At 47.7% G+C, this 144,179-nt stretch overlaps 2 protein-coding genes and 1 pseudogene across 3 annotated transcripts; all 3 read left to right on the top strand.

Moving 5' to 3' along the window:
• The first annotated feature begins 30,134 nt into the window (after positions 1 to 30,134).
• LOC144100161 (uncharacterized) lies at positions 30,135 to 31,099 on the top strand (annotated as a pseudogene).
• A 14,018-nt stretch (positions 31,100 to 45,117) lies between these two features.
• Positions 45,118 to 117,375, top strand: LOC144101177 (polycystin-1-like). Its single transcript, XM_077634228.1, has 45 exons — positions 45,118 to 45,799; positions 54,081 to 54,269; positions 56,150 to 56,463; positions 58,543 to 58,738; positions 60,192 to 60,367; positions 61,130 to 61,349; positions 62,985 to 63,215; positions 63,961 to 64,170; positions 65,249 to 65,428; positions 66,801 to 67,024; positions 68,510 to 68,657; positions 70,221 to 70,315; positions 71,151 to 71,282; positions 72,664 to 73,016; positions 73,467 to 73,687; positions 74,653 to 74,837; positions 76,339 to 76,549; positions 77,648 to 77,816; positions 79,159 to 79,343; positions 80,676 to 80,945; positions 82,358 to 82,509; positions 83,881 to 84,049; positions 85,699 to 85,868; positions 86,324 to 86,446; positions 87,159 to 87,267; positions 88,015 to 88,088; positions 88,554 to 88,684; positions 89,738 to 89,864; positions 91,062 to 91,241; positions 95,096 to 95,315; positions 96,094 to 96,329; positions 97,605 to 97,829; positions 99,154 to 99,255; positions 99,688 to 99,803; positions 100,601 to 100,766; positions 102,423 to 102,701; positions 103,490 to 103,619; positions 104,799 to 105,166; positions 106,146 to 106,266; positions 107,024 to 107,262; positions 108,556 to 108,727; positions 110,198 to 110,559; positions 112,258 to 112,614; positions 113,671 to 113,862; positions 114,620 to 117,375. The coding sequence occupies exons 1-45, from the start codon at positions 45,703 to 45,705 to the stop codon at positions 115,220 to 115,222; spliced, it is 9,129 nt and encodes a 3,042-aa protein (XP_077490354.1). The 5' UTR covers positions 45,118 to 45,702; the 3' UTR covers positions 115,223 to 117,375.
• A 4,053-nt stretch (positions 117,376 to 121,428) lies between these two features.
• Positions 121,429 to 141,162, top strand: LOC144100160 (myophilin-like). 2 transcript variants are annotated; one of them, XM_077633185.1, is made up of 4 exons: positions 121,429 to 121,614; positions 138,408 to 138,517; positions 139,609 to 139,819; positions 140,929 to 141,162. In XM_077633185.1, exons 1-4 carry the CDS (start codon positions 121,549 to 121,551, stop codon positions 141,121 to 141,123), a joined length of 582 nt encoding a protein of 193 aa, XP_077489311.1. In that variant the 5' UTR covers positions 121,429 to 121,548; the 3' UTR covers positions 141,124 to 141,162. The 2 variants fall into 2 exon arrangements, with proteins under 2 accessions (XP_077489311.1, XP_077489312.1); XM_077633186.1 differs by having other exon boundaries at positions 121,469 to 121,614; positions 138,338 to 138,517.
• The last annotated feature ends 3,017 nt before the right edge of the window (positions 141,163 to 144,179 follow it).

Here is a 144,179-nt window from a genome sequence, read left to right as displayed (position 1 = left end):
CAGGTGTACTAAGAAAAGCAGCAGTACTTGTTTTTCCGCATGCACTGTTTACGCCTGAATTTCGCTCGTGTATTATGCGAGAGACGTGTATTATGCGTGGCGCTGTGACAGGACTGTTTCAAATATTTTGACCCCTAAAAGAATGTAACGGCGCTAAGCAGACCGGGCATGAGAGGCAGACACTTTCGCTGGTCTGTCTCAAGTGTCTGTCTCGTTCTCTGATGTCCCGTCTTCATAGCAAGCCGCCGCGTTGGCTCAGTGGTTATGGCGCTCGGCTGCTGATCCGAAAGACGCGGGTTCGATCCCGGCCGCGGCGGTCGCATTTCGATGGAGGCGAAATGCTAGAGGCCCGTGTGCTGTGCGATGTCAGTGCACGTTAAAGAACCCCAGGTGGTCGAAATTTCCGGAACCCTTCACTACGGCGTCTCTCATAGTCTGAGTCGCTTTGGGACGTTAAACCCCCATAAACCCATAAACCTCTTATAAAAATGGCCTATAGACAGTCTTTAGACTTCCTGAGACTCTATTGCCTTCCTATGGATATTTATTTTTGTCTTTTAGTAGTCTATAGACTGTCTATAGACAAAAGCCTACTAGAAGTGTATGGCCACAAATCTATAGTCTATAGACTGTCTATAAGATTTCTATTGCCTATAGATTTTCTCTAGGTTTCGTCTATAGAGAGTCTATAGACTTTACAGACAGAACTCTATTGACAGTCTATAGCCTGTCTAAATAAAGTTTTGTAAGGGAGGGTCACAGATTTATTAAAGGCGCGATTCCGGCCCCTGTTAATTCTTTCCAGGCATGCCTAAAACATCCTGGGTCACTGGTGAAGGCAAGGGTTCCTGGAAAAGTCCCCGAAGGCTGGTCTACTCCTTCGTGAATGGGGACAGAACTTGCGAACCTATGCGTGTATAGATGAAGAGGTCCAAAGCTTAGAGGCGCGGGTAACAGATTCTTGATTTCGAGAATATTTCAGTTTGCCAGACTGCCTGATGTTGAATAAAAGGAAGCATGCTGCGGACTTAGACAATAAACTAAGGGGAGGGAGGTTTCGCCTGTGCTCCCTGAAAATTGTGGGACATGACATGAGAAAGCAGCGACAGAATGAAAAGAATAAAGGGCACAGGACGAGAAGGAATTATTACCTTTTGACTTAATAATTCTGTTTCAGTCTCTCTCTTTATTTATTATTATAATTATTATTATTATTATTATTATTATTATTATTATTATTATTATTATTATTATTATTATTATTATTATTATTATTATTATTATTATTATTATTATTATTATTATTATTATTATGCTTGCTGTCGCGCCTAGTTTATGTCTTTTTTTTTCTATCGCCTTGACTGCTGCATTACCTCCCCTGAGTGTCTTCCTTTGTAGTGAAATAAATGTACATTTTGTGCGTGTGAATGGTGTACCAGCACCAAGACCTTTGGGTTGTTCCTGGGCACCGAAAAAATAAAGATTGATTGATTATTATTATTTGATTATTATTATTATTATTATTATTATTATTATTATTATTATTATTATTATTATTATTATTATTATTATTATTATTATTATTATTATTATTATTATTATTATTATTATTATTGATTATTATTATTTGAGATCGACGTTTCAATTGTAGCCCTCCTACGCAACTATCTTCTTGATCGGTCCTGCTTTGTCAGTGTAAATGGACAGACCTCATTTGTTTACACTCCAACCAGCGGAGTTCCTCAGGGCTCGGTATTAGGCCCGCTTCTGTTCTCTGTTTTTATCAATGACGTTTCCTGACGATATAAAAATGTTCAAGGCAATACATACTCTTCACGATTGCTTGTCATTGCAATCTGACATATCCGCCTTCTCTGATTGGTGCTTGAAGAATGGGCTCACTCTCAATTCATCTAAAACCAAGGTTGTCTCATTTACGCGTAAAACGCACAGTCTTCTCTACTCTTATTCTGTGAATGGTAGGCCGCTGCCCAGGGTTGATGAAATTAATGACCTCGGCGTACTTTTCGACCGTAGCCTCAGCTTCTCCTCTCATACAAAACGCATTGCTCTACGGGCTATGCGTACACTCGGCTTCATCTGCAGGCTTTCGAGAGAGTTTCGATCCCAACTCCCTTTCTTAAAGCTCTACCTCTCCACATGCTTGCCGCTTTTGGAATATGCGTCTGTTGTTTGGAGCGGCACTTGCCAGTCGAACTGTGAAAAAATCGACAGAGTTCAGCTAAAGTTTTTACGCATATTTCAACATCGGTTTTCATGCAAAACTTCTAGCTCTCGTCCCAGACGGAGTAACTCACTGCAGCTTCCTTCTCTTAGCTGCCGTCGCGTGAGGGCAGATATAATTTTCTTGTATAAACTTCTTCATGGTCACATTCTATGCCCTCAGCTCCTAGCGCGTATCCTTTTGCGTGTACCGCGAAAGAGCATAAGGGAATTCAGACCATTCCAAGTTTCTGCGCTCCTGCACTCCCTCTCCCCTCTGGACAGAATGCAAAAGTTGTTTAATTCTCTTTGTCCTCACCTAGATATATTCGAAAATTCTCTCCCTTCCTTTATATTGGATGTCCGTGACGTTCCACTTTGAGCACTCTTTTTCTCATACATAACTTCCCCTTTCATGCATTTTGTCTTTACTACACTTGTGCGTTTGCACCGGTATTATATTGTTTTTTCTCTCCTTAATTGTTCATCACGTGTACTTGTTTTCATTAATATTATTTCTTTAATACTGTATACTCACGCCTGATTGTCTGTAACGCGTTCACTAATTACGTTTCTTATTGTGTATGATTGTATTTCTAGCTTGTATTTCAGAGGTTTCATATTCGTTCATATTAGTATTGGCTTTATTCTTGTTTGTATTTTGCTATATGCTGTACTTGGCTGTTATCGGTCGTTCATTCTCTTTGTTTATTGTTTAATTAGTTATTTATATGTCTGTTGCCTGTTCTAGCTGTTTTCATTTACCGCTGTTCTCGCTGTTTTCTTGTTTTCACTTTTTTGCTTCATGCTTGCTGTCACGCCTAGTTTATATGTCTTTTTTTTTTTTCTATCGCCTTGACTGCTGCTTTACCTCCCCTGAGTGTCTTCCTTTGTAGTGAAATAAATTTACATTTTGTGCGTGTGAATGGTGTACCAGCACCAAGACCTTTGGGTTGTTCCTGGGCACCGAAAATAAAGATTGATTGATTGATTGATTATTATTATTATTATTATTATTATTATTATTATTATTATTATTATTATTATTATTATTATTATTATTATTATTATTATTATTATTATTATTATTATTATTATTAGATTTCATAGCTTTTAACACCTTGCAGCAACACAATTTAATTGAAAACTGTTGTGGTAATGTTCTTGACATTTGTTTATCTAATTTTGAAAATGTTCGTGTCTCGACATCTGACATCTCACTTACTCGCTGTGACAAATTTCATCCTCCAATTCTAATAACGGCTTCGGTTTCTGTCCCACCTTCTGCTAATTCAAATCGTGCGGGGAATTCCCCCCGTTTCGCTTATGCACTTGGCGACTATGTTGGTCTCTTCGGTTTTTTCTCTTCTGTCGACTGGTCCGTCTTAAACGAAATCAGCGATGTTGACGAACAAGTCAGTCGCTTCACTGAAATAGTTCTCAATGGCATGCGCCAGTACATACCTGTGCGCACTCCTACTCGTAGCAAGTTTCCGTTCTGGTTTTCCAAGGAACTTAGAACAGCGCTGAAACTTAAGGAGCGGGCCCACCATAAAGCGAAACGCCCTGGGCTGGATACATGGGCAGATGAATTTCGCCGCTTGCGTTCCCTTTGCAAACGCCTGTACAAGCGTGATCATGAGTCCTATCTTGAATATTTAGAGAATAGTGCCTCTAATCGTCCTACTGAATTCTGGAGATACGTTCGCAAACGCTCGAATAAATCTGATAGTCATATTCACTTAGTTGACTCTCATGGGAATGAAATTCGGAACGTCGCTGACGGCTTTGCTCAACACTTTTCCTCCGTGTACAAATCTCCACGTTGCGATTCCGTATGCCTTCCAGCTGGCGCACCTAATTCCGTTCTTCTTGACGAGAAGTTAGTAAGTGAGAGTCTTAAGTGTTTGAAACCATCTTTGTCCCCTGGACCTGATGGCATTCCAGCCGCCATAATAAAAGCCTTCAATATTACCTTCGTCCCTGTTTTAACCACGATATTTAATAACTGTTTGAAAAATTCTGCCTTTCCCCGCGTGTGGAAAACGGCGCGTGTTTTCCCTGTCTTCAAATCAGGAAACAAATCTGATGTTTCGAACTACCGCCCCATTTCTCTTCTTTGTGCAACCTCTAAGCTTTTTGAATTAGCTTTGCACAAAGTACTTTCCTTCCACCTCAAACATGTAATCATACATAATCAGCATGGTTTCATAAAAGGTCGTTCTACTACAACTAACCTTGTGACTTTTATGACGTATACATCAGCTGAAGTCCTTCAGAGGAGTCAGGTAGACGCTGTGTACTGTGATTTGAGCAAAGCTTTCGACGTTGTTACTCACTCATTACTTCTTCAAAAGCTTCTACTGCTTGAGATCGACGTTTCAATTGTAGCCCTCTTACGCAACTATCTTCTTGATCGGTCCTGCTTTGTCAGTGTAAATGGACAGACCTCATTTGTTTACACTCCAACCAGCGGAGTTCCTCAGGGCTCGGTATTAGGCCCGCTTCTGTTCTCTGTTTTTATCAATGACGTTTCCTCCGTGGTCAAAAACTCCTCGTTTCTCCTTTATGCGGACGATATAAAAATGTTCAAGGCAATACATACTCTTCATGATTGCTTGTCATTGCAATCGGACATATCCGCCTTCTCTGATTGGTGCTTGAAGAATGGGCTCACTCTCAATTCATCTAAAACCAAGGTTGTCTCATTTACGCGTAAAACGCACAGTCTTCTCTACTCTTATTCTGTGAATGGTAGGCCGCTGCCCAGGGTTGATGAAATTAATGACCTCGGCGTACTTTTCGACCGTAGCCTCAGCTTCTCCTCTCATACAAAACGCATTGCTCTACGGGCTATGCGTACACTCGGCTTCATCTGCAGGCTTTCGAGAGAGTTTCGATCCCAACTCCCTTTCTTAAAGCTCTACCTCTCCACATGCTTGCCGCTTTTGGAATATGCGTCTGTTGTTTGGAGCGGCACTTGCCAGTCGAACTGTGAAAAAATCGACAGAGTTCAGCTAAAGTTTTTACGCATATTTCAACATCGGTTTTCATGCAAAACTTCTAGCTCTCGTCCCAGACGGAGTAACTCACTGCAGCTTCCTTCTCTTAGCTGCCGTCGCGTGAGGGCAGATATAATTTTCTTGTATAAACTTCTTCATGGTCACATTCTATGCCCTCAGCTCCTAGCGCGTATCCTTTTGCGTGTACCGCGAAAGAGCATAAAAGAATTCAGACCATTTCAAGTTTCTGCGCTCCTGCACTCCCTCTCCCCTCTGGACAGAATGCAAAAGTTGTTTAATTCTCTTTGTCCTCACCTTGATATATTCGAAAATTCTCTCCCTTCCTTTATATTGAATGTCCGTGACGTTCCACTTTGAGCACTCTTTTTCTCATACATAACATCCCCTTTCATGCATTTTGTCTTTACTACACTTGTGCGTTTGCACCGGTATTATATTGTTTTTTTCTCTCCTTAATTGTACATCACGTGTACTTGTTTTCATTAATATTATTTCTTTAATACTGTGTACTCACGCCTGAGTGTCTGTAACGCGTTCACTAATTACATTTATTATTGTGTATGATTGTATTTCTAGCTTGTATTTCAGAGATCTCTTATTCGTTCATATTAGCATTGGCTTTATTCTTGTTTGTATTTTGATATATGCTGTACTTAGCTGTTATCGGTCGTTCTTGTGTTCATTCTCTTTGTTTATTGTTTTATTAGTTATTTATATGTCTGTTGCCTGTTCTAGCTGTTTTCATTTACCGCTGTTCGCGCTGTTTCCTTGTTCTCGCCTTTTTGTTTCATGCTTGCTGTCGCGCCTAGTTTATGTGTCTTTTTTTTCTATCGCCTTGACTGCTGCATTACCTCCCCTGAGTGTCTTCCTTTGTAGTGAAATAAATGTACATTTTGTGCGTGTGAATGGTGTACCAGCACCAAGACCTTTGGGTTGTTCCTGGGCACCGAAAAAATAAAGATTGATTGATTGATTGATTGATTATTATTATTATTAATATTATTATTATTATTATTATTATTATTATTATTATTATTATTATTATTATTATTATTATTATTATTATTATTATTATTATTATTATTATTATTATTAAATTTTAAAGTCAAAATTTTTTATCCCTTTTCTGTTTAGGAGGAATAATCCTCCGGTGTTGCTTTCCCGCGTGCTTTTCATTTTTATTACCTGAGTACAGGTGAATAGCCAACCGATTCTTGCCCGATCCCCCAGTGTGGGTATGTGCCATCTTTTGATAGGCTAACAACAACAACAACAACAACACTAGAGCTGACTATCAACAGGTATCAACTGAGATCAACAACGGATTTAACACAGCGGGAAAATGATTTTTCAAAGCACACAGCACAATAGCAGACAAACTGGGCCATCTAGAGACAGGATTTAAAAATTCGCTGATCTTACGATAAGCTGCTTAACGCACGGAATTCAGCGAGACCAAGCAATTCAAATTCTCTATTTTCTTTTTTTTTTCAATCTCTGGGTTTTTTCGCTACTTTGCTATTCCCGGCCTCCATGCTCCGCTCTGGGTGCCCGCTAACTGTAAAACTATTACCGAGATTTTCCTTCAAAATGTCCATTTTTACGATTTGTTTACGCATTTCTATTCCTCCCATAGCCCCCTGCAATGCTGCAGTATGTGAAAATAAATGAAATAGATGAAAACCTCGACACTGACGCGCACCGAGCGTCTAAGAGGCGTTTCGAGGCGTTTGGTAGCGTTTTTGCGATCGCGCGTCCCCTCTCAATGAAAAAGAAAATTGCGTGAGGCGCTCGCAGTGCCTTCGTGCACGGGTTGATCTCCCGGCCGAGTGGAAGAGCTACGCCGCCGCGGTGGCTCGGTGGTTATGGCGTTCGGCTGCTGACCCGAAAGACGCGGGTTCGATCCCGGCCGCGGCTGTCCAATTTCGATGGCTGGTAATGCTAGAGGCCCGTGTACTGTGCGATGTCAGTGCACGTTAAAGAACCACCCCAAGTGGTCGAAATTGTCCGGAGCCCTCTACTTCGGCGTCCCTCATAGCCTGAGTCGCTTTGGGACGTTAAAACTTCCATAAACCAAAAACCAAACCACCGTCTGAGACCCGCCGCGGTGGCTCAGTGGTTAGCGCGCTCGGCTACTGATCCGGAGTTCCCGAGTTCGAACCCGACCACGGCGGCCGCGTTTCGCTGGAGGCGAAACGCTAAGGCGCCCGTGTGCTGTGCAATGTCAGTGCACGTTAAAGATCCCCAGGTGGTCGAAATTATTCCGAAATTATTATTCCTCCGTTGCGGCACCTCTTTCTTATTTTCTTCTTTCACTCCCTCTTTATCCCTTCCCTTACGGCGCGGTTCAGGTGTTCGCCGATATTTGAGACTGAGACAGATACTGCGCCATTTCCTTTCCCACAAAATCAATTATTATTATTATTACCTGAAACGGTGTAGAGACGATATCTGGCAACAATTGCATCCGAGGGGAAGTGACCTGATTCTTTATGTACAGGAATATAAGAGGAAGTGCACTATAGAAGAGAGTTTACTCCCTATTTACTCCCCGTATAGGCGTATTCCCGTTTAGAGTGCAGGACGTGTGAACGATATCGAAGGTCTCGTCACACGCGTGCGATGCACTGCACAGACCATGCGTCTTTGCAAAGACCGAGTGGACTGAGCTGTTACGGCGTTGATGCAGTTTTCTGCAGCACCGCCGCCGTTAATTGGCGCTACTTTAATAAGCCGGTAGACGGTGCATACGAAAGATTCAGCCTGCGCGCGCCTCCGGTGGCTGGCAGTCAACACGCGGCCGACTGCCGGCCTCGGAGGCCGGCGGAGCTCGGAAGCGGCCGCCGCAGCCTTGGCGGCCCACCTTGGCATTGCCACCCCGCGACGCCGCCAGCGAAAAGAAAACACAGCAAGGACGGCGCGAACGCCATCGGCGGCCTCCACGCCGTCGGCGCCGCCGTGCACTGTGCCGCAGCATTACGGAGGCGGGAGAGTGCGGCAGCGCGGATATTACATATGGCGCGGCAGTCGGCCAAGGCCTGCCGCTGCAATCGCCGGCATTCCTTCTCCGGGTGGAGGGAGAGAGACGCCGCGGAGAGGAGGAGGAGGAGGCGCACTGCGAAGCGGAAGTCAGCCACTAGTTTCTTCTTATGTTCTTCCTTATTCTTTATACAAGCTTCACTCGTGTAAATTTATTGTGACACTGGACTCCTCGTTATCATATGTGCTGCACTTGCTCCTTACCTCTACGGAGCTGTGACTCAAAATGATTCACTTTTGATTTTTGACAGATAACCGCTGTTGGGGGACTTTCTCAGGAATAACTGCTGTTGTCGTCGTATGTCGTGACCGGGATTGGTCGCGTTTACCAGCTGGCCCAAGGGAAAACATCCTTTATGTATGCCTGTAGGTGGCGTTCTGAAAGATGTGTATAGTTTACGAAGAAGATGACGCATGTGCTGTGTGAGGTAAATCTGAAGAAACAATAGAACACCTCATCCTAAAATGCGATGGTATCCATCGCGATGTCGATGCAGGCACAATCACTCTTCCTGAGGCCTTAGGGTTTAGAGATAACAATAGTCATGTAAATAAACCTGCGGTGGAAATTAGCAAAAAGAGATAGGAGGATGGGTGGCACAAAAGCAGAGAGGTGACATAAGTTTTAAAGTGTAGGAAGACGTTTTTTTAAAGGAAATGGCGAATTGTATCAACAACTTACGCCCCGCCGCGGTGGCTCAGTGGTTAGGGCGCTCGACTACTGATCCGGAGTTCCCGCGTTCGAACCCGACCGCGGCGGCTGCGTTTTTATGGAGGAAAAACGCTAAAGCGCCCGTGTGCTGTGCGATGTCAGTGCACGTTAAAGATCCCCAGGTGGTCGAAATTATTTCCGGAGCCCTCCACTACGGCACCTCTCTCTTCCTTTCTTCTTTCACTCCCTTTTACCCTTCCTTTACGGCGCGGTTCAGGTGTCCAACGATATATGAGACAGATACTGCGCCATTTCCTTTCCCCCAAAAACCAATTATTATTATTATTATTAACAACTTACAGCAGAGTAAACAAGTATAAAGGAAAAAAAACTGAGCATAGTGGCAACAACCACTGCCCCGTTTCAAAGGCGACGCTCCTACCTTCCATCCATTCTAGTCGTTGTCAAAAATGCACAGCCCAAGAGGTTTGCTTCCAAGCCGTGTAGGCCGGTTCCTTAGCACATTGGACAGTTCTAAGCATGGGAGGGTTGGGGACTTGAGTTCCTCCCGCATTCGTGAGATTAGGGTCTCTGAATATGCAAGAGGAGTCGCGCTGCAGGGCTCAGAAGCAGACCGCTTGGACTGTATACTTTTGACAAAGACTGTACATCCTCCAGGGCACGAGGTGGCGCTCGCCGCTACCCCGATTCAAAGGTTTTGCCAATAAAATCCATCCGAATTCATCAAACTACCATCCAGATATCAAGTGGGACATCATCATCCTTCTTGAAGCTCCGGTTTTTAGGGATAGAATGTTTCAGAGTTTGTTCAAAAAATATATACAAAATTTACACGTAAGGAAAAAGTACAGAATGAGGTCCCAAATCGAGCACTGTTATAAAAAGCTTTGTCCAAAGCTCCTACGGCCATTGCTGTTCGCTGCGCCTGGTGAACCAGCTTTCGGTCGTTGTCTGGGCTTGGGCTTCACAGTACGGCCTCCTATCAATCAGGTTGCGTTGGGAATTTCGGGGCGGACTGCATGCTTTGTCAAGTCTACGTAGTGTGATGCAATCTGGAGTGTTCCCCCATAGCGGGCATGTGTTTGGGTATAATGTAGCGTGTATGGGGTGGAAGAGGCTGAGGTGTGGGTATGTGCTCATCTGTAGCTGCCCCCAAGCTACATCGTCTTCCCGCGTCCGCTTCTTATGTGGCGGGGGTAGATTCGCCGATGTAGCATATATGGTAGGTAAGGACCTCACTGTACTCTCTTCTTTCGGTGTCCGCTTAGTAAGACAATCGGGTTAAGGCGTTCTTGCGTAGTTTGCCGATTTCGCAGGGAGAAGCTGCAGTGGATAGATAAAGTCAATGTCCCGAAACGTTCTGCTCAATGTCACAGTTGCGTCGTGCGAAACACTATGATCTGCGAAGTCCACCATCGCGCGTCGAACTGACGTCATGCGAGAGGTCACTTGATAGATCAGCGTGTCGCGGTTACGCCAGAACCGACGCTGCAGAACAGGGAAATCTGCCTTTAACAGCTGTCGCTGTAAAAACAAAAAATTCCTTTCGTGCTTTCCGCCATCAACCGGGTCGACGAAGTGACGGAAGGTAAATGAAAATTTTATAATTTCTCGCCCAGGTGTTAATATCACGTTTTGATGTGGTTTTATCACACCGTGCAATAGGTCTGGGCTAGAGCTGGGGCCGATTTAATTTTTGCAGTTCATTAATCTGTGGTGAAATGGTCGATTCCACGTTGTGCGCATAAAATGGCTTACCATATTTCTGTGACGTACGTGTGCGTGCCGTTGCAGAAAAGAACCACTCCTTGAGCAAGCATACACTTTTTTCAGGTGTTATGATGATGATGAGTTTTAATGTCGCAAGGGCAGCTATCGCAACACTAAACACAGTGTTTTCTTCTACGCAAGATGTAGTCCGACACCCATTTTAGAAGCATTTAACCCCAGACAACCTGACCACCACGCCACGGTAAAGCTTGTACCTATTTTGTCACCGGTTCGCACTCGGAGGCACTGGGGATCGAACCCGGCACCTCCTTTATGCGAGGCTGATGCTAAAACTACCAGCCACCGGAGCTGTGCTTCTTTCAGGTCTTTCTGCCTTTTGCACTGCCAAGTACAAAATTGAGCACTTGACCAAGGTCTGAAAATACTAAGAAATATTAAAGCTCAAATAAATCTCGGGTTAGCCCTCATCCAGTTCGTATACAAAGGCGCAATTTTCGAGAAGCTGCATTTGCTTTCGTTCCAGACCCAGCATCGATTTTCAGTAAACTTTTAAACCGCCAGCTCAACTGCTCAAGGAAAACCTGACCGCTTCTATTGACAGCGTTCAAAGTTGTTTTCCTGAACTTCCGAGCTTTCCCCAAGTACGAAGCCCAGACGATGACAAGCCCTCATATCTAAACGTAGGCTATAGTGTACTGGAACTCCCCTCCCCCCTTTGTTTATTGGTTCATTTTATTTGGCGTTGACGATAATCCCGTCTTCCTGCCTTCTCTCTGTCCTTAACTCTGCAAATTTGCCGATTTGTCCCAACGTGAATTGCACCTGGGAACCTGTGTGTCAGCGCGGCGGGTCACGCAAGATCCCATCTGCTTTGCAAAACAAGCCGTGCGGCCTCGCCTTTTAGTCCAAGTAGGTCGGCGTGATCACCTTCGAGTCGCCGCTCAATGTGCGCACGGGAAGATGATATCGGTGCGCTCCGAACTAAATTGCGGCTAAAATGCGGTTCATGCAAATTTTCAGCGAGCCGTGTCAGGGCATGGAACACGAGTTAGCGAACTGTGCGAGCAACTGCGCGCAGTATCGAGTAACATTGTGTGTCACGCTTGTGCTATAGTCCACACTCATTGCGACGTATATGGAAGCTAAGAAAAGCTGCCTTCAACTTTTATCGTCGGTGAAAACCGATTATGTAGCTCTTCTGGTTATGTTAATTACCGATTACCGATTTATTACCGATAAAGTTGGATTGATAGCTAGTCCTGCTATAGCGAAGGCAGCGGCCCCCTACGTGGCCCTTGATTAAGGGACCTTCTGGCAAGACGAATCAAACTCTTTTACTTTCAGTAAAGCTTTGTAGGGGGCTAGTTGGTTCTACATAATGAGACTGGGGAGCGCTACAATCAGAACAAGAGGACAACACCACACAAGAACACCACGAGACACGAGCGCAAACTTTCAACGGAGTTTATTTTTGACATGGCACATATTTATATGCATCTAATCATGGGACCCACAAAAACATAAAAGCGTTAGAGCCAGCAAAGATATCGAAGCAATCACCTACACCATGCGAGATATAAGCTATCCCCTCAAGTCATGAATTTCACACATTACCGGCTAAAAACAATTTTTCTTTTTTGTTAAAACCGAGTCTCAGTCTTTTACTTCCGAACTCTTTTACCCGCCACGGTGGCTCAGTGGTTAGGGCGCTCGGCTACTGATCCGGAGTTCCCGGGATCGAACCCGACCGCGGCGGCTGCGTTTTTATGGAGGGAAAACGCTAAGGCACCCGTGTGCTGTGCGATGTCAGTGCATGTTAAAGATCCCCAGGTGATCGAAATTATTCCGGAGCCCTCCACTACGGCACCTCTCTCTTCCTTTCTTCTTTCACTCCCTCCTTGGTCCCTTCCTTTACGGCATGGTTCAGGTGTCCAACGATATATGATACAGATAATGCGTCATTTGCTTTCCCCCAAAAAATAATTATTATTATTGAACAAGCGTTTTTACCACTGCCGCTGTCAATGAAAAGCAGAATTATATCTAAAGCAATGCCTATAGCAAAGCTTACAAGGGACGCAGAGCTCAACAGGAAGCGCGGCTATCAGCAATTCTTTTTTTATTTCTTGATGTATTTACATGAAACGCTTTTGACATATTAGAAGTATTGTTATTACCATCATCACCATCAGCCTGACTACACCCACTGCAGAACAAAGGCCTCTCCCCTGTCTCTCCAATTAACCCTGTCCTTCGCCAGCTGCATCAACCCTGTGCCTGCAAACTTCTTAATCTCATCCGCCCACCTAACCTTCTGCCGCCCCCTGATACGCTTGCCTCATAAAGTTTCTCTGTTATGTCTCCTGAAAAATTTTTTTCTAAAATATATTTCTCCTCTGAATCATGAGAAAAGGCTGCAGTGTTAATAAATTGTGGCCAAAGGCTGATTAAGCATTCGTTTCGTTCATACTGACATGCTACAGATCAAGACATTCTTAGAATTTTTTTTCGCAAAGCATGAATTTTGGTATTGAAGCTTCGCGCTGCAGTGCCCACTTACATATCTATGGTGAGAAGAACATTTTATGCAAGAAATTTAAAACACTAAAATTTGAAGAACAAAGAATGCCTCCATCTTCACTCTGGTCCTGGGAGCGTAACTTAAGAAGCGTTGTCAAAATAGATAAAATGGTCGCGAAAAAAATTTGTTCCGAAAGGTGAGTATTTATGAAGAAAACCGTAACGGAGAAAATTTAGAGCCCATTGTTCGAGTTCTCCGCACTGCAGAGCCGGCACGGCTCACGAAACAATTTTTTTAGTGTACTTCTCTATCGATTTCATCAATGAAATTTCGAGGCAGCATAAAAACGAGGCACACAAGTGGATATAACGATTTTCAAAAAATTAATTCCTAACCAATTTTTGGGATATCCAAGCCGCGTCACTCCTTGGGTTTCTCACTCAAAGTCCCCAGTTCAGCACTACGTTTATCACCTTTCGTAACACAGGCAACCACGGTAATTGGAGAAAACGTAAACAACCTTTACCTTGGGGTAGGTCTGAAAGCCGGCTAACGATGAGGGAAAAGCCGTATTAGGTCTCTTGGCTGTGAAGGCTACCAAATTCGATCCATCCCAGCATCTTGTCGTACGCTGTTTCGGCTTCTCTCTATAGCCAGGCATGCTCAGCTCGTCGCTTCACAGCTGCTGCCACCCATGTTCGTTGTCTGCATGCAGACAGCAACGCCGGAGTTCGTCACATTACGTCAAAGCGATTCACTATCAAGCGCTGCGGATTACATCCGAAGATCGAGGCCCGATTTGTCCGATACACTGAGACAAAAATAGCGCCAGTTGGAGAATCAGTAGACACCGCAGCCAGCGATAACTCCGAACAGAGAACTCTGCGTAAGGTCCATATCTTGTGCAGAAAACCTCTGTGCAGCCAGTAACTGATATCAGAAGCACCTGTATGAATCTCGATGAAACACCTGGATTAAAAATATACCTACCACTCAGTTTGATCGTTTTTGGCTCACGGTGTGCTTGTGTGACGGCAACCAAGAAGAAATCGGCTTCCCAATCCGTAATACAACAAAATCTGCGTACATCTTAACAAGTGAATTATATTAGGCTACACGAAAGAAGTGGAAGGAGTGAAGTTCGGAACTAGGGGACGTACAAAAAGATACAACGTCCTTAAAGACACATTGGAAATGGGTGGCTGACCGATGGGAGGGCTTCCTGCGTGAAGTCAGGGGGCTAAGTGCTGCGTTGGCTCCGCCGAGCGGCTTGAAAAGTTTAAACAGTCCACGATGGATCAGCCAGAAAAATCTGTGTGACAAAATGACGAAGTGCAAGGAGAAAAACGAAAAAAGAACATTGAAACGAACGCTCCTTTTGTCCTTTTCTGTCGTAGTCTTTGATAATTCACACAGTTGGAGAAGCATGTATTCCTTCAACCGGCGCAACAGTCATATCCAACAATTCTGGACAAATGCGTTTTTAACGGGAACCAATTTATGAACGCAATTTTTTTACACATCGTAACATTTTACCACAACAATCAATATATCCACAGATCTCCAGTCGGCAGGCTTGCGTTTTTTTGTTTTTGGCTGTTAACGTTTTTGCTATGGTCGAAAGTGTTTCCATTGCTTTTCTACCTCAGTCTTAACTGCTCGATGCGAGCAATGGGAAAACTTGAAAACAGTTATTTTGCTATACATCTGAAGAATGCACCATCGCCTTCAATATTTCCATAACAGCACCTTACAATTTCAGCCTGACGTACAAAGGTTGTCCACTCTTGAAATTGTAAAAGCGAAAGCGTAGCGCCTCTCTTCATAGCGCCAGTGTACCACCTTGGCCGCGCATCGAAGCAAAGTGGCAGAAAACGCGAAACCCCACATGAAGTTCTCTTTTATCCTGCGTCACTTTTCTTCCATGCGAGGCCGTTTCGAATAGAGTGGCGCTTCCACTAGCGCGGCAACACGCTCGCGTGTTCCCCTTAAGCGTGTACGACACTCTACATGTCTTCAGCTCCAACATGCGAAGCACCTGCACAGTTGGTGCAGTTTTCTACCACGTCTTCTTGTTCTTGAAGTTTCTGGAGTGGTTGTGATTCCTTGGCGCAGTAGCTTTTGCATTCTGGCAGTACGGTATGCTTATAAAGCGTAAAAGGAGCTGCTGCGATACACTTGGCCGGTCAACTGAACACGCTCAATATGTTTCAACGGTTCAGTTTTACGTCATCGCTATACAGATCACAGAGTCCACAAACTACGGACAGAAAGGCCCTATAGCAACAGGACCGTTTGGTATACAGCCACTTCTGCCTATTTCTGCCAGTAGCATTCCTCTCTTCGGCGATGAGCGATTGCTTCACGCGTTGGTCGCTGCTGCAGATGCAGTGCACATACTATATGTGTCTCGCCTGCCTCTCTTCTGTGGTCTGCGTGGAATATAACGGACAAGGCAGGCTTTTCCATCCGTTCTCCCGCTGCGCAGCAACTTCTTTGGCTTTCAGCTGTCGTCCGTCCTGGCGTGGCCGTTTCGGCTTCTTTTTCTCCCACGGCTTCTGCTTATTGCTCATTCCCCAGCTGTGCCTCGGCTACAGTGCGCCCAGTTTGGGAACACCTTCGATAAGCTTTAATTGATCCTCGCTGTGCACCGGCATTGCCGCCAAGTGGCATTGGTAAGCACTGCAGGTGTGGCAGAGGCTTAGTAATGTGCACAAGCCGGACACAGTGCGAGTTGAGCAGCGACGACCACAAAAAAAAAAAAAGTGGGGTAGGAGAGGGGCGACGCGTGGGCATTACTTCTTGGGTAATACGCCTGTCACACCCAAGGCTTATTTTTGTCGAAAAAGAAAAGAAACAGATTTGATGGCATGCTCGATCACTGCTAAACTATGGAATTTACACTGCGAGGCTTAGTAAAATTCAGCTTTTTTATTTTAAATGAACATAAAAGGACAGGATGATGCCTGGCAGCTGAGGCAAACACTCCTTTTTACCTGTCTGAAGAAATCACTAGATCGCACGCCATAATGCCTTCCCCCCTCCCCCACCAGATAACACAATACGATACCGCACACTATAATACAAAACACGGAGAACACGATGCACACGTCAAAAATATTAGGATTAATAGAAAATGGCTAATGAACACTAAGCAAGCATAACCACAGACAATGCTAATTAATCAATAAATAATTTATAGAGTACACAAAAGGTGGAATAGTAGGAACACTACGACAAGTAACGGCATACAGCCGTAAGATGAGGTCATAGTCGCAGACACATGAAGTTAAATGTGACAGATGGTTGCCAGACAATTATCGCACTGGTGAACTGCTAAAGTCAGCGCAGGAAAGCGAACATCCTAAAGGCAGTGGTTATATTCCTTAAAACGTGATAACGATGTTGATTTGGCCGCCCTCTGACCAACTCTCACAGCTGCTGTTACGCGCTGTTAACCGCTTTCATCTTCAAGGCAACGCTGGTGCCGGCTCCTTACATTGGTCGACTTGCGCAAACGCGAAACGAATATAAACATAATTTGAAGGTCAAGGCAAGGCACTGCTCGACTGGATCAGTGCTTTTCGTTTCGTTCAAATGTGGTTTGGTAGGTTAACAAATATAGCAGTTTCCTCGGGAAACTTTGTAAGCAGCTGCGCTCAGACACAAGGACGTTGAAAGATGGGGGCTTGAAGAGAAACGATCGCTAGAAGCAATTTTTTATTGCCACGAACGGAGCATTCCTGTGCACTTTGATGACCAGAAAAACAATCAAGAAATAAAATCAATGCAAAGGGAAAAGAGAAACTAGTAACTGGTGCAGCGTGGTCCCGCTTATCACATGCCATAGGCCGGCGCTTTTTCCTTTGTTTTCTTTACTGTCATTGCCGTCAACGCAAATAAGCCGTTCGCAACTAAGAGGATAACTTTCAGCTTTGGTTCTTTGTACGGTTTTCTTCAATCGCACGTGTGCCTGTTTGCGCTGCCGAGAGCAAAGTATGGTTTGGTTGGGTTCAGTGCGCTAACCATGCGTGGTTGAATCACGGTCAACAGAACAAGGTAATCTTTACAAAGCGCTATAGATATTACAGAATTAAAAAAAAACGGCAGTAAAGATCGCTATACATATTAAATAATTCAAGAACAATGGCAATGTTTACATTTCCTTCTGAAGTAAAAGATTGATTTACTGCTGAGAACGTTCAATATAAGAATCTTCCGACTACTCGATTCAAACCGATGACGTCATGACAGAAAATGACTCTGATCGCCGCTTGGCGGTCGATGATGTTGTAACCAAGTCTGAGAGATCCACCCGAGAAAAGCTGCGGTAGCACACCGCGGTCTGCTCGCGAAAACGTCTATTAGTGGCGACATCTGTATTTCAGTTTTTCACCTTCTTTGGCTTATAAAATCTCCGTTTTCAGTTCAAGTTATCGACACAGGCTGACTTAAATTGGTGCTCAATTTCTTGTTAAGCCCGTACGGCTTGGTGCCCATCCGATGACGGGGTAGGAGGAAAAGCTGCCAGTGGTGCAACGATGAAATCACCCTGTTGCAAAGCGCAGGTTACGCACGACTCTAGCTTAGTGGAGGAGAAACCGGACCCGCGGTTAGTCAGAAGAGAAGACTGCTGTTCTTGCTCCCCACTACGCTTCCAGGCATCGAGCCTTTTGATTTAGCCCACTTGCGTCTTCGTCGAAATTCCGATTGATCCTTGGGACGTCAACTTGTCATATTACACGCATGAGAAAGAAGTCGCCAGTAACATGTATTAGAAAGCATTTAGCTTAACTGGACGTGTCTGTTTCTTAAAACGGCAGCCTTGGACGCGCCACCAGTTTGCCCACGTCCCCCGTTCACGGCAGTCGCCGCATCAAACAGCACATATTTCAGTAAACAACAGGCAGCGCATGTGGCAATGCCAACAAACAACGCATATGTTAAGAAACAGCAAGCATCATGTATGACAACATCAACAAACAGCGCATACAGAAAAAAAAACATACAGCACGTATGGAAACAGCAACAAACAGTACATACTCTACCAGCAATAAACAGTACATGTGGTAAGAAACAGCAAAGAGCACATATGGCAAGAGCAACAAACAGCGCGTATAGCAGAATCAACAAACAGTACGTATGGAAAGAGCACATATGGTACCAAAAACAAACAGCTCATATGGCAATAACAAACAGCACATATGGCAACAGCAATAAACAGTGCATACATCAAAACAACAAACAGTACATATGGTACAAGCAACAAACAGTTAATATGGCAAGAAATAACAAGCAGCACATGACAACAGCAGAAGCGCCTATGGCAAGAAATAACAACCAACGCATATGGCTCTATACAGCGAACAGCACACATGGTACCAGCAACAAACAGTGCATTTGGCAAGAAATAACAAACAGCACATGGCAAAAGCAGAAGCGCCTGTGGCAAGGCATGACAACCAACACATACTGCTCGATACAGCAAACAGCACACATGGTACCAGCAACAAATACTGCATGTGAAAAGAAATAACAAACAGCACTTGGAAACATCAGCAGCGCCTATTCCAAGGCATAGCACAATACATATGGCCCGAAACAACAAACAGCACACATGGCATCAGCGTGCATTTGGCAAGAAATGAAAACAGCACATGGCATCAGCAGCGGGGCCTATGGCGAAACATAACAAACAACACATATGGCTCGAGACAGCAAACAGCACACATGGTACCAGCAACAAACAGGGCATGTGAAAAGAAATTTGGTATATCTACAGAGATATATCCTGCTATCGTGAATGCTATTCGTTAATAAATAAACGAAAGCGTTCTCGAGCTTTCGTTTTCTATGAGTTAAACTTAAAGCGTTATCCAAACTTGTCACTGGCGTCTTTACTGGAGAGAATTGTTGAATGCGCAAACGGAAATCACGTAAAGACGACCTACAGCATCTCATTGGAAGTTTCGTGTGAGCGAGAACGTATGCCCACTTTAATTATACTCAGTGTTCAAGAAGTAACCGTCTGCGTGGCGAACAGTGTCAGGCCTCTCATGGCCTGGCATAGTGGAACTGCTCTGGACTATCACTGTATTAATGGCGTTCGTGGCGTGTCGGGCGTCGCATACAACGAAGGTCAAGCGGGCAGCATGCGCCGGTTAAAAGAGAAAAAAAAAGAGCTGATACATACTGAGGAAATGACACACAATAGCTACTCTCAGCGGTCTCCTTATGCTGTCAGAAGTATAATTTACCTCATTCAAATATTGAATAATCAACTGAATGAGATTACTATACACCTTTCAAAACACCCAAGATGCGCGATATGCGTCAGAAAGGTACACAGAACCAAATGAAGCACAAGTGCCGTAATGTTTATGAAGTGGGGTTGACTGTGAATGTTTCTTCGATGTCCCAAAGAAAGTGGTTTTTGCCCCACTGGGGACGTCAAGACTGCAGCCGCTCGCGATCCGGCTGCTGATATCGACTCGTCAGCGGCGAATGTGTGCATTGTCTGGGTGCATATAACACGTGAGCGAGCGCTAAACTATTTCGGCTAACAAAAAATACAATGTTTTTAAGTTATATCTTTTGTATTTCCATTTCAGGTTCTACATCTTTCTTTCACATGCTTCTTGCACGTGCATAGCTGGTATAATTATTTATATTATTTATTTCAGGCATTTAAAATTACTCATGCCGCGCTGTTTTAACTACACTGCTTAATTACATTAATAATGTAAATTACTATGGCTGCTTGCTCTAGGTATTCGTTATCAATGCCGATTCAGTTCAGTTGTTACAACATAAAAGAGCACTTTTTGAAAACTTGAGTCACATTATAAGGAACCTATTGTATAAAGATTCTTTGTTGCAACATAAGGACAAACTTGAAAAATTAAAACCATAAAATTAAAGACCAATCTGCCACTTACGCTCTATGACAAACTCATAACGCTTATCATCGAGTCGTTATTGCACTGACGACATGAGGTATGGCTGACGCTGCGGCTTTCTTGTTCTCATAAATATTAAACAATAATGTGGTGATGTGGATTGTGGCAGGCAAAGACTAAGCCAGCACGCGTGATCACACAAACGTACGTGGGGAGTTCGGTGAGACGCGAGTGGCGTATGAAGTAGATGCTGCCCTGGTAGACGTCTTGAAGCTCGGCGTACAAGGCCAGCTCGCCTGCACTAGTCGGACAGCAAGGTCCGAAGACTGGCCACCTTCTAAAACTATTCCACATTATCAGCGGACTTAACCCTCATCGGCACCTGCAGCAAGCGCAAAACACTACATTTTCTCCATAGATTGTCCATTCGTGTACAGCCTCTTTCCTGTAGCCAGCGCGTTTCATGTGACTGTGTCGTCTTGCAACTTGTCGTCCTTGTTTGGAAAAAAACTTGTTTGGAAAGACTGAAAGGTGCACTTAAGCTGCGCCTTATGGGCATTAATGGATAGCGTTAATGTGTTAATGCCCATATATGCTGGGTTAGTTATTCTTCATTTTATATTCATAGGTCGCTTGAAGTCCTCATACCGCTCCTGGTGCAGTGGTGCAGCGGTTAAGCGAAGCGCCACCACCCCGTAGCGCTCGTTCAAAAGAAATTAATATGTTTCTCACATCAGGTTTAAGGGGCGACATTAGTAACGCTGTTCCTGAGCCCTCGCATTACTCCCCAAACTTCCCACACAACCACTGTACCAGAATCTCACGCTCTGTTGGGACTAAACTAGGAGGAAAGCAGACTGCCACATAAAGTGTGACATTCGGGCGAACTGCTCAGCGCTGCTCAAAACACGAATAAAGCTAACGAATAAACGTTTGGAGAGCGCCACCAACAGCTGAATGCCTAGCTCAAGGTCAGCACTGTCTTCCATTAGCTTATGGAAACTATGGCCATAGTTATGAGCGGATTTTGAGTCGAGTTCTTCTAACTGGTAGAATTAAAAAAGAAAACTCGTTCGTGAGTAGTCGCGGGTTGTGAAGCGTCCTGTGCCCTTCCCTCAGACCATGGAACAACTTGTATCAATAACTGCTTGCCGTGAATGGCTCCTGCGGTTGCCAATCGTGTCGGCAAACCATATGGCATCGTTCAATAGAAAGAGAGAGAAAGAGCGAGAGAGCAATTTTATTAAAGAGGTAAGATCAAGAGCTTATCGTGCGCTTGGTTTACCGGTCTGAGCTGGTCTTCTAGCAGTGTAGACGTCAGACCAGGCACACCAGGACGGGACGAGACCAATTAAGCGAAATGGAGGAGAAGGCCGCACAGGGCGAGAGGAGGGGGGGGGGGGGCGGTTGGGACAGGAGCGGCCAGAACGGAAAACGCAAAAGAGGTGGGCCCGCTCTACCCATTTGAAGACCAGTGGGTACCCGGCGGCACTGGGGATCGAATCCAGCACCTCCCGAATGTGAGGCGGATTTTCTACCACATGGCCACCGCTTCGGTCTATAGGGCCACAAATGGGCTTCTACCGCACGAGGCGGATTTAGGGTTGCTTGACGGCGGAACTTATCTCTGACCCGTCACGGCAACTGTGGTCAAAACCCTTTTTCCCAAGCATCTCACCCCAGAAGAGCCGAGCACCAGGCCGGGGGAAACCTTGTACCCATTAAAAAACCGGTGGGTACCCGGCGGTACTGGGAATCGAACCCAGCACCTCCCGAATGCGAGGCGGATGCTCTACCAGAAGGCCACGCGGGCAAAAGAGCAGAAACTACCGGAGTCCTGGACTGCGGCCTAGCCCATGTGGATCGGTTCCCCAGTCCCTCTTCCGTTTAATGAAGTACAAGTTTTTCACCACCGCCACCGATCAGATGTATAATTAGGGCGTTTGCTTATATTTCACGAAGTACCGCTTTTGCCAAAACTATACCTGCCAACGCGTTTTGCTTATCAGCCGTGTAGCACGACACTTATGGAAGTCCTTAAACTATAAATGTATGTAAGTTAAGGATAGCCCTTGTCCTCGCCTTTCGCTTCCTCTTGGTCTGTAGGAGTGGCGTAAGGGCTACACAAGGAGACTGAAAAGCAAGCCTTTCCTCGTTTGCTTTGGATAATGCGGGTATGTGCCTGTGGGTAACGTTAAGAAGCGGATGAGACCACGGTAGACGTCGGGATAAAATTGAGTTGTTAGTAGCGTTTCCTAATTGCGCTTTTCCAGGCCAATGTCTCGTCTCGCGTTGTGGGGCTTCGTCAGGGAATCACAGGTGCCCTGGATGTGAAAACCACCGCCATCACCGCCAATAAATCACCGACACGGGGACGTATGAACAGCTGCGTAACTCTCCTTGTCCTAAAGACATCCTGGACGCTGCAGTGTACGCTGAAGGCGTAGCGAAAGTCAAGGCTTCGTGCGCGCGCTGCGCAAAACACGAAGCAAACGCAGCAATGAGGAAACCGAGATAAAGGGACCGGCATTTCTCGCTCTCCATCTACACCCCCCCCCCCCCCCCCTCCCCGCGTTCGCGCGCGTGGAAGGTACGCGAGTTGAGAGTAGAAACTATACGGGGACCGTATACAGGCCGCCGGTCGAATGACTGAACGGGCGAGGGGCAGGGCCGTCGAAGAAGCGGCCGTCGTGGCTTGCTTGAATGCGGAGCACGTCCGCCCGCTGCTTGCGAGGCGGCGGCCTCCGCAGTGTCGGCGATGATACTGCGTGTGTGCGTCCTTGGCATTCGAGGGAACGCGGCAGTGGGGTGCTGTAACGCGGCGTCGCTGAGCAGGCATTCGCGGCAGTCGCCTACTCGGTCTTGATCCACTTTGCTTTTTTATTTGTTTTTTTTTGGCTCTCGCGTTTCAAGAACACGAAACAATAGATGAGCTCATCGAAGACAGCCGGGCCTTTTCAGCGGCGTTGCACACTTAATGCCTGGAAGAGTGATGGTTCTGGGTAGTGGGCAATTCACAAGAGGTTCCATAGCGTTCCATAAAGCGTTCAGTGGAAGTAGTGTTCTGTCTTGTCTCTGCTTTTTGCGCTGTGGAGCCTCACAATGCCTAGATCGTTCACGGACTCGGGGTGAGTTGCTACGATAGCGTCGTTAAGAAAGAGCGCAAACCAGCCGAGCGCGGACTCGTATAAGAAGGAGCTGCGCTATGCGCGCGTTGATTTCTTTTGTCGGCATCCCGTCGTTCAGCGGCGCTTCCTAAGCGGGCTGTTCACGATCGAGCCCTGGAAATGTCGACATTAAAGGAGATCATCCTCCTCCCCCTCTTTCCCCCACTGCTGACCGTTCGTCTGCCTCTTTCTTTGCTTTACGCCAACGCTTCTCTGATTAAGCATGTTAGTGCTGTACTGGATTCTTAGCGTCAACCTCTTGGTGTTGGATTAAAGTCATTTTCTTCCTCTCTGCACCTTTTTTTCCTTCCCTTTTTCCTTTCTTTCTTTCTTTCTTTCTTTTGTTTCTGTCGTTTTGTTTACATCCTTTTCTCTACATTCCCCATTTCAACACATTACCTCGTATTCTCAGCCATTGCACCCGATTTGGTTAATTTCCCGGGAGTGTACCGCATTCCATAGCTCGCCCTCTCCAAATTAGGGGTAACATGGTCTCGGTACACCACTATCGCTAGTCCTTTCAATCTTTATTCATATCTACGGTTGTGCTGCGTCATTTCTGGACGGATGAATTCAAGCATCCGCACGTCTCCCCGCGACTGCTGCGCAAAGAAACGCGCTTCGTGGTACCACGCGTATCTACTAGATACGGAGCAGCAAGACGCGGCGCGCATGTCCCCAGGATATTTAATAATTTGTCAGACGATTATTTCTCTGTGGACTCTCGGTCTCAATTGAAGAGTTTGGTACGCATGTTGTAATGCATGTGTATTCTCTTATTTTCCTTCTGCTTGTCGCAGTTTGTAGTGATCATGATTTTGTTTCGATGCCTGGAGACTTGATCTATGCTTATCACTCTTATTTTCTTTTCTTTGTTGGTTTTAAATATGTACATGTATACTGTGACCACATCGCTTAGCGGACGATGCCGGGCCACGTCACACAAGCCATCATTGGCTTAGATGGGCCCGTTTTTTCTGTACTGATTTTTGGGTGCTTAATAAAGGTTATTATTATTATTATTATTATTATTATTATTATTATTATTATTATTATTATTATTATTATTATTATTATTATTATTATTATTATTATTATATTATTATTATTATTATTATTATCAACGACTGTGCGGAATATTTTCGTTCTAGTAATATCTTGTGGACCGGGCCTTAGGCTTAGAAATCCGAAACACCTACCTTCAGCCCTAACTTTTTCGGTCGGTGTCAGGTTCCCTCTTCAGACACCCAGGCCTGCCTGCCGGGGGCGGGGAGAAACGTCTTTTCTGATGGAAATAAAAGTCGTTCAATCAATCGATAAATAAATCAATCGATTAATCAAGCAATCAATCAATCAATCCCTCTTTAGAAGGCAGAAATAAACATAAAAGAAAAAATCGACTCTTTCTCGATACGTTAAATATGAGGTCGCCCATGCTACATCATTAGCTGTCTTCTTTCAAGGCATCAGAGGTCTCCCACCCGAGCTCCTCTGCCCCCATAAAAAAAAAGTTGACAGGTTTGTTCGAAGTTTCGTTTACGAATTCGCTATTCCTCAAGCCGAACGGCTCGCTGCTTCTGTGTTTCGGTCACTTCCGTCGCTTATTCGCAAGTTCGCCATTGCGTTTGGCCACGTGCTCGGGATCGGTAGTCTCTTCTTCGCCGTAGTAAACATGGCACATACCCACGCAGGGGGATTGGCCAAGGTACAGATTAACGCCGTCTTCTTCCTCGCTGTACACTAAAGCGGCGTAATCAGCGCAATTCACCTTCAGGTGCGTTAGACGGTCCCTGTTCCCTCTCTATCATGGCGTAGCCTGACATATACGGTCAGGTGCAACTCATTACGCCCCGCCGCGGTGGCTCAGTAGATGACCCAGGCTCTCACTGAGTCTTTGTTCCCTACACCATTGTATCGGCAGCCTTATCTGGGGTCTTTGGACATCAGTGTTCTAAAGCGTGTTAGGCGGATGTGCATTCAGGCAGCCGCTAAAACGTTCTTTTTCAAACTACACACAGCGACGCTGCCTGTCAAGACATTTCTTAATGACAAGGGGATGTTTGTACCCTGGAATGTGAATTGTCGTCTGTGTAACGTGCCTGAGACAATTGATCATAGCTTCATCCTGTGCCGTGATGCCATGTTCTTTTGGGACATACTACAACGAACTCTTAAGAAGGACATTGAAATTACACCATAAACTATTAGATTTCTGCCTGTTGACAAAAACTCTGTTGTTCCTTATGACGTGTTTGTGTTGATGGGACTATTCAGTCTTTGGAAAAGCCGTATGATGGACAGACATGCCGAGCCACCAAGATCGTCCAAATCTGTGTTTCGGGAACAGTGTGCGTTGGTGAGGAGTGTATATGCTGCTCGCGACGAACCTCCAAGCTGGCTGCCGTGCCTAGATGCTTGTGTGTGCCTCCCTGAATTTTGATGTTTTGATGGGGATGCAGTGGTGAGTTAGGGCTATGGGGGGCTCATATTAAGCAGCCCGGTAACTTGAGACGCGAACTAGTCTGATTGAAGTTTCCTCCTTTCTACAGAAGTTCTTCCATGCAATAAAGAAAAAAAAAAGCCGCGGTGGCTCAGTGGTTAGGGCGCTCGACTACTGATCCGGAGTTCCCGGGTTCGAACCCGACCGCGGCGGCTGCGTCTTTATGGAGGAAAAACGCTAAGGCGCCCGTGTGCTGTGCGATGTCAGTGCACGTTAAAGATCTCCAGGTAGTCGAAATTATTCCTGAGCCCTCCACTACGGCACCTCTTCTTCCTTTCTTCTTTCACTCCCTCCTTTATCCCTTCCCTTACGGCGCGGTTCAGGTGTCCAACGATATATGAGAAAGATATTGCGCCACTTCCTTTCCCCTAAAAAACAATTATTATTATTATTAACTCATTACATCTCTAAGACACATGACTGATGACGTCAAGCAAACGTTTAACAAAAAGCGACACATAGCGGCTGGCATTGGTACCCAATGTAAAAGGTGAAAGGTCATGGTTACCATGGTGGCAATGCACAACTTGGTGTCCCCTTTCGTGGGCATGATGCTACGCTATACATGTCTTAGCTATGGCGGACTGTTGCTATGCTAGTTTTTGTCAAGGTCACCTTCATGGTCAAGTTCACACAAACTCGGTGAGCCGGTTAGACCTCGTGAAGTAGTGCTCTCGCACGCCGCGGTGGCTTAGTGGTTACGGCGCTCGGCTGCTGGCCCTAAAGACCGGGGCTCGATCCCGGCCGCGGCGGTCGAATTTCGATGGAGGCAAAACGCTAAGGCACCCGTGTGCTGTGCGATGTCAGTACACGTTAAAGATCCCCAGGTGGTCGAAATTATTCCGGAGCCCTCCACTACGGCGTCCCTCATAGCCTGAGTTGCTTTGGCACGTTAAACCCCCCACAAACCATAAACGAAACTAAAACAACAGTCGGAAATTCGAAGCTTCGTACAGCGCGAGCAGAAACTCCCGCCTCATGCGTCGTCAAACTTTGCTCGGAAACAGAGCGCGCTGTGTTTCAGGTCACGTTTGTGTCTTTGTCTCATCTGGCATTCAAAAGACGACGCTCGCGTCCCACTGCCTGCTTCTTGCAGAGGTCCCTTCACTTCTTGCTTTTGCGGGACGCCACGCCTCTCCGTTAAGAGAGAAAGAGACGAAAGAGATTCACATGGAGAGGAAGATGCAGGGCCGAACGGCAGCTCTCCGCAGGAATGCGGCCTTCCTTGGCTTGATGCTCACAGGAAGCCTTGAGCGGTGAGACGTGATTTTGCGCTGGCGGCGAGGGTCCCCGTGGCAATGCGCGGTTCTTGACGAGGAGGACTTTGCAGAGCCTGCGAAGCGGTTAACAGAAACACTGCCGCCACACGCCACGGACGCGAACATAAAGGGGCGTATCCTGTACGAAAATGGTCTATAGACGGTTTATGGACACCCGCCGCGGTGGCTCAGTGGTTAGGGCGCTCGACTACTGATCCGGAGTTCCCGGGTTCGAACCCGACCGCGGCGGCTGCGTTTTTATGGAGGAAAAACGCTAAAGCGCCCGTGTGCTGTGCGATGTCAGTGCACGTTAAAGATCCCCAGGTGGTCGAAATTATTCCGGAGCCCTCCACTACGGCACCTCTTCCTTCCTTTCTGCTTTCACTCCCTCCCTTATCCCTTCCCTTACGGCGCGGTTCAGGTGTCAACGATATATGAGACAGATACTGCGCCATTTCCTTTCCATCAAAAACCAATTATTATTATTATTTATGGACTTGTTATAGACTATATTGCCTTCCTAATATATTTACTTTTGTTAATTCATAGTACGTAGGCTGTCTGTAGAAAAGGTCTACTAAAAGTGTATGGCCATATATATACAGATTCTCTATAGACTGTCTATATTTGTCTATAAAAAGTATATAGACTATAAAAGACAAGATAACCGCTGGTCGTCAAAGGGTAACGGAGTAGATTCCAAGAGAAGGCTAATACATCAGGGTTCGGCATAAAGTTAGGTTGGCGGATGAGATTAAGAACTTTGCGGAGATGGGGTGGCCGCAGCTGACACAGGACAGGGTTAATTGGAGAGACATGGGAGAGGCCTTTGCCTTGCAGTGGGCGTAGTCAGGCTGATGATGATGATGGTGTATGAACAGCCTAAAGACTATGTGATGATTTTTTTGTAAGGGATGACTAGGGAGAAAATGATTTTTGAAATTAAGTAACCTGGAAAACGGTACCACTGCCTGTGAAATTCAGAAGTTTTTCATCCACCTAGAGAGTGCTGGGGAAGCGTTTACTTTGTATTTAGCTTGGGTATTGTCTGACCAAAAACTTGGATTGGCTTCTGGAACACAACTTCGCCGCTCTGGTCGCCGCTATGCGCAGATACTTTTTTTTATTTTGAACAGTACGTTTCTCGCTACTTTCCCCATTTATATTGTAAGAAAGGGCCCTTTATTATACACATGTTTCTTCTTTCCCCAAGTGTCGTTCTGTGCAGCGAGCGTGCTTTTGTGCCCACACGTGTGCTTTCTGTACGGGGAGCGTCCTTGGCGCCACCCACCGTTCTGCGAACGGACCGATGGTCGCCCGCTTCGTTACCAATTGGTGTGGTCGTTAGGGTCGCGGGCAATGCCCCCGCCAACCGAAGTACGAACTGGAAAGCCGCGCGGCGTCTGCTTTCAAGTGGGCCCGTGCACATGTGCGCGTGAGTGTGTGCGTGTGTGTGCGCTTCCGGTGCATTGTAAGTGCGCGGTAGCCTGCGGCGCTGGGAGGAGACACAGCGAAGAGACGGACGACAAGGAACGTGTGTGTCTCAGAGAGTGTGTGTGTGCGATGCTCGACGGTGCGGGTGCGCGAGCGGGTGCGAATTCGCGAGTAACTATTTTGGCATGTAAATAAGTTTTTGTAAATATATCCTTTTGCATTTCCTTCACATGAGTGCTTAATCGTCTCATTTCTTCAGCGCGTATTGGCTAACATTAATTTAATCTTAAGGGTCATCTCTAACAATATGAAGTAAATGTTTGACATTAGCCACGTGCAGAAGTTAGCGACGCATTTCTAAGAGGTTTGCCTCGATAAAAGTAGCACCCTTACAACTGACCCCTCGTTTTTGGCCAGTTACCACAGCCAAGACAAGTACGAAGGCCATATATGCGGCCGCTAGTGATTCTTGCTCTCCTAAGCACATGAAACCAAAGCCGGAAGGCCAAGTCTCCAACCTACTAGCAAACGTCACTCCGGGACGTCAAGCGGTTTCCGCTCTGACACCAATGCACACTGGAGCGGCGAGGAAGCAGCTCGGAGTCTGCTGATGTCGCTTCACGTATCGAGGACGGCGGCAAGCAAAATTTTCTATGCCGCGACCGAAAATTTCCTTGTTGAGATCTAAAAATCTCTATTTCCGGCCATTTTACCAGCAGCAGTTTGAAAACTCCGTCAGTCTGAAAAAAGTGAGGCAATGGTGGTCTTTAAATAGGATAGGATACACTTTACTTCTCTAACAAGGTCTTTCGGTCAGACAGAGGTCTTGATCTTCAAGCAAATGTCTCCCTCCGTCTTGCAGAGGTCGGCGCCCCTATTCCGGGGCACCGCTGAGTTTGGCCGCTCGCTGGACATGGATAAAGTGACCAGACGTCCCGATTTAGGCGGGACAGTCCCGCTTTTGCAGTCATGGTCCCGGTGTCCCACCGAGGTACTTGTGGGACGGCGTTTTGACCCGCTTTGGCTTTCCCGAACGAAGCTTTGTTTGATAAATAGCTCTCAGGATCATCTCCTTTGAAACATGGCAGTGCGAGCAACGTGAGCAAGTTTATTTTTTCCTTTTTCTGCTTTCCAAATCGCATGTTTTCGGAACGGCCCAGAAAGATACCTTGTCTCCATCACTAGCGGCTTTATCCGCTGTATCCATCACAGTATGGCAGCACCACCTGACCAATGTTTCACCTGAACGTGGCCTCCACAAACTCGCGTTACAGCCTTCTAGAACACTGTACTCGCGTCTGCTTGCATGGTTGGCTGGATACTGGATAGGCCGGAGAAGGCTTGCCTCTGTGCTGGCTCGGAGGTCTGCGTTGTCCAGCGAGGCGAAGCCATAATAATAATAATAATAATAATAATAATAATAATAATAGCTTTATTTCCATCAAAACGATGGAGGGGCCGTGGGTAAAAGCTGCTGAACAGCTTGACTAAAGCCCACGGTCCCCTCTACAAGGCAGTACAGGAGCATACATGAAACATATAGGAATACAAACATGCAAAAACGCAATCAAAGTTAAATGTCCCGATTTGTTGACGGCGCCTCGTAGGGGCTTTGTCAGCTTTGTTTTTGGGTTTTCGACTTGTTTTGTCGTCTTGCCGGCGACAATGCCGAAACGCAAGTGCAAAATCACGGAACAGCTGGGAAAATAGAACCCTTTCATGAAGAAAACTAAGCCAGAGGCGGATGCATGTGGGGCAGACTTTTCAGTCACTCACGGATATAGTAAAACACATCAGCTCTGTCAAGCACAAGCAGAGTGTGTCAGCTGCTGCTAGTTCCAGTGCAGTAACCCGTTTCTTCAGACAGGAACGTGCCGTGTAAAAGGAGCTCCAACTTGCTGTATCAGAGGGTGTATTCGCCATCCACACGATCACTCACAACCATAGCTTCCGATCAGTGTACTGCACTTCAAAGCTTCTGCAGAAATTTTTCAATGAAAAATTGTCCTGCACGCGCACAAAGGCAGAAGAGATTGCTTTGAACGTGCTTGCTCCGTCTGCAGACGAAGAATTGAAGACTGACCTGCAGGAGGCTAAGTTTATCTGAGTGTTCTGTGATGCTTCCAACCACAAGGATTTGAAGGTGCTCCCGATATTGGTGCGCTATTTCACAGCTGCTGCAGGAGTGCAAACGAAGCTCCTTCAGATTAACTCCTTGCTAGGTGAGACTTCAGCTATGGTGAGCCAATATATAATGGATGCACTCGAAGCCAACCAATTTACACCAAAGCTCGTTGCTTTCAGTGCCGACAACGCAAATTTCAACTTTGGTGGTGCTGCGCGGAACGGGAAGAACAATGTGTTCTCGAGATTGCAAGATTCTATGGATCACAACATCCTTGGAATTGGCTGCGTTGCGCACATAGTGCACAGCACCGTTCAAACTGCTGCCGATTGCCTGCCATTGGATATTGAAGCCGTGATTGTGAAAATCTACTCGTACTTTTACATTTACACGGTCAAGGTGGTCTTTCAAAGAGCTTTGTGATTTTGCATCAGTGGAGTACCAGCGGCTTCTGGCCTATAGCAAGACCAGGTGGTTGGCATTGATGTCAGCTGTTGAGAGGGTCCTAAAGCTCTATCCAGCTTTAAAGGCAGCTTTAAAGGCAGCTTTAAAGGCAGCTTTAAGGGCATATATTTCAAGGCGTATTTTTAAAGGCATATTTTTTACTCTATATTCTGCATAGTCAAGCTGCTATGTTTGAAGCTACTGTACTCCAAATTGAAGGAGACACGAAGACAGCTGTGCAAGTCTACAGCGCCTTAAGCCAGCTGCAGACCAAAGTGCGAGAAAGATTTGAGCAATCATTTCTGCCATCAAGTGTGCGCTCAAGGGCAACAGAGCTCGAAGAACAGGGACAAGTTCGAAGAGAACAGGTTGTGAATACTGTGGTGAATTTTTATGCAACCTGCGCGTCATACCTCGACCGATGGTGCTAGCAGTTTGATGAAGTCAGAAGCCTTCTATGGGTCTCGCTTGGGTCATCCCCATGCTGGGATGACGTGCAGAAAACTGCAGAACTCATAACTTCAGAGTTCAATTATGACACTGTTGATGAGAATGCCACGTTTGATGAAATCAGTGACGTTTCACATTATGTGACTGCTGAAAAAATTAAGAAATGGAAGGCACAGAAAATATCTGTTGGGGAACGCTGGGTGGAGATTCTCGGGCACTTCGAGGAGAATGATGTGCCTTGTGAGAACCTGATAACCGTGCTGGAATATTGCATGTGCCTGCCAGGTACAAATACACCGGTATACAGGGTGTTTTCTCTCATGAACAAGATATAGACCGCAGAGAAGGCACAGCTTAAAGTGGCGACATTAAAAGCCATGCTTGTGCTGAAGGTAAATGTACGCATGACGTGCGAGCAATACTTCGCGCATCTTTGCAAAAAGGAACATTTGGTAAAGAAAATACATTCTAGCCAGAAGTATTAAAGAAGGAGAAACTTTTCGCACAGGTTGATTTAGAAAAACGAAAATGGCTTTTGCGTGTTTGAAATAAAAATATATGATTGAATGGTCTCTTCGTGCCTACCTACCTGCCTGCCTACCCCCCCCCCCCCCCCCCCGTCCCACTTTGGGTTCCATAGAATATGGTCACATTAGACATGGATGACCAATCCTCTTTGGAGACTCTCTGAAACTTCCAAAAAAATTCGCTTTTTGCTAAATTTTACCCTTTACATTCTCCGAAAAATGTAGAGAGGGGAAGAACTTTATTGCTCTAAAGATTGGTCCTGGAGCTTTCTGTAGTTGCGGTCCCTGTTCCAGAGAACCTGGGGCGTCTGCTGCCATGCGGAACCTGTTGACCAGCTATAGCTCATCTTTTAGGCTCCAGCTGGTCTGTGCGCGGTCTCAGGTAAATAAAAAATATAAAAAAGAGAAGAAGCGAAATTTCTCCGAAGAAAGCATTACTTGGGACAAGCGATGCCGCGGACGGCTGCTGCCTTTTGACGCCTTCCTTCCAGTGTGTGTTTTCGCTTTAGAGACGAAATCTGCCTCTTGTATACTATTGTGGCGAAGCGGACTCTCAAATTCTTTCCCGCATCGCAACAGCAGTTTTCCAAACGCACGGCCGAATCGACCTCCGACTCTAGGAGAAAGTTGGAGGAACGCTATGTGCACTTAGCCAAGGTACCGAAAAGCATTTCTTGTCCCTATAGTGCAGCCGCCGCGGTGGCTCAGTGGTTAGGGTGCTCGGCTACTGATCCGGAGTTCCCGGGTTCGGACCCGACCATGGCGGCTGCGTTTTTATGGAGGCAAAACGCTAAGGGGCCCGTGTGCTGTGCGATGTCAGTGCACGTTAAAGAACCCCAGGTGGTCGAAATCATACCGGAGACCTCCACTACGGCACCACTTTCTTCCTTTCTTCTTACACTCCCTCCTTTATCCCTTCCCTAACGGCGCGGTTAAGGTGTCGAACGATATATGAGACAGATACCGCGCCCTTTCCTTTCCCCAAAAACCAATTATTATTATTATTATTATTATTATTATTATTATTATTATTATTATTATTATTATTATTATTATTATTATTATGTCCCTGTAGTGCCTGCTGTTCAGTAAAAAAACGCTCACGTGGTCGTCAAGGTGGCCTCGTGACTCACTTCCAGTTAGCTTCAAAGGCAGGTACGGCGCGTCACTCTTCCCCTCCTGACAGCTTGCGGTTGGCAGAAGCTACTTAATTTGCATTTCCGCGCCTTTGAAGGGAGCAACACGCGCGACTTCAGCTCAAGGCCTTGTAAGCCGCCGGAAGCCTCATACTCAACAATACTGGAGAAAAGCATTTTCAACGGGAAAGCATTTATGAAGTTCAAATCGGAGCTAGAAGATGGGTAATGGCAAGCTGGGCTTTTTTATAATCTGTGGCTAAGAAAAATGTTTCCAAGATTCTCGAGCGTTATTTGATCGAGAAGCTGAGGATATTGAGGGCGAGGGGAGAGAAGCCACCGGCCTGCTGCTGCCACTAGGTCTAAATATGTCGCGAGCCCCATGGTGTGACTAATTGTTTTCTTAGTTTATGTTATACCTATTTTTGAATTTCGCATGAATTACGTTTCACCTCGCCCTGGCTAGTAAAAACAGCTCATTCATGTTAGCCATAAACGCCGGTTTGTCCTCCGCTTCGAACCTACGGAGCCACAACTCCGTCGTCACAAACTTCCACTTTGTTACAGTATCCCGAAACCCATCATCGCAACACACGATCTTTCCCATCCTTTAGGTAAGAGCGAGACAAGGATCTGTTATCAACAGTCTTTTTCTTATCGGAGCTCCAGTTTACCATAGTCTGAAGACTCCAAAAAATAACCAAGAGTACAGGTGTAAAGTTCCGCGCATGGAATTATTAGGCTGGCATACGCAGCGGTGTGAATTGACCTTGTCGCGCTGCTTCAAAACCTCGATGAGGCGACGGTGTACTGGCCAGCCAGTACACGTCTTTTCGCGGCAATCCTGTTATGCATCAGCACATTTAACACTGGTCTCTTGGCAGAAGACGTCGGGAGGTAATTTAGCCCGCCAACGGTCCGTGCCAACAACAATCTCTCGCTTTTTTTTTCAGGCTTTTTAGAAGGTACCAAGCCGGCGTCTACAAGAGGTCCGAAGCGGGAGGAGGGGGGGGGGGGGGAGTTGTGGGAAGGCGCGTACGCCAGTATTCTGCGCTGTCGTTAAAGCGGCGCGGACTGCGGGACCTTGAGCAGCGCGAGAGCTGGCGTCAACTGGCGCTCACGTTACCTAACGCGGCGTAATTCCTCCAAGGGCGCCGTGAGCGACGACTGCCTCTAATTCCCCCTCCCTCTTTTCGCCAGCCGATAATGGTGTGCCTCGCGTAACGCACGCTTCGCGCGGAGTCCTCGAGGCTGCGACTCGTTTCCTGTGCACGTTTGCCGCGTAGTTAGGAGCTGTTATCCTGGCGGGGACAAAAGCCGCTACATCCGGTGCTGAGTTGATGACAGCGGAGAGGAACGCTTCCGAGGCTTCCGGGGAGACTGAGTGCTTTTTCTCCTCGTTTTATTTCCTGGCAACCCTGTGCCTTTGCAAATCAGAGGCCAAGTATTGCCTCGCTGCAATAGTTGTCCATTCCACATATCACTAGAACGTTGCGGAGCTATCTTTTGACTTGGCATCCGGCTCTTTCTGCATCGGGCTTGAAGGAGACTGATCATCCGAACAACGTTCGTCATGAGGAGGGATCGATCACCATAGGTATACTCTTCCGCTTATGATTTGAGATGGCAAATAATCGAGCTGTAGCCGTAATACCTGTAGATGCATGCAGTTCAAAAGATGAAAGAAGAGAGAATTCGTGGAGAAAATTATAGCTTGAAAACGAGTACGCTTGGCGTCAACGCCGACGAGCCTGATTACTACTTCATGGCCACCCTTGCCTGCGTTATCTGAGTAGCGCGTATTATAGCTGCGACAGCTACCGCTCCGCCGATCAGGTTAGGTATAACCCGAGCAGTAAGAAAAATCGTGTCAACAGCCATATGAACGCTGCCGTTCCTGTTCTGTGATAGCTCGCGTTGGCTGTAGCAGACTCCGATGCTCCTCCTGCCTATCGTCTTAATTCTTCGTATTCCGTCAATTGTTTTATGCAATGGCTGACTCTGTAGTCAAAGTCCGCCAGGGCCGAGTAAAATTCTTACGTCAGGTTTTTGAAAATAACAAGGACCTGTGCACCGCTCATCGAACAATGAAGTGAAGGACGGGACCCTCGAATGCAAAAGCGCACACTGCCAAAACAGACATCAATTCAAGCTTTATATATATTGTTTTCTTCAGAGCGTAATTCGTAAGTAGGGTTTAAGCTCCGAGCGACATGCATCCCTAATGAAAGTTCCCATATAACGAGTTCCATAATTCCATACGTTTCTGTAAAAAATTTTATGGAGTCAGTATAGAGAATATAGAGTCTGTGTGGACTATATAGAAACAAGTATGGAAATTCGCGGTCTCCATATGACGTCATGTACATTGCACGGAAATCGTATAGAAGCTATGTGGACTTTTTATGAATTCCGTACAGACGGGAATGAATTTTCATATATTTTTCCATATCTTATGGACTCGATATTCCCGTAATTACATACAAGTGGCTCATGTGGATCGTTTCGGTAGGGATGACGCAGTTCGTGGACGGTGTCGAGAATCAGTCAATCGGTCAATAACTTAATTCCAATGTGACTACAGTTGCTGAGAGCCGAGGACAGAAGTGCAATAAACAGGGCCTGCTGACAATGTCCACGACCCTATGTACTACATGGCTGGGGACGTAACAATTTGGAAGCAACTATTTTACGTGAGCAGAGCTAGTGCACTTCAATAAAGGAAACTAAAACGCATATCAAAAACGATGACTATCAAGCAGCTGAAGAGAAAACCGGAAGGCATAAACTTCTAAGAAATGAATTTCACCGAGTTACAAAAACCACATAAGCAAGTAAAGAAAGTTATAAAATGAACATTTTGCTTTGCACGATGAACTGTGATGACAGTCGTAAGTGGAAAGCCAAGAAGAGTAAACAAGTTTAAAAATGTCTCTAAAGTATAGATGGTTCAGCCAGGCATGATGGTAGTAACGCAGCATTTAGATACCTTTATTTGTTCTTGTATGCGGAATGCCAAACTTTATACAGAATTTTATACAGAACTTTATACAGAATATATATATATATATATATATATATATATATATATATATATATATATATATATATATATATATATATATATATATATATATATATATATATATATATATATATATATATATATATATATATATTCATCATAGCAAGAAGTGTGGCATGTTAAAGCTAGCGTTGTCAGTTATTGGTCCACACAGGGTGCTGCGAGGGGAATGTAAACTTCAGGAGTTTTGGATGAAGGTGCCACAAAGGCGGGATGCCATTCTCGTGATAAATCATCACTCTCTTGCACATGTAGCATTTGGCTCCCTATATAGGCTGCACGCACAAACCAGTATAGGAGTGCAAACTGCTGGGCTAGTTGGTTCATATTGCATAGAAAAGGAACCAGCGAAAATAGACGCAAGACAAGAACAAAGGAGGCACACACCACAACGCTGGACTTACAACTGACTTATTGCGATGAAGACTCGCTCATTTTAAAAGAATTTCCTGCCTGCGCACCCACCCTACAGACAATACACTTCGCGCACCACATGATGACATGCCTACTATAACGATAAAAACTTGTACTCCTTTTCAGTGATAATCACAGACGGCTCACTGACGCATTTCTGCTTATTCTTTCTGATCATGAATGCCTCCAATAGCTCACGCTCACTGCAAATGTTCTCCTAGTTTTCACATTGCCAGCATTATCGGGCGGGGGAAATTTAAACGTGAGCGTGAGATATATATTGGAGGCATTCATGATCAGAAAGAATAAGCAGAAATGCGTCAGTGAGCCGTCTGTGATTATCACTGAAAAGGAGTACAAGTTTTTATCGTTATAGTAGGCATGTCATCATGTGGTGCGCGAAGTGTATTGTCTGTAGGGTGGGTGCGCAGGAAGGAAATTCTTTTAAAATGAGCGAGTCTTCATCGCAATAAATCAGTTGTAAGTCCAGCGTTGTGGTGTGTGCCTCCTTTGTTCTTGTCTTGCGTCTATTTTCGCTGGTTCCTTTTCTATGCAAACCAGTATAGCTTTCATATGTTTCCCAAGTACTATATCGCGAAGTGGAACTCGTTGCCTAAAGAGATGTTTGGAAGTGAAAACTTAAAAAAAATATGCACTTTCCACCTTTTTGTGGTGTTCTGTTTCTCACCCACGTCTCTCCTACTATGCTCAGTTTGTAGTTTTTCCATCTGAACACCCAACCTGCGTTACTGAATTGTATCGTTATTGAAACTTTCTTCCATGCCAATAGGAATATCGTTTGTATCATTTCGCCCATTCTGTTTGGAACGCTGTCAGCAGTAGCGTCTAACATACCCAACCATTCTGGACAAAACATTATTATTATTATTATGCGGGAAACCATTTATGAACGCAATTTTTTAAAATAATGTAAAATTTTACAATAGCAATCATTATATTCGCCAATTTTCCTACTGCAGTCTTGCATTTTTTTTTTGTATTAACGTCTTTGCTGTCATCAAAAGCACTGCCTATTGGTTTTCTATGGCAGTCTTAAATGTTCCATGCGATCGATGGAAACACTTTCAAATAAAGGTTTTGCTGCATATCAAAAGAATGAACCATTATTAACAATATTTCCATAAGAGTATCTTACAATTTTTAAATTCTCAAAATTTTCTCCGTGCATATTTCACATCAAATAGTAAACTGAAGAACAGTGAGGTCGGCACTCCACAGTACCTTTCCCAAACCATGACACAATCGTGTGAAAGAAAGCCTGTGGTGGTGACTGTAACACGTGGTATAACGTTACGGTAGTGTAGCAGAGCAATATAACCACATGAGAAGGATATACTAGAGAAACCGGCGAAGCAAGCCAAGCAAGGAGAACTCAAACAAAAGATGAACAAGTGCGGATGCATATTTGCCTCATTTTCGTCCACCGTAGTAAAGGAAACACTGCAACTTTTGTGTTTTTTTTAATGTCTATATATATGGGCCCAAAGAAGTCGGCTTCTCAACGCACACCCTTTCTTGCCCATCTTACGGAGCGCGCCGACAAATAAAGTGCGCACCACAGTACGTACCTCTCTCTTATAAATCTAAATGCCCCCCCCCCCCCCCCTCGCCAGTTCCCGATAAAGAAACACGAGGAACCCCGCGGGCGCACCCTACAAGAAATGCCACATTATACACAAAAGCGATGCCGCAAACGAGAATCCGCTCCTTCTGTTTTCGTCTTCTTGTATAGCCGAGGCCTGTCTCGGCGTCGAGGTCAGCGGGTGCGAGACGCGCGTTTTGCTCACGCGACGCCAGTGTCGACGTCGCCGACTACGACTGCGGCAGAAGAAAACAGCGCGCCGCGTAATTGCGGCGATTAAGGCGCACCAGACCAGACATGGGCGGGCACACTCGGCGTGAGGAAGATGGCTGCTGCTGCTGTGCGCAGACGGACGACCTTCTTCACAGAACCCCTTACTTCTGTGGAAAAGGCAACTCGTGTCATTCGACGGTCGATACCATCGTCGTCACCGGAGTTACGTGCAGCGCTGAACAAAGCTGCTGCTTTGTACTTCTGCTGCGCGCATCTATCTATAGGCTGACCGTTCCAGATGATATCGCTGCGTTCATCTGCCTGTTCAAGGCCCTGTACTGCCCGGAAACTTAATTTCTCTCACCATTGAGAGTCACACAAGCGCGCGAATTTAGCTCAGTTCAATTCAATTCTTCATTTTCCAGACGTACTCTGGAAGGTTTCAAGAGCTAAATTTCAGCTAGCATATTGGCAATTAAGGCCCATGAGCCGTTGTACAAAGCAGCAGAAGACGACATTTGGTGCAGGCAAAGGTTGCAAAAACAGCAGCAACGTTCATGATGTAGAAAAGAAGCACCGGGAATAGTGAACTGCTACACGATTTATAGCAAGAACTAAAGGTGGGCACTTGTCGGTTTACTTTGATAAGTGCTTTAGTAGCTGTGCTGGGGAAGTAAAGTTTATCTGCCTAAACTTATTTAGTGAAATAAGCTTTTCTTCGGCGTGGACTTCTGCCCTGGGTGGACCGAAAGACGGAGCGTTATGACGGTTCAGAAATGTGGGACTGCATTACGAACAGACGCGTTTGTGCTCGCAGCCGGGTGTCTCCTGACTCGCTGCACGAAACTAGCGAGGCACTGCCTGTATGTGGGAGGTTCGCAAGTTGGAAGCGGGGCACATTCGTCAAGGACATGGTGGGAACATGGCGGACTCATCGCCCGGTTCCTGCACCCAGGAATTCCTGGCGCCATTGGCTTCTTTGGAACCGCGAGCAGCGAACGGATATGAGTGCTGCTTTTAGTCGCTTCAACCGCCTTTTCTGTAGGGCTAGATGCCTAGCACTGTAGTCTATGCAGTACCCCTTTTTCCGCGCTGTCCTTGAGTTAAGCCATATTTTCCACGCTCAGTCGGCGCAAGACATTCCCCTGCCATCTATGCGCTGCTGTTGTCTTTGCAAAAGCGACCAACCGCGTGCACAGAAAACAGGGCGCCTGTTGATTTTGTTCCCATTATTTTTCGATGTTCAATAACGCTCAGCGTGTACGGGAGATTATAGTATGCAGCAAGTTGCTGGCAGCCCGATCAATATACCACGGTTTACCATAGTTAGCCCGCGAGAGAGCCCCTAATCCGGTTATCTCTGTAATCACGAAAGCACCAGTGTGTCAGTCAAATTTCATATAAGACGAGGAATATGGCTGCGGGCGTGTCTAATGAGATTATCGTCTCCGTTTTGCGGCCTGCACGGCTGAAGCAACCCGCGGTACAACAAAATGGCACCCGTGACGTCACGTGAATACCCCCCGGTATAAGATTTCATTTATTTAGTGAAACTTGAAAAACATTTACATGTGCCCCTATTGGCGCTCAACTTACTCCCCATTGCATTGTGACGCGCTGAAAGCAACTGAACCGTAATATCCTGCATTTCCGTGAGCGCAGGGGCAGCAGAGCGCCACGTTGATTGGTCCGAACCCAGTGACGTCACGAGTGACCGCACAGGGACGGCACGTGCACTCTGTCAGAGATTAAGGCAAATCCTACTTCTCTACGAGAGAAGAGCCCCGCCGCGGTGGCTCAGTGGTTAGGGCGCTCGACTACTGATCCGGAGTTCCCGGGTTCGAACCCGACCACGGCGGCTGCGTTTTTATGGAGGAAAAACGCTAAGGCGCCCGTGTGCTGTGCGATGTCAGTGCACGTTAAAGATCCCCAGGTGGTCGAAATTATTCCGGAGCCCTCCACTACGGCACCCCTTTCTTCCTTTCTTCTTTCACTCCCTCCTTTATCCCTTCCCTTACGGCGCGGTTCAGGTGTCCAACGATATATGAGACAGATACTGCGCCATTTCCTTTCCCCGAAAACCAATTATTATTTATTATTACGAGAGAAGACGGCAAACAAGAGGTTACCCAGGCAGTTAAAAAAATAGGCGTTTGCTTTAATTAATGTTTTTTTGTAGAATATGACTTACAAGAACTAAAAATAGAGCCCCGGCTTTCGCCACATCAGACGAAAACAATAAAAATGTATGTATGCAGTGGAACTGTAGCAAAGGTAATGATTTGGAAGGTGGCCTGTGGATGAGGGCCGCTTCCGTTTCATGCGGTAGTCTTAAACAAACGAAACGTAAACAAACGGTTAGTGTTGCCGAAAAAATGTATTAAGAGCAACTCCAGACATTTCATATTTTCGTCCTTTGGCCTCAGCACGGCCGGCGATTTTCTCGATACTATGTTCTTAATGCTGGTAGGTTGTATGAATACCGATGAATAACATTTTACAAGACTCAAATTCGTCACAATTTCAGTTTTCTGTCTCGTGTCTGTAACCTCGAAGAAATCGCAACGCTCACCCAATACGCCATAATGATAGGCTTAAATAATGTCTCCCTTTTCATCGCGTTGTTAACTTTGATTTTAAGTTGGTTTTATGTCTCTTCTCTTGTGTTGTCAAATTTTCTGTAAATATTGCGAATTATTTGCATCATATTACTGATTTTTTTTTGTAGTTCAACTGCTGAACTCTCCTTCGTGTTTCTTTTACCAATTCATTTTGTTGTTATTGCTTATTTGTCGTTACTGTTCACCGTGCCGCCGAACACACACTAGTCATGGTGAGCGGCGGCGAGTCGCTGTCAGGCGGCTTTTTTTTTTCTCTTGACCTCAAACATACAAAGGGTTGGTCAAACGCTTCCAGGCCCAAGCAGGGCTGCTTTTGAGCAATACACTCGGGTAACTACAAAATCTCCGAAGCTTAAAAGCTCTGTAGAAGGTAGGACAAGTATTCTTCTCATTTCTGAGAACCTTCTTAACTTTATTTGCATCCTAAGCTCCAGGATATGCCGCTGAAAAGCAGATCTTGTGGCATGGAAACCATGACCAACCAAGTACGGTCTGTAAATTGATCGGATTAAGCATTCCAGTTCTCATGATAATAAGAGTAAACAATATTATATTGACACGGTGCTTTCCGCTAGCACGAGCCGCCTCAAAAAGAAGAAGAAGCGATCTGGTGCTGTGGTCAAGACGTTCTTCGAAGCCCGCCGCTGTCTCTTGTGATCAGTGATCTCCCGCACTCACACGTGACATCTCGGTGCATTCCGCAACCCCGCACCTCCACCAATATGTCACGTGTGAGTGCGGGAGATCACTGATCACAAGAGACAGAGCGGGCTTCGACGAGTGAGTGAGTGAATAAACTTTATTGCACTAATAAAGGAGTCTTGCTGCTTGCCGGAAGATTGCCGATGTCTTACAGGCTGAGCGTGGTTGGCGCCCCTAATCCAAGGCACCACTGTCCCGGGCCATCCGGCATGCGTGGCTCACTAGGTCTCTTTGGACCTTGAGCTGGCTGCTGGTTAGCCGGTTCCCACTGCTCCACATTTCGCTCTTTATTACCTCGGAAAGCTACATTGTGTATGCATTCCCGTGTGATATGATACAGCGTGGGGGTTGCCCCGCACCACGGACATGCATCCCTATACTGCTCCGGATACATTTTATGTAAAATGTGAAGGTTGTGGAAGGCTCCTGTTTGGAGTCTTCTCCAACATGTCGCTTCATATTGTGTTAGCAGAGGATGTGGCTGGGGATATTTGCGTCTTCTGCCTTTGAAGAGGTTGAGGATAGCTGCGTACGTGAGCTCTACCGTCATCTCCGGGCCGTCCGAGGCGTTTGACGCACCAGCTCGGATAGTGAGCTCGCGAGCTAGCTTGTTCGACGAACGTGTTGACCACAGCTCCAGATCTTCTTTTTGAGGCTGCGCGTGCTAGCGGAATGCACCGTGTCAATATCTACCTCCGCAAACAGCTGCTGCCTCTGAACCAACCGTTACACAGTAGTGACCGCCCCGCGAGTTTTTCATCAAACTGCTCGCTAAAGTTCCGCTACGAATTTCGAGCATTAGTTAACGGTTTGCATTCGAACAGGAGCCACGCCGGTGCGTGTTACGACAAGCAGCGCTAGTGAGTGGTTCGAACGGTCTTCGCTTTCTGTTCACTCGATCCGATCGCTGTTCGCTCGCTCTATCGCGTGAGCGAAGGTCGAGAGTCCTGCTTTGCGCTTCGGCAACCCCCCCAACACACGTTCTTTGCTGCGAAGACGAGTCACGCCGGAGGCGCGCGCGACCACCGTCATATCAGTGCACCCAGAGGGGGTGACGCAGTCGAAGCGAGCCGTGGGCGGGCGTCATTCGGCGAAAGCCAGAAGCGGCGAGGAATCGAACGGAACGCTGCGCCGTTCCGGAATGGCGAAAAAAATAACAGAGCGGCAAGTACTACACGGCTGCGCCGTCGGTTACGCTTCGCCCCCCCCCCCCCCCCTCCCGCCCGTAATGTATATTCCTAAATGGCGGTGCTCGGACACGCTAGGCTGACCCGCTGCGGCCGTGCTCATTCCGAAGAGTAGAGTGCTGCCCACGCGATGGAGACCTGAGCGAAGCGTAAACGGCGGGAAAGTTATTGCTTTCGCGGAGTGCCGATAACGCGGCAACAACTCGGAATTGCATTGCAATAGTGCGAAGCTCGCCGTACAGGCCTAAACGAGCTCTCAATTAAATCACCTGTATTTTGCTGTCTATACGCACGGTTTAATGAGAAAGCATTAGATGGCTCATCGATACGATAACCAGGCGTCTCCCACAATGTGGCTGCGTAAAATACTCCGCGATTCGTCGAAACCGTGTGACGTCATCAAAGGTGGGAAAATACGAAGTGTTCATCAGTAATAGTTTGTTGTATCGAGTATAATGGCGCAAAAGCTGCTAAGACTATGATGCGCCAAACACAGGGCCTACAGGTATGACACGGTATTACAGGGTTAAGCAGTAATGGTCGTTACTATAGTCCGATACAACTCAACAAGGCAGCGGCTTTTCCCATCAAAGGACCCCTTCCATCCAATGGCGTCTGCTGATCCTCGTGAACATGCTAGCGTGACAATACAGGAAGTGGCCTGTCAATGCAGGGAGGGACTATCGGCTTTATTCTGCCACTCCCTGCACTGTCACGCTAGCAAGATCATAAGAATCGGCCGACGCCATTGGCTGGAAGAGGGTCCTTTGACGGGGAAAAGCCGCCTCGTTCTGGAGTTGTATCCGACTATAGTGACTACAACGGCGCCAACTACGAAGAAATATAAATGGACTGGCATAGAACTGCAATGCTTTTCTCATTGCTAGCACTTATTTCCAGCATATTAATTGCCCGCGGTAAATTTTGTTTTCTCTGCAGGGCTTACATAGTTGCGAATTAGCGTTCAACAGTGAAGTCAGCAGCTCCAGGAGGAGGTATTATTTAGTACGAAGTGACAAGCAACCTAAAGCAAATAAGAAGGAAAGCCATTCTTTCATCACTGCTTCAGGCAGTTTGTCTTTTGTGTTTGTTTATGGGCACACTGGGTATATTTTTGTTTTTTTAATTAGCTTTGGTTGGGAGCCCACTTGTAACTCCACGAAAAAGTTATTTTTAATTAATCTTTTTCCTCTATGGATATCGTAGTAGGATTTCATGCATGTTTTCTAGCCCAGTCGGTCCAAAAGAAACTATATGCGACGACCATTTTCCTCCACGACCGCCTGTTTCTCACATAATTTATATAAAGAGATAACAGGAAAGGGCCTGTCTTTCAGCGTGTATTCAGTGTAGAAACACTGGAACGCGCATCAATCGTTTCAACGGCGCCGATTTATCCGCTGAAAAGGAGGTTTCGTGCCGGCATTCGTATAGTCTTAAGCATATACAGAAAATGTTTTCGACGAGATCAGGTTGGTATATGGTTCAAGCGTCTCTTCTGCCACTTTGGTCGAACACATTTCGTGCCGTTCAGTGTGCTTCGCTGGTCACAGCATAGTTCGTATCACGGGCGGCATTCGGTTGTTATTTATTCTCTCTTGTAGTCACGTAAAAAAATTACTACGTTACTAATTTCACATTGATAAAATTATGAACACTAGAGGGACTAAAAAAATCTGTGCTTTCCTTTGTTTCGGCTTCCTTCAAATAAGCGTAAAAAGTTGCCCAAAGGGTTCGCTGCGCTGCTTATACAATGCGTGCTTCTGTGCCTTGCGACGACAAACTCGCTCACATCATGCACAATGTCCAATCACGACATTCGCCCATGGACGTCACTGACTGACGTCATGCACCGGCTGCATGCTGCTCGCATGGTAGCCGCTGGACGGTGCACTGCTGCATAGATGTCGATGCGGTTTCTCTTGGGTCAAAGAGCGCGGTGGCAGGTGTACTGGCCGAGCAACAAGCGTTGATTGAGCTCATCGCCATTCGTAGCGCGCCACGCGGGCCCGACCTTGGCGCGACCGTGGTTGGCCATGCGTTGCCCTGGTCTCCAGGGCGACCAGGACACAACAGTGCGCTCCAGCGCGCGCAACACGCTTGAGCCACGGTGCCACTACAGCGCAGTTCTGCAAGAACTCGTCCACTGAGCACCCGTGAAGGCGCCGTTAGACTGGACAGCTCGGGATCGGGGCAGGATTTGCTGAGTGTCCCGGCCCTGTGGGTCACCTCGCCATAAAAGTGGTGCTGCAGACGGACAAACAATCGAACTGTGCGCATCTCACAGGAAGAAGCTCTGAACTGGTCTGACGGCGCTCACAGCTCTGTCAAGGTCATCCCGAGACCGTTTTCGCGAGGAAAAAAAAATTGTTCTGATCGGAAACCTGGGATCGCAATCCCTGCCGTCTACTGCTGATCATCAAGACGCTGTGAGGTCAACAGTTGTCGTCGAAGATAAGACAGGTAACGCCGGAACTGTGTAAATAAGCCTGTCAAGGAAACTTCTAAGTTACAAGTTTCTTGCCGAAAGTGCTTCAAGGACGCTTGGCGCGGCTTTCAGTGTTTTTATTCAAAGCGGTAGAGTAAGGACCCGAACTTCTACCGAGGTCACCATGACGGTAGTTGTCTGATAGCGAGCACTCATCGAAACGTTGAACCTTGGACTTTCGGGTTGCACTACTCTTCAAGACAAACGTAACCAAGTGCGAGCACAGATCACCCCTTTTATGAGAGGACGCAGAAGGGGGGCTCCTGGAGCCCCTAGCTTGTCGAGGCTGGAGCTGCTCCTTTGGGTCGCCATCTTCGGGACGATCACCAAGCATGGTAAGACATTTCTTTTTCCTATTGTTAGGAAGAGGTTGTGGCATGCATTGTAGGAGCGTAGCATGGCTATCGCCTCACACAGGCTAAGCTTGCCAGAAGAAGTGATGCAGTGCAAAGAACGGTGCAAAGAACAGAGTGTCAACTTCCGAGCGCGTTTATTTCGCTTACGCCCTTGTATTCTCAGGCCTATATCGCTTCTTTTTCTTTACCCAGTCACATTCCCGTACAAAAAAAAATTCCACCTCTTTATCACGAAGGTTGAATGAAGCCACGCTGATGCATAATGCTTCTAGCTTTCCTGATGAACTAGCCTTCGATGATTTCGCTTTCTCTTCTATATTCGGTTCGTTTTAGAAGAACACTGTATTCTCGAATACTGGAACGCACCCGCAGTATTTTTTAAATTGTTCTGCCAAATGTCCCTCGGTGTTGTTTTTTACGCTTAATGCGTGTTCGCGAGCCCAGTCATTAAAGCACCGGCCCGTCTGGACAATGGAGACGCTGTTGCGGCTTAGGGGAACCTCATACCCTACGCCTTTGATGCATTCAGTGTATACTGCGTCTCATGGTTATTGTTGTTGTTGGCTTCTAAGTGGCTTAACCCACAGTGGCGGATTGGCCAGAGTGCCCTGCACACTCAAATAGGCACCCTGGTTCGTAGCGCAGCCTTTTCGTCCTCGTCTGCTCATCACAGGGCAGATCTTCGCCGGACAAGTGTCTCTCTCTCGTGGTGTCCGTGACCTCATTCGCGCTGCATCGCTTAAGCCTAAACCTTCCTCCATGTAGTGCGCATCATGATCCTACTCTTGTCAGAGGAATCATTTCGACCGGGGTTTCCCCTTGAAGATTGCGTCTATGTCAGTCCTGTAGAAACGTGGCCTAAATAAATGAAAGGTAGAAGAGGTACGTCCCCTTCTCCTTTGGCACTCAATGAGGGAAGGGTTGCTCAACGAGAAAGCCATGGCGCAGTTAAATTACGATGTTGTTCTTCTTCTTTCGTTGACTCGTGGAACTCGGCGACACGTTGATACGCAGAGAGGAGACCTTCTTCAGACTACGTACAGTCTTGATCAAAAGTCCTAAGGCCACAGCATTCAGCTGTAGCGAAATGAATGTTCGTAGAATGCTCCGTGAAGTGGACCATTCAAAACAGAAGTCAAGCATGAAGCTTCTCTACCGCAAGAAGAAACCTTCTGCTAGCACTTCAAGGTCATTCGACCTTTAATAGTGCCTTAATGGCTCTGTTATGCGGCTGAAGAGAAAAGCCTTTGGCCTTTAGACTTTTGGCCAAGACTGTACATTTATTTACACTATTCATACAGGGTCGCTAGGTGTGACCAACATAGGGAAGCACTTTCCGGAACTCGCTAAGAGCTCGACTGTGGAAGGCTTACAGAATCAGGCTAGGGCTCGCACCAAGCAAGGCGTCCCTGTCTTCCGCTACTCAACAGGCCGGAGTCTGCACCAAGCGAGACCTCCGTCAACCACGCCTTCACCCGTTCCGACCGTCTTGTTCGGTCGCCCAAACCAACCCCCCGTCACCACTCCGTGTGCGCGCGCATTCTTTCATTTTGGCGCCAAATTTCAGTTCTTTCCCGCCTTTTCCTAATAAATTAAAGATTTCAAATACAAGGCAAAGTAACAACAGCTCAGGCGCGCCACTTCCACCAATCGGAGTTGTGGGTGGCGGCTCGGGGCACCAGTGCCCCAAGTCGCCCTCAAAAAACCAAAGACGGTCCGTAGACTTGCGTCTATGAGGCTCATAGACATTATATAGACATAGCCCATGACTAGTCTATAGGCAATAGAAATCTTATAGACAGTCTATATACAATCTATAGATTTATAGCGACACACTTTTAGTAGACTTTTTTCTATAGACAGGCTATACACTATGAGTAGCCAAAAAGAAATGTACAGGAAGGAAACGGAGGCTATAAGAAGTCTATAGATAGTCTATAGATAGTCTATAGACCATTTTATAAGGTCGCGGATCAAGCCAAGCCAGTTCAACAGCTCATAAACTTGTTTTTCGGCTGATTTGAAACGCGCGTCTAAAATGATATAAAAACTAAAGGCGCGTGCAGGGAACAGTTGAGTGAAAAGATGGCCACAAAACACCGTGGACATTGCTGAGTAAGGTTGCAAACATATATATTACTTTGCGTTTCAGCGGAATCGTGCTGTACTGGGCCTCGGAGTGTTCAGTTAAAACCGAAAAATGTCAGTATTCTTCAGATATACGCCACAGCTTGCTGGGTATGGTATACGAGTTGTAATCGGCCACAAGAGAGAACTTAATATGGGCAGAAGCCAGAAACGCGCTGAGACAATAGGACCACTTTGTTAAGCGGTAAGGTAGTACTTTTTGAGGCATTGCTACGCTACTTTAGACACGTGCCAGGTGCGGACCGAAACGGTTCAGCACTTCGTCAAGTTTCGTCGACTAGCAAAGCGTCTTCTGCTCTGAGGCTATCATTACCTTGCTAGAACCGTTACTATGTTGAGGAGTTTTCTCACGACACGTAAGATGACTGGCAACCATTGTAAGCGTAACAAGCCACCTTTAACAACACTCAGGTGCAACTCAAGAACGAAGCGGCAACGCCCTTTAAAGGAGCCTCTTCCAGCCAATGGCTTCGAGCGAATCTCGCCATTGTACGATTCCCTTTTATTCTCCTTCACCGATCCACTTAAACTTTCTATTGTCGGATGTATCTCAAGAAAGCAGCGGCTTTTCACCGCCAAAGGACCCACTTCCAGCCAATGGCGTCGGCCGACTCTCATGACCCTGCTAGCGTGACAATGCAGGGAGCGGCGCCGCAATGGACAGAGGGGTCTATCCCCGACCACAGAGGGAAGGAATTATCCTTTTTCATTCACCACTCCCTGCTTCGTCACACTAGCAGGGTCATGAGAATCAGTCGGCGCAATTAGCCGGAGGGCCTCTTTGAGGGACACCTGCAACGCCGTTCTTAAGTTGTATCCGATTTAAGGAACCATGCACGAACGTCACAAAAATTCGTCGTGCTTGGGCTTCCGCGATGGTTTAACGGCACTACTATCACTGCCGCCATCGTGCGGACTTCATCGCTGGAGCCTATCTGGCTCCTTCTGGATTCCAACTGCAGTCACTTTGTGTTGTTTCAAATCCGAAACTTTGGGTTTGTGGAGCGTGTTCTGGTTTTACAGTTCCTTCTTTCAGTGAAGAAGTGAGTAGTGTGTCGCAAGCAGCATACGCACTTACATTTAACACAAGTAAATAAAGTTATTCCGAAATGGAAGCGACTAGACTCAAATGTCGGGTTTCACTTGCATCTGCCAAGCAAATGTATAATGATGTATGCTTGTCACCTTCAACCTGCGTTCGCTTGTTTCTTTATATTATAGTTCGGATTTCTGCGCGATGCCACTTTCAGATTTGAACTTCTATTTACATTTTAACTGTGGTAGCATTTCGTAGTACAGCCACTGCTTTAAACACGCCCATTTATGCGTTAATTACGGGCGCATAAACTGCTCTGGCTAACTAAAAAGTCAAGACGCGCAGGGCCACCACATTTATCACCGAGGAAGAAACGGGTAACTCTTCCATGTAAAATATTTTCAACCGAAAAAAAAACCGTAAATTGCGCTCTGAGATAAACACCAAATAAAGACAGCCGAATTTTCAAAAATAAGAAATTTCGCTGTGACGCCCAATTAACTTATGTGCTGACAGTGCGATAGCGTTAGAAACTTTTTATGCCTTTGCCGAGAGTGACGCCACTTCCCCCCTGCCAATGCAAGAATTTAATGACAGACGAGAATTTTTTTTTTCTCCGGTGCCTTTTAATGCTATCTCAGTAAAAATCGGGAACTTGAACTTCAACTTACTCTGCACGCTGCTCAAGTTAAAAAACCTACTCAGTCAACGCTAACAGCAAAACACAGCTATTCCGGCTGCTACAATGGTACATCTGGCTGTGCAAGCCGATGACATGAGGCGATGAGAAAATGGGACAATGCGCAAATGAGGCAGTGGTAAGGTATTTCCTTGCGGCAGGCATTGTGACCCGTCAGCACCAGTCGTACAGAAGGTGCCTGGCACTAAACAACTAAGCTCCTTTGTGTCAGGCCTGTGCTGCAGCTATTACAGGCTGCATAATGAAAATGCAGTTTTAGACCTGAGATGTCCTTCCTACCCTAAGAATTTCTCTCAAAGAGCCGCAGACCGTACCTGACCTGCATGCACACTGCAAGAGAAAGGAATGTGCATATGTAAAAGCCTTTCGGTAAGAAACAAGAACAGAGTGTTTGCCGAGTTGGTTTCGGTCCATATATTTACTTCAGCGCGGAAGACGCAGTGCAGAAAAAAGAAAGGCAATGCTCTCCTCTGCCCGGTGTCTTTCGCGCTGTTGTTATTTTGATAACTAACGCTGACCGTCTCATGTCGTAAAAGCCTAACAAGAACGTCGCTTTCTTGGATTTAAGCCAAATTAAGGCGAACCTGCTTATGCTCTTTCTGCGTGCATGCTTCACAAGAATACGTAATTCCCTTTTGTTGCTTTTGCGAATTCCTGGCCAAAAAGAAAAGCAAAGAAGTTTTGTCGAATAGGATTACGTTTCTCTGCTGTTGGGTTTTCGACTGTTTACCGCTTTATATATTGTAATCAGCTCACAAAAGTCGTTTCCTAACCAACCGCGCTATAGATGCTGAGATGTATAGTAAGATACTCAGCTCCATTACAGGATATTGCGCGTAACCGTTTAACATCTTCTAACTTTATACGTTGATGCACCACAGCCAACATTCAATACTCAATTTCAATTCGTTTTTTTCCTTCGTTTTTTTACTCCTTTCACTTTATCGCCTTCTGCGCCTTTCTCCTTCCATCTTATGCTTGCGATTTTCACACGCCGGCTAAAATCTGCTTTTCATGAAATTGTTTCCCTGTCTTTAGTACAAAAGGGGCAGCTTAGTGCAAGGGGTAGGTTGACCCGGCTGGTTTCAGATGAACTTAGATCGTAGAAGCGCAATAAATAGGACAAGCGCAAAAAGTGCTAGTCCCTATCTAAGGTCGGTCGACGTTTTGCGCAGACATGGTGTCAACTGAGTACTGCATGTTCAAAACTTCATTGCTCCTTTGAACATGCACTGCCAGCGCCTCCCCTACTTTTCCAATACCAGCCGAATGCAGCTGACCCAGTCGATCAGACAAGGCCCTCTCTTATCCTCCTTTCCTACCCTTCTCCGTCAGCTAGCCTTCTAACAACACCCCCTACACTTCCCCCTACACTTTCTAGGGGGTGTTGTTTCGCGCCTTCGGCACGGCTGTGAAGCAGGGTAGCGTGTTGGTGGCGCCCTACGACGGAACACGGATGAACTGAAGCAGCCGCAAGCGGTCGCATGCAGCGCATGCAGCTTCGGAGATCGGTACAGGCAGCCGATACTAGTCTATGGTCACTCCAACTGGCTAGCGCCGCGTCGTGGCAACTAACTGAACTGGGCATCCAAAATGCTCCCACTGCGAAGCGAGTGATTCTGCTTGCGTTCAAAGGATAGAGGCAGCGGTGGCTCTGCCTTCACCAGAACGAGGATGTCGTTTGCGCTGCGCACAAAATAAAAGCGAGGGGATCTGATGGAACGCAAAACGTTCTGCATGTTTGCAGACAGCTGATCGTAGTCCACACAAGGAAGCCCCAAGCGCGAGCCTCCATCGTGCCACATTGACTGACGCAAAGACAAACAGCCAAGCCCCCAGCGCCTGTGCATCGATCACCAGATTTTATTCAGCGCCGCAGATTGCAGCAGCTATTAGAGACTCTGAGCATAGCGCGTACTGCCAGCGCAACCTGCTGTGCTGAGTCACAGGCTGTGTTTGAGATGGTTGGTACTCATGAGTCCGAGGGTGGATGTCGCTTTAACGACTTAGCTAACCAGCACGGCTAGAATATGTCAGGACGAGGCCAAATTGGCAAACAATGCGAAGCGGGAAAAGAGTAGACCATATGTGTTTGAAGGAATCCCCCAAAATTGGAGCAATCTATGAAACAAGGAAGTAACAACTCAATAATTTTTAATTACTGATCTTGCTCCACCTTCGGGCGCTTCCCACAACATATTGGACTCCTGTCTGTGGCTAGTTCTGGAAGTGGAAGTTCTGTGGCTAGAGGGCGTACTCAGCGTTAAGTCTTCGCATAATGGTGGTCCTCGCATGAGATAGAGAGCTTTAGCAGACCTCTCCACGTACTCGGTCCAGATCAGCGTCAACGTTGCGAAGGCACATCGAACTAAAACGCGTGCCGCCACTTCTACCGCGTACCGCGAGCCGCGAGTCCGCATGCGCTGATAACCCTGAGGACGCCGCTTGCGCATACGTAGTGTTATCCTCTCTTCCTGTCCCATCACCTCTTTCATTTCATTTCTCCATTCTGCCTGCTATCCCTTTATTTCCGCTGCCCCAGCTCAGGTGCTTCAGTATCGATGGCAGATGCCGGGGCTAGGAAAAATCTTTTCCTTCATTTTTACTATTATTTTAATAAAACCACTTACTATTAATACATACTTAGTGACGGCTCGCGGTGCTCGCTGTGATAAGTGTCTCTAATTTTAGCCAATCATTCCGCCGGTTTTGCTAAACGGAGCGATTGCGGCTTGTGACGCAATCTGGCGTTAAGAAATAAAAGTGCTTTGGCAAAATAAAATGAAATTTGAAGCCTCTTTAGGTCACATCACTTTATTCTTGCTTTCCTGGTACTTTACTCATGTTAGACGAACATATTTAGTTGCAAGACACTTGATAATATAGCGCGTATTAAGCAAAACGCGGCCAGCACTTGGAGTTGTCTGATCCATCTGTACTCTGCTGTGTTGTTCGTGGTAGTGGCATCTTTCAGCCGCTATTACATTTTTCCCTCTTCCCGCGATGTAGTAAGGGGTTTTATTAAAAATAATAGTAAAAAGGAAGGAGAAGATTTTTGCTAGCGCCGGCATCTGCCATCGATACTGAAGCACCTGAGCTGGGGCAGCGCAAAATAAAGGATAGCAGGCAGAATGGAGAAATCAAATGAAAGAGGTGAGGGGACAGGAAGAAAGGATAGGGGGAGAGGTAATATACACGTGTTCTGCAGTGTCCGTTTGTGTTCTCGCGACTAAACAGGGGAGAAATCGAAGTGTTTGCGGTGAGTCAGCGCGAGCCCCTTTGATCATGACTGCACGCATAGCCATTACCATCATCAGCCTGACTACGGCCAATGTAGGACAAATGGCATATCCATACCTCAAATAACCTTGCCCTCTGCCAGCTGCGGCCATAGCCATTTATTAGCGAGATACATTGATACACTCATCAAGGCAGTGATGTATTTTCTGAAATTTGCTTTGCTTCCTGCCGATAGTAGACAACAATGTTGTCTCCGTTATTACTGAACACGGTTTTTCCCAGCGCTGCGCTTCAAATCGCACTTGACTGCGAGCACGACTTTTTCTACAACCCGCTTCCCTCTGTGCGCCCAGACGCTCGAAACTATTCACTCCCAAGCAGCACGGGTAATCGGCCCAATATTGGAAGTGGCTGGTTTCACTCTGACCCTTTGTTGGATCGGCGTTTGCCAATGTATTTCCAACATTGGGACGATTAATTTGCTGCGGCGGCTGCAACTACCTGGGTCAAAAAACAGAGATCCTTGTGTATATCTTGAAGCACTTCAGGGCCTGCACTAGGGCAGATGAGTCCATGAGGCCGTGAAACTTGAAGGCGGTCTCGGCCGTGACCGTCGAGTCGGTGGCGGCCATATTGAAATAACCGGAAATCTCGAGATGTTTCCGCGTGACACGTCGCGATGCTCCGCGCTAAGCCGGCGCGCAGCGCAGCGGAGAAGGCGCTCCATTCACCCGCTACACTCTAAACACAAATACGCCTATGTGGGAGTAAAAAGAGAGTAAGCTATCCTCTACGCTCTAAGCAAACGGAGTAAAATAAGAGTAAAACTTCCTTTTTACTCCCATATAGGTGTATGTGTGTCTAGAGTGTAGAGCATTTGCTTTTATAAAAGGGAGTGCGCTATAGAGCACTGCTTACTCCCTTTTTACTCCTTTGTGTTTAGCGAATAGGGACTGAGCTTTCTGCGCATGCGCACTTGAGCACCGGCTCAGCGACTGAGCAAGCGTATACCGTGAAACTGGTCTTCTCAATCTGTTTAGTGCAACTTCTGGCCTTAACTGAACCAGATTTGGCCGGCTTTAAACTGTGTTCGTGTAGCAACAATGGCATATCCGCCGTGTGGCGCTTCCGTGCAGCGGGCGCCCTCAAGAACGGCGACTGCCTGCGCTCGGACTCGGCGTCGTACTTCCAGCTGTCTCCCGGCGGCTACGACCCAGCCAAGGGCATGGACGGGGGGCGCTGCCAGAGGCTGTGCGCCTCCATATCGGCGCCCTACTCGGGCATCCAGTCGAACCGCTATTGTCTCTGCTCCGACGATCCCTTCGGTGAGTGCAAGATATCTGCCGAAACATCGCTGAGGGGAAGCTAGGCGAAAGCACGCGTGTCTTCTGCCAGTAATCACGGGCTAGCTGTGTTGTATTTCTTACTGTCGTCCCTATTCGTTGCGCTCTTTTGACTCTTTTTAATCAATGAACCAATTAGCCAAAACTTTTACCCTAGCAGAGCTGCAGGCGTGTTGTCATCAAGAGCTGTTATCTTGACTCAAGGAAAAAAAAGTAGCAGCGTTTTAACGTCGGTAAACCGAGTAGACTTGAGAAAGAATGTGTTCATTATTCGCCTTTTCTTTCGGGCATTTGCATGTGCATGCAACCACGTTTCCCTCTCTCCATCTTGCGCAAGCTAAGAAATCCGCCGAGTTCCTCCGAATTCCTGCGAGCTTACCCGAGTTACTCCAAGGCTTCACACAAGGTTTTTGGTTGGGACCGTGTTAAGCAGTGCTCTCGCACTATAAAATTAGCCTAGTGAAGCCGGTAATAACTGAGGTTGATTCTGAAGAGGGCGCTAAAGAGACAAGGACTCACCAAAAAGATCAGCGGCGGTTTAACTGCTGCTGAACCTGGTTAGAGAGCGAAAGCTGAGGTGTATCGGGAAAGTAGACGCGGCTTGGCGTCTGTAACGTTGAGTGGGTTCCGCACACTAGATAGGCAGCGCGCCCATCCTGCCACCCCGGCAGGTGGCAGTTAAATTAATGGTGGATCGCGAGAGCTTGGTCACCCAATGGACGCACGGCTCCGGCTTATGTTCCCCCTGGACTGACGTCACAACGGCAGTTTCCATCGCGCCACATCACGCGATTGTCACGTGACTATTCTACTGCCCTTTACCGGCGAATCGAAAGGTCAAAGGTCAAGTGGTGCGACACCTTGGTGGGCCACATAAGGTAAGGCCTATAGCCGCACTTTACCTCTGGCTCCCTTAAAGGTCAACCAGCAGGGCACGGCGAAATCGGCTTTACCTAGAGTACTGAAGCGTTCGCTTCAAAAACAACAGGAAATGCGTCTGTCCCGTTGTTTCTTAAAAGCGTTATCTCTTACTCATCCTGTTTCTCCATTTCGGGGGGTCTGCTACCACCTCCCTTCGGCGTGAAATTTTCTAAGTCCGAGGGATTCAAGATGGCGGCCTCCATAGTAAATCGGTATAGCAACCCAATTGGTGATTGATTGGTGGCGTCATTAGTATATCGAAGTGGTTATTGATTGGTGACGTCACTTATATATTCAAGATGGCCGCCAATTGATGACGTCACCGATAAATTCAAGATGGCGGCCACCATAGGAAATTAGTAGCAACCGAACTGGTGATTGATTGGTGACGTCCTTTATGTATTCAATTTCTAATTGATTGGTGACGTCAGTATGTATCCTATTTGTGATATATTGGTGACGTCACTTATCAAACAGCTAATGCTCCTTACTTCAATGTCTTCCAGACGGTGGCGGCATTTTTTCCCCCACAAAAACTTTTTTAGACAGTCTATAGACTGTCCATAGGCTTATGTCTATAGAGTATGCAGACTCTCTACAGGCGAACCCTAAACAACATTCTATAGGCAATACAAATGTTATAGACAGTCTGTAGACAATCTATAGATTTATGGCCATGCACTTTTAGTAGACTTTTGTCTATAGACCGTCTACAGACTATGAATAGACAAAAAGAAGTATCTATAGGAAGGCAATAGAGCCAATAAGAAGTTTATATACTCATCTATAGACCATTTTTACAAGAGTTCTGCCTTCCTAGTCCTTGTCTCTTTCGTGCAGTCTTCGGAATAAAACCTTATAACTATGAACCAACTAGCCCCAAAACAAAGTACTTCCGTTGAGGATATGACGTCATTCCTATCGGGTGTCCCGCGACGCAGCTGAGCGGCTGACGGCCACCAAGAAGGACGCGTGCGACAGGGGCGACCAGCTGTCGACGCGCTTCTACCACTCGGACCTGTTCTCGCCCGTCGAGGGGCTGCGCGTGATGCCCTCTTCCTCGGTGCTCAACGTGGGCGAGGAGGTGACGCTGCACCTGGCCGTCAAGTCGGGCAGGAACGCCACCGTGCTCTTCAACTTCGGCGACGGCCTGCCCGGCACCCGGGGCACCCTCACCAGCGAGCCCCGCTACATCTACTGGAGGCCCGGCACCTACAACATCGTCGTCCTCGCCACGCCCGTGGGCGCCTCCGATGTGAGTGGCCGCATGCGCGCATGCGCATTCACCTTACTAGCTTAACCCTCCCATAACCTCTTCCTTAATAAATTTTCCCGTTTTTAAGATATTTGGAGTCAAAGCATTGTTAGTGATGAATGTCCTGGAAGGTCACATCTTTTCTCTATCGTTTTCACATCCTGGGAGCTACAGGGTTATAGGTATACGACATCCGCACATCATTGACTTGTGTCAGTTCTGATTAGTCTCCATATAGGCCTGTCAGAGCTAGCTGGTCTATACGCATAGGCTCCAATGAGTTATGAAATGATATTGCGTTTAGGGCTATTGACAAATTGCCCCCCGCGATGGCTCAGTGGTTAGCGCAGCTCGGCAACTGAGCTGGAGTTCCCAGGTTCAAACCAGACCGCGGCGGCCGCGTTTCGTTGGAGGCGAAACGCAAAAAGCGCCTGCGGGCTGTGTGATCTCAGTGCATGTTAAACATCCCCAAGTGGTCAAAATTACTCCGGAGACCTCCACTATCACACCTCTTTCTTCCTTTCTTCTTTATCTCTCTCCTTTAACATTTCTCTTACGGCGCGGTTGAGGTGTCCGCCGAGTAGTGAGACATTGGCTGCGCCATCTCCTTTCCAAAAAAAAAACGCTAAAAAGTTTTCATTGACAGCGAGCCTTGTGTACGTGTACCCAGCCTAATTACCCCTGGGACGACGGCTTCCAGGCAAAGTACTCTGAAAGCCCCGCTGACAACTTGTGCTGCACAACTCGCGTTCATGTCGCACTGCTTCAGCATTATCCGTTTAGTTGTGCCCAGAATATAAAGTGCCCGTCTTTCTATCCACCGAGCTCTTTCCGGTTGCCTTTCTGTGAAAAACTAGGGAACAAATTTTAGTCGGTACGCCTCAGCTAACTTAATTTAGACCTGTATTTGAACCTCCTTGTTTCGTTAATAATCAGCTGTTTTAGTAGTAATTTGATCCACGTCTAAGGTTTAGTTACCCCTGATTGGTGTGCACTGTTGCACCTCCGAGTATTCCTTTAAGGGTATATGTGCCATAACGTGTGGCGTATAGCAGCCAGGGTTGTACACTGGCATATTCTGGTACAGGTGGCGCAATGAGCGTCTGTCGAAGCTATAAATGAGTGTCTTTGATGCAAGCAGCCGCTAGCCTGGAATGACCCCGTGGAATTCGCATTGGACCATGTGGACTATGCGTACTTCATTACATGCAATGCAACGGTTTCAGTAAACACCACTTTAAACTCAGGCATTCGTAGTTGCGAGAAGTTTTCGTTTTGACCAGTTCGTAAGCCACAAGCAACGGAGTAGAGATTATTTCGTAAAATGCATCCCACTTTGTTTTTCAAGAAAGCACCGCAAAAATAAACAGCACATACTATAGGCCAAACAGCTTCGATCATGCCACTGCATGAACCATACCCAGCAATTCTGGGCAAAAGCATTTTTGAACGGAAAGGAGTTTATAAACACATTTTTTTTTCATTTATTGTAACGTTTCACTATAACCATCAATATGTCCGCAGATTTCCCATCGGCAGGCTTACATTTATCGGCTATTATGGTTTTTACTGTCGTGAAAAACGTTCCTCATTGCTTTTCTATCAAGGCGACAACTGGGGCTAGTTGTAAAAAACAGCACGCTTGCACTGCAGCTGTTCTATGGCAGTCTTAACGACTCGATGCGAGCGATGAAAACACTTTAAAAGAAACATTTTGCTATGCATCTGAAAATTCGATCTTTTTTTATTACTAATTTATTTTACCTTTAAGGCCTGGGACGTTACAGAGGGGAGTGGATGGAATGAACTAAATAAATAAAAAAGAGACCGCGAAGCAGACAAGTCAATGTTCTACATATACAATGTTGGCTAATGCGGTTCTAAAATGAGGAATGTCTTTAATGCTGCCTTTAATATTTTCGCAACGGGGCAAATGTGCAAATCTTCAAAACTTGTGTCCAATAATGCTCGACACAAATCTGTTTTGCGAACTGTAACAGCGCATAGAGATTTGATATTGTAGATCAGAGGCGCAGTTCTGCGAGGGGAAGTTCTTGACGGCCGAGAGTGCTCTTGCAGCTCTACACGGTCCGTGCGGAGGCCATGGTGGTGGTGACTACTGCCCCGGAAGAGGACGCTGTGCACTGGCACTGCCCCGCACTGGTGGAGCCTGGAGCCGGGTTCACCTGCCACCTGAGCGTCAGCGCGGGAGCAGACATGACGGCAGACGTGGACCCCGGCGACGGCTCCCGGCGCCAGATGATGAAGCTGCCTGGTGCGTCTGCGAGCATGCATTTCCGAAGGGGCAAGGTATCTGGGTAAATGGCATGCAGCAAAAAAGTGCCGATGTTAAAACGTAGCTAAACCAAGGAGACGTGCGAAAGCATGTGTTTAGCCTGGCTTGCTCATGCTTTTGCTTTGTCGGGTCGTCTGCACGTCTGGCGACGATATTAGACTCAGGTTAAGCTCTGAGTGAAGTTAAGCTCGTCTGATCTGTTCGCGCCACTGATAGCAGTTGATGAAGACGACGATGTGCAATGCACAGCGCGAGAGTGCGTTGCAGTTCAACACGAGGCCTCATCGCCAGCGGCGATAGCCTAGTGCCACCGTGCAGTGGCCAGCGAAGCTGATCTGTTCGCGCCGCCGCGGGTTCCAAACCCGGTCGCGGCAATATTTACTTTCTTTCTTATGGGATTTTGCTATGCTAGGTTTCGAGAAGGTCACCGTCAATGTCCAGCTTCACACAAACTCGGTGCGCCGATTTGACCTCGCGAAGCAGGGATTTCATATTAAAATGAATGCGCACCTGCAGAAGTGCCACAGACGCATGCTCGGGTAGTCTGCTCGCCAACGTACAGTGACAATGTTAACTGAGATAAACATAACTACGACATGCATCCCTTAAACGCTAACATTTATTTATTTATTTATTTATTTATTTATTTATTTATTTATTTATTTATTTATTCACTAAAGTACCTAACAGGTTCTGTTATGGTGATCGCCTGCTGACCCGAAAGACGCGGGTTCGATCCGGGCCACGGTGGTGGCATTCCAATGGAGGCGAAATGCTAGAGACCCGTGTACTGTGCGATGTCAGCGTACGTTAACGAAGCCCGGGTGGACGAAACTATCCGAAGCCCCCTCCACTACGGCGTTGCTTATAGCCTGAGTCGCTTTGGGAAGTTGAACCCTATAAACTAGAGCAAACCTAAAAAATTCTACTAAGTTCGAGTAATGCGCGCCGGGCAAGAAGGAAGGGGGGGTGGGGGGGTTATAAAAAAGGTACCAATAAAAAGAGCAACGTAGTTTTAGTTGACTACAACGCTTTAAGCCTGCCTGCTTCAAGAGCTGAAATGGCACGAAACGACGTACCAGCGATTACATTTCAGCTTTTTTATGACTCGCGTGACCTAAATACTTCTTACACGTCAAAGCCATCGTTCGGTTGTCGAAACCGAAACATCATGAGAGAAGAAGTTCAGTTTTGAATCATTTAGCGGTCGGAGGCTAATACCACGCTCTGGTCCCTGTATTTCACCGTCTTATAGATCATTAGAGAGAAGAAAATACGCAACTAAAGTTAGTTCTCTATGGACCTTCGAAAATAAATAAATAAATATATTGCTGAGGTGGTGTAACCGTGCGAATGCTGTTTCTAAAGCCGACGTTGCTCTTGTGCATGAAGTCTCGTGGACGTCTTGACTTGTCCACCTTCCCCGACGCAGACGTGGTGCCGGTGCCCGTGGGCGAGCCCGTGCCGCAGTTCCTGACGGAAGACGTGGTGGTCGACGAGGACGACTCGGCCGACTCCGGCGTCCTGCCGCAGGCGCGCGTGGTTCAGTCCGCCCAGATTGACGTCATCCACGGCTACGGCACCCTCCCGGGAAAGATGGACATACTGGTGAGTGGGTGAGCGGCCGTCCAGCCCAAGATTATGTGGCCTTATTTGTCTTCATACGCCTTGTGTGGATAGATTAGCGCGTCCTTAAGGCTAAGGCGCTACTTTAAATGAAAACAGAGCTTCATCTTTTTCTTTAATTTGTGGTGTAATCCGCTCTACGTCTATATTAACCTACTGCAGGAATGCATGCGTGCTGTACACTGTTCACGCTATTCCTGATGTTCGTGAACTGTCGAATCCACTCTGTGAGTGTTCTGGTTTTTATTCTGCGACAGCAAGTTTCTCACGCGTCCCGCGAATTTCTTTGTAGCGGGGTTCGTCTATGGTCTAATCTGGTTATTACGAAACGTTTTGCGACTAAATAATGGATATAACGAAGGAATTACGACTCCACGTGGAAGCTCGGTCAACAAGGGCTATAACGAAGCTACGGCTATAACGGAGTAATCGCCGGGCCCCTTCAGCTTCGTTATAACCAGGTTCAACTGCATATCGGTTTTCCGCTTCAGAAAAACTTCAGTTGGTGTGCAGCGTTCTATTCTTTCAAGTCCTTTTGGTTGTCGCCCTTCGTGTCTTCGCGCTTGAAAACATGTCGCAGCTAGAGATATTTGAAAGCCGCTGCCAACATCACGTACTACTTAAACGGCGCCAAATCCATAGTAGGGCATTGTTTTCCGAGCGAAGTCAGCCTTATAAGCGGCTTAACGACGTCACTGCTTCAGGCATACTTATGCATATATAATCCGGGCCTCTTCGCCGCAGCTCCTCCGTCCCACCTGCCAGGGCTGCACTTTCGAGGCCAACAACGTCACCTGCCACGAGGGGGCATCGCTGTGCTCACAGGAAGCGAACTGCCTGCGCGGCGACCAGTGCCCCAAGAACGACGTCTACTCCATCTACAAGATGGTCGAGACCATCTCAATCATGGTCAACAAGGGATACTTTGTGCACCGCCTCTCCAGCCCGGTACCCGTCGTCTCTGGTACGTCCCACGCTCTAAACAGGAAGGAGCGAAACGGGAGTAATCTGTCTTCTATAGGGAGTGGATATGGCAGGTTCTCTCAGATAATAAATGGAAGTTTACCAACATCCCACTAGGGAAAAGCATACTACAGCTGCATCTTACCGGTACTCACCTACGGAGCTGAAGCTTGGAGGCTAACGGAAAGGGTTCAGCTCAAGTTAAGGACAACGCAGCCAGATATGTAGTGCATATGGCAGGTTCTCTCAAATCATGAATGGCAGGTTCTCTCAAATCATGAATGACAGGTTACCAATATCCCTCCAGAGAAAAAGCGTACAACAGATGTATCTTACTGGCACTCACCTGCGAGGCCGAAACGTGGAGGCTAACGGAAAGGGTTAAGCTCAAGTTAAGGACTACGCAGCCAGATATGGAGTGCATATGGCAGATTCTCTCAGATCGTGAATGGCAGTTTACCATATCCCTCAAGAGAAAAAGCATACTACAGCTGTATCTTACCGGTACTCACCTACGGAGCTGAAACGTGGAGGCTAACGAAAAGGGTTAAGCTCAAGTTAAGGACTACGCAGCCAGATATGGAGTGCATATGGCAGGTTCTCTCAGATCATGAATGGCAGTTTACCAATATCCTTCCAGAGAAAAAGTATACAACAGATGTGCCTTACCGGTACTCACCTACGGGGCAGAAACGTGGAGGCTAACAAAAGAAAAGGGTTAAGCGTAAGTTAAGGACAACGGAGCGAGCCATGGAATTTAAAATGATAGGGATGACGTTAAGAGACCGGAAGCGGGCAGAGTGGGCGAGGAAACAAACGCGGGTTAATGACATCCTAGTCGAAATCAAGAGGAAGAAATGGCCTTGGGCAGGGCATATGTAATGCGAAGGCGGACTGGATTCCAAGAGAAGGCAAACGTAGCAGGAGGCGGCAGAAAGGTCGACGGATGAGATTAAGAAGTTTGCGGAGATACGGTAGCCACAGCTGGCAGATGACAGGGTTAATTGGAGTGACATGGGGGCGTAGTCAGGATGATGATGATGATGCTGAATCTGTCTTCTCTTGTATAAAATGGCGTGCGCTAGGGGACAGCTTAATCCCTTTTTACTCATATACAGGTGCATTTGTGCTTATAGTGCAGAATATTCCCACATTCTGTACAAGTTCGTGACCTGTGGCCAAAGATCACGGGTCAGAGCAAAGGCCTGCAAAATTCAGCCGAGCCAAGTTGACGCTCGTGACGTCCACTCCTTGTGGCTGCACAACAAATCAGAAAACGGTCGAAGACAGTGATAGCGTCAGTGTGCGGGAAACTTTTATTACTTATACCAGGCGCTTTGAATCCATGAAGCTGATGTTTTTTAGTTATTTGTTTTTTATTTTATTTCTTATGAGCCCAGTGGAAGAAGCGGGAAGCGGTTAGAGTCAGTGGGCTCGTCGCACCAGGGCCGTATACCCCATAGACATCGATATATATGCGCCTAATATTATAGAACTAGATTTGGTATTGGATTCTAATAGAGCTCCTTGAGGACGTATACACCACTCGAGCCTACAATCTTACTATATTATAAGGTTCTATCCACCTATCAGTTTGAGCTCAACGCGAATCCACGCGCTCCTCTTTTGGGCACAGGCGACATCCTGGGCTTCACCACTTCGGGCGGCCGGTTGGCGTACCGCGTCACGCGCACAGGAGAATCTTCGGACCTCGTCCGGCGGAACCAGCTCAAGGGTCAGGCGGTGCGCACCGACGACCTGCTGGTGATGGGGCGGCGCTACCTGGTCGGGGCGCTGCTCACCTCACCGGTGAATCTCACCTACGACTACCTGTACGTCGAGCCCGGAGCATACGAGTTCAGAATCAGTGAGTATGCCGCCTTCCTTACGCTCCGTGATGTTAGAGTCGCGACGGGTATTCAGTGTATTACAGAAGACGCGCCAGTATTTTCCTTTATCTACTTACACAATTCTGCAAACATCATATGGTCCAGGCAGGATGGGCAACAACTAGGAAGACTCAATATTCCTAACACTAAATAATACAATTCAATACAATACAAAAATTACACTCAGTGGTTACAATATAAAGCTGGAAATGAAAAGATTGTCAGAAATATGAAATAGAAAAACAGCATATATAAAGAATCTTTTCAAGTGCATTTCCAAAATTTTCATTTGCTCAGCCTTATGTCCTGTGGTGGCGATGAAACAGTAAATGAATTTTGGATATGCTGCCGCTAAAAGCTTCGTCCTCCAGCACATCAGAAGGTAGAAAGCTATATCTATAAGGCAACTAACAATTTGCTAGTTAAATGTAAGCGCGCAAAGACTACCAAACAAGGCCACGCCTAGACAACTAGGTTTTCAACTGGTAGCGCCCACAATAATAAGTTATGCAGAAAGAAAGTAAAGCTGATACGCTTGTGTGCTGCTTTCTCGGGTCTCTTGAGCGAAGAAAGTAGTTCATATTGGTCGTCACAAGCAAGGTTTGTTCAGCGATGCGCTGACCCCCGACTTGTTTTTCCGTAGAAAACCGCGAAAAAAAAGCAATGAGCCCAAACTAGAGTCGTTAACACGATATTCTTGATGAATTTTCGCTGCCTTTGCAGGCCTTCAGAACAGACACCACGACACCACCGTCCGCAAGATGGCGGACGTGAGTAGCCAGGAGAAGCTGACCAGCTTCCGCCTGGAGGTGTCCAGAAACCAGGTGCCCACGGGAACGGAGGTCGAGATCACTGCGCGCATGTTTGGTGGCAGTGACGTCACCATGGTGTGGAATTTCGGCGACGGCCACACCACCAAGGAGGTCGTCAAGAGTAAGTTCCACTTGCATATTCGGAGAACGCTGCTTCAAAGCAGACTCAGCGCAACCGCGCTCAATATAGCTTTCAACGAGTCAACGAGTCCGATGTGAACCAACTTAACAAATGTGAACCTGCTTTGCAGTAAAGTCTATGCGCTTTCAAAAAGAGCATCGAATTTTCGCAAACCGTTTTTACCATTTGTTATTAATGCGAAAACATTAGATGGCTATGCTGACGCCGGAAGTGTCCACAAAATGTGTCGCCGGAAGTTGGTCCCCTGTTACGTCACTCATTCACTAATTTTGATAGTGATAGTTGGTGATAGCGATGGTGATGATAGTGGCGGTGATAGCAATAGCGATAGTTGGTGATAGCGATGATGATGATGATAGCAATAGTGATAGTCGGCGGTAGCGACGATGATGATTATGGTAATGTTAGGGCGATGATAGCGACAGCAAAAATGTCGTGGGTTCGAGTCCCGTGAAGGTCCTGGGCTCGAGTCCCATAAAGTTTGTGAGAAATGAAAGAGAGAGGGAGAAAGAGAGGAAAAGGAAGTGCTTTCACATTTCCGCCATTAAGCAGACTTAATTTCAGTCCTGTAACTTTTTTGCATCAAGGGCTATCTGCATCAATATTCAGCATCAGCGGGCTCTCAATGCTTGAATTACTGAGCTCCTAACGCACCTTGTGCGTTGCAGCTCATTTGGCACGAAAGTGAATAAGGTCAACTATACTAAAGTAACTAAGCCTGTTCACGCGCTTCTGGCATGCCGTCAAATGAGTGCCAAATTTGGAACAGGAAAACAAACTTCCAGAATCGCAGCGCAAAAGCTTCCGGCTTTTCAATGAACTTTCAAGGATAAATAAAGACAGTGCCTGCGTAGTCCACTGCGTTATACTTTTCTTTTGAAAAAGGGTAAAACATGGCTGAAACATCTGCGGCCTGTCCTCCTGCCAAATTTTCAGTCGAAAAAAAGTGTCCAAAGAAAGTAGTGCCTTCATGCCCGCTCTGAAACTTGCTACAGTTCGCGACTTGTTTTCTGACCCTTTCGAACCCGCTTTTTTTTTTGCGCGTGCGTCCCCGCAGGCGTCCTGGCGGGACAGCGCTTCTTGAAGACGCACATCTTTAAGGAACCCGGCACATACGTGGTGCAGGTGAACTCCTCCAACCTGCACGGGAACTTCGTCGCCCGTCGCAGCGTCTCGGTCCAGCGACCCGTCACGGAAGCCTGGGAACTGTTCACCAATTCCCCCGTGATACTGCCCGGTGCGTATGCTGGACAGATGATAGCGGTGCGGCGCGGAGGCATTCTACCTTCACTCTATCGACAGAAAGGTGTAAAAAGAGAGCAAGCTGCCCTCTAGCGAACACTCCCTTTTATAAAATGGAATGCGCTAGAGAGCAGCTTACTCTCTCTCTCTACTCCTTTCTCTTTACCCTTACAAAGGTTTCTTTAGACAGTCTATAGACTGTCGATAGCCTTCTGTATATAAAGTCTATAGACTGTCTATGGACAAATGCTAGAGAATAGTCTATAGGCAAGACAAATCCTATAGAAACGCTATAGACAATCTATGGATTTATGGCCGTACACTTTTTGGAGTCTTTTGTCTATAGACAGTCTATAGGCTATGAATAGACAAAAAGAAATATCTATATGAAGGCAATAGAGTCTATAAGAAGTCTATAGACTATATATAGACCATTTTATAAGGGTAGAGTATATAGCGTCGCTTTTACAGAGCTGGGCGACTAGAAAGCAGAACGGACCTAGCTTCGAAGCTAGGCGGAGTCCGGAACTGAAGAAGACTGCAACTCCGCTGAATGTTTCGAACCGTTACGAGCGGGCAGCAAGACGCCAAGGACGACTCCGTATAACTTTTATTCGCGGTAAAAATCGACTCTATAGCGTTTTCTGTTTGTGCTTTGTAGCGAGAGCTACACTACGCTAGCATTTCGAGCCTTCAGCGTGCCACCCCATGAGATCCGTGGCGGCGCCGTGGTTGGTCACGTGACCAGCCACGTGGTTGGTCACGTGGTGCGGAGCAGCTGCTGCTGCCGGCGGCGCACGCGCCGCGTCGAGTGGGACGAAGATGAAGAAGTTGGAACGCCCAGCGAAACGGAGCTGCAAAAGACTGACTTTGCGATTCGACTGGCGCATTCCACGCGGCCAGCTGTAGCTATCGCGTCACTCCAGGTTGAACCAGAGCTATACCACAGCCGTTTTTTTTTTCTTCGTCGGCCAGCGAAAGACACATTTATTGCTTTAAAAATTGGAGTTAAGAATGACATTTTTCTTCCGCCTAATTACAACTCGCAGCATAAGCCTCCCCCCTCCCCTCACGGCGGAATTGTCTACCTGTCACAGTACTCTGCTTGCGAAAGGGGCCGATAGTGGCGACACCTGTGCTTCGTTTATTTGTCTTTTCTAGCCTATAAGGGCTCTGTTTACGCCCTCACCATCGTGACTGAGCGCCACGCTCATTGGAAAAATGAAGTGACGTCGTATAGGACGTCATGACAACGCTTCACGCTTATCGGTCAGAATGCCAATCACGATTGCTCCGATCCGTAACCATTAATAAAGGTGCCACCCCTCTTTCATTTTGGTGACCGCGTGCGGCCTCTCTCGGCGCAGAGGCCATCTACCTGACGCTGACGTACCCCAAGACGGAAAAGCTTCCCACGGACGCAGTGGCGCGGATCAGTTTCGGCGACCGGCAGAAGACCAAGTGGAAGGTGCCCAGCGAGTCCGCCGAGAAGGTCTCGCAAAAGTTCAGCCACGTGTACCTCCGCCCGGGATACTACAACGTCGCGGTCAACATCTCCAACCTCATATCGCACTACGTCCTCACCACCAGGGTATGCCCCACTTCCAAATCAGAATCAGTTGACCGCGGCGGCTGCGTTTTTACGGAGGCAAAACGCTAAGGCGCTCGTCTGCTGTGCGATATCAGTGCACGTTAAAGATCCCCAGGTGGTCGAAATTATTCCGGAGCCCTCCACTACGGCACCTCTTCCTTCCTTTCTTCTTTCACTCCCTCCCTTATCCCTTCCCTTACGGCGCGGTTGAGGTGTCCAACGATATATGAGACAAATACTGCGCCATTTATTTTCCAAAAAAATACAATTATTATTATTATATTGAAATAAAAAAAGAAAATATAAGGCCACTCCAGCAGTTGCAAATAGCAAGGCTGCAAACAAACCTGTCAGCACAAAAAGCCACCCAGAACTCTGAATAGTTCCAACCACTTAGAGTCTAATTTCCCTTTTCCTGCCAACCATGTTACCACGCATAGGAAGTACAGGCCTATCAACAACCCAGCAACAAGCGTCCTTTCATGCTCACGTCCAGGTGGTTTATAACGACCGTCGACTAATCAGCTCATTAGGCGCTCTGATCATTATCAACCATCTTTAACACGCACTTTTCTCTAGGCACCGATCATAAGAAAGAAAACAGCCCGAAAAACTATTCATGGCCACGAAAAAGGCTGCGCGCGCTGTAGCCAGTTGTCTCCATTTGCTTGCTCTAAGTGTGAAGTGATTTTTAAAGTGATTTCTTTAGGCTTAACCTACTTATGTCAGAGTTCACGAACACAGTTTATTTTTGCAAGAAAGATGAGCGAAATACATATATAAGCATGACGAGCCGCTAGATTCATCTATAATAATAATAATAATAATAATAATAATAATAATAATAATAATAATAATAATAATAATAATAATAATAATAATAATAATAATAATAGGTTTTTGAGGAAAGGAAATGGCGCAGTATCTGTCTCGTATATCGTTGGACACCTGAACCGCGCCGTAAGGAAAGGGATAAAAGGGAGTGAAAGAAGAAAGGTGCCGTAGTGGAGGGCTCCGGAATAATTTCGACCACCTGGGGATCTTTAACGTGCACTGACATCGCACAGCACACGGGCGCCTTAGCGTTTTTCCTCCATAAAAACGCAGCCGCCGCGGTCGGGTTCGAACCCGGGAACTCCGGATCAGTAGCCGAGCGCCCTAACCACTGAGCCACCGCGGCGGGTAGATTCATCTATCGTTTATTGCAACTTTTACCTATCCTTCATTGCAACTTTTACCCGAGACGCGTAAATGGTCAGCACACGAGGAAGAGAAAAATTCATTGCTTCCTTTCGGCCATAACGAACACGATAACCTTCAACGCGCGTTAGGCTTTGCGCGCATAATGTATAGCCACGTATCCATGCCGTCGTGTAAAACAACAGTGTGCGATGTAGAGGAAAGCCAGTGCCCCCGAAATTCTTCACTCGGGGCTTTTCTACCATTCTCTGTTCCTCGCTTGTAAAAGCAGTGAACGCCATGCAGGTGGAGACTGCCACGCGCACCACAGGTCTGGTGGCCAAGGTGCAGTTCCAGCCCACGGACGACGCGCCACTACGGATTGGCCTTGGGTCGGCCAACGACATCTTCCCGACCACGCGGCCCGTCGTGTTCACCGTCAAGACGGGATCAGGTGAGGGCTTCGGGCGCTGCAGCAATCCTCCCTGGCATGCATGTTCCCTGTCAGCAATTAGCGTGAACGGCTGTCAGTAATCAGAAACCATTCCGTGAAAAAACATTCCATGTGACGATCACCACGATTCCGTGCGTTTTCCTCATGGCTCACATGAAAACCGTATGAAATATGCGGAGTCCATGCGCGCAAAGCATATGAGAAAGTCGAAATTCATACGGACTCCGCACAACGTCTTGCACATCACGCGGAAACCATACGAAGGGCATAGGGAAACCATAGGGAAATCATGTGGAAATTGTGCGGATTCCTGCACATTATCTATATACCGTAAAGAACCCGTATTTCATATTTCAATACGTGCAGCTCATATGAAATATTTCATTGAGGTTTGCTTTATTTGCGCCGTGTATACACTCTTACTGAATAGGACAGAAAAGAAAGGCAGAAAATGGGGAACTTGTAGTTACGTTTACTTCTGGGAGAGGGGGGGGGAGGAGCAAAATTTCAAAGTTATCAAAAATGAATGCTCTGGCAGCTGGAGGCTACTTTTTGTTCATAAACACGGCGCACCGTACTCAAGCTTCTTAAATACCGCAAAAATAATCAGTCTGTTTTTCAATCTTTTCGTTACTTACGAAACTACGGTGCCGATAAATTCCGCGCGGAGGCTTCGCTGCGTCTGCTTTCGATTTTTGGCAGCGTAACCGTCTTACACAGTAGACTTCTTGCAGTCCCAAAGCGAACCGAAATACGCTCGCTCAGTGGTCCCCAACATACTGTAATTTACAGTATACAGTCCTCGGACTATACTCGCCTAAATGTTAAAATTTGTTGCTTTGCTGACTCTACAGTATTTTTGTTTTCGGAATGGTCCATTGTATCGTTTTTGGTTCAATACAGTGTTTATTATCATTTTTATAGTTCGATTTTCTTTTTGCTTCGAAGCTTTCACTGTGCGTGCGTCGCCATTGCGCAGCTGACTAGATTTACGCGTACTTGCTGGCACCTAATGACGTCTTATTTCCGAACAGTACTGTTCAACCGAGTTATCTTCGCAATGAAGATAATGCACGTTTCCAATCATTATCACCTGACTTCCATGAGGCAAGCATTGATGGTAGTGTCGCCTCGATACTCGCAACAATCCGTGCATATGTGTTCAGGAAAACCGGCATTATGCCCCCCAAAATAAAAGGTGCACTTTATTGAACCCTTCTAGGGACTAACGTGATTATCATATTCCTGCAGATGGGCCACGCAGACTATATACTAGGTTTGGGCTATCTAGTAAAAAACGTTTTCTTAGAATTCTGTTCTGCGGACAATACAGCGTGTGCGGGCTCTAATCAAGAAATTATGGTACTTATGATGCAACACTATTCGGGCTGTCTGGACGACTGTGCCGGTGGCTTATCTGGGTGACGGCAGCCAGCGCTTGCCGGCTTAGCGTTGCAGGCATTTGAAACAGCGGGAAAAATGGATGACAAGTCACTATTAAGGATCGTGATACAATTCGACACGCAGCTCTTCCTGACACTACACTGCCGCCTTTACCCGCAGGTATCGTCGAGATGTTCATCATTGAGACCGCCAAGGGTCAGCTTCTCGCCAACGGAACGGGAAAGCAGCTCAAGTACACGCTCGACTTCCCGGTGGTGAGTCTCGTCGCTCGAGAGTCAGCGTGGTTGAATGGGGTAGAAGGGAATTTCGGCCACCTGTACGAAATAGTTTAGGAACAGCTAGTGCTCGGTGGTTCGGTCTAAAATACGACAGTGTTGAGATCAAGCCATGATAAGCAGCCCGGTAGACTATACCAGGCTGATCGCTTGAATATGGCTTGTTGCCGAGCGCCCTCTCCGATAACCAGCGCGTTTCGTTGGCTGATAAAATTCTATGTCTACCCTTAGTTTACCTTAAATTTTTGATAAGCAACGAATCACAAGTTAAACAATTATCCCTTTTGTTAAACACTTCTCACTTTTTTATCAGTCTTTGTGTGTTTCTGTTCGTGTCTCTTCTTCTTGTCCTGTCCTCGCGCAGTTTTAATATGACTGATCCCAAGAACCATCTAGCCCAATTTCATGGCTTACTTGCGCCCTTCTTATTAATTATTGCTGTATTAGCACACTTCGACGTTTGCTCTTATCAGCGCGGCTTTTCTGGGCACTGTTTGGCCTGCGACCGAGGAGAGTTAGTAAGGAAACGGCGAACGCATGAAGAGCTTAATTGTCTCTACTTATCAGAAAACGAGTGTAGGGACTATAAGATTAGCGACATGTGATAACTGGCATCCTGCTTCTTTTTTTTTTTGTAGCGATAGCTACATTACGGTAGCATTTCGAGCCTTCAGCGTGGTGGCGCCGCTACGCTGTCACGTGGCTGATCACGTGGTTGGTCACGTGACCAAGTTCCACTCGGCCAGCTGTAGCTATCGCATCACTCCAGGTTTAACCAGAGCTAAACCGCCACAATTTTTTTTCCTCGCTACAGCCAGGGCAGCACGATGTGTTCGTGTACGCCTGGAACCACGTGCAACACAGGACGGAGCCTTTTGTCGTCAGCTTCCGCAGCATGGAGCCCATCGAAGGACTGGATGTGTACATGAACGAGACGACACCCAAGGTGATGCATGTTTCGTAGCGCACTCAAAAGATACGCTGCCAATGTTTCGAGGGTGCACAGCAGAAACCTTGAAGAGCGCCTTTGGCACTATTCATTCAGAGACGGCAAGACTACGTCGCTCTTTGTCTGGTGGCTGGCTTTCTCCGGCTGCTTTCTGCGCGAGCACACACACGCTCATAACGCAAACCCCGACGCCTATAGCGCGGTTTGAAACTGTAAAGGCAGCGGCTATATGAAAGGGAACGCGATATACCCATTTCAGCAATGGTCAATCTATCAGTATGAGCGGAACGCACAATTTTTTCACGGCTATAAATAGATTACCCTAGAAAATATAATCCCATGAGAAATTTTCGACTTTAAAGCAAAAGTGTTCGATATAAAGGGTTCCTGTATCCGAACTTAATATTCCCTTTTGATAACTTCGTCAGACCGGAACAAAAGTTCGGCGTGCCACCGTTAATGGAGTTCTAAAATATCTGTTCTCATGACTGCACTGAAAAACGCTTGCAGCCGTAGGTTCTGCAGTTCTTGCTACATGAGTTTTCTCCATGCTCTCAGCTGCGGGCATCTGAGACTGCACAAAAACATGCAATAACAACTTGTGACGAATATTTAGATAAGTACAGTATGTGTCATACTTAGAGAGAACACAAGAAATGGTTACACTGGCTATTAACGCGGAAAAAAAAAAAGTTTCTGCGCGAAGCAGGAGTGCGGCTTCAGGCTCCTCCTCTCGAGCTGTCTGCGCATTTTCTTTTTTTTCGCTTCGCAGTGAGACCTATTTTCTGCGATTTAAGAGCCGGTGTAACCATTTCTCGTGTTTCCTCTAAGTATGACGCATACTGTACATGCACGACAGAAGGCGTCTTTTAAACAAATATACTAATAATGTCGCGGTAAAGCCCGAGAAACAATCAACCAACTTGTAAGGCTGCTCGACGCGTCCCTGTTTTTGCACAGTGGTTAAAAACTGACGAACGCGGGTGCACAGTGAGTACTCTCTCACTTTCAATAGCACCTAGGCTGCAGAAGTGATGTGTTTTTTAAAGAAGGCAAATGTTCAATACAATGTGCAGGCGCGGACAAAAGTAAACGGAGCGCGCTCTTTGCTTTTAACATTTTTCACGCGTTGCCTAATTGAAATTGTCAGCAATGGTGTGTGCGTACTTGTAGGTGACGGCAGTGCACTTTCTCATGGACGAACAATGTTTCTTCAGTCCCTTAAGGGAAGACATGCTTGCACTTAGAACGAAATCGTGCGCTCCGTTTACTTATGACCGTGCCTGTACGTGAGGCCTAACGAGGATATTCGAGCCACTTGTGCATTTTGCTAAGCCTACTTTATACCGTGTCTCACGTATACATCGGGCCCTTTCAGGACGAGCACATCCGCAACTTCATGGTGACCTTCGACCTGATGGGCACCGACACCTGCGTCGTGGTCGACTACGGCGACGAGTCGCCCAAGCGCGCCTACGGTTCGCGCTCCCAGTGCTTCACGCGCTACCGGCCCGACCAGTTCCAGCTGGAAGGGGAGCTCGAGAACCCCATGTGGCTGCAGAACATCTACGAGCGGGGCTTCGACTACGTATTCACCCTGGTCGCCTTCAACGACATCAGCGAGCAGACGAGCATACTCAACTTCACGGTGAACAACGAACCCTGCAAGCCGCCCATCATCAAGATACGCAACCAGGTGCTGGACCCCGCCAACGCCACCGTCTTCTACAGGTTCGTGAGCAAGGGACACGGGCTGAGACTGTCCATGGGAGGAGAGGGGTTTTCAGAAAATTGGCTTGGTTTGGATTTGTTCATGGAGGTTTAACGTCCCAAAGCAACTCAGGCTATGAGAGACGCCGTAGTGAAGGGCTCCGGGAATTTCGACCACGTGGGGTTATTTAACGGGCACTGACATCGCACAGTACACGGGCCTCTAGAATTTCGCCTCCATCGAAATTCGACCGCCGCGGCCAGGATTGAACCCGCGTCTTTCGAGCCAGCAGCCGAGCCCCATAACCACTGAACCATCACAGTGGTTGGCAGGAAATTGATATTTACTAATAAATAAGCAAATAGTGGATGGATTTTTCAGCGTCCTCTTCGGCAAACAAACTCTTGAGCCCACTCCCAATGCAATCCCTGCGCCAATGTTTTATTCGTTTCTGCCCCTATTTTTTTCAGACTCCGCCCGGTAGAGCTGTACACGTTCACCTCCGTCGAGTGCAACATCTCGATCGACGTGACACGTGCGTGGGAGGCCTTCCTTTTGAACGAGACCGGTGACCCGATACGCCAGATCGACCTCACCATGCTCGACTCACGGACCAAATCAATGATCTTCCTACCGGAGTTCTTCCTAGAAGCCGGAATGTACAAGCTGCGCTACAACGTCAACATGAGCGGTAAGTCCCGTCGACATGCTTGTGCACTTCGAGATCATCATTTTTCACTTCTTCCCCTTGAATTAATCCAAAAGCTGCTCCGCTCATTCATGCTAGCTACCTATATTCACGCACAGCCAGTCTGTACTCCGTAAAATTGCATCTTCATTGACAAGATTTTCCGCCGAGCAGAAAAATCTCGCGTCTCTGCCTTTCTCGTACAATTTATTATCGCACTAACCCCTGAGCGCGATCAACACGGCCTTTTGTCATCATCTTCTTACATGTCTTCTCGCATCGATCTTGCTCACGAGGTTTATATACACAGCTGCCCAGCAACGTTTATCTTAACGCTTTTTTACCGAAAACAGCGTCGGACTAGAAGCAGCTCCCCGCCTGAATCGGTAGCATGTTTTAATGCTAATCCTCCATAGCCGGCACTTTTTAATATCTTAGGATTCTTATTTCACTCTGTGACGCCCTAGAGGCGTTGAGCGAATACAAATAAAAAAAAATAATGATTTATCCCATGAAGAAAGAAATGAAGAGACTTCTCGTCGGTCTTCGTCCCCTTACATACATGGCCCATAGCCAGTCTATAGATTTTGTATAGCCTCTATTGCCTTCCTATAGATATTTCTTTTTGTCTAGTCATATTCTATAGACTCTCTATCGACAAAAGTCTACTAATAGTGTATGGCCATAAATCTATCGATTGTCTGTAGACTTTCTCTGGGATTTGTAGTGCCTATAGACTGTTATATAGGATTTGCCTATAGAGAGTCTGCAGAATTTATAGACAGAAGTCTATGGACAGTCTATAGACTGTGTAAAGAAATTTCTGCAGGGATAAGCGGTCATGCGATCGGGGGAAAAGCTAGCAATACTGCTTTTTGCATGCCTTCCCGTTCTTATACGTCATAGGCAAATTTTCGCGGTATCTTTCTCCGACACTTGACGATTTCTGACGGACTCCACTCTTGCAGCGCCGAGAGCCAAGCCGCCCATGTTCCACAAACGCTTCGCCGAGACTTACATAGAAATGAAGCCTTCGCCGCTGCTGCCCCAGATGTCCAACGGAGCCCAGTCCAGAATAACCAGGGGCTTCCCACAAACGCTCACGCTCAACCCCGGCAACTACTCAATCAACCCGGACGACCCGTCAGATAAGGTAAATCCATGCCACCTCCGGTCGTGGAAGACAACAGAATAATGCGCTGCTTGTCGCGCACAGCAACCCAGGGACGGTACAGCCCTTTTAACGAGACATTAGTGAAGCAGCACTCGCTTTCTATCCTACCTGACCAGCAGCGTGTGATCGACCCTTCATTAATGGAAAGGTCTAGCTATTGACTGGAGCCTCTTCGACACTGATGAGCCCATGCTCCGAAAAAAGGTAGAACAGACAAATGTGCTCTAGTAGCGGTCACAGCGCCAAGGAAGGGCCAGAATATTTTTCCAGCCATGCCAATATTTTCCAGGCGCTTCTTTCAGACCCTAACTAGGAGGACTTTTCCCTGTAATGCGGTGCGTATTACACTGCCTGGCTGGTAAACCAATATGCGAAGCTTCCGCCGCTGGATTTTATAGATAATTTATTTTCTTGTTAACAGTCATACCAGATATTTACGTGAAGATGATCGCTAATATTTAAATTATGGTTTCTGAGGCAAGAAGAATCTTTTTGCGGAATATTATTACCAGTGTTCGCGGACATCAAAAAACAGGAAAAACATGTTAACTGGTAAAGTGGGTATAACCAAATTCTAATAGCTCACTTTTTAACTACTACAGATAGGCACGTGATTTCAATTAGAGATTTGTACTCAGCCGTTAGTAATAGTCCTATCAGTTTTTATAATTTCGAAAACGCGATTACTCTCGGCGCTATGGGTCGACAAAAACTGGCTATTTCGACTAGTTACGTGCACTGGAAAGGTTGCTTTGCCTACATGCTTTCCGAAAGCACGTGCATTTTCCCACGATATAGCCAAATTTTGCCGAGTTACAGCGGCAAGGGAAATCGCATTTTCGAAATTCTAAAAACTTAAATGGCTATTACTAAGGGCTGGCTACAAACCTCTAATTGCAGTCAGGTGCCTACCGGTAATAGTTACAAATATAACTACTATCCAAGAAGCACAGGTCATTGGCTCAGTATTGTAAACGGATGGTTTAGCACTGGTCCTTTGTAGAACCAACCTTTGCCAATACATTTCCAACACTGGGCCGATTACCTGTGCTTCTTGGGAAAATTTAGTTAATCACTTTACTAGTTTACATGATTTACTTGTTTTTTGGTGTCCGCCAACACTGATATTGTTATGCCGCAAAAAGATTATATTTATTTCATAACCCAATTTTTTAACCAAAATTAGTGTTCACGTTCCCTGAAACAAATGTTCTGTTTTAAAAAAAAACTGACCATTTTGACATCAGCTATATCTGAATTTCGCAATTTACGCAACAAATGTAAACGCTGTCAATTTTTTTTCAGCAAGCTGTAGCAGCACTGGAAAGTCTTAAATCTATGTGTATAACCAGACTCTACTGCGATAACGTATTTGCTAGTGCTGAGAGCGTTCACCATTTCACCTTTTCGTTTACCTTTCGCCCACAAGTATGCCTTGCCCAGTATACCTGAGTTCTCCGTGCTGTGTTGGCGGACGCAGAACTTCAGCGTGACCTGGTTCTGCCGCCGGGTCCCGAACGAGGTGATCAACCGGACCCTGGCGGACGAGGAGCACAACGTGACGGAGCCCCTGTACCACCGCATGCGCAGCCTGGCCAACATCACGGCCAAGGGACACGACTTCGACGTGGCCGGATTCATGGCTGCCGAGGGCATGGAGGACGGAGGTGGCTGCTTCGGCACCGGACCAGGTCTGTCGCTGTGGCCTTTGTGAACGACGCAAAGCATAAGTACAAATTCACAACAAAACAGAAACAAAAAAGCACAGAGAGAGAGGGGGGGGGGTTATTGACTTGAAAGGCAGAGAGGTTGGCCTGAAAGGTATCTGGCCTGCTACTCTGCACTGGAGAACGGGAAGAGGAGAAAAAAGAGGGTCACAATGAGGGGTGATGATGATGGGAGGAGGCAGATGAAAAATACATAAAAAATGCACACTTTCTAACATCAAAAACGCGAGGCAAGGTCCGTGTCGTTTAAAAAGCGTGAGAGCGCTCGCGTTGCCTGTACAGTTTTCAAACTATCTGGCCAAGCGCCGAGGATCAAATCCTCCGAGAGGGGCCTTGTGTCCATAGACCTCAAAACAGGTGCAAGCATAAGTCTTTCACGTGCATATGCTGGACAAACCAATAAGACATGCTCTACAGTCTCGAGCGTGCCATATGTGGAACAGTCCGGGGAGTTCGCTTGTCCTATTATGTGCACGTATTTGCGCGTGAAGGCGACGTTTAAACGTAATCTATGGAATACGCATGCAATAGGGCGTGGTATTCCGCAAGGAACAGAAAAGTTCATCGCCGGGTCTAGCCGTTTAAGGCGTATGTGTCGAGGTGTCTGGCAGGGCCCAGTATCTAGCCGTCGCCCTCCTCATCAATTCCGAAAGGAGACAAGTTGTGTCCACTATAGAGAACGGTACAGCTGTACGCAGGCCACTGCTGAAGGCGCTCCTTGCTTCAGCGTCGGCGGTCTCATTTCCATCGTGTCCGCAGTGTCCAGGAATCCACTGAAACACTATATGGTGGCCTTTTTCCTGAGCAAAAGCACAGAATTACGCAAAGCTTTTAAGGCAATTAAAGCATGGGAAATGTAGCATTATTAGTCATGGAAACAGCTCCTGGAAACAAACTCTTCCAAATCAATAGCATTTGAAAGTGCCCTTTTGACACGAGCTTTGCACCTCGTACTAAGCTCAAGCTTGCTTCATGGAGTACTAAGCTGAAGCCACTACTCTGTGAATTCCGAACAAGTGAGGCAGTTTGGAGCTTTTTATTTTACGCCTTTCTTTTGCGCAGGGCGAATCAATATCACGGGTGGAGAACTCGAGTGGAGCACAATAGTGTTCTACAAGCCTAACGTCACGTACGAGATCCTGGCCAAGCTAGAAAAACCGGACCGACCTCCATCATGGGGGGCCATACAACTGGTGCTCATGGAGAAAGTTCCGCCTTCCATCAGCGTCCAGTGAGTGATTTCTCTTGCACTCTGGCAAAGACTGTGCGTTGATCATTGATGCATGGCATAATAAAGTTACACTGAGTGATGACAGGGCGCTTTTTCTTCATTGTTCGATGCTAGAGATGGCTAACCAATTAATACACCGAGTTCAGTATAGAACTTTTCAGGCGAGTTGGTTCTAGTTTTGTAAAACTTTGCGCAAGAACAGACAAGAGCATGAAAGAAGGCTCACAGGCTCCAGCTGACAGCTGGGATCCTATTTGTAACAATTTCGTTTTTATTCTATTTACTACGCTGCCATTGGCATCTAATCCTGGCGAAGCAGGCAGCGGAAGAAAACGTCACGCTGACCATGGCAGAATCTTTCCACTTGCATAAACGAGTCCTATTCCCGTGTGGCACTGACAGACCTGGCGCCGACGCTGACGAATGACTCATCACAACGAAGCATTTTGCTGCATATCTAACAAACTTCACTAGCGCTAATCTACTCTCTGCAAAGAAAGCATGGGGCAGTTGTGCTACGAATTTTCAGAGCATGGTCCGCATGGCTGATGACAGATTGGTTGCATCTAGGATACGTCAATACATTTCCTTTGGCTGGTTGGTGACATCTCCGCCATTTTGAAGCACGGGCTTATTTAACCACCCCAAAGCCCAAAGTATTCTAGCGGAAATCAGCACCTTAGCGTCCTTGACATATGAAAGAGCCCAATAATACTTCAGATATCAAATTCTTGCTTCAGAGTAAATTTGAGAAGCATTCTATTCATTGTAGGGAAAGGGGGAGTCGACGACACATTTGTGCCCCATAATGGCATTTCACGATCGAACTATGGGTGTTGTCATCCTACTGCATTGAGGGACCCTTATTTTAACGAAAGTAGGGTGGACAGCGGCGGCTCAGCGACCACTCTGGCTGTAGTCTCATCGGCACTTTCCATCCTCATCACCGCCTGCTTTCTTCACTTCAGAAGTCACGGCCAAATGAAATGAAAACAATATAAACCACTACAAAATGTAGTTCGTGCCTTATTTACGAACAATATATGCACTTTATATCAAAGGAAATGCATGTGCAATAAGAAGGAAACAATTGAAAGGAAAAGAAACACACTCAACAATATCAAGCGCATGGTTCGTTTACTTTACGTGATGCTGCTGGGTGCCCGCGCATTAGTCTATAAACTTCGACTGAATTCAACACGATCATAGTCGGAAAAATTCTATGAGAAATTTAAAGAAAAATATTTATACAGCTGGGGTGTAGGAATCCGATCATTCAGCACCTCGGCAAGCATATTAACCCTGTGGTCTCATATCGCTAAACATGAACCGTGTGGTGCAGGTGCCAGACGGAGAAGCTGTGCTACCCTAATGATCCGATCGGCCAGAAAATCAACCCAGTACGTGTGGGCCTCATTGGACTGTGCATCGAGAACTGCGACGGAGAGATGATCTACAACTGGGAGGTGTTCGGCAGTGACAACCTCACCGAGGTCTACCTCGAGGACGCCAGAGACTACCTAGTCGGTGAGCCACGCACAACGCCTTGGTGCGGGATTAAGAAGCCATCGCGTGTTCGCCGAGTTGACCCTGCGGGACATGATGGAGAGTCCAGTGGTGACATTTGGGAATTAAGGCAACAAGTTCGGGTGGGTCGCGTTTGACGGGTGATGCAAGAGTTCATACGGTGCTCTTTCCGGTGGTCCTGTGAAAAACACCTCAGTAGTTATGTGCAGCTTCTTCGGTGAAGTATTAACGGTGGCTTAAGGTGCAGAAGAAATAAGCGTTGCATTAGTGATGTCAACAACGGCTCGGCCTGTGCCTAATAGTCTCAAAGAAATTACCGTTCTATCGTCCCCCGATAAGACAAACGTAACCTAAAATTCAGATTCCGTCTTCACCAAAAGTAACCGAGAGCTTCCGCGACGGCAGCGTGAGCAGGCTCTCAGCCGAGCGGCTGCGCTGTGGTCCTAGGCGCTGGCCGCAGCTCCCTTGCTACAAGTGTAAACTGGGTGCCGTAAGCCCGTTCTCTCCCCCTCTTTGGATGATAAGAAGTAAGCAGGTAGTATTTGCGGCTAGCAATTTCGCGCCTTTGGAGCGCTGTCATACTTGAGCGAGGGCCCAGGCTTACGTCAGCCAGTTCACACTCGCAACCGTGGAGCAGCGGGAAGCGCTGAAGATAGCGCCATCGCTCGGCTGCAAGCCCACTCAGGCCGCCGGCGCGGCTGCTCGGTTACTTTTGGCAAAGACGGTACTTTTGCTACCGCTTGCATTGTTTATGGAGCTTCAGGGAACATAGCGCAAATGGTGCAGTCCAGCAGCACGCTCCGCTGTTTAAGGTTCCTCAGTATTTTGGTAACATCTCGCATTGAAACTAAATGTTGTGTGGCTGTCAGCTTAAGCTTAGGACAACGCAGTGAGCCATGAAAAGAAAAATGATATCTTTAACGTTAAGAGACCGGAAGCGGGCAGAGTGGGTGAGGGAACAAACGGGTTAATGACATCCTAGTCGAAATTAAGAGGAAGAAATGGTCTTGGGCAGGGCATGTAATGCGAAGGCGAAGTAGCCGCTGGTCCTTAAGGGTAACGGAGTGGATTCCAAGAGAATGCAAACGTAGCAGGGGGCGGCAGAAGGTTAGGTGGGCGGATGAGATTAGGAAGTTTGCAGGCATAGGGTGGGCGCGCTGCTGGCAAACGAGCAGGGTTAATTGGAGAGACATGGAAGAGACCTTTGCCCTGCAGTGGGCACAGTCCCGCTGATGATGATGATGATGATGATGATAATGATGATGATGATGATGATGTGTTACACCTTACGGATATCGCACTGCGCACTCATATTCGTCTGCTGGCCTTCAGGCGCCACCGAGCAGAAGATGGCGCTGTCGGACGACTTCTTCAAGGTGTATTACCCAACGTTCGGCGACTTCGTGGCTCGCCTGACGGTCACCAACCAGTGGGGCGTGAGCGGCGTGTCTGACCTGTTCCTCCACATCAACAAGCCTCCGGAGAACGGCATCTGCTCATTCGAGCCGCAGGAAGGACGCGCCCTCATGGACAAGTTCAAGGCCGCCTGCTCCGAATGGACCGACCCCGAAGGGCTGGACATCGAATTCTTCGCCTTCTGGGGTGAGCACCTGTAACCGCCGGTGCAGAACACGTCTTGTCCGTGCGTGTTGTCTCCCAGAGTCCTTAGTTTGTGATCAGAAACTTTTAACAGACGTTTTTTTCTTCTTCTGTGAGAGAATAAACCGGCTAGAAAAGTAAGGGGCATAAAGCAAACCATGCCGGGACCAATGTCCGGTAGGAAGCCTGCGCTGACATTTTGTTTTTAGCCGACAATAAAGCACACACAGTCTAACATTACCGAGAAGTGGTTTTTAGTACTTCTCTGTCCGCAGTCGTGGATCTTGAGGTGCTTTTGCAAACCTGCAACTGAACGTGTCTAACATAGCGACGCACGAGAGAGTGGCGGTAACCAGGAGCCGCCTCGCGGGGCACAGTTCCTCACTCGCGGTGATTTGAATTTAAGTTTCATTCAATTTTTTTTCGCTATTGTGCACGAAATACCAAAAATTGGAGGTTAAAAAAGTGTAGATCACTAGCTCGACAATGTTTGTTGCCCGCTGCATCTCGTTGGGGACAAAATGAATAAAGGCGCCCTTGCGCTGTGGGATACTAGAGCCTGTTAAGAAACTCCAGGTGGTCAAAATTAATACGTAGCCCTCCGTTACGGTGTCTCTCACAGTACAAGTGCAGATTTGATGCATTAAACTAAATATACCGTACCATACCTTACCTTACCATACAATACCATACCATACTATACACAATACCCCATACACCATACATAACCACACATTTTTGTTCCAGGTTCAACCGGCACTAGTATATGAATTCTAAGCGTAACAAAATGACAAGCAGATCTGCACGAGACTAACACCGAAACATCACGCAGGGCAAGTGGTGAGGAAAGGTCCCGTCGCGACATTTATGTATGCTATTATTCATATGCATACGAACTGGGGCATTGCAGGCATTAAGGGAAAATATACGTTGTATATGCACACATTTATGGATTGAATTATTCACTTGGCGATGTGTGGCGCTACCATAACACATACACGCAAATAACATAATACAGCTCGCAGTCTCAAGACAGAAAAAAAAATGCGCACTATAACGCACATATTCTAAGCCATTAGTGTTAGTCGTGCACATCTGTATGAAAGTCACTCTTTTCAAGCCACCTTTGCATGTTCGTGTGTAGGGAAACTCTCTTGCGGGACATTTCTTTTACAGTGTCGAGTTTTGGCCCGTCTAACAAGCACTAGCACTCCTTATCAAGGAAATAGCTTTTTTCGTGCCTTTGTCCATTACATGCAGTTAAGGCATCCTTAAAACACTGCGAACAGCAATTCATTCGCATGCCGCCGCCGTGTAATCAAAATTGATGGCATTTATAGTCTTCCGTATGCAACCACGCATTTCTCCGAAAAGTTCCTGAGCTCTTTTGCTGATGCATTACACTCCCTTCGCAGTTCGCAACATGGCCAACGAGGTTCTTACTTTCCTCACGTATGGCCCGGACAAGGAGGTGACCCTGGTGCTGCCGTACGGCGAATTCCAGGTCGGCGCCGACATCAAGGACAAGGAAGGAGCCACCACCAGGGTCAACATGACCACCATCTCCGTGAGCAGTAACTCACTCTCTTTTACCGAGCTGTGATGTCCCTGCTAGGTGGAGACTGACTTCCAAAAACGCCGGCGATGGTCAAGCATGCCATGTTTACCTCAACATTATCAAAATGACACAATGAAACTCGGTTATCATAATCGTGCTTCGCTCCTCTTTCGGTTTACTGGCTTCGTCTCAAAGTGATGGAGATCGCCTTTGGATTCCCTGGCTTCATCTCTAGGCGATGAGTCATTTCGTTTATTTTTTTTTGACGTCGCCTACGGATACTCCCGCCAAAAAGTACACAGGGGATAGAGTTATAGGTTTGCGGGGATACGGTGGCCCTAGCTGGCAAAGGACAGAGTTAATTGGAGAGATATGGGAGAGGCCTTTGCCTTGCAGTGGGCATAGTCAGGCTGATGGTAATGATGAACTCCCTAAAATATTTAGTTAGTCATGCACGCACAAGCACCGCCCATCCGGATTCCTGAAACAGATGCCATGTATCCATATCTATCAGTATACGGATGGTTAGTGCAGACTTGAGTAGCTAAGAAACCTGCACGCGGTCCGTATGGCATAAACGTCGCAAAACGGCTGAGAAATACTTGTCCACAGCCTTCATCCGGAACCTTTGCTAGAATTTCAATATGGCGGTCCAGTGGATTGCAACCTTATTTTGTGTAAGAATCAAAGGCTGGCGAAAATTTCTCGTTCGCGAATAATGCCCTAAGAACCATGTGTCAGGAACAAGACTGGCTAATTGAACCAACACATATTGCAGCTTGAGTTGATGCGTTTGTGCTCTCTCGTACACGCAAAGTGGCATCCGGGAGCGAAAGACTAAGATAATCATGTGATTGTTATCTCTGTTTTCTTATCTGGTGTAATTCTTGACGGCACCCGCCTCTAAAGGTATATAGGACATTAGTTGCCGGTAGTGGTAAATGTATACGCAGCAGATGTGTGTGACAGTGAAGAAGGTAACAAACATTTTTATCGAAGTTGTGTTGAAATCCTTCAAAGCCGACTCAACATTTTATGTTGAATTTGTCTTGTGAACGGGCAGGTCACTTTTGACAGAATGATGATATTGCTTTGAGCATGTGTGGAAAGTGGCCACTGTGTTTGTGCTTGGCATTCTGAATCCAAATTCATATTTGTTTGATGCTGAATCTGTGTTGTGAATATGCAGATTTCTTGTTGAAAAAAAATTGGTACCGTGCTTTCCCTGAGGCCACTTTGAGATCTGCCGTTATTCTAAGCAATTGATCTGTCTGGAAGCCTCCTGACAAAGGGAGGCAAGACTCCGCCGCAGCCGATAGCGTCTAATCGGAAGTGTTCAGTTGCGTGAGACATCAAAGCGGCGACGGGTTGCTTCTTCAGACTTACCTACCCACGAAGCAAGAGTTCGAGCGCTACCTGGGCGAGCGTGTGCTGGACAACGCGGACGCTGCCGGGGATCAGGCGCGCATGAACCAGATGTCGCAGGCCATCTCGTCACTCATGAATGTTCGCCTGCCCGACGAGTTCGAGAACGAGATCAACTACTCGGGTGCGTACGAATAGGGTGCGTCTCGCATGCTGGGCGTCTCGCTGCCCCGAGTCAACCCGACGGAAATTCCCGGAGGAATCAGGCTTGCCGCCTCGAGGCCTAGGGCAACGCTTATTACGTCTTCAGCCATTTAAGCCTTGAGTAGCCGTTCCGAGTCTACCCGAGTGGAAACCAGACATGCAGAAGGAAGGCTGCACGCCTTCTTTTAACATTTCTGCAGGACACGGATCCTGTTTCTAAATGGTGACAGCACGAACGGACTGTGGCCTACTGTGATTGAATGTGTGCGTATAGATGGTGTCTTGCGGAGTGGACAACGTTATACTGAGAGTGAATGTGTGTATGGATTGTGGCACTACAATGGCCTATGTTCTACTGTGACTGAATATGTGCATAGATGGTGACTTCTGGAGTGGACTGTGATGTGGACGGTGTGGATTGATTGTGTGCATAGATGGTGACTGCGGGAGAGAATGTGTGCTATTATAAGAGACTGTGCGCATAGCGGGGCAGATGCAACAGGCTTTACGACATTATTAATATAGAAGGGACGCTACGGTGGAGCAATTGCCGGCAGATAAAGCAAGGCTAACCCCACCTGTAGCTTTCAACACCTCAACTCAACTCTATTAGCCGTTTCGGTCGATTCGTATGAATGGGTAAAGCCGACTTTGCTTGTGTCGCTGAAATAACGTTTATTGCCAACGCTGAAATCTTTTTCGCCTTCATAGTAAAGTTCATTCGCGTGTGCAATACAAGTGCACTCAGCTAGGGATGAGCCTTGAAAGTGCTCTTGCCGTCTGCGGGATTCTCTATAGCGATTTTCCAGATTTGCCAGATTTTCCGCTGGGTGCGCGCGTACAAAAACGGGAACAATTTTAGTAGTGTCCGTTTAGACCAACACGTCCGCTCTCAACTCGCGCGAATAAGATTAGCGGTGAACTCCCGATATGATGGGCCACTACTCGAAGAGAAACTGTACGAGATAGACCTGATCACTGCGCACGAGGAAGTGGATAAGCGCACGACTAATCAGGCAAGTTCGGTGCAAGTAGGTCGAGAAATTACGAAGCAGTGCGAAGAGCCCGAGTGTTCTGGAAAATTCTGTTCAGCTGCTCCAGAAAGCCTGGAGTAGTGCGAGACAGCACAAGTGCCCTAGAAAATTCTGCACAAGTGCATGGGGCGATCGGAGGGCACGAGTGCTCTGGAAAATTCGGTAAAAATGTTACAGAAAGTGCGAGGCAATACGTGAGTGCATGACTGCTGTGGGGAAATCGGTACAAGTACAGCGGAGAATAATGAAGCGTTGCGGAAACCACGAGGGCAGCGGCAAACTCGGTGCTAGGGCGCACTGCACTGAACAATTCAGAGCAGTGCGCCGGGAAAATATGAAGCATTGCGAAGCGAACGAGTGCACCGGATAGTTCAGTGTAAGTGCGTCAGAAAGTGCGAGACAGTGGGTGAATGCCCGAGTGTTCTGCAAAATTTCGGTTCAGGTACGCTAGGAAAGAGTGAGGCTGTGCGTGAGAGCCCCGGAAAATTCTTTCAAATATGCCAGGAATGTACGATGAAGTGCAGATGTGCTCTGGAAATTTTCCCGTAACCATGTCAGGAAAGCGCAGCCTCATGTTCCTCCCGCACTTCCCCAGACCCTGCGGTGCTGGACCGAGAGTTGGAGGAACAGGCGCTTCTCCGGGCCAAGATGGTTCGCTCCGTGTCGTCCATCATGAACGTGGACACGCTGAACAGCTTGGAGCAGGTGGGCAGCGCCCTGACTGCCATCGCAGGAGACGGAAGCGGCGTCGACAACGAAGGAAAGGTATGTGCTGCTGTTCCCCTATGCTTGTTACCACAAAGGCACGAACGCTCTGCCGACGCAGTTTTCGAATATCTTGGTGTTCATGCGATATGAAAACGGCTACTGCACTAACTGCGTTTTTATGGAGGCAAAACGCTAAGGCGCCCGTGTGCTGTGCGATGTCAGTGCACGTTAAAGATCCCCAGGTGGTCGAAATTTTTTGGAGCCCTTCACTATGGCGTCCCTCATAGCCTGAGTCGCTTTGGGACGTTAAACCCCATAAACCATAAACCAAACCATAAAAAGGGCAAAGCAACATAAGGTCATGCTCACAGACGCATGAATTTACTCCACAGTCAGCGGGCTACTTTCAATTACAGCTGCATGGAACTGAGCGAGACGTGTAGGGACCTTTTCTGCATTGCAGTTGAACTATAAACGAGCTGACGTCTTTCGAAACACTCTGTGCTGCGCAGGAGGTGATCATCAAACTGCTGCAGAAGACCGTGTCCCTCGCCTCCAACTTGAAGGTGGAGGCACCACAGCAACTGCTCGACTTTTGCATGTACGCCGTCGGCACCATGGGAGGCATCGTATCGGTATGGCCTTTCAACAAACCAAATATCACGCAGACAGCTACCAATTCGCGTTCGGTCAAGTATTTCACGCTCTTTGGGAGACTTTACTAAAACGACAGATTCGAGACGATGTACAATGCAGTGGAACTAAGGACAGATAACCAGGGAAGATAGTAGGGTGTTTCAGGAACAAACGCAATTTAATGACACCCCAGCTGAGATCATGGAGAAGAAATATGCTAGGGCACAGCATGTAATGCGAAGCCAAGATAACCGCTGGTCCTTAAGGGTAACGGAGTGGATTCCAAGAGAAGCCAAGCGTAGCAGGGTTACGGCAGAAGGTTACGTGAGCGGATGAGATCAGAAAGTTTGTGGGCATACGGTGGGCGCAGCTGGCATTGAACAGGCTTAGATGCAGAGACGAGGGAGAGGCCTTTGTCCTGCAGTGGGCGTAGTCAGGCTGATGATGGTGACGGCGCTGGTGATGAAGAACAGGTCGGACGGTATGAAAGCATTCCGGAAAACAGCGGAAGCAAAAAGTGGTAATGAAAAACTACGATTTTACAGATTAAATGTGTGACTTGGAAAGGAAAATATAGTCACAGAATTAGGAGACACAAACTACACGTTCTGAAAGACGCAAGAAAGTATCTTTTTTTTAAGCAGCAGACTCACGTCTGCAGCCACCAGTTAATTCGCGCGAGTTAGTCATACTTTGTTTTTGTTTTTTCAGCGCATGACACAACAACTCATATCTGGCGTGGTGATGCCCACGGACAGAGCGAAGGCCGTCAACATCGAGTACGACACGGAAATCGCCCTGGAAGGGGAACCCGAGAAAGGTGCGTCATTCAGTCATTCAGGGCTTCTCTCTCAGCTCTTCTAGCAGGGCTGATCGAGAGGCGCCTAGCCTGCCACCGACCGATATTGCGTTTGATATGACGCCAACAAAGTCTGAAACAGGACACAGCGAGAAGATCAACACGATGCTAAGGATGAGGTGTTTGTGTTTTGCGGCACTGAATATGCGCCAAAAGGTACAGTCTTTGTCAAATGTATACAGCCCAAGGGGTCTGCTTCTGAGCCCTGCAGCGTGGCTCCTCTTGCATGCTCAGGGACCCTAATCTCACGAAGGCGGGAGGAACTTAAGTCCTCAACCCTCCCAAGCTTGGAACTACCAAGCATGCTCAAGAGCCCCCCGCTACGCGGCTTAGAAGCAAACCCCTCGGACTGTATATTTATGACAAAGACTGTACATAATGTCGAAGGAAGAGTTTGGAGATGAAATGAGCTTTAAAATATTTCCCACTCAGACGTTATTCTACGCTTATATTGTTCCCTTTCCAAGTTTATTTAAAATTTATTTGGCCGGCTGAAACCTGGTGCGGCGAGGGCCTCCGCTTTCATTGTAAACAAGGGACCTGTGCGGGCTCCGAAATGCCTATTCATTTCCTTTCTTCTCAATTTTGAGACCGTCCGTTTTTAATTGCTCTTAAACAAGGCGTACCTACTGCCGTCGATTAGGTCCTTTGTTTTAAAACCACGTGCGTTAGGCAGTTAATCCGTCAGGACGGGGTCTGGCTTTTCAGAAAACCTCTTCGACGGAACGGTCCCCATGGATGTCGCCCTGGCGAGAGCAGTCGTCCTCAAGGAGAAGATGCAGGTAATTCACAGATGCCTTTCCGGACGCCATGTAATGCATGTCCAACATTTTCGGAGAACAATTTTGAATATTGGAAAACTGTAAGGCACTGGTCAAGAAATATTGAAGGTAATGGGCCAATCTTCAGAGTGGTTCCACTTTTAGAGTGGTTTCCATCACTCACATCGAGCAGTTAAGACTGCCATAGAAAACCAATTAGGGTACGCTTTTGACGATAGCAAAAACGCCAATAGCAAAAAAAATTCATGCCTGCCGACGGGATATCTGCGCATATTTTGGTTGATATATAGTGAAATCTTACAATATATGAAAAAACGGCGCTCGTAAACTCTTTCCCGTTCAAAACTGCTTTTGTCCAGTATTGCTGGGCAAGTTCGTGGAATGCTCAAATGGGGGCTGACATGAACACCCTAAACCACGCGCACGTGATGTGAGTGAGAGGGAGTGTGTGTGCGGATGATGCAGGCCGAGCGCCAGATCGGCACCATGGTGGAGCTGACCATCGATCTTGTGCTGGCCATCCTGCGGAACATCGTGGTGGGAGAGAAGCCGCTAGAGTTCCGCGCCCCCAGCGGGCTCGGCCTCACTATATCCATGTGAGTGTATCCTTCTTCAACCGCCACTGTCACTGTGCCCCGCGGTGGCATAAGCGTGTCTGATACAGGTCTCAGGGAAGTGCAGAGCTTTTTCATCTTACAGTCACTGGCGTCAGCTGCTTACGTATCATCGCTTTTGCCTGTTGGCGGATCGACGCCGATCGAGCAGGTTGTTTAGTTCAACTACATATATGCTTCGTCGCGGGGATTCTTATTCGATGTACTGTCTGCTGGTCACGAAGAACGAAATAAACGACTATTGCGCTAATGAATCTTTCTTCTAAAGAGTGAGCGAAAGACTGAACTAGAAGACCGGTATGCAGTGGGTGTAGTTAGGCTGATGATGATGACTATCAAGGGTAGAGGGTGAAGCTTACCTCGAAAGAAAATCAGTTGTCTCCTCTGCACATTACAGGTCCTGCCCAGCTAGGCCTACTTCACGAGTAAGAGGAGTCTTGTGTAAGCGAAATGGCCAAGATGCGCAAGGTCTTCTCCGAAAGTAGTGAAGCGCATTGGCAATATAAATACCGAGGCGGAAGGAGGACATTGGACAATTCGCTCTACAATACCTTCTGAACAGTTGTTAAAACTAGGGGGGTCTCTCACCATCAATCTTGACAAGGTATCTGAGACCTCCCGAGCTGGAATGCAGGGACTGCATGAACCCAAAGAAAGCAATCCTTTTTTATTCTTCTTGTCAGTGGTGGTCGGAATGTTTCCTCTCTAACACTGGCCGCTCAACTTCGAGCATACAGAACAACAAACATGCTGGCAGTGCATGAGGATCGCTTGTTTAAAGTCTGTTAGATAAAATGAGAAAACGACCTTCAAAACTGATTTCTCCCATTTGGAAAAAAAACGATGTGTATAAAAGCCCGCCAGTCGCTTTCTCTCTCTCTCCCTCTTCATTTCCCCTTCCACCTTTGCTAGAATCACAGGAGACTCCCCCTACGATAGAGCAAGGCTTTAAGCACTGCTTTTGAAATCATAAACTATCTAGCCCTTATACGTACAAATTTTGTTGACGGTCTTCAACTCCCCTCAATGCCACAGGTTCAGCGGCGGAGCTCTGAGCGGCCGGGCCATTCAGCATGGCGACGCCGTGTACGTGTTTCCCGGGATCTGCGACGTGCTCGCCAGCCGACCCACGTGTGCCGGCAACGAGACCCTGGGCGTCATGGTACGAGACACCATTATCTAGAGCAACGCCGTGCGTAGATGCACGGTTGGCTGCCTTGACACATTCGAAGCAGTCTCTTTAAACAGCGTCTAGGCAGCGACGTCGGCGATTGCATGCTAACCTTGCAATGGCAAGGCACTCAAAAGTTCGGGCAAAAGTTTGGAACCTCCTGGATTTCTTAAGCTGAGACGCGGAATTCGGAGGTGAACTTTTTTTGTCGTAGAGCGACGAAATTTGGCAGCCTTTTCGAGACATGCACTAAATGATCGAATACAAATTTTCACTGATATATATTGAATAATTTTTGAGTTATAAATATTTATGCGCTTCATTTCTATACCAGACTTTCAGAAAGTCCGACTTGACAAGAAAGCATGGCAGGAGCCTGCAGCCGTTTTTAAATTTTAGCCAAAGACATGGTTCTCCTCTCACCTCTTTCATCTCTCAGCATCCCCGGAACTTTTACCTTGCTTTGTTGAAGATGCTAGAGAAGACAGTTTCTGCAACTATGTTAAAGCTTCAGGTATTTGTGGGAGCAGAAATGAAAATTATTCTCATTTTTTACACTCTTTATCACCGGTGACACGCCCGCTATTACAGGGTTAAAAAAATTGGCTGTGGTTTAGCTCTGGTTACACCTGGAGTGACGCGATAGCTACAGCTTTCCGAGTGGCACTCGCTCAGTCGAAATGCAGTCAGAATTTTGCCGCTCCGTTTCGCTGGGCGTTCCTTCTTCATCTTCGTCCCACTTGACACGGCGCATGCGCACTGCTGTTGCAGCTGTTGTGCACCTCGCCGCCGGCAGCAGCAGCTACTCCGTACCGCGTGACCAACCCACGTGACCAACACGTGACCAACCACGCGACCAACAGCGCCTCCACGCTGAAGGCTCGAAAGCTAGCGTAATGTATAGCTATCGCTAGAAAATCGCCTCGGCATCGATGTAGGTGGCGGCACGTTAAGGCGAGGTTTAATTCTTCCCGTATACTAACGCATTCCCACCCGGCCAAAGAGCGTTTTACGCTATGCGCAAAGCCTGAAGAGTTTTGAACTCGCCTTGCTGGACAGTCACTCACATTTTCGTGATTACGAAGTCCATGCTCTTCGGAACATAATGTTGTGGAAATGGTCTTGATTTGCCTCTCCCTTGCGGGCTTGCCTGGACCGGTGTTAATGAGCCCTGCCCGAAACACGCAGGCGGTGTCGTGGCCCTCAATCCTGCAGTCCTTCGGTGGCAGTGTGGACGTGCTCTCCGAAGACACGCAGACGCTGCAGCTCGTCGTGCTTGACGAGAACCTGTACCGCGTTGACGTCAGCAACACCACCGACTACTTCGAGATCATCGTGCCCCGCAAGGGAGCCAAGGAGAACGGAACGGTAAGTGCACTAGCCACGGAAAGCGTTCTCGATCGAAGTTCCGAGGAGCGCTGTGGCTATTGTTGTGTCTTGAGAACGCATACGACGCAGTATTTCTTCCGAAACATTTCTCTTGCAGATGGACTAAACGCACGATACTTCGTCGTTGAAGCAGCCAACCACTGCGCATGAGTAATGGCTAGACCTAAGCTGAGTGAGGACTTGTCTGTGTAAACAGCTGGACAGCAAGTGTAGCGGAGTTTTCAAGCTTCGCGCCAGCTTTCTGCAGAGTAGTCGCATTTACCGAGGCACACATTCTACATGAAAGGTGGAGGGGAGGGGTGATCCCAGGCGAAGAAAGAGCGGTTATCGCTGGTGCATGTTCTCGGTCACTAAAACGCGTTGCGTAGTCAACCAGTGCAATGAAAGAATGGACGACTACCCAATTATGTTCTATGTGATCGCCGCGCGGGAATTTCGAATGCTCGCTGCATACCATTGATTTTCTACGGCCGTCGGAAATAGTTGGCGTGAGCTCAGGAAGCTCTTTATAGGTCAGATTTTGCAGCGAGAAGGAAGAATCAGCCATGATAATTGCCATCTTCTTGCGCAATCTCATGGGGCTCTCTAGTTTTCTCCGGACTGCAGGTTTGCAATATCCCCGTGGAATTACGCAGTGTTCGCTACCAGCGGTCAATAGTTGGCGCAAGTTTCTTATTTGCGGTAGTGTTCCTGTATATGCTCCCGCAGGAAGCAGAGTTGCGCGACTGTTTTCCTCGCGCCGCTCTTGACGCCATTCGCCGAGCAGCTGTCACGTGATCCCGCTGACGACGTTTGTTCCGTTTTGAAGTGGAGGAGCCGACTTTCCAGGCGCAACGCCGGTTCCTCGCCACCCCCAGTACCCTCTCGGCTGCCATCGTGATCGGACGCGTCCGGTGCGGTGTGTTCCCGCCTTTTCCGTGCGCTCCAGTTGCATAAATTTTGATAGTGTACAGTGACGGCAGCCTCCAACTATGACGGGGTGCAGTGCGCCAAACTGCAAGAACCGTATTTCTATTTCATGCGGTACTGCGCCTTTTAACTGCCACCTGATCTGTATACAGTCATGCCCTGTTGATACGACCCCCGTTAATATGGACGACTCGAGTTAGACAATATTTATGGGGACCAAACTTTTTAAAAACATTTATGCCTCGTTCATATGGAAACTCGCTTTCCATACACTGTACTGGGTGAACATGCACATAGCCCATGGGGCCCATGTATTTCTGTCTCGTTATTATGGACAGTGATAAGAACGAAATCTCGGCTGCCCCAACAACATGTTTCCTTTCCTGTATCTTGAGAGCAGAAAGCCAGTGAAAGGTAGTGTAAAAATTTTAAGGCCTTGCTCATGGCCCTTTTTTTCGTGCTTTCATATTTTACACTGCCAAGGTGCCGCGCTGATATTTCTATTTGCTGTATTCCTTGAATTGTGAAGAATATGAAGCCGCTCTCAACAGCTGCCAGCGAAACGGATAAGTAGTATAGGCTCACGGGATGCGAACAGTCACAGTAGAAGATATGCCATTACGCGTGTGGTGCACCACGGGGGAGGGAGTGCTATGCTGCAGGATTTAAGAGATAATGGTGACCAGTGTGATGCGCCTCTCTGTCATCTATATTTCTCTAAAGGGTGGAGACCAGAAAATTTTCATTGCATGTGTTTTGTTTGGCATGATGCATAGAACACTAGTGACAGCTTATTACCTCGTGCAGTTGGTTTCGCGCGTAAATTAATAATTGATTTCTCTCCCTATGTATATTCAGTTTCTGTGGCCGAAGGATAGTTGCGACATGGCAGGATTGATATCACATGAGGTGTACAAAAAGTGCAATATAATTGTTGCTTCATATTTTAATCCATTCCAGCTCTTCGTGCTGGCCTGTTACAATGACTGCTAGAGAGTAAACAGCACAACTTTACCGTATTTGCATGGCTCACTTAGCCACATAACCTCCATAGTCTCATACCTCCCTCTGGCGTTGCAACCATCATTTGGCTATGTGCCTAGTCTGATAAAAATTACAGTTCAATTTATAAATTGTTCAGCAGGCACGCTCAAACTCCATGCGGCGACTTATGTTTGCCATCAACAAATTATCTTCATTTTTCCTGCAACGCTACAAGTTCCAAATGAAAATGTGACCAAAGGTTTTGTTCCTAACCTGGCTGTACGTGACAGAGCATTTCTCATGTGCAGCCGCTGCCAGCCTGTCTGCTTATTTTGCTGCCACCTTCAGCATTTTGCAGAAATGGTTTGTTTTGTGAAATAAAGAATGTTTTACAAGCAAACTGTATGTGAAATTTTGTTCTAGTCCCAGTCTACTACACAGAAGTGGGAGGCCAGTATCTCTGCATGAGAACAAGCTTTGCCTAGGCTATTTAACTATTTTATTTGTTAAGAATACCCTTAAGGTTCTACTGACAAGGATGCTAACACTGGAGGAGAGAAAACAAAAATAGTATGAAATACTTGAAAGCAATATTGGATATTCAGATAATTATTTTTCCTTGAGGAAAAGCATGGAGCAGTCCAAAACAAAGATATTTCAGAATGCAGTGAAGGTGCATATAATTCAAGTAGGTCAAGAGAAAACGCAATAGTGCTTAGGGAAAAACGAGCACTTAAATAACAGCACCAGAAAGAGAGGTCACTTTTCGAGATCCTTGGAAACTCGTATACCACAATTCAGCTGCAGTCACTTAAGGCAGGCTTCTCTAACTTTTGGATATTAAAGAAGTACGGCACGTGATGTGTTTGGCTTGAAAAGATGACCATGGCATAGGAAAAATGCAATGGAGGGCTAGAAGTCAGAGCAACAAATGATACGTATATTTTGTGAAAGATAAGCGCGCGAGTTTGCGATATCTGTGCCTTTGGTTGGCTAGATTTACTTGCGTGCAGTATGCATTGCTTTAGACTGCCCGCATACACATCGTATGCAGCGTGGTTTCACAAGCTTCGTGTAACAACGGCGGTCCCAACCCTATAGAATAATGTATTTCAAAGTGGTTCTGCAGGGAGATGCATTACCGCACTTCTCTTCATCGCACAACTCACGCAGGTTTTTCATTTCCAAGCATTTCTGCCCCATTATTGTCCGTACTGCGAGCTATCGCTGTCATTCCGCGATCTTTGTGTCATGCTATATGATATTTTCGGCAAATCAGATTATTTTTCGGCGTTTTTTTTCAACGAAGTATGATGGGCTTAGCATCGATCCTGAGCACTGAGACAGTAAAAGGAAAAAAGGGTGCCCGCAATTGAGCGTCGTTTGTAACCTTTTCAAAAAGAGAAGCGAATTGCTCTACAACGCCAGCCCGTCATTATCCCAGCGCCTGTGCGCTCGAGGAGCTGCTTTCCCGCACAACTTGGAACAAAATGGCGGACCTTCGCGTAACTCCGCTCCCTGCGGGAGCATATACAGGAACACTAATTTCCGGGAAAATGTTAACGCGGGACTGCGGTAATAAGCGTCAGAGTGGAAGACTTCAGATTAATTTCCCTGAATGAATCTCAGGGAATGCGCGCGGCAGTTTGCCATGGCACGCTGCGCGGCTGCTGTGATGCAGCGTCTGCTGAGACAGCGTTTTCCTCAATGAGCCTAAACTGCAGACGCCGGCATTAAGCTTGGGGAGTCTCGGCTAAAGGCTCGGCGCGCACTCATCAGAACAGCGTCGAAATCAATTCTCATCGGGAAGCTCATTGACGGTATCTAGCTTATGGACGGTACCTACAATATCATGAAGAGCGCTTCATCTGGTAGGTGTTCAGCGCGCAGCGCAATTTGAGCGATTTCTCCTAAAGGGAACCTTCTGACTTGTCACGCAGGGCCTCCCGGAGCCAACAGTGTTCTCTCCCCAGGTGAAGTGGAACGAGGAGATGGTGTACCACCAGTTCGTGGTGCCCAAGCCGGACTCGGCCGTGAACATCGAGATCACGCCGCTCGACCCGAATGCCCAGTTCCTCGTCTACATCCGCCACAGGGTCAAGCCGCAGCTCAACGCGTACGACCTCATGGTCAACCTGTCCACCATACGCGCCACCAACGGTTAGCACAGCAGGCTCTCCTTTTACTGACTACCGCGAAACCCGACCTTGACGAACGGGGTCCTTGCGGGAGCGTCCCTATGGCATTACGCCAAAGTGCACATCAGGGAGTCCACTATTCTAGTGTATGTTCCCTGAGGTCGCTGTAAATTGCACACAGCCTTTGCCAAAAGTAACCGGACTGCATGGTTTGCTTCTCATTGTAAAATTAGAGCCCTCACCGCTTCCCTAGAGAATAAAGAGTTCTTGGAAGGTGAGGACAAGGGCTCTGCTTACCATACAGAGATATGGAGCTTGAAGGCTGGCATAATAGCTTCACTATACGATTGAGAAGCAAGCCGTATAGCCTGGTTACTTTTGGCAAAAACTGTACGTATTAATCAGAGTACGCGGACAGGAGGCAACGAAACACTGGAACTGTGGCCTAATTGCATCCCAGCGCCGCTTAGTCACCCCAAGAGGAAACTGAACTCACGGCAGGCTAATGGGCTTTCTAACTCTGCAAACCTCTTAACGCAGCAAGCACGCAAATAGGAGCATGGCTTGAAATACATTTGAGATGTCATTACTGCCACCTCCCACTGCAGGGGTCGGAGGCATGGCAAGCTTTCCTGCATGGCTCTTCTCTTATAAAACAGGAAAATGAGACCTTTCTAAGAGTTGGCAACTAAGTAAGCAGAATTTAGGGTAAAAGTGATAAAAAAATTAATATTATTAATGAGCGGAGTCTGTAGTTGCACCCCCGCGCCGAGTGACTTGCTGCACCGCCCACGACGCAGGCACGTACGACATATTCCTGGACAACGCCCTGGTCGGCAACCGGACGGGCTTCTTCTACCTGGGCCTGGTTCAGCCCAACGGCAGCGTCCCCGAGTTCAGCATGGACGACCCGGTCAACCTGACCCTGTCTGACGTCAGCCGGGAGTTCAGCACAAACTACTCGGTGCGCATCTACACCTCCGGCTGCTACTTCTTCAACTCCAAGAGCAAGACGTGGTCGGCCGAAGGCTGCTTCGTAAGCACTGCAGAATTGATCATTTCCGCTCCTTATGAACCAACCGCGGTGGCTCAGTGGTTAGAGCGCTCGACTACTGATCCGGAGTTCCCGGGTTCGAACCCGACCGCGGCGGCTGCGTTTTTATGGAGGAAAAACGCTAAGGCGCCCGTGTGCTGTGCGATGTCAGTGCACGTTAAAGATCCCCAGGGGTTCGGAATTATTCCGGAGCCCTCCACTACGGCACCACTTTCTTCCTATCTTCTGTCACTCCCTCCTTTATCCCTTACCTTACGGCGTGGTTCAAGTGTCCAACGATATATGAGACAGATACTGCGCCATTTCCTTTCCCCTAAAACCAATTATTATTATTATTACTCCTTATGGGATCCGCATATCAAAGCACTGCATATTTCTTTGATTTTCTGTACCATAAGCATGACACCGGTGGAATCACACGCCTACAGCATTGATCGTCATTCGGCTACCCCGTTCCTTGGCAGTGAAGAGAAGGCTACAGGGGCGGAGCGTCCGTAACTGTGTCACTCCAATAGCTCTTCCTCAGGCGGCGGCCTGGCACGTTGCTCAATGCGCGGCTGCTTCGATCCGTGGCTGATGTAGCTGGCGACATCTAGGGGTGCTTCCTGTAACCGGACGTTACCCAAGCAATTCACTGAAGAAAAAAAGTTTTTCCCGCGACTCTCTAATGTTTAAAATGTGCAGTTTTACTAGAATGCGCCTCGAAGAACGAGTACCACCAATATGCTGTTTTAAGACGAAACTACTATCTCGATGCCTCTGCGTAGGAAGGGAGGGTGTGCTCCGGCTCTGTAGCTTCGGCTTCAGTGCCGGAAAAGTTGTTGCGGACCTGTCCTAGCTATATGTTTTACAGCTGTACTCCTTATTCCTCACTTTCGGCTTAATGCTGATTTTATTTTAATGCTTGTTTTATTTTTAAGTTTAAATATATAGTCTATTCAATTAGGGTTTATGTCTTTTATTGTATGCATTCTATTGTATTTTTTCTTTCACTAAATTTGTGTTTCTGCAGTTTACCCTCGTGTATTCTATCTTTTAATTCAATATTTGTTCAATTAAGCCCTCTTTCCATAAGGCCTACTGCCATAAGGGTGCAATAAATGAATGAAAAAACCTTCCACTAAAGCACATCAGACAACTCGACTAATGCGCAATGGTCTGCACTTGATTTGTTAAGACTTATTTATGCACTGAGCTACAACTTCGTCTTGACTACAGCTTCCACGAGCTTATGTTTGTGCCATGTCGTCGCCGCAGGTGGCCAACGCCAACTACGCGTTGACCAAGTGCAAGTGCAACCATCTGACCTCGTTCGGCAGCGGCTTCTTCGTGATGCCCAACACGATCGACTTCTCGTACGTGTTCGCCAATGCGGGCTTTGCCGACAACGTGACCATCTACATGACGGTCGTGGTCACCATGCTCGTCTACGTGGTGCTCCTCATCTGGGCCCGCTACGAGGACAAGAAGGACGTCGAGAAGGTGACAGACAACTTGTGTTTCGAGTGCAGTTGCTGCAGGAATATGCTGACCTATAGGTCCTCACCTGTCCTATCGGTAGAAAAACTATAAAGCAAAAGTCCCCGCCCTGAAGGGCCACTTTTTTAGATAAAAAGGTAGCTCCGAAAGGACGACCACATAAGGACACCTTCCTTCTGTGGTCATCCTTTTTTGCGCTACCTTTTTATCCAACGTATGCGTCACCAACTACCCAAACAAGTTTTACTGAAGGCCACCCCACTCTCCAGCATTGCATAATGAATAGAACTAATAGTCAAGTCAAGTCAAGTTTATTTCAGCTTTTGTCGTACAAATACCGTGGGTGACGAAAAAAAAAGCGGTTCGCAATGACCGCTTGACAAGTTTCGTCACCCGTAAAAGTCAGCAGCATTAGCAGAGACTGTTACACAGGAGAGTCATTATACGTTGTTAGAGACAGAAGAAAAAAAAGAGAAATGACAGGTAAAAACATTTCAACACAGTAACAAAAAAAAAACCTAGTCAGTGAACAGATCCCTAAGTGCAGAAGAAGTCATTTTTGTTAAATTGCTATAGAGAGGGGTGCTCAAACATTTCGGAAGAATATATTTTAACATCGCACAACCGTAGTTTGCTCTGCATCTGGGTATTGCAAACATTCCATGGTCTCTAGTTGCATAGGGTGTGGTATATGGTACAAGAGGAACAATGCGGGTCAAAAAAGGATCATTTCGTGCCGTGATTTTTTTATAAATGCAGGTAAACCTGTAATCAAATAGCCTATTAACCGGAATAATTGTATACATTTGCCCTATGGGGCGAGTCGGGTTGTCAAAGGAACCATCTGTAATGATCCGTAGCATTTTTTTCTGTAGGGTTAAAAGTTTTTGTACATTTGACACAGTAGTAGTTCCCCATACCAAGTAATGATAACCTATATATGAGAAGAAAAAAAGCGTAATAAAGGTCGAGCTTCGTTTCCACGGGCAAAATATGTTTATTACAAGTGATGATACCTATGAATTTGGCACTATGAACTATGAAGTTGATACTGAAGGAACCATGGCGGAAAGAAGGCTCAGGACTAGACATGATAAATATGGTATGTGTGCTCCTAGTACGTCTTATCCCGTGTCTTATTTCCGCTGATTACTTTAACGTCAGCCATGAACCAGTTGGCCCAGAGGTTCACTTTACTGAGATAGCTGACTCAGCGCCAGCACCCGTCTTGTTCGCTCCGACTGTGAAACATTTCTCATAAGCAGCTCACTGGAACTGACGCTTACGTAGCAACGTTCTTTTGTCTTTTTATTCGTTTCACTGACAGCTTGGAGCATTGCCACTACAAGACAACGACGTCAAGGACAAGTACATCTACGAAATCATCGTCTTCACGGGCGACAAGAAAGGAGCGGGCACGGATTCAAATGTAAGCAACACTGAGACGAGCGAACAGCACTTCCCTCAAAACTTTGCCCATGGCCCCCGACCACGGAGCAAGACTATAAAGGAGGTGAAACTCCCGTCTGCGCGAGCGAGCGCAGGCGACCAGATAAAGTCACAATTATACGTATGCGCCGACATAGGCGCATGCAGTGGCGGCGCCTTGCGGCGCCTCGTAGAAGCAGCAGACGACAAGCAGACGACACGGCTGTTTGCTTCAGCGGGCACGCCGTGACGTTGTATTTCAGTAGTTTCTTTCCAGGCCGCCAGGCGCCGCCAGCAGGATAGTGGCGCCGCGGGCTTGTGACCTTTTCTGGTCGCCGCAGACGGCGGAGTTTCCACTCCTTATAGTCTTCCTCCGTGTCCTCGACTTGAAAGAACAAAAAAGAAACAACTTCCCTGGCGCTTCTACCCTCAGGTGTTCTTCATCCTCTCTGGCGATGATGATGAAACCGAGGTGCGCACCTTCGGAGAGCAGAAGCGCAAGATATTCCGCAAAGGTGCCGTCGACACGTTCGTCATGACGGTGCCTCGGTAAGCACTCCTTCAAAAGTGGAACCTATCGCTGTTGTCTGCGTTTTATATCCACCTGAAGGATCATCGCCGTTGTCGGCCTACAAGGATGGTGGGGCTTTACTGCCGCACCTCCCGCCATGGCATTTTCCGAGTTAATCGCTTTGGAGTTGATTCGTGAATAACCCCCTCTCCAAAGCCCACCTTTAAAAAATATTAAGAAAAAATCGTGAAAACTAGAGGCGGGGGTAGGGGGAGGGCGAATTATAACGTATTATCAAAGATTTACGCTTTGACTACCAAAATAGCCTATGCATTACGCGAATAAATCCGGCAGTTTCTTTTCTTGGCCCAGTTCTAAGCTTTTGGCACACCCGCTGGCTTCCCGAATGGTCAGCTTGGGCTAATAAAACGAAACATCGATGCTTTTTCTTGGGTCGTCCAAGTCTGACCGCCGCGAGGCAGTGCTGTGTGTGCTTTTCGCACACAGGCCCAGCAGGGAATCGACGTTGCCTCATCCTATAGCATGGTACAGACGGGGACAAAAGTCTGTGGGCCACGTGTCCTAAAACTAAGCCGATAGCTCTGCTTTAACCCGACGGCTGGAGACCGTACTCTTGGAAGTGAAAGTCGAAATTTTGTTCTTTCGTCTGCACAAGTGTGGTCTACAGCTGCCGGACAATATCAGAGCTATTGGCTTAGTTTGACGAACACCTGGTCCACAGCCTTTTGTCCCCAGTAGTACATACATTGCTCGTATACGTTGTAATGGTGGCCGTGTGTAGTGATCAAGTTGTGGTGGATGATGCACCCCTCAGGTCTCTGGGACGACTCAACTACATGCGCATCTGGCACGACAACGCGGGCAAGAGCTCGATGCGCTCCTGGCACCTGCGCTTCATATCGGTGCGGGACGTGCAGACCAACGCCCGGTACGACTTCATCGCCAACCGCTGGTTCGCCGTCGAAAAGGAGGACGGCCTCGTACGTATACAATACACTCTTCTCGCATGTCCCAGCTTCCGCGATTGGAAACGCGCCCCCGCCCTTTGGCCTCAAGTATCGGGATCCGCAAGCGCTATATATCGCTTTCGGAAAATATATGTGTGGTGGGAAAGGATGATGGGAAGCAATGGAAAGAAAGATGATAGGTGTGACGTTAAGAGACCGAAAGCGGGCAGAGTGGGTGAGGGAACAAACGCGGGTTAATGACATCCTAGTTGAAATCAAGAGGAAGAAATGGGCCTGGACAGGGCATGTAATGCGAAGGCAAATAACCGCTGGTCCTTAAGGGTAACGGAGTGGATTACAAAGGGGGGGGGGGGAGGGGCAAGCGTAGCGGGAGGCGGCAGAAAGTTAGGTGGACGTATGAGATTAGGAAGTCTGCGGGGATACGGTGGCCGCCGCTGGCATAGGAAAAGGGTTAATTGGAGAGACATGGTAGAGGCCTTTGCCCGGCAGTGGGCGTAGTCAGGCTGATGATGATGATGATAGTGGTGGTGGTGTTGATGATGGTTATGACGATGGTGATGAGGAGGAGGAGGAAGAATGACTCACAAGACATCGGTTTCCATGCTCCCTACAGGTGCAAAAAATGCTGTGTAGGTGTGTGGCCTATGATATGTTTAGGTAATCTGAAGTTTAGTAAGCCGCGAATTATTTTCCTAGCTATGGTTACAGCTTTTACAGATTGTAACGGAATCCCGAACGTACTTACCTAACCAAGTGACATTTAATACAAAGACAAGGCAGGAAGATGAGATGGGTAACACAAAAGAAAGTGAACAAGGGTTTAGGGGGAGCCTCAGACCGAAGAACGCAAGTCCTCTTGTCGAAAAGTTGGCTGGCGGACTGAGGCTTAAAAGGCAATGTCAGTAACGGTTATAAGGTCTTTACGGCACCGGTGCCCAAGTGGTTGAGCATCCGCCTCGCATACGGGAGGTGTGGGGTTCGATCCCCAGTGCCGTCGGGTACCCACCGGTGACACAATGTGTACAAGCTTCCCCTACCTGATGCTCGGCTTAATTAGAGTGAAACGCTTGGGAAATGGGTTTTGACCCCACCTTGAGCAAAAGAAAGTACCTTGTGCCATGGCGCTCTTTGGTCATAGATGCCCTTGCGCCATAAAAATCTATAGTCATCATCATCAGGTCTTTACTGAGAGCACATGTCTCTCTTCAACAATCAAAACCTCCTAAGAACAATTGCTGGTCTATCAGTGTTTAATGAAGGGTTAACTCTGAGGGAACCTCCCTCTTTGAGAGAGTCCGCGTGCCGTGGTATCGCCCGACGAGTAACACACCACAAACAGCAGGCACAACACTTCTTTAATAAAACTGTGTTGAACTGTGTTCAATGGATCAATGCAGCAACAAGGCGCCTCAAACAAAATGCAGTGCTCATACCAGCGCAACAATGTGCTGAAGACCAATAGACAACGCTGCTATATGCACGGCTAAACCAAAACAAACGAGCTACAACGCGCAAGAGATACGCACCAGCTATCCCGACAAAACGACACAATGCTAAGACGCTCATCCAAATCAACAAGACGCTATCCTACAGCTCAGCACACTGCTATAGTGATGAGGCTGCGGTATTCGTAGTCAACGTGCCTCTTTACCTCCCTGGCTCGTACAGACGGACCGACTGCTCCCGGTTGCCGGCAAGGACGAGGCGACCGAGTTCAACCACCTGTTCCAGCTCAAGTCTCAGAAGAACCTGGCCGACGGCCACCTCTGGTTCAGCGTGTTCATGCGGCCGCCCAAGAGCCGCTTCACGCGCGTTCAGCGGGTCTCATGCTGCGTGGCGCTGCTATACCTCTCCATGCTGGTGAATGCCATGTGGTACGGCCGTGTGCCCTCCAAGCCATCCGCGTCAGCCGTCAACGTGGGGCCCTTCTCGCTCAGTCCCGAACAGGTATATTACGCCCTCTAGTTCGCCGCTACAGAGTCTGGCCTCGTCAGACAGTATGGTCACCCACCGTCATGTATGCAGCGATCGAAACTGAACGGTTGACCCCACACACACAAAAAAAAGAAACCACGAGAGGTCGCTGCTGGCAGCTTGTGCCTGCTCATTTACTTGGTCAAGTCAGGCTTGGTCAAGTCAGTGTAACTGATATCATAGGCTAAAATTTGATTTGGCGCTAGTTGGTTCATACTTGAAACATTAGAGTGCAGCGCAAAAAAAACGGCACAGAACACCGCAGAAACGCAGGAACACAGGACGGCCGCTGTTCTATGTTTCTGCGTCCCTGATGTGCCGTTCTTTTCTTTGCGCTGCACTCTAATGATATCATAGGGGCTAGGCATCATTGAGCTGAACACTGCGCAACATTGATGCAGTGTTCAGACTCTGCATCAGTCGTGTGCAGTGTCATCTGAGCACAGGCCAAGTGCTGCACGAGGCGACGAAGTGGTAGGGGCATGCATGACGCGTTGTCCGATTGCATCACTGGCAGCTCCTTTTAGCTGATACCGAAAAACATGCATTATTCTATGTCGCCCATGTTGCTAGTTTTCACAAGCTCAGTCAAAATGCTGACTGCTCTCCTCAAACCTTCGAGGAGTGGTCCCTCAGCACTTCTAACGCCTTCTCCCTCACCAACCAGGGGTCGCAAATGCCCCGCCCGATGCTAGCTCTCAGCGTCTGGCGCTGTGGCCGTTAATCGCTGCAGTGCTGTGTTTTCGTCACCTTCCCCTCAGGTGGGCGTCGGCGTGCTGGCCAACCTGATCGTGTTCCCTCCGACCTTCCTGATGATCACACTCTTCCGGAGGTCCCGCCTGCGACGCAAGAGACCCAACCGGATCACCGAAGCGCTGCGTCAAAAGAGAGGTGCGCGTATCTCACGTATCGGTACACTTGAAGCTACAGGGACAGGGGGGCTGCCATGAGAGTTCTCCTGCAGCTGCATGCAAAATGACTTGCCGTGACGAGGTGGCAGCTCTCCAGCTTTCCAGTATACCAAAGAGGTGGAGGTGCCGAAGGGCTCCGCAGATAATGTAACACATGCCAGATGAGGCGTAGTCACAGAGTTAAGGCTGGCCTCTCAACTAAACAACAACAACAACAACAACAACAACAACAACAACAACAACAACAACAACAACAACAACAACAACAACAACAACAACAACAACAACAACAACAACAATAATAATAATAATAATAATAATAATAATAATAATTGGTTTGGGGGGAAAAGAAATGGCGCAGTATCTGTCTCATATAGGCGGACACCAGAACCACGCCTTAAAGGAAGGGGGAAAGGAGGTAGTGAAAGAAGAAAGGAAAAAAGAGTTGCCGTAGTGGAGGGCTCCGGGATAATTTCGACCACCTGGGGATCTTTAGCGTGCACTGACATCGCACCGCACACGGGCGCCTTAGCGTTTTTCCTCCATAAAAACGCTGCCGCTGCGGTCGGGTTCGAACCCGGAAACTCCGGATCCCGGGTTCAAAACAAAAAGGGAAGAATAAAAAATGAGGATATATGCAATGCCCAGACAAGCGAAAGTAAAAAAATTAAAGTTTAGCGACTTGCCGAATTGTACAAGAAACCGCGGAAAGGCAAACGAAAACTCCATTAAATCAATGGTGTGTCATCGATATTAAGAGAAAGCTGAGGGGGGGGGGGGGGGGGGCGGCTACCACTTATCGTTCAGATGCTGGCTGGAATATTATATATAGGTAGGTGCGGGAGCAGAGCCCGTGTTGGTGAGGAGAGCCGTATTCTTTGGTCGTAAAATGGCATACCAACTCGCCCAAGCATCTGTTCTAACGTGTAACCTCGGCGCCACCTCTTAGAACACAGGGAGAATGGAGGGTTGTATTTCACCCCAGCAGAGTGCGCTGCGGCAAGTGGAGCAGTGCGAGGATGGGGCTAGTAATACAGATCACGTACAGTCTGTTCATAGAAGACAGCGAGTGTGCTTGACGACGTCACGTCGTGTAGTACTGTTGTGTGGGACAAGGGGTAGAGGGACAGCAAAAGCATATTGGTCCGACGTCACGCAGACTCCCTGGTGGTGAGCCGCGCCTCGTCGGCCGCCACCGCCAAGCCGATGACCCGCGGGCCCAAGTCCGAGTCCACGATGCAGCTGACCGAGTTCCGGGAGACGGAGCTCAACGACGTGTTCGAGGAGCGTCCCACGGCGCAGCAGAGGCGCCAGGGCCGCCGCGGCCGTGCGCGCCGCAAGGGCAAGTTCATGTTCCCCTGGTGGTGTCGCTACGTGGCCTGGTTCCTCTGCCTGGCCTCCATCTTCGTGTCGGTGTTCTTCATCTGGGCCTACGGCGTCCAGTTCGGCGACGAGAAGACGCGCAAGTGGATCACCTCCCTCCTCGTCTCCTTCTTCATGTCCGTCCTCATCACGCAGCCCATCAAGGTGAGTGTCGTTGTTGTTGCGGTTGTGGTTGTTGTCACGCAGCCTATCAAGGCGAGAGTTGCTGTGGTTGTTGTCAAGGAGCCCCTCGCTCGATGCCAAAAGTTATGTCAGGCTGCTTCCTACGCGCCTGGTATCTACAACTCCTCTCCCATAGTTAGATACAACTCAAGAACGAAGTGGAAAATGCTCCTCAAAGGAACACCTCCAGCCAATGGCGCCGGCTGATTCTCCCCTTGATCGATTCTCCCCCTCTCCTCCTTGGCCGATCCATTCTGACCTTGCTCGAGGAGGAGGAGCAGGAGAAGGAGGAGGGACTTTAATGGAACAGGAGAGGTTTGCCTGGTTGTCGGCCTGGCATGCTACTCCAGGACATTGCTAGCGTGAAATCGCAGATGAATGGGGATAACAACGGCTCAAACGGATTGACCGCCATGTCATGAAAATCGCTGGACGCTATTGGCTGGACGGCCTCCTTTGACGTGGATCTGCCCCTTCGTTCTTGGGTTGTAGCCAACTATTGCAATTCATAATTTCCCCAGATAGCAGCGGCAGTAAGATAGCTTGGCGATTTCTTAGTGGAACGACTTAGCTTTTCCAAGAGGTATAGGTCACAAGTTTTGAGGAAGGCAGTGTCAAGTGTTTGATCTTAGCAACCTCATTGTGGACACACTTCCACGCTGGGTTCGTATCTGATTAACTCCCACAGTGAAGGCTGGAAGGTCGTCCAGTAGACATGTCTCATGAAGTCATGTTATCTAGGAGTTGCACACATCTCTGTCCCTGGCTCAGACAAGCTGCAACGGCTCCTTCTAGTAAAACCCATCTACGACAACTCATCAAAGTGTTGCTTGTGCTAAGCGATTCACATGTGACTCAGAGATTCTTTCACGTCGTCCTCAGAGATGAGTCGTTTTGATCGGACTGTTCCTACGCTCCGAGAAAGCTTAGGAAGCATCTCTCTCGGCGTACGTGTCCCCAGGTGTTCCTGCTGGCCATCATCTTCTCCAGCCTGTTCAAGTCTCCCGACAAGGATGACGACGAGGCGGACGAAGACGAAGAAGACCCCGAGCTCCTCGAACACGAGGAGTGGCTGCAAAACGGTGAGGCGCGCACCACATGCGTTACAAAACGGCGACGTAGCTTAACGCGTGGTCTACGGGATTGCATGGTTGTTGCGCGAGTTCTCTGCGCGCTGGCGCCAACTACCGCGGTGTGCGAGTGATGTCATAATTTGGGCTCTGAAAACTGGACATCTTTGCGCTGTCTTTTATGTTGTTGCTTTTGTTTTCCACTACTTTCTCGTGTAGATGTGCGCATGCTGCGGAGTGATTAGCGCTGGTAAACTGCCCAGACTTGCGTAAAGTGTTTGATGCATTACCTGTCTCTCCACAAAAAGAAAAGGTATTCTAGGGCCGTATTTTCTAGCGATTCTTTTTGTGATCAGTTCTTCTGTTCTCTTGTCATTGGTTAGCCCCGCCTCCGACAACGCAACCAGCGAATAGCATTCCTTGCTTAGCTCCCAGTATTGACTTCACAAATCTGGACTACCAATGGCACAATAAAAATAGAAATAATCGAGACAAGGATCGTCACAAAGCACGACACATGCTTTCTGTGCGCCCAACTTTTCTTTTTGGGCAAGATATCGTAGCTGTCCGATTCTCGGTCAACCCGATATAATGGGAATAAGTAATGTGACTTCTGAGGACAGTACGAATTACTGCGTCACAATGGGTTCCTCCTTTTCGCTAGGACAATGCAAACTGAAACGTAGCAACCAAACTGAAATTGTCATGATCAGACAACTGCCTAAGTGTTATGAACACTGCTGTGTCTCCCCTACCCTCTCCGCTGCAGACGCCCCCAACCACCGGCGGCGGCGGCTGTACAAGCCGCAGAACACCCGGGAGCTGGACCGCGTCCGAGAGGAGCGCCTGCGGGAGCTCAAGATGGCGGCCATCTTGCGGGAGATCGGCAGCTACCTATTCTTCCTCTGGATCCTCACCGTGCTCTCGTACGGAAACAGGGACCCCAGCGCCTACTACCTTCAGCAGAGCCTGAGGCACGAGTTCATCGACAACGGAAAGTTCATGGAGGTGGGTCTTGTACAGTTACGCACAGGGGGCTTTCTGAGCCCGTGCTTCCTCAGTTCGCCTTTGGAATACTCTCACTCCTAACCGACACAGTATGGCCCCGCCTTTTCACGGAACCTTTGTTGATTGTAACGCGCGGATTTGTGTTATCCTGTTTCACAAGCAAGAAGGGACGTAGCTCCACAGCCGGTGGCGCGGCAGCAATGTGCAATCGATTTTGAGCGACCGATGTCTAAATCAAGGCTTTCGTGAAGTCACGACACAAGTAATGGGCATCTTCATTGGGACCCATGCACTGGGTGTGCAAAAGTAAGCAATGATGAAATGTGGGCAGCGCAAGAGACGAGCACAAGGAAAGGAAGCAGACGTCAAAGCGCTGTACCACAACTTCAACCGGCTCGCCCAACTTTGTGCTCCCCATAAAAAATTAAAAAAAATGGTGTCGGTTTAGCATTGCTAAGCACGAAATATATTGTGCGAAAGCACAGTTTTTTGCAGGTGGACACCAACGCCACGTACCTGAAAGCGTGGTTGAGGTGTCCACTGGCCCAGGGAGCCAGTTATGCGCACCTTCAAATTTTTCATCATCAGGGGCAATTTATCGAAAGTGCCCTATCAGCCTATGCTCAACAGTGCCGCGATTCTGCAGCAATGTCATCAAAGCCAACGCGTATTGCTCTAGTGTCGTGTTTCTGGCACAACGTTGTCCACGCCAACGCATGCAGCGTACATCTCTCTGTCACTTCCATCACATAGCTGAAAGTGCAAATATTAGTTTGATAGTAGTATTAGTTGATGAAGAAGGCGTTGGGCAATGTACAGCGCGAGAGTGTGTTGCAGTTTAACGCGAGGCGTGTTTGACTGCGGCGATAGCCTAGTGCTTTCGTGCAGTGGCCAGCGAAGCTGACCTGTTCGCGCCGCCGTGGGTTGGGACTTCCAGCCGCGGATATTCGTTTGATTTATTTTTATTTATTTATTGCACCTGGAAGAAACCCACATACATCGCAAGATCTTGCTCGGAGTTTAGCCATCGGAATAGTGCTTTCCGAATAAAAAGGAAGAGTGTGATGTATTATACATGCAGTTCTGTTCAATCTGATCTTCCTAAACCTCGATGCAGTTTAGCTCATGGGGCAATGCGCGTCCGGCGGTGCCGAGACGCGACACATTTCGGTGAACGCGTAAACAGCGTCCGCGCCTGTGTTGGATTCTCACGTGGCTGTGTTGGATCACGTGACTGCGTGTTGCCTTCTTCCCCTTCTGTGCTTCCGCTGAGCACGCGGCACGACTGCGCAGATCACCAGCGCTGAGCAGTTCTGGAAGTGGTCGCGGGAGGCGCTGGTGCCCAACCTCAAGGCCGGCCCCTGGTACAACGGAGGTCAACCCTTCGGACTGCGAGGCTTCCTCGGAGACCGGGTGAACCGCATCATGGGGTTCGCCGCCTTAAGGCAGATACGAGCACGGCCAAGTGAGTCTTAGGTCGCTCTGCATGCTTTAAGGGTTTGCTTCCGTTTACTCACTAGCTGCTCTGTGAGAACCCATGATCGGGTCATGTGTAGGTTCTCTTGATAGTTACGTAAAGTCCGTTTTGTGTGCCTTAATTTTCAATAAGCATGCCTGAAGCAGCGGCCATGATAAAGCCGGCCTGACACCGTAAACTATTCTAAGTCCGGATATTAACTTTGTAATCCACTTACTGTGGCACCGAAGCACTCAGTAGCACGAGTTGGTACATTTGTTTTTATAGAACTTCTTTCTTCCTGCGTCCTATAGTATTTGTTGTACCATCAAGGGGCAGGTGGCAGTGCATTTTGGTCGGTTTATTTTTTTTTTCACTCCCCGTCCACACGAAACGTTACCCCAGAAAGCACTGCTTACAAATGTTAATTACCTTCAATAAACTAATAAGCACCGTGCGTCTCCCAGGTTCTATAACAAATGACTGTCTTTATACTAGATGGCGGTGATGGTACCGTTAAAGAGCAGAGTTACTTTTACATGGATGACGTCAACAAATGTTCCATATTTATTGCATAAAAAAGCCGCAGTTTACCAGTACACATAGGAGTCCAGCACTTACTACAAAGTCTAAAAGTAACTTTGGACCGCGGCAGTGGCTCAGTGGTTATGGCACTCCGCTGCTGACCTGAAAGACGCGGGTTCGATCCCGGCCGCGGCAGTGGAATTTCGATGGAGGTGAAATTCCAGAGGCCCGTGTACTGTGCGATGTCAGTGCACGTTAAAGAACCCCAGGTGGTCGAAAATTCCGGAGCCCTTCACTACGGCGTTCCTCATAGCCTGAGTCGCTTTGGGACGTTAAACCCCCTAAACCACATAAAAGAAACTTAGTTACTGAGCGCGTCTCTTAGTTCATTGATCTCCAGGAAACACCGCATTAGCGGCGCTATTCGGAGGCACGTTCCATCTGCTCAGGCTACGCAGAAATGCCTCGCGCTCATGATAAAGAAAGTTGGGTTGAGGCTTAGCTAAAGTGTTAAGCCTGGATATCTCGAAGCGAAAAGCGTTTAGCAAAGGCGTGCCTCTCGTGATTCTGGCGTTTCAGCCGCTTGTCTAGCCTTGCACTTTTTATATCTTCGCTGCTTTTGAGCCAACCCCAACGCTACCACTTCTGGGTCTTCTCCTCTTTCCATGGCGAAAGGGCAGGCGACGGAGGCAGCGCGCGGTGGCTACGACGGCTGCGGCAGCAGCGACCACCTGCGCTCCGCGTGACGTCACTCGGTTTCGCGCATGCGCAGCTGTGGCAAATCTGTAGTGTGGCTCACGCGAAGCTCGGTGTTGACGAGCCTAGTGAAGCTTTTCGCTTCAAAACACGGGCACACAATTATCAAATCTCGCACGCCACCCATACTAGCACAGTGGGAGTTCCTCAGTGCATTGTGCTGACCAGCGAAAGGAGTGAAGCCGCTTGTCTTTGCAGACTCGTGCCGTGTGGAGAAGCTGATGCGGAACCTTGTGGACGAGTGTCGCGGCCAGTCGAACCTGCTGAACGAGGACAAGCTGAGCTACCGGCCCGGCTGGCGGGAGGTGGTGGTGGACGACAACCCCAAGGACCGCAGTGGTGGCCGCGTGGTGGACGAGTGGCACCACCGGCGGGCCAAAGAGCTCAACGGGCTGCCCTTCTGGGGCAAGCTGGACGTGTACGGGGGTGGCGGATACCTGGTGCCGCTACGGGGCACCAACGAGAAGATCATCGACAAGCTGCGCCAGCTGGAGAAGGCCGACTGGATCGACGGAGGCACCAGGGCCGTCTTCGTCGAGTTCAGCGTCTACAACGCCCAGGTGGGCAGGCTGGGCTGATTACTCTGTAGTGCTGCAATCCGGAGCATAGCGGGGAATGTAGTCTTTATTGTCAAAAAATATACATCCCAAGGGGTCTGCTTCCAACCCTTGTAGCGGGGCTCTTAAAGGGACTCTGAAACGCCTTCCGAGGAGAGCACATTAACTCACTTAATCACTGCACTGTGTTGCCATGAAAACCAGAGCCAAATAATACTCTTCTACACGCAGCAGACGACCCACAATCACGCGTCAAAGTTGGCGAGCCCTTCCCGGCGACTTTTTCATGCTCGCGCCCTCCTCCGTCCCCCGCGTCTTCGTAGACAAGGTTAGAGGTGGCCATTGGGCAGATTCTTTCAGACGTCAGGCAGCTACCGTGGCCGCGGCCAATAAGCCGCGTAGCTCCGGTGGGTCGGAAAGCTCCGCTCCCAGAGGGGGGTCGGCAAAGGAGCGCCTACCTTCCAGCGTGCAAAAAGTGACGAGAGGAGAGGGAAAGGCGCGAAGACTCTGAAATTCGACTTTTAACTACAGATAACTCAGCTTCTACGAAGCGCATTTAAAAAATCCTTGATGGACACTATTCGTGAATCGGCGTGCTTCAATATCCCAGGCATGCCGCAACTTTATTAGAGCCCCCTTCACAGCCCCTTTAAGCACATTTGAACTGTCCTAAGCTTGGGAGGGTTGAGGACTTCAGTTCCTCCCGCTTTCGTGAGATTAGGGTCCCTGAGTATGCAAGAGGAGCCGCTCTGCAGGGTTCAGAAGCAGACCCTTTGGACTGTACACTTATGACAAAGACTGTGCATGTGGAAGACAATAGGTAGTTCTAGCGGGGTAGAGTTTTAGAGGGCAGGTTTGTTCATTAAAGGGATACTGGGGACAAACTGAAGTTGGCCTGTACCTGTACACTACCGCATTATGACGACAAAGACGCTGCTTTCGTTGAAAAGTGAAAACGGAGCCTTTAAAAGTATAAAAGATCGAAAAACAAAATACAGGTGTCGCCACCTCTCCGTTTTCGCAAGTAATCTGCAAAAACGGACGCGAGTAACCCGCGCGTATACCTGAGGCCAGGCTATACACCGCTTTTCACAACAAAGCGTGGACCACGGCGTCATTTTCCACGGTGACGTCACTAGTATGAATCGAGTGGCGGTGGATGAAAAGATTCTACTTTTAAATTCTGTTTTCTGAGCAATAAGTGGGTAATTTGTTGGCGAACAAACATAAACATAACCATAAAAAGACACAGAATCGATTTTTACCAAGAAAAAGAAACAGGATTGAATTCTCCTCGGCGTACTTGTTGTGTAGCCCTTACAATAAGTTCTTTAGACAGCCTGTAGACTGTCCATAGACGTTCGATCGTCAGAATTTCTGTAGACTTTCTGTGAACAAATCATATATACTAGTCTATAGACTATACAAATCATATAGACAGTGTATTAGCAATCTGTAGATTTATGGCCATACACTTTTAGCAGACTTTTGTCTATCGACTATGATTAGACAAAAGGAAATATATATAGGAAAACAACAGAGTCTATAAGAAGTCTATAGAAAGTCTTTAGACCCTTTTCTTTAGAATCATGGAAGTCTATATAACTGGCTGCCATGGCTCCTGAGCGATGTTATATAGCGTGGGGAACTGGCCCCTCTGGCTACTGAGCAATGTGGCCACGCGTTCCCCGAACCGTGCAGGTGAACCTGTTCGGCGTGGTGACGATCGTCGCCGAGTTCCACCCGGGCGGCGGCGTCATCCCGAACGTGCGCATCGACGCCATCCGGCTGATGCGCTACCACCAGGGGTTCGGGCTGTTCGTGCTCCTCTGCGAGCTGACCTTCGTCGGCTTCGTCGTCTACTTCACGGTGCACGAGATCCGCAGCTTCCTGAACCTGCGGGCCGACTACTTCCGCAGCTACTGGAACCTGGCCGAACTGGTCGCCCTGGGGCTCTCCTACTCGGCCATGTTCTTCTACGTGTCGCGCATGGTGGTCACCAGGAAGATACTCAAGACCTTCGAGCGCAGCCACGGGAACGGCTACGTCAAGCTGCAGGTCTGGCCGTCATATTGCTTCTTTCTTTCTACTCATGCCACCATTACTGCGAATGCCTGTCGCGTTAATGCAGATTAGGCATGGTACAATGTGTGCACAAGTTAATAATTGTAATAATTATGTTTACCTGCACCCAATGCATATATATGGTGAGGCTGCACAGTAGAAAAGGCTGCCGTAGTGACAATTTGACAAGGTCGCAGGCCCCGAAACGTTAGCAATGGAAGGTTCACATTCCCAGTGCGAAAGAAATACAACCACAGAAAGTCCGCAGTAAAATTAACGTGAACGTTAAGGAACGGAAAAATCGAGCTGGCGGCTATGCGTCGACGCAGCGACCGCCGGCCCTCTTCTGTTACGAGGATCATACTGCGTCACTTGAACTTGCGCCATCGCTAGCGTTTGGATTATGATGCCTCCTGATAGCATGACAAGAGATGTAGGTTATTTTTGGCAAAAACGGTAGCTAGCATGCTACTCCATCAGTCCACTAATCTTGTGGCTTAGTGTCGTTAGACTGACTTGTCGTACACATGCGTCACTATAGTAGGATACAACTTAAAAAAAAAACACCAGTTCGTAAGATGGGCCGTGATGCGCGGTGTCCTGTTTTACTCCGCTGACTAATCACGACAGAGAATGGAATCGGGCTTTTAATGTTTGACTGGGTTTTTTTAAAAAGCCAGAGGCATCAAATTTCTCGAGTCTATACTTTAGTCTGGTGGTTAATTTCTTGTTCATGGTAACAAGGAAATTTTTGACAACGGACTGCTTCTTTGTTACGTAGTAATTCTGTGCGGTGGTCGTGAATGTGTTTAACGGAATAATGGCGCAGATCAAGTGACAGGACAGCAGGAGAGCACAAATCCGGTCACTTGATCTGCGCCATTATTCCGTTAAGCATGTCTGACCAACTTGCCCAATCCTTTACGCGTCGTGAATGTGGGCGCAGCTCAATGCAGACTTAAGTTGCGTCCGACTATAGCAGGCAGCTGGCACACAAGCACACCTTGCGCGTACACGTTCATAGCACAAAGCACGCGGCGCCGTGTGCAGGTGGTGGCGGCTATCGACGAGCTGTTCGGCTACCTGATGTCCTTCCTGATATTCATCTGCATCCTCAAGTTCACCAAGCTGCTGCGCTTCAATAAGCGCATCGGCATCCTCTACAGCACACTGGCCCAATGCTCCAGGGACCTGAGTTCCTTCTTCGTGGTCTTCTGGGTCGTCTTCTTCGCCTTTGTGCAGGTCGGTGGCTCACGATGGCTCAACGTGCTTTCGTATACAGGCCGCACTGTTCGTTGAGAACAAATCGCTAACTGGACATCGTCAAGTGTTCGTGACAGAGCACCTATACGTGTCATCCATGCTTATGCCACAGGACTTAGGTCCTAAGTGATCCCTCGCGTACGTCAAGGGCAGCGGCGTTACGATACCTCGTCTAATATTTGCTCCAAGACATTAAGAGTTTAAACAATGTGCGCCTATGAACATTGCCAAAATTTAGATCCGTTTAGGGTTATAAAAAATGATTCCTGAAGAATCTACACCTCCAATGGTTTTTTTTTCGGTGGCTGCAAGCTGTACAGAGACAGGCTTTCGATTGATTAATGCCATGTACGTTTGACCACATTAAAAAGATAATCGTGCAAAATCTACATTTCTAGGCCTTGGTCACCCCATCTCACACTCTAGGGTTATAACGTCGCACCGTAGATGAAGAGTCTGACTTTGCACCTCAAGGACGAAGAGGTCCTTAGAACCTTCAGACAAAATACAATCCTCAGTTCAGCCGCCGTGGTGGCTGAGTGGTTACGGTGTTCGGCTGCTGGCCCGAAAGACGCGGGTTCGATCCCGGCTGCGGCCCGAGTCGCTTTGGGACGTTAAACCCCCATAAAACCAATACCAAACAATCCTTAGTTTCTATCATGCGCCACGCGGCATGCGAACAAGTAAAAGAGACCTCTGTCCTAAATTCCTGGTAACTGCTCCTCTTTGTTTCCAGGTGTTCTACATCCTGTTGGGAACCAAGATGGCGGAGTTTTCCACATTCGTCACGGCTGCCGAGACGGCGTTCGACATGGCGCGGGGGCAGTTCAAGTTCGACGACATCGCCATGGCGTCCCCCGTGGTCGGACCGTTCGTGTTCTTCGTGTTCGCCCTGGTCACCTCCGTCATCCTGCTCAACATATTCGTCACGCTCATCATCAGCTCCTTCCAGTCCGTGAAGGAGGACGTCGAGAAGCAGTGCAACGACTTCGAGATGGTCAGCTATATGGGCAAGAAGTTCAAGGGCTTCCTGGGCTTGGCGACCGCCGACCTGGAACCCGACGAGGCCTCCAAGCCGCCCACGCTGGAGGCCCAGATCACAAACTTCCCGGAGAAAGTGGACCGGCTCCTGTTCTACATCAACGACACCTACTTCGACGGCCGCCTCGACCTGACGGGCAAGCGGGCGCTCAGGGCCCTGTACAAGGCCCCGGAGCCGACCGCCGCAGCGGCCGCACCCGTCCAGGGAGCCATGCTCGACTGGATGGAGGTGTCGGACGAGCCGATGGATGAAGCGGCCGAGCCGGCGCCGAGACGCAGGAAGAAGAAACGCTTCTGAGCGACACCGGAAGATGGCGACACCGGAAGGTCCTACTCGGGAACGCGGAGCCGTCGGAAATTCGCTCCGATAGCTGTGTGGTGCAGGCCCCCTCCTGCCACTGAGACCATATTCCGACAACCTTGTATATTCTCCCGAGACCCGTCATTGAAGAATATTTTTCATTATATTGGACACCGGAATCGCAGGACCGGCAGCCGTTCTATAGGAGATCTTGTGCCGTAAAGAACTCTGTTAAGCTACACTTAAACCTTGTGCTGCCATCTAGCGAGTATGGCCAGCATCGTACCTTTTCCCTCCTCTTCAGGGGCTCTCCAAAAAGCTGGAAGACACTGGGATCACATCTTAAGGGGGCTGAAAACAATAGAAACTAGCATATTCGTGCGCATTCCTGTGAATGTTAAAACACTTTTGAATGTTGATTATTACTCGTAAGAGCGCAACCAGCGTATAAGGCAGAATGCTGGTCAAGTTGATGTTTAGATTGAAAGGACTTAGCAGTAGCCCTTTCGTCCCTGTTATTTAGCGCTATTACTGTGTTCTCGCAACCAATATATACTACTAGTGATAAGTATACATTGAAGCGGAGAAGGTGATCTAATTTTGCTCTGTGCTTCGAAAATTTCAAAATGTTCTTCATACTGAACATTTCCCTGCACATAGTCATAAGTTCGGAATGCAGCAAAAAGCCTATTTGAGTCATGTCTTGGGACCAAAATTATATCCTAAGCTTAAAATAAATTGGTAGCACAGTTTGCACTAGGCGGGTCGCAGGAAGATGTACAATGTGTCAGCGTTTTACGAGCGTCTCTATAGCCCACGTCGACGAATGAGGGACAGATTCTGCACGGAATACACGCTTGACAGCCCTGAAGTAGCACGTTTTGACAACCTCGGTTCACGATCACGCCTAAACCTACAAACGGACGATTTTGCGATGAGCTCCATGTTCCCAAGTATATACCTTCTTATTCAACTCATGTGCACGGCAAGCGAGAAGGATGTTATTTGCAGCACGAAGGCAGGCTCACTGTCTTTATGTGCGCAAAAAAATGGAAAGAGCGAGGCGTAGCGTATCAATACGTCTCGCATTGTCCGTAGCGTGTAGTCACAAGTAGAACAAAGCTGAACATGACCTTGCTGCACAACTACCACAGCTCAAGATACATATATACCTGAGCGGAGCGGGATCTGCGGAATTCCGTTGTTTCGCCCTTACAAATTAATGCCACCCGACGTAATCTGAATCTGTTTCTCGTCTCTAAAGTTTGGTGAAGGAAAGTCTAGGAACTTCTGTTCATGTGAAAGCTTATAAAACGAAGAGGCTAACTAAAATAAAAATCGTCATAACCAGAAAAAAACATCTGAAAATAACGGAAGAGAAAAGATGAATTATGTAAACGAGATAATTAGTTTGACACAAAAACTGCTTATGTGGTTTTGCTTCTCCAAGAAAGCAACACGCAATTTCCAGCCGACAACTTTTCTTTCAAGATAGCACCACAATTTTTCACCCGAACTGACTGCAGCAAACCGAAATTATTTTAATTACATCCCCAATGCTTTAAAGGAGCAATACCATTTGTTAAAGGAGTAATACGGTTATTGTCAAAAATCACTTTTTCGACATGTGTGCTTTTCCTTTACCAGTCTTCGCAAAAGCTTCTCTGCCTTTTAGGAAGCTTGTGATTCAATGTCCACAACGTATGCAATGTCTTTGTAACACCATTGGTGTATCACGTGAGGCGAAAATTTTCATTTTTCTGCTCAGTGCATAATTGACGGTGTGGGTGTGTGGTATATGAACGACAAAGTGTGATGATTCCAGTTATAGTCGCATTGCCTCCACTGACGTTAATATTTTTACACGCCGACCAATGTTTGATTTAAAAACCTTGAGCTCATGATATGCTCGTGCTTTATCTCCTGAGTATAAAAAGCAGTTCTCGTCGTCAATAAACGAATAATTTTTTGGGTGTAGAACACCCGACAGGAAGTTTTCCTGGCACTGCAGTTCCTACAAAGCGACAGCGTCTGAAGTCGTGTCCTACATTCGATCAGTAACCACTTGTACGGTGTACATGCACGCGAAATGAGCAGCTTCAGCTTTTTTTTTCCTTGCACGCATCTGTACATATTGTCAATAAATGGTGTAGTTCATTGTTCAAAAGCACGAGGTTATTGTGGTCACTCTGCAAGTCGTGCCTGTTCAATGTGGCGCGCACTTGCATGAGCACGGGAGCGCCAACTGCAGGCACGGAGCACTGCTTGAGCCTTGCCGTGAAGATCACTTCCCTCAGATGCGTCATGAGAAGCCATCATCGACTTCACACCGATCGCAGAAGCTTTTGACCAGTTTGCATGCTTCTTGAATCTGTAGCTCGTTATCACTGCACCTCTCTGTTCTACTGCTTAACAAGACAGTAGCAGTGCTGATGGCGGTTCCTCTTTCACTATATTTTTTTTATTATTGCGACGGTGCCCCTGCTGGCATCATGTATTATTTACAAATATAGGTACACACTGGACTATCGAAGAAAGTCCAGAAACATCCGGTGGTGCGGTCCAAAAATCCACTTTTCTGCATCTGGTGGACGGCCTGGGGGCGGTCCGCTCCGGAGCAGGTGTTTCTGCCGGATAGAGGGGTAAAAGAGAATTTGGTTTGGTTTGGTTTATGGGGGTTTAACGTCGCAAAGCGACTCAGGCTATGAGAGACGCCGTAGTGAAGGGCTCCGGAAATTTCGACCACCTGGGGTTCTTTAACGCAAAGAGGGGCTAGCGCAATCGAAGAAACACCCCAAGCAGCATAGGTCATAGGCCCAATATTGCAACAGGATGGTCCCATCCTGGTCCTTTGTAGGGCCAGTTTTGCCGATACAGTTCCAATGTTGGGCCAATTACTTGTGCTGTTTGGGACAGTACACAACAATCTTGTCATGTGAGGTACTGCCTTGAGCGGCCTGCCGAGCACACATTTCCGCATGTTGCCGCTTCCAGTTCTAATTTGCTCCGCGGAATCCACCGTGGCATGCGCCATCTGCGAAAGGCTATATATGGCTCTGGCGAAGGACTGGAAACCCTACATAGCCGTGCGCCGCTCCAACACGCTGCGTTGGCTTATACTATGTTTAACCCTTTAAAGAACCGCTCGCTGTCTCAATACAAAACATCTTCCTGTCTACAGAGTGTATATGTTGTGGTCTAGGGGCTTGGGCGTCCGCCTCAGCTGCGGAAAGTGGTTGGTTCGAAACCCACCGCCGGCAACCCACCGGTAAAAATGGGTACAAGCGTCCTCCGGCCCGGCTTCCTCAGGGGTGTACGGTTGGAAGAAGCTCCAAATACCCCGCTGCGCCCTCCGGGGCAAAACCAGTTTCGAACGCAATCAGCCTGCAAAGGGGGTTCGTAATGCACATGAGGGTTGACAGGCTCAACACAGTGTCGAGAGTTCGCGGCGCTCTGCGAGAGCACAGCAGATGAGTCTGTCTTCGAAGCGAGTTCGGCACTGCGCTTTTCATATATATATATATATATATATATATATATATATATATATATATATATATATATATATATATATATATATATATATATATATATATATATATATATATATATATATACCTCAAAAAAGCCATATAACGTACCCCGGAAATTTGGCTTCCACTGTCATAATAATAATAATAGTAATAATTGTGGGGGAAAGGAAATGGCGCCGTATCTGTCTCACATATCGTTGGACACCTGAACCGCGCCGTTAGGGAAGGGATAAGGGAAGGAGTGAAAGAAGAAAGGAAGAAGGAGGTGCCGTAGTGGAGGGCTCCGGAATAATTTCGACCACCTGGGGATCTTTAACGTGCACTGACATCGCACAGCACACGGGCGCCTTAGCGTTTTTCCTCCATAAAAACGGAGCCGCCGCGGTCGGGTTCGAACCTGGGAACTCCGGATCAGTAGCCAAGCGCCCTAACCACTGAGCCACCGCGGTGGGTTAACCACTGTCATATTTGCAAAGAATGCAACTTCACCTAGACTACACCACCATCCTAGGTGGCGCGAAAACAAAAACCGAGAGCGAAATTATCGAACCATTTAAGATCAGGAGCAGCGGAACAGAATATTACATCAATGCGCCGTGAGTGGCCCTCGAAGGCAGCAAAATGGAATGGTTGGTGTCATTGGCTGGTTTATAGGTATAGAGGCGCGAAGGTGTTCCTTTAGGGCGCAGAATTATTTCGTCCTATTATGCTCCACACTTTCCTGTCGTTCTGCAGGCTGCATATACTCGCCACATCCCATGCAGTATGATCAGTTGCAAGTACGCACTTCGTCTGTCAGCCGATCTGTGCATGTTCCATGTTTTCTGTATCAGTGAAGTGCGATATCTCCACTACGGGGAAGGCCGGCAGGAAGCAACCTTTGCGAAGCGAGCCGCTTGGCAGCGCGTGACAGTGCACGTTGCCTTTCTTTCTGAGCCCCGTTGTCGTGAGCGGCCAGCGTTACAATCTACCCATAGCGATATCTCCAATCGTAGGAAAATTTGTAAGGAATGCGCCTCATTTATAACCACATTATCACGCAGACAAGGCAAACCGAATCACCGCTGTTATTCGCTGGCTCTATTGTCTGCGGTTGCGTTCAAACAAAACCGTTCTCAAACGAACATTACTTCGTTTGTAATCATCCTTCCATCGCGTGATTGCAGCCAGTTTTTTCGTAGAGAAATGAAGTATACAAACGAGAAAGGAAAGTGTTGTTTCAGGCTTGACTGGTCGCACTCATAAGCAAGCCTTTCATGGAAACAAAAAGGAGAAATTAATTATTCGCCGGCTATGACTGTCTGCTGAAACTTCCTCAAACTAGAAGGTGGGAACAGCCTGGCACTTTCTTATCGGTGTGTTTGCAAATCGCAGCTTTCTTCTGCATTTCTTTATAATGTATTCATAGGACAGCGCTTGGGTTGATGCGAAAGAGTAATTATACGCCCTTATTTCGGAGTGTAAGCTTTCTTCAGTTAACTGTGTACTTTACACTAACGTTGTTCCCGTGTGTGTCCAAATGGTTATCTCTTGATGTCATAATGGCCATACCAATCATCAGTTAGCAGTAATCACTCATTACCATCCACCTGGGCGTTGTCATACGGCTACAAAGAAAAGTTACACGGCTTGCTCGCAAACTTTTCAGTAGAATAAAAATTGGTCCTGATCCGGGAATTGAACCCGGGATCACCTACCTGCCTGTCCGCGGCAGTCGCTCTATTAAATATACTAGCCGAGACATCAAGGAGATGGCAGGACTAAACCGAATTGATCTAGGGAACGCGCCGGGGAGCGGACATCGATGCGCCGTAGAATTTTTCAACCCGAAGCAAGTACGATGTCAGTCTGGTGTATTTTGAGGAGCCCCGGCCCTGTACAGTGCATTCCACTTAAGGAGCAATTACTAAACAATAGAGTTTCTAATGAGTAATTATTCTCTTGAAATCTTCCCAACCTTGGAGATTATTCTCCTAAATACATTGAGTTAAAACCATAACAATCCTCTTCATATCAAGGTCGCACTTCGATGGTTTAGGTAAACGATGAACAAGAACGAATTTTCCGTCATGATGACGTCAGCGCATGCTACTCGCTGCGACCGCCACGGTGTAGCATGACGGGCACAACAAACTGCACTCTTAAGTCGAGCAGCCCTGACCCTTGGCACCGCACCATGTTCGAGTTCTAGAAAGCCTAGGCTGTGTCAGCAGGGCGTCTAATATGATGACCCCTTCAAAATTGCGTAAGAGCCGTGCCAAGTTTAAACCCAAACAGAGGCCTAAGCAGCGGCTCAACCAGGGCGTGATACATGTTTCACGAACTTGGCCGCCGTCAAAACTCGAAGCCAACCACGCAGGCGAAGTAGCGCGAAAAAAAAAGCAGCAGCACAAAGTGCCCCGAATGTTTCGCAGGACAGCACGCGTTCGCTTATCCACGGGGCGCTATTTGTGTGCTTCGGCGCCCTCCCCAGACTCCGGCTGCTCTCCCCTAAAGCTTGTTGTTGTTCGCTTTACTTTTAAAATGAGCGGCCTTATTCATCCGCCTTCTAGCTTTGCCTCTTGTTTCTCTTTCTTTATCTTCGTTTCGCGCTCTTCGCTCCTGCACTAAGTTCTATTTCCGGCCCGCGCAAGTCGCCGGCCGCCCCTTCGTCGTCTGCCGCCAGCGCCCCTGGTGGAAAACCACCCACAGCTCGAGGAGAAACACGTCGTTCGCCCGATGATCTGCCTCGGACAGACGGAAGCGCAGGCGGTTTAGGCCTAGCGAGTCTCTCATCCCGTAATAACAGCCATGAGACAGCTCAAAAAGGCCGACATAGAGCAGAAGGAGTGGCAAGATGATCTGCAGCCGCATCAGGTAAGCGGGATTGTTTTTTTTTTCTTCGCACACTGCAGCGTTGGCTCGCGAAGCTGCAGGTGCTTCTGCTGGTGTCACGACGCGTCTCGTGGCATGATCGGCCGAGAACGTGGTTTCTAACAGGCTAGCGTGCTTGGCTGACCACGAGCGTAAAAGAGAGAAGCCAGGGACTTCCTATGGTTCACTATTCCGGTCACCTACGGGCGTTGACAGTGAAGTGCGCAGTTGCTTAAGAGGTCACATATACTAGAATTACTGTTTGCAGTGGTTACTGGTTGAAGTAGTTGAGGTGGTTGCTCGTTGAAGAATTACTGGTTAATCTCACGCTTAATAAGCAGACTGATGCCCCGAATTCACGAGCAGCTGTGAAACAGGGGCCACGAAGACGCTGTGCTGTGTGCGTTCGATCCCTTCATCAGTACGTTTAGGCAAGTACCGATTTAATTCAATACGGCATGCGGTGCCATTTGATCGGAGTCTGGAAAGCTAGAAGCATTGAGCCCTTTTTTTTCTGTGTGGTATGAATTCCTAGCTTTCCTATGAAATGCGCAGAATCTTTATTCAAACTTAACGCCGAAATGTCAAGGCAGTTCATACCTCTAGTCTTGTCTTACTAGCGTAGAAATTTGCGCCAGAAACTTATTTCAATAACGCGAGCAAGCTTCCGGTTGCCGTCATATGTTAACTGACTGATGTGCATAAGTGCTTGAACTGGTGAAATTTTTGCTGGTTAATTGTTCGAGTAAGCAATGTCTGCCCAGCCAGTTTCTCGAAAATTCACAAGTCATCCGTGTGCATCTTTCAAATCCCGATCCTAAACGTGTCTTTTTTATCAAAGCACGCGCAGATAATCAAACAGCTGAATGGGCTGTGCCGAGTGACGGAAACGCTCCTATAGTCGTGCGCATCCTTTTTTTTCTATCTTTTTTTTGTCCGACCAGTATTGGCGGTAACACATGCTATGCCCCCATGATTTTTATAGTGTTTCGTGTGTTTTATTCCCGTGCGGTCCTTGCGCGTGCTTCTGTCATCTCAATGCCGCTTCAAGCGTGCAATTCTTCTGTCATGTAGTTCGAAATGACGGTCATCTTTTGTCTACTTGTGCGACCTAGCTGACTGATTTGTAATCACGCCCCCCCCCCCCCCCCACCCCCCCACCCCCACCTCTCGTACGCTCGTCTCTGCTCTGCCGCCGTACATTCGTCTACGTCTGTTGTCGAAAACGGCTTGGCAATGCTTTGATGGGTGTGCCTAGCCTTTGTTTAGTGTGATGATCTGTCAGACAGCAGCAACGCGTGCAGGCTATAAGGCGTTTACTGTAACAACACGTGTGCCATTTTCTAGTTCAAGCTGTCTCTTCACAATAATTTGACACCTGTCTGCTAGATGGCACGGGTTTGGTTTAAGCACGAAGCCAGCAACACCAAAAAGACAGTTCTTGACTGCAGTGACCACCCAGCTGGCGCACAGACGTGTATATAACGTGTGACACATTTCAGCACTGCAAATAGAACTTACTCCTGCATAGATTTATCTATTGCATCACCTGGATTATAACTGCTTTGCTCATGGAATGTAATTCAATATCCTTTTGGCGGTGATCATTTCCTTCCCCGTCCTCCTGCATGCTTGAACTTTAAGCCCAACTAGTTGTGTCCGGCCTCCTCAGTGGAAATAAGGACAAGCCAAATGGGCCTTTTTAGAGAGCATACTATAATAGTATGTGAAGATTTGCTAAATTTAACTGTAGATAAATACAATACTACGATCGCCAAGGTAGTCATCGATGGAGCTTAATATATCAAACCCACCTTTCCAATGGGAACCTTCCAAAACGTTTGTACCGCAGTGGTGGCCTAGTGGTTTGAGCATCCGCCTCGTATGCGGGAGGTGCGGGGCACGACCTCCAGTGCCGCTGGGTACCCACCGGTGATACAATGGATACAACACTTCCTTGGCCTGGTGCTCTGCTTATTCATGGGGAAATGCTTGGGAAATGGGTCTCTGACCCCACCTTTAAACTAAAATACCTTGTACCATCGCGCTGTTTGCCCGCAGATGTTCTTGAGCCATTAAAAATTTCCTCTCATCGTCATGAAAACGTTCGTGGTGGAACAAAGACTGCCGCCAGATGAGGAAACCAGATTGCAGAATCACGTGAATTTGATCATTTTGAGAACATTTGTTTCGATATGAAAATGACGTTGCATCCTGGATAAAAACGGCCGTTCAATGTAACCTTACACTGGCCAAGTACAATAAGAAGTTCGCATTTTTGGCCGTGATAAAAAGCGAGTTCTTATAACTTGAAGAAAAATGCTGTGATTTTGCAGCTTTCTACACAGATGACTCCAAAACACATGACCGAGTTAGTGCAGCTGCTGCGTAGAAGGGTTCCATTATTCATGCCATTACCATTAACCCAAAAAGAAGTGAGTACACTGCTGGAATGGCATACTAAGGGCGCTAGAAATAATATGTAATAAAACAATAAAAAGGCTGCAATTCACACCAACTCGAGGAGCGCTATGACAGCAATTGTATCGAAACAAATAAATAAAAACCCTCTTTTACTGTGCATGTTCCAACAACTTGCGACACGTGGTTACAGCGTGCACTTCTGCTGGCTGGCAAGCCATGTTGGTATTCCAGGGAAGCAGCTTGTTGACTCCGTAGCAGGAAACGCAACTGTGTGCGATGCCGGCTATATGAAAGTTCCTTGCCAGGGCTTAAAGGGAACCATTAACCGAGCGCTGATGTCCAAATGGCAGCTCCAATGGAACCGCGAACAGGGTAACAAATTGCACCTGGTGAAACCAAAAATTAATTTCATTTCATTTTATTTACCTTAAAGGCCCCAAAAGAGGGGTGTTACATAAGGGGTTGCAACAATTAAAAGCACAGATTCACAATAACAGGAACGTTTTTACACTTTCAGCGAAAAGACTTGGGCAAGTGATGATGGCAACGTTGTTTGGAAGGCCGTTCCAGTCTGCGGCTGCACGAGGAAAGAAGGAATTAGAAAAAGTGACGGTGCGTGAGCGTGGACCGGCAACTTGTAGGTGATGGCTGGTGCGATGAGATATGCGTGCTGGGGGAAGAATATAAGGTGCGACGTGCATAGGGCTGTGGAAGAATTTGTGAAATAAAGACAGGCTGGCAAGGCGACGGCGGAGCGATAAGGGTGACAATCCGGATGCTGTTTTTAAGGAGGAAACGCTGATGTCATAAGAGTACGATGAATGAATGAAGCGAGCAGCGCGATTTTGACCAGATTCGAGGGCATTGATGAGGTAAGCTTGATGAGGATTCCAAATTGGCGATGCAAATTCTAGTTTAATAGTTCTAATTCATAGGACTGACGTCTCAAAAACAGATTTGACGAAGTCTTGCATTCAACTTCAAGACCACGAATCTGACACATACACCTAGCATACAAGTACTTTCTTTTGGGAGCTCAGCTGCCGGAATAGCCGCACTGCCATGGCCTGCTTTAAGACAAGGCCTGCTTTAAGACAAGGCCGCCGCAGTGGCTGAGTGGTTACGGCGCTCGGCTGCTGACCGGAAAGACGCGGGTTCGATCCCGGCTGCGGCGTTCGAATTTGGATGGGGGCGAAATTATAGAGGCCCGTGTACGGTGCGATGTCAGTGCACGTTAAAGAACCCCAGGTGGTTGAAATTTCCGGAGCCCTTCACTACGGCGTCTCTCATAGGCTGGATCGTTTTGGGACGTTAAACCCCCATAAACCAAACCAAACGTCCATGTTTAATGTCATTATACGAAAGTCACGGTGACGACAACGGTTGCTAGGCAGTCCAAAATGTCACTCAAATATAAACAGCGCTAGTGAGCACAGGATCTTGGCAATGTAGCTCAAATGTAATATTAAAGTTATTTTGCACAAAATAACTCTTCTTGCTTGACATGACGTCGCCCCGCCGCGGTGGCTCAGTGGTTAGGGCGCTCGACTACTGATCCGGAGTTCCCGGGCTCGAACCCGACCGCGGCGGCTGCGTTTTATGGAGGAAAAACGCTAAGGCGCCCGTGTGCTGTGCGATGTCAGTGCACATTAAAGATCCCCAGGTGGTCGAAATTATTCCGGAGCCCTCCACTACGGCACCTCTTGCTTTCTCCTTTCACTCCCTCCTTCATCCCTTCCCTTACGGCGCGGTTCAGGTGTCCAACGATATATGAGACAGATACTGCGCCATTTCTTTTCCCCAAAAACCAATTATTATTATTATTATTGACATGACGAAAAAGTAGCCATAAACTCGCCGGTCAGCACACAAGCCGAGAGCATCTGTCAGAAGTGCTGGTAAAAATGGCGCCGTTCGCATCAAAAATGCAGTAGAGATGCCTCACCTGACTGAAAGTCATGAATTAACCATTTGCTACTGGTTAGAAAGTTGTCACTAACAAAGATGCATGCTTTTCTGCGTGTGGAATGGGGACGACAATACGAATGAGTTGTGGCGAACACAGTAGGTCACGAATGGCAGTGAGGCTAATGCCATTAAATTTATGCGTGTGGCACCGCGTGAATGCCTTTAATTCTTGAGGAAGTAAGCACTTAATGGCATTAAATTTACCCGTGTGGCACGGGTATAACACAGAGTTGAATAAACATTGCTCTGGTGCTCTTTGGCCTTAGCCGCCTTTGCGCCACAGAACTCCCAACTAATTTATTGCCCTATTCGAGAGCTTACACCAGCACTTGAAGGATTTTTCAAAACTATTCTTGGTTCCTTTTTTACAAAATGTCAGCTGTCTGATCATAGTCGACTTGGTATTTAAGAGGGCTCACCACCTGCAAAGCAGCTCAGATATGAACTTTTTGCAGCCATAGATGGCAGCACTTACGCATCACCAAAAATGAGCTAAATTCTATTCCGCTGTAGGTATGTAAATCCCATTGTGACGCGAGAATGTATTAGTTCTTCCGCGTACGCAAAGAAGAGCTATTCGAGATTTGCCCAGGTGTTGACCGCGCCGGGAACAGCTCGAAGTACGGTAAACGCTGTCTAACACGACCGCGTCCTCAAAAAAAAAAACAGAAAAAAAGCGAGAGCTGACGCCGAAACAAGAACCATAACGTCACCTGTAATTTGCATATGCGTTTGCCTTTAGATACAAAAGTGTAGAATGACCATTCCGTTAGTCATGACACATGTCGCAGTGTACTGATAGGGAAACAGAAGCGCGCGCGCCAGATTTCCGCAGTAACTGAGTGCGGTCATTTAATGGCGACTAGCATTGTCATCTGATAATGCCATTCCCTAGAACGTCGCCATCCAAACCAATGAAGTCTAAAAAAAATTCTAGCAAAATCGTTCCGCGAACCGCGCGATAGAATACCGAAATTGGCGTGTAGGTAGGAGTCGCAGTTGGCGGCACAAAATAGCCCCCCCCCCCCCCTCCCCACGACGTGACAGTGGCAAAATACATATACTTACAATAAATTGAGATATTTTCTCCAACTAAAACTTTTAAAATAAAATAAAAAAAAGTCCCGACGCTTTAGAGTTGCCTTGGCTGCTTCTTCACGAGCAACAAGGGGTCAGTTCGATTAATAATAATAATAATTGGTTTGTTTTTTTTTTGGGGGGGGGGGAAGGAAATGGCGCAGTATCTGTCTCATATATCTTTGGACACCTGAACCGCGCCGTAAGGGAAGGGATAAAGGAGGGAGTGAAAGAAGAAAGGAAGAATAGGTGCCGTAGTGGAGGGCTCCGGAATAATTTCGACCACCTGGGGATCTTTAACGTGCACTGACATCGCACAGCACACGGGCGCCTTAGCGTTTCTCCTCCATAAAAACGCAGCCGCCGCGGTCGGGTTCGAACCCGGGAACTCCGGATCAGTAGTCGAGCGCTCTAACCACTGAGCCACCGCGGCGGGGTTTGCAAAAAGAGAATCGCCAACGGCTGCAGGCGCTCGCGGAAAAACCGACACTGGCTGGGTACCGCGAGTGCAAAAACAGCATCGGACCCGAAAAGATTTTTGACAACGGCCTTGGTAGCGCATTGCTGTTTGAGGCCCGTGCCGGAGCGCTGCGAACACTGGTGTACCGCCGTCGCTTCGATGCAACACCAGAAGCACGGGCAGTAATATGCCGAGCGTGTGGCGACGCGGAGGAGACCATCGAGCACCTGGTGATGTCGTGCCAGAGACTCCATCCGATGCCGACAGAGGGCACCACATTGCCACAGGCACTCGGGTTTCACAGTCCTGCAGTGGACGACGGAGACAGCTCCAAGGTCAAGAGCGAGGGGGTGCTGCGAACCAAGCGTCGACTAACACTTTGGTGGAGCATGGTGTCTAACCGCGCGAAACCGCAGAGTCGGACGTGAACGAGGTCGATGAGCGAACCCCCACACTCCCGAATTTAGCCTTTGCGTGTTTTTTTTCTTTTTGTGCGTTTTATCTTTCTCTCCTTGTGCGCTTCCATCTTGTTTTTTTGTTTTTGTTTTTGGTCCGGGTGCCCAACCTAGTGGTGCCCACCCGTTACAAAGGGCAAGGCCTCAAGTATCTATCTATCTATCTATAGTCTATCTATCTATCTATCTATCTATCTATCTATCTATCTATCTATCTATCTATCTATCTATCTATCTATCTATCTATCTATCTATCTATCTATCTATCTATCTATCTATCTATATCTATCTATATCTATCTATATATCTATCTATATCTATCTATATATCTATCTATATCTCTATATATCTATCTATATCTCTATATATCTATCTATATATCTATATATCTCTATCTATCTATATCTATCTATCTCTGTCTATCAATATCTATATATCTAGCTATCTATATCTATCCATATCTATCTATCATCTATCTATCTATCATCTATCTATCTATCATCTATGTAGCATCTATCATCTATCATCTATCTATCTATCTATCACGGTGGGGACGAGACAAAAATTTGGGGTCGGAATGCGGCGTTGGTGGTCGTGGTGGATGTTGCTATGAAGCGGGGAAGGGGGATACTGGTCCCGATGTATGTTGGCCCTTTGGGCATCACTTTTGGGGACCAGGGGTGGGGGGGGGATGCAGGGGGGGAGGGGACCGAGTATTTGTGAATGATGCGAAAGCGCGGAAGGGGGGGGGGGGGGGGGGAGTGCAGGGTGTAGGCTGTAAAGCCCCTCGAACTTGTAGGCTCGAGGTGTACGGCTGTGAGTCACGGTGCCGGTTTCCGAGGGATATGGTGGGGGTGACTGCAGGTGTCGTTTTCTTTTTTTACTTTTCTTTCTGCGAGCTGCGGAGCGGAGAGGTTGCTTCGTTGAGCGGCTTACGCTGTGTTCTGAGTGTTTCGCATACGCGTGGACTTGGGTAGCAGCTTTTTTCCGGTTGCTAGTTTCGGTTGCGACAGCTTCTTGGAAGTTGAATCTGTGCGCCTGTCAAAATGTTCAGTTTTCAAAGCATACCGACAGCTCGGCTACAACACACGGCCTTCGACTCCGGCCTCACTGGAATAATCCGCAGGTGCGGCGTGCCACCTGTTTTGCCAGCCACGTGTTTGCGAGGCTGTACGCGAACAAAAAGCGTACTCGTGGGCGCCTCTGAAACGGAGCGGAAGACACGCCATAATTATGTTCAGTAAGAGAGGAAAAGCCACAACGGCGATGCTCATCCAGATTTGGTGGTGGTAATAGTGGTTTATTTTAAAGAAAAAAGAAAATTAATGAAGGAAAAGAATGTTACCCGCCGCGGCAGTTGCTAATATCTTCCCTTATAAAAATGGTCTATAGACAGTCCGTAGATTTCTTATAGACTCTTTCGCATTCCTATAGGCTCCGTGCGCTGCAGTTTGGCGCGCGCGAGTGGCGCCACCTGGTTAACAGCGGTGGCGAAAGGCGGACGCAGCCAACGCAGCTCTCTGATTCCGTTTGCAGTGAGCGAGGCGAGCAGTGAGGTGTTTCGTCCGAAGGCGAAAACAAACTTGGATAATTATGGGTACCCTACCTACTGCTGTGTTTACTCAATGTCACAACAGGTATAAAAACACTGCAGTCAAGGTAGCAAATATATTTAAACGCTTTGCTTGGACATTGCGCATGCTCGCTCATGCACAGAGAGTGTGCCGGAAATGACTGCACTGTGGAATCAAATTCATGAGTGTGAACTGGGAAAGGGTTTACATTGACTGGGGTGTTTTGAATGCGATATCATTGGTAGGAGCTGCTTTATGTCTTTACGTAGAGCGAAGGAATGCGCACAGTCAGTCACAGGAAATGGTCTACGGTGAAGTTCTTGGAACTAGCATCTGAAGTTTAAGTCTTCGTTTGTTATGTTCATCGGTGGTTCAGCGTGTCAATTTTGTTTCTAGCTTTTTTTTCGTGAGTGTGGGTATGCAGTGGGAGCGACGTCGTTCTTTTGAGAGTGCTTATGTCGTTTTTCACATTGTTTCACCTATGCTTTTGCGTATTAATTCATCATTTTATTTCCTTCAGTGCTTTAAAATTTTGTATCTTTATTTGTTGCATTTATGAGATCTCAGGTCCCGTTCTGGACGAATAAACAGAAAAATAGAGAGTGGTTCAAATTTCTCTGTATATATTTCTTGGATTTCACATCACTAAACCTTTATTTCGGGAATTAATCTTTTGATTTTAATTGGTTTTATCGTCCCAATGCAACGCAGACTATAAGGGGCGCCATAGTAGGAGGTTCCAGATAATTGCAACCACTTGGGTTTCTTTAACGTGCACTGACATCGCACAGTACGCGGGCCTCTAGAACTTTGCCTTCAGCGAAATGCGACCGCCGCAACCAGGATCGAACACGAGTCATTTGGGTCAGCAGCTGAGCACCATAACCACTGAGCCACCGCGGCGGCCTTTTTATATTTTAGTATTTACCAAAAGAAAAATACGGCCAAATTAATTGATGTACTTGGAGTCTTCATGAAATTCCTGAAATGAAAGTCCTTTGGAAGATACTTAGGAAGAAACCCATCGTATTTTTGTAGGCTTAGAGCTATGCTTCTCTGAGAGGAATACACAAAGTGAAGCAGTGTCGACCCTGCAGGATATAGAGCACTATCATCTGATTTATATATGTGCTGCAAGTTTGCGTTTTTCGCAATTCTAGCCGCCATTCACATAGTCAATGCCACAGTTATGTAAATTACATAGCTGAATTCATTATTTGGGTCAGAGCCTTGTTTCTCAAACTGTAAAGGTACATAATTAATCTCAATAAGCTCAACTGCGCTGCCGGATATTGCAGAGCCGTCGGGAATGCAACACAACCATGGTTGCTTGGAATGAGTAATGAGGCCAACCTGAAAGCAATTGAAACGAAATGCAGCAGTAGTGGCGTCAAGGCTTTCAATGCGTTGAAATCCGCAGAGAAGCAGGCGTTGACTTAGAATGGCATCGCGGTCAGTGCGCGTCTGCTATACGGCCGGGCTGGCGCGAACGCATCGGGCATGGAGGAAGGCTCAGGGCCGCCAGGGCCAGTCTCGAGCGGGGCGCGCGCGCTCTCCCTTCGAGAGACCAGCCGTGACTGAGCGTCCGGTTAACGCGGCGAGTGCCACGAGGCGGCGCTGGCGACGTGGTCGCTGGTGGCGCCACCATACCAGCGCACGGAGCCCATAGGGCTTTCGTTTTGTCTGTTCATAGTCTATAGACTGTCTATAGACAAGTCTACTAAATGTGTGTATAGTCATAAATCTATAGATTGTCTATGGGCAGTCTATAGGATTTGTATTGCCTATAAATTATTCTCTAGGGATTGTCTATAGAGAGTCTACAGATTTTGTAGACGGAAGTCTATGGACCGTCTATGACTCTGTGAAGAAATTGACCATTTGCGGAGAAGTTTCTGCGCATGCGTGGTGAAGGCGCAGGCAGCGCCCTCTCTGGGCGGTTTGGTTTTTGGTTGGAAAACATGAGCCGGCCGTGCATTCCTGCACTGTAGTGCGACGACATATGTGACCTGTTAACTTCCACGTAACTGACATGTAACTGCAACGCGATTTATCTAAGCTAATCACGTGTTTTGCAACAGCGAGACTTGTCCGTAATAAAGGCCGCGACGGCATACAAGGCGCAAAATACGAACCCGTTGATGGGGCCAGTAATGCACACATCCAGCACGTCAAGCGGCCAAGGTGCAGCCGTTTGCAACCCGTTCATGAAGCAGACGGACTATATCAAATATAATGTGTGTTGCGCGCTCCAAACACGGCGCACTAAATATAGTGCAATAAACACACACGGAGATTCTGCGTACATGAGTAAAATTTTTGATTTATTCCTCTCATTAGAAGAGCTTGAGGAAGACTCCAAGACGAGACAATACTGACTTTATCCTTAGCATCCTGCAAAGTTTATAAGCCGCGACAAAAATGAGTCAGGAACCGCGTTTACATGAATGCAGCACCTCGAAAGAGTCCACGGCGAGGTCCAGCGTAGTGTGACAATATAAGCACGGAGAGTCGCGTTCCCGACGAAGATCCAGCTTTTCCAAGTTCTTGTAGCCTCGGACCAAGAACTTAAGTGAGTCGACTTTGTTCACAGAGCAGGGAGAGAGCGACAACGCCCGCAGGCGGGGCAGCGCCGAGCCCCAGGTCAATCAAGCAGGAGTCACAAGCAAAATGAAAGTTCGTTAGGTTCAGCTCGGTCACGCCGATTAGACAAGTAGCCAAGAACAATTGTAGCGGTTTCATATGTGAGTAACTGGCGCTCAGTGCTGGGTAAGGGTGCCTTGGGGACTGAGAAAAGAGCCAGCGGGACTGACCTTACGTCTTTCCAAAGTTAAGGCTCCAAGACTGCTTGGAGAAGGTGGCTGGGTCCTTCAGTGTCGACTTCTACGAACACGGCGACACTCCGGATATTTCGAGGCGGAAGTTCATTGTGTAACAGCGTGGAAAGGCAGACAACAGTCCAATATGGTGGCGACTTGAGGGCGTAGTAGACGGTGATATCAATTACTTCAAAGCTGTGCAAAATTGGGTAGGACGTCCAGACGCCGGCAGTGCGCTGCTCTGCAGGCGCCAAAACCCATTCCTACGGATACGAAAACTCTGCCAGTCCCGGCCGTAAATGCATGAGCTGCACGCACGCTTCGTGGCCTGGAATGTCTTCCACTGCTTTGCGGACGGCGTGAACGTGAAGGCGCTGCAGCTGGCCGCACTTGTGGAGGACTAGTTTCAAGAAGGCGGCGTTTCGGCGTGTGTCTACCACCTCGACGTACGTTTCTTCCAGGTCGATTCCTCATGACTCCGACACGACGGCCATCTCCAGAAAGGCGTTGCCCAACCACGATTCGTAGTGGCGCTCTTTGTGAAGAGTCCACTGCAGCTTCTTCGGTTTTCTGAGGTTCAGGAGCAAACGAAACAACTTTATGGGCTCGACGACGCAGCCCACAACGTCCAAATCTTTGAGATTTCGGCAAGTAGCTGTTCAGCAAGGCACGGCACGGCAGAGCTGGGCAGCTTGAGAGACGCAGTGTCTGCAGATGGCGCGAAAGTAGGCGTCGAGGGAATTCGTCCAGCCTTCTCGCGTCCGCGTCACTGTTGAACGTCAGCGTGCGGACGATTCTTGCCTGCAGTGCTACGTCCTTGAGGCAGGGGGCTGCTTGGGCAAAGGCACGGAGAGAGACTCCGTCAAGCAGGCTGAGTATTTCTTCCCAAAAGACGTCCGGCAGAGAGTCGATGAGCACCATGGCGCGGGGCAGTTGTGATATGCTGGGGAATTTTTCTCCACCAAGCTCCCTCGGATGAACGAGATGGGTAGAAGTCTTCGCAGTGACGACCAGCGTCTCATCCGTAAGAATTTAAGGATGTCACACTTGCAGTACAGTATCACTGATTGCTAATGCAGTTGCGAAAAGTACGCGGGGATTGCAGAGAGAGAGAGAGAGAGTGGTTCTGTGGTGAAAGAAGAAGTGTGGTATCTCAGCACCTACAAAAGAAAAGGGGATTGGGTTAGGAAGGTTGGGGGGGGGGGGGGGGCAGGCATGGAAAGGAGGGTGTAAAAAAGGGAGGTTAGAGGCCTCAAGGAAGGCGAGGTGGCAGCCGAAGGTGGGTCTGGTGACATGTTTCATGTGATGGATTGTAAGGGCTGGGCAGGTACACAAGCGGTGCTTGAGCGCCTCGTCACTGCTTCGTGGCGGTCCAACACTCTTCAGGACGAAGTCCGAGGAGGAGGGTACACTCACCGAGGAGCATCTTGGTGATTGCAATGCAGGACGGTAGCTATTGTGGAAAACCTGGTTTCCGCTATGTCCCTCTGCGGCCGACCGTCACGGTCAGCGGCAGCTTCCAGCAGGGCGGTGGTGTAATCAGCTCCCTCATAGGGGAAGCGGTGATGATGGTGATAATGCGCGTAGCTGTTCCTTTTGTCCTTTTCCGGGTACAAATACAAGCTGCAAATACAAATACAAGCTACGGGAAATTTGGGATATTGTAAACTATACTGTCATGAACATATTGATGGGAATGATTTAAGTTCCGACGCGTAGCAAATTCTTGCTTTTAAAGTTTGTTTTGCACTCATACCTAGTTAAGGCTGGCATAGAGAAGCCTAAAACTACGAAAACTACCGAGGAGGGATCTGCATATATATTGATTATGGTGCAATCTTTCGATATTCGTTTATCTGCATCCTAGGCGGAAAAGAACAAAAGAAACCAGAACAAGGGCCGCACAGCTTTATAGAGGTGGTTAGTTACACTCAAATAGCAGTTATGGAATATCATTGCGTATGTTACGTGCAGTCAGGTCGTGGAACACGACAGCTTTTGTAAGAACGAAACTAGTTCCTCTCGACAACTGGGAGCATTGCACTGAAATATTTGCAGTGCTTTGTACTGCCTGCGTAGCAGTGTCTGTCGTCGGGCAGGGTAAAAATTTTGCGTATGCTCATGAACAAAACAATTTAAAATTTCAAAACACGAGCCAGCAGTGCGTTATCAATAAATCCTGTTTCGAGGTCTTTGTCGATTGCCAAGACTCTATCTGGCATGTGTTACTTTGTAGCGGAATGAATCTTAGGCCACTGGTGAAAAGTTAGCTTTTGCACCTGGAATGAGGGCAACGGCTTGAACCCTCAGCTGTACACACAAACAGCAACAGTGCAGTTTTAGGAAGCCGGAGCATATACGTTTCACCGATCCCACGCAAATTTGTTCCAAGACCACCGCTCTTCGCAGCTTTCACGACGTGTGTGTCTTCACTAGAGCATGCGGCTGGCGTCGAATCTAGGGAAACGTGCCGGACGAGTAGCAAGATGCTTTAGCAAGGCACAACCCTAGGAATTGCCCATTGCAGTTGGTTTTGTTTTGAATATGAGACCGTAATTTCTAGCCAAGTCCAGCTTTCATAGACACATTACTTTGAATTTTGAGAGAAACGTGGATTATAAAATATTGTTATGACCACATTGATGGGAACGGTCTAAACTTCCGACGCATAGCAAAATCTTGCTTCTAAAGTTTGTTCTCCGCTCGTTCAGAGTTGTTAAGGCAGGCATAGAGAAGCCTAAAACAACAAAACATACCGAGGAGGGTTCCGCAGATATATTGATTATGGTGCAAACTTCCTGTATTTATTTATCTATTTAGAAAATGAAATTTTTGTACAATTCGATATGTGCATCAATATTGGACCCATGGAGAGGGGCTAGTTTTGGGTTCATCACAGTAAAATACAACATAATCGCAGCACGCGGACACGAACACTTCTATTCATAAAATTAAAATAAGAAATTCACAACATTTTCAGGGAAAATACACGAATATAAACAAAACATACTTCCAAAACATTTTAATCTCCGTCAAACCATTCACACCGTAACTTCATATTTTCATCAGAGCTGTTTTGAGGGAATCTATGAAGTTTGTTTTCGTTTTAACATCAATATAGGAATGCCGTCCCAAATTAAAGCTCCATTGAACTCTTATAATTTTTGCCCGTAAGTACTGTGACCACGGATAAATTGAAATGATTGACGCTAGCTGCGCTGTCTAGCTTAGGACATTTGAAACTACTATTTTGAAGTGGGTCATTGAGCTATAACATTTTATGAACTGTCTGGGCTACCATTAAAGTATACATGGAATGGAAAGGTAAAATGCCGATGGATTTGAAAAGCTGTTTGCTAGACTCAGTATATACTATTTTGAATCGATGATGATTCTTATCGCTCTCTTCGTCAACGGGACTACAGGTTCGAGATATGTGGGATACGTGTTACCCCACGACTCTATGTAGTAATTAGCTGGCTTTGTATAAGAGCAAAGTAGAGTGTCCGGAGTATAAAAAAAATTGAAGCATTATTGCGCTTGCAATAAAATATGGCAGCTTATAGGCTAGCTTTGAGCAATCTTCGCATATTGCTTTGAGCAATATGCTAAAAACTTGCGTTCGTACACAAAGCCCTCTTCAAAAAATGCGCTTTTCTAGAATTTTTGTGTACGTTCCGCGATAAATGTTGTGCAAGTGCGGCGCGGACTCCACATCGACGCATAAAAAGGCGGAAATATAAGAGAGAATTGTCACCATAATAAGAGTGTAAAGATGGTATACTTACCGCTCTTATCTGATGCCTGAATGCAAAAATCTTGAACTGTAGTCAGCCGCACTTTCACCTTACAGCCTCCCCGATCTCTCACATTCCTCCAAAGAACACGAATCAGCAACTCGCTTCCGACGATGTGGGAAATGGTGTAGCTTTGCTTAAGCTAGTTCCTGCATGAGCTGCGTGTGCTCCCCCCCCCCCCCTCTCCTCATCCTTACATGCTACGTGATTAAATACCCTTTCGATGGAGGCGAAATTCAAGAGGCCCGTGTGTGTTGCGATGTCAGTGCACGTTAATGAACCCCAGGTGGTCGAAATTATCCAGAGCCCTTCACTACGGCGTCCCCTCATAGCCTGAGTCGCTTTGGGACGTTAAGCCCCCATAAACCAAACCAAACCTTCACGCACAGCGCCCACCCAAAGGGTCCGAGGTTCAGCCCCGGGGTGGCGACGCCCGCTCTCCGGCAATGCTCCTTGTTTTCATCGAAGAGGCCGCAAATCAACATCGGACACACACCCTCGCCACTCAGGTTGCACAGCTGGTCCTCTCTTGTGCGTTCTCCAATTCTGGAAAGAGTTTGTCTTGCCGTCGCTGCAACGTTGATCGCTGCTGTCATCACCGCCACCTATCCTGCTGCTGTCTTCACCAAGGTCGGGCCCGATCCTTCGCGTATCGCACCCGTGTCAGTGCTGGAGTCTACCAATTTCCGCCACATGGCACAACCCGGGAGTAGTACAACCGCCAAGCCAGCGGCCTTCAGGCATGACACTTGAACCGCGTCTCTCCCGGCACACGAGGGGTTATCGAAGTGCGCGACACCAGCGCTAAGCCTTTTTAGACTCCGGCGATGACCCCCCCCCCCTCCCCCCCCAACCGTGCACTTGCCGCCCACGCGTTCAGATGGCTTGTTTGTCGCTGCCCCCGCACGGTGCAATGATTCTGAAGCGGCTCGGTTCCTTCTTCAGAGCTGACAGCGGGAAGTCCGGCACTGTATCGAAAGTTCGCTGCTTTCTGACAGCACACTCACTGAAGACGAAAGCTTTACAAGCTAGAAAAGGTCAGAAAGTTGACATGCAGATATCGCCACAACCGGCCGTTTTCGCATGCGATCTGTGCTTCGTCAAGACAGCTTTCTTCACTGATCCCTGAGGCTGGGTTGCAGCGCTATTCACTCCCGAACAGTGACCACGGAGTCCTCTGTCTTGACGTCACATGTTATAGTCGGGTGATGGGAAAATTATTGCATCCACCTTTCTGAACAATAAATGCGTTTTTTTTTCTGACGAACAAACATCATACGTCCAGAAAGATCCACAGCATCGATCTTGATAAAGTCGGGAGGGCGCTGTCCTCATTGTCCATTTCAATAAATGAAACATAATGAGAGGGGAAAGAGGAAGGTTGGAGGCGGAGAGGGGATCGTTTGTGCTTAGGGAAAGAGAAGAGTGAAAGTGAGAGGCTGTGAGAAGATGCACTAAAAGCTGGCACAGGAGACCAGAAAATACGTGGCATGCGTCTGCCTCTCGCAAGCGTATGCCCATTCGTTTCTTGTCTGCTTCACCCAGCTATGTATCAGGTTGCTCCGCAGCGTGTTATACGCGGAAAGTGAGGAAGGCACGAATCCGAAACTAAGGCCTCACCTATAACAGAAAACGCTAACAGTCTATATACATCTCAACCCCCCCCCTCACCCCCCCTCAGCCCAAGCGACCCGGGAGCCTGAGTCACTGCGGTCGGATTCATATCTCTATACTCCTTTTCCACCACTTCCGGAATGCCAGCTGACACCCGTGAAGCAGCCCGAGCTAATTCCGAAACATCGAGTTTGTTTTGTTTCGTTTTCTTTTTCAATTAAATCTTGAATGGAGAGACTGACTCCATTTCGTCTATAAGTGAAAACGTCCCAACATGCCTACATCGAGTGTAGCTGAAGTTGACTTTGTTTTCGCGACAATGAAGTTGTCAAGGGGGTTGACGAAAAGGCACTAATATGTCCATGTTTCAACCTCCTGTAACATGAGACACATTATACAGAGCGTGGCAAAAAAGAAAAGTCACAAAATATACATACAGGTGCATGCAAAAGCTCATTCGGTATATACAGTAGATATAGCTCACAGTAATTATTATATATGGTTAAACAAATCACTTAATTACAAGCGCGGTGGGCAGAACATGCAGAATCATCAAGGGTAGCACTGGGCGCCCCTCCTGATGCTCATCCCATGCACCCACTGCGCAGCGCGACAACACCAAGGAGAGCCAGATCCTGATGTGGATCTGGAACTGCCTCGAGATGGTCAGCTGCCTCGACTACGACCAGTTCCTCAAGGACGGAGTGGCATTGTGCAAGTAAGCCATATCTCACTCTCATCACTCGTGGTGTTATAACCACGCAAGTGGAAAGAACTGCATTTTGACTGCACATGCAGGCCATGTAATGAAGTCAGAGAAAACGCTCCGAATCTGTTCAGACAGCCTTACCAGTTGAATGGACTTACAATGAGAGCATGACACCATTAACTCCCCAAATCATGGCACACGCCACGGCACATGGCGCACGGTTTGAAAACCAAAGTTTGTACAACTGAAAACATTCAACGCCATTCAGAAAAAAAAAGTGCATTTCATGGCAAATCAAAGCAAGCATCCGAGAAAGTTGACAGTAAATAACTGAGGCATCAAACACCAAAAAATACACACAAGTATACAAAAAGTAGTGAGGCGTTGGCTGTAAGGAAATACTATACATGAATTGCTCGTTTCGGCTTCAGGATAAGCACGTAACTACCGTCCACTTTGCGATAACGTAGTTTTCTACTTCTGCAATGCGTGCATACGAAGTAAATTCTGTACGATTTGCTTTAACCGCATGAGCATACAAAGTACGCATGGCCTCCGCACTTCGCGAAACTCTGCCGCCGAGAGTCGGCGAGAATCGGCGCGTGTTAAAGCACCCCAAATGTCCTAATTTAATCCGAAGTCCTCCACTTAAACGATGCAGTCTACGATGTGGCTTCAACGTCGCCGAAAAATTGCGGAGGGTGCACTTAAGACTACTCCCGTGCTTTTAATGCGAAATCAGTTTTCTTTTTATTCTTATTTGTGTATTTTTAATCGTTTATCTCTTCCTTTCTGCAGGCACACCTACTCATTAACATAAGGCATTAGGTGTAAGGCAACCAATATACAGTAGGTACATCTTTGCTTGCCACGAAGCAACGCTGTTTTGGGCTGTGTGCTCGCCTCGCAGTCTGAAAGTCCTGGGTTCGATTCCCTGCACATTCGGAAGAAATTTTATTTTTTGTTTTGATACCACGGTGACGTCGTCTGGGATTTTTCCTGACCCCTTCAGCGGTCAACGACGATAACGGCAGGTTTCGTTGCCGAAGAGTCATGCATAATGCTTTCGCATTAAAAAGCACCTCGCACGTGCTGCGCAGGCTGATGAACCACCTCCGGCCTGGCTCGGTGAACATGGAGGAAGTGAGCGCCGGCAGCGACTTCCGCCAGAAGCGGCGAAACATTGAACTATTCCTGCGCGCCGCCAAGGCGTACGGCGTCGAGGAGAGACTGCTCTTCCAGCCCGACGACCTGCTCTTGATGCGACACCTGCCGAAGGTGACGCGGTGCATCTACGCCCTCGGAAAGCTGGTACGCTGTATGCCAGGTGTATCGGGAAAGAGTTTCGAAAATTTTATTTTTTTTTTATTTTTACCCGCCGCGGCGGTTCAGTGCGCTCGGCCACTGATCCGGAGTTCCCGGGTTCGAACCCGACCGCTGCGGCCGCGTTTCGGTGGAGGCGAAACGCTAAGGCGCCCGTGTGCTGTGCGATGTCAGTGCATGTTAAAGATCCCCAGGTGGTCGAAATTATTCCGGAGCCCTCCACTACGGCACCTCTTTCTTCCTTTCTTCTTTCACTTCCTCCTTTATCCCTTCCCTTACGGCGCGGTTCAGGTGTCCGCCGATATGTGAAAATTTTCAAAGAGGCTTTTTGGGGTAAAAATGTGGCTTTTGCGGCATACTATCACCAGTGTTTGCGGACACGGGAAAGCCAAATTTAGAGCTCGCCACCGTGTCGGGCACGCTCAATTACGGCTGGACATCGATTTTGGTCCACGTTAACCGAGGTCAATCTGCCAAAGTCAATCTATTACTATGCTGTGCTTCTCAAGGTTGAACCAAGGCCAAATCAGCCACGGAATAGTGAGCGACGTTTGCGCTGAGTAGAGCTACCGCTCTAAAATTGGACGGAGTTCTCCTATAAGTCCCCCTTCGAGTCTGCCAACGCCCCAGCTTGCACACATGTCCACCCCTTATGCAATGCGCATCCGAGGGACAAATAAATGAAATGTAAAGACAGACAGTCGCAGCCACCTTCTTTCCGAACTCTGCCGCCATCGATGACGGCTCCCTTGGCGTCCACCCTAACGTGTGGTTTGGTTTGGTTTGGTTTATAGGGATTTAACGTCCCAAAGCGACTCAGGCTATGAGAGACGCCGTAGTGAAGGGCTCCGAAAATTTACACCACCTGGGGTTCTTTAACGTGCACTGACATCGCACAGCACACGGGCCTCTAGAATTTCGCCTCTATCGAAATTCCACCGCCGTGGCCGGGATCGAACCCGCGTCTTTCGGGCCAGCAGCCGAGCGCCATAGCCACTCAGACACCGCGGCGGCTCCAAACGGGTGAGAAAGTTGCGAAGAGCATCCACCCAAGCGCGGCTGTGGCCTGCCCGTTCAGTCACGCGTCGTCCTTGCAGGTTGACGAGGATTCCGGCTACTCGGGCCCCAAGCTGGGCGAGGAGCCCTACGACCCGGTGAACGCCGCCGCGGGCAGGCGCCGGGGTGGCATGCCCATCGGAGACGACATCTACGTGGCACACGTCAACGTGCGTGACGTCATCCGCCGGCTGCCGTCGCTGGTCGAGGGCGAGGACGTCATCTCCGTCGGCTGACACCAGACTGAGACGCTAAATAAATGGTCTAATCATTTACACACCTGCCGTCTGCGCATTCGTACAGGATGTGTTTCAGGGTGTCTCATTTTTTAGTCCGTGATTTCAAATTTAAAAGCCAGTGAAATATACGCTCGCCTCGCCTCCGCTTTCAGGGTGAGGACAACCTTTGTACCACCCCTCGCCGCCGTTTCCCCTCGCAGCGACATGTTGGGTCACACGCGCCGATCGCGTATACTCAACACCCTCTAAATAGAGGGTGTTGGTATACTGCGCGCCATGCACGCGGAGTCGTTTTTGTGCGGTTGCGTGGCGACTGCAATGATGCGAATAAACTGGAAATTGACGCTACATGATTGTTTCGCTCGTGGCAGCAATGTTCTGCCAGTTTTGAATATTTTTTTTCCATGATGCAGTCGCTGGGAATGCACGCCGATCGAAAAGTTATGACTGGCCGCTGCGTTCCCCTCTCACTGGCTACACTGAAAAAGAGCCTGCGGTTATTGTCGCCTCCTTCGTAGTCGTAATTTACAGGTCGCCGAATGCTGTTGGATTATGCTACATTTGCTGTTCTAACGTAAAAACTGTTTACTAGATCCCAAGTTTCTCAGGTATGCCAGCAGCGCGGAGGATGATCTGCCGAACATAACTATTTTTTGCGTGGTTAACACCCGCTTGTCCAACATTAACTGGGATGACTTTGTCTTATTACTCCGCCATATGTAAAGGATTCCAAGCAGTAATAGGAAATTTCTTTTCCAAACGATCCGTCGCCACACTCTTCTGGGGCGGACAACTGAGGACATGTCTGAAACAATACGTTCATATTTTCTCGTTTGCTGAAAAGGCTTGTTCCGAAAAAAAAATTATGCACATGGTCAGAGTTTTCTTCTGAATAGTGTTGAATAAACGTAGATTGATAGTACGATGCGACACCTTGCTGATTATTCAACAAGACATCTGCCGTTTTTATTGGTTTTTCTTAGAAATAATTTAAAAGAAACGGTTCAGTGAAATTTATATTTGAATAAGGCAACATAGCAGCAACAAATTTCAGCTGCTTAGTACACAAAGACGTTAGTTTATCCTTCTGGTCAAAGCATGAAGGAAAAACAATAAAAGCGACCGATTCACAAAGAAACCTGAAAGATTCAACTCTAGATTATGGCTTCATTTCAATGCCACTATTCACGCCAAACTCAACTAAGGGGAGTCGGAGCAACACAGACCGCTTCAGCGGAATTGACCATTTGCGGAGAAGTTTCTGCGCATGCGTGGTGAAGGCGCAGGCAGCGCCCTCTCTGGGCGGTTTGGTTTTTGGTTGGAAAACATGAGCCAGCCGTGCATTCCTGCGCTGTAGTGCGACGACTGATGTGAGCTGTAACTTCCACGGAACTGACATGTAACTGCAACGCGATTTATCTAAGCTAACCACGTGTTTTGCAACAGCGAGACTTGTACGTAATAAAGGCCGCGACGACATACAAGGCGCAAAAGACGAACCCGTTGATGGGGCCAGTAATGCGCACATCCAGCACGTTTCGAAACGGGTGTTGCTGCTTTATTTCGCGCTTACTGCCGAGTACACACGGCTCGGTTGTTCTAGAAGAGTTTTGCCACCGACGCAGGAAAACCGAATGATATATACTAGTATGAACATTCACCATTAATGCTACAATGTGCTTCCTGAACAGCGGGAGCACGGCCGAGCGCAGCCTCGCGTATATCCGCGCATTCTAACGCTCCCGCGGCCCGTGAGCACGCAAAGCAACGCTCTGCCGTATCAGCACGAGCCGGGATTGAGATAGTACAACGGGTCCTTTAATAATCAGCTAAGTGTGCCCTGAGGCAAAAGGTGTTGTGTTAAGTTAGCAGAAACTCCGGCCCTATCAAGGAAGCGCAAACGTAAACGTCGGTGTGCATTAGGAAAGTGCATCCGATTATACTGTCACACTCGGCCGCGCATAGGCGCACATTCACGCACATTTTCACTTGGTCATTCGGCGCTCCGTTGAGGTAGCAGAGTGCAGGTATTGCCACACATGGTCGTTTTTCAGGTTACAACGCGAAAATAATCCGCTACACCCTGTTTCTAAAAACGGAAATGGGATGTTCTCCTCTTCCATCATACTCTTTCGTTAGCTGACACACGTTTCCGGCCAATAAACAACACTAAAACAACAAAACAAGCGCACGTGAGCTGCTGAACGCTGCCTTGCGCATGCTTGCTCGAGAGCCCCTTTCCAACCAAAGGTACCGGCGGAGCTTCTCTGTTTGCACGACAGGCGGCGCTCGCTTTTCCGCAAATGGTCAATTGTCTGCTCCAGTTGCCAAAAGGCGCTCGCTTGCCGCCTTACTCCATAGTCGCTGGCCAAGGCAGTAGACCTCTCATTAGGTACTGGTCCGGGCTAGTTGCAGTAAGTGGTTTTATTAAAATAATAAAAAGGAAGGAAGATATTTCTGCTAGCCCCGGCATCTGCCATCGATACCGAAGCACCTGAGCTGGGGCAGCGGAAATAAAGGACAGCAGACAGAATGGAGAAATGAAATGAAAGAGGTGAAGGGACAGGAGGAGAGGATTTGACTCATGTTGAGCAGAAAGACGCGCGGCAGGCAAGCTCTCATCCCCGCTGCTGTCATCAAAAAAGAGAAAAAAAAAGTAAGCTCCAGGACATGCCTGCCCAGAAGCACGCGTGACGAATTTTACTAATCTCGTGGCTATACGTGACGGCAACCAAAGTAGCATATTTTCCCCAGTAGGGATTTACTGAAAAGCGACGCCAAAAATAAGGCGCCTCTCGACTACAGTGTAATTCGTCACGCATGCTCTCTTCCTTACTGACGCGCTTAAGGTAGGTACAGCGCCGGGATATTCGGGGTGAACTGGCGCCAAGAAGTAGATGAGGCGAGAGGGGGAGGGGGTTTCCGAAAAAAAGAGTTCCGAAAAAGTGAGGTTGAAGGTGCATTTTGTACCGAGGCGTCTCTAATCGGGAGGATAAAGGCGACGGGGAATGCTGGAAACATGCTAAGCCAAGGCGGTAGTGAAAAATTTTGCG

This window comes from Amblyomma americanum, chromosome 8 (genome assembly GCF_052857255.1).
Source record: "Amblyomma americanum isolate KBUSLIRL-KWMA chromosome 8, ASM5285725v1, whole genome shotgun sequence".
Lineage (NCBI taxonomy): Eukaryota > Metazoa > Arthropoda > Arachnida > Ixodida > Ixodidae > Amblyomma > Amblyomma americanum.
The sequence above is the reverse complement of the archived record's forward strand: the minus strand, read 5'-3'. Positions and strand labels throughout refer to the sequence as shown.

Excerpts from the sequence above, each read along its gene's own strand:
- LOC144101177 (XM_077634228.1), top strand. The coding sequence starts at position 45,703 with ATGAGAGGACGCAGAAGGGGGGCTCCTGGAGCCCCTAGCTTGTCGAGG. Across the intron at positions 96,330-97,604 it reads GGTCGGCCGAAGGCTGCTTC|GTGGCCAACGCCAACTACGC; the intron begins GTAAGCACTGCA and ends TCGTCGCCGCAG. Across the intron at positions 103,620-104,798 it reads AGCGCTGCGTCAAAAGAGAG|ACTCCCTGGTGGTGAGCCGC; the intron begins GTGCGCGTATCT and ends GACGTCACGCAG.
- LOC144100160 (XM_077633185.1), top strand. The coding sequence starts at position 121,549 with ATGAGACAGCTCAAAAAGGCCGACATAGAGCAGAAGGAGTGGCAAGAT. Across the intron at positions 121,615-138,407 it reads ATGATCTGCAGCCGCATCAG|CGCGACAACACCAAGGAGAG; the intron begins GTAAGCGGGATT and ends CCCACTGCGCAG. Across the intron at positions 138,518-139,608 it reads GACGGAGTGGCATTGTGCAA|GCTGATGAACCACCTCCGGC; the intron begins GTAAGCCATATC and ends CGTGCTGCGCAG.